General features: G+C 45.6%; 1 protein-coding gene across 1 annotated transcript; it reads left to right on the top strand.

The window, feature by feature from the left end:
- The first annotated feature begins 31,812 nt into the window (after positions 1–31,812).
- Positions 31,813–135,168, top strand: dnajb2 (DnaJ heat shock protein family (Hsp40) member B2). Its single transcript, XM_084314495.1, has 11 exons — positions 31,813–32,074; positions 42,043–42,139; positions 59,411–59,520; positions 61,781–61,834; positions 62,994–63,116; positions 65,164–65,274; positions 66,725–66,869; positions 70,061–70,131; positions 101,064–101,387; positions 129,066–129,124; positions 133,774–135,168. The coding sequence occupies exons 2-10, from the start codon at positions 42,075–42,077 to the stop codon at positions 129,092–129,094; spliced, it is 1,032 nt and encodes a 343-aa protein (XP_084170621.1). The 5' UTR covers positions 31,813–32,074; positions 42,043–42,074; the 3' UTR covers positions 129,095–129,124; positions 133,774–135,168.
- The last annotated feature ends 9,011 nt before the right edge of the window (positions 135,169–144,179 follow it).

Below are 144,179 nucleotides of genomic sequence, written 5' to 3'. Positions count from 1 at the left end.
TGACAGGTGTGAGAGGTGTGATAGGTGTGAGAGGTGTGATAGGTGTGATAGGTGTTGTAACTGAGGGGTACAATTCCCTGACTGTATTACTAGATATGATACTTACTACCACTACCTTTGTACTTAATATTCGGCCACCCAGTACACGGCATAAATATATTATGATGAACACTGTCACGTAGATGAAACGGATCCAACACAAATGTACGAATTAGAAATAGGTCTTTATTTCTACACAGCGATGGTGTGTAGAGCAAGCACTTAATCAAATCAATCACATTTATGAATGGAAATTAGTATGCACTTTTATGGCAAGAGTATTCGTCGGTATATCAATAGAGAATGTCCAATCTCTGAAGGCGCAGGTGGTACATATACGACCTGGAATAGTTTAAGGAATAACGGCAATGATACTTTAATGATTATATACTGGACACACTAGGGGGGGTTAATCCGGTCGCTTGTAAGCCGACAGGAGTAGGAGGGGGGGGGGGGTAGAATCCGGCTGCCTCATCCGGCCAAGGGTATCCCAGGTGAACCCACTGTAGTGCCGTTCAATGCGCCGGCGATCCTTGGACCACAGATGAAAGCAGGTGGACTCTTTGTGGGCCGGCGTCATCCGGTCCACGGAGGAGAGACGTGAAGCGACCTCGTCTTGCAGAGCGTCTCCTCACCTTGCGTCCTCTCCAGGGGGGGGGGGTTCCAACACACGGCAGTGTCGGGGGTCTTTATCCATGGAATAATCAAAGTATACAAAGCATAATCCGTGCCTGGGAAGGCGGGCTGTCGTCGGTAGAATAATCCGGTATACAGGTCCACTCGCTCGTCGGCTCTGGGGCTCCTCGGGTGCAGCTTCACGTGGGGTCAACCACCCTGGATAAGCAGCCAGTTCTCTGCCCGAAACGATGGGGTACTGACTACGGTAGTATTCTCACCGCACGAAGCACTATATATTAACAGACTATTATTAGCTTAATAGACTACGTCCAACTCGACGATATAGTGCCAAATATGACTATTAAAATATTAATATACACGATGTCTCAATACCGATGGTAGGCGAACTTGGCCTTACTCCCACACGTGGCGTCGCGGGGAGGCTTTACGTCTGTGACTCTATTGGAGGGTAAGAAACTGGACTGAAAAGGAAGTCCTACTTTAGTAGCGCAGTATATATACGCACTATGAACAAATAGTCCCATTAGTGGTGCGGTAGCCAGATTCCTACGCGGAACTAGGACTTGTTCGTACATGTGGAGCGGTACGTTTGAACTGGGTCTGAGGGGTATGGCAGCCTGGCACCAAGGTCTCGACCAATAGTAGAATGGAGACTATTATGGGATGTTCAGTAGGCTAGAATGGATATTCAATGCATATTGTACAAGGAATATACAAGGGATATCAGGGAATATTAGAGAATATACAAATACAATTAAATATATATATATAAATAAATATATATATTCGGTTTAATCTGGCCCTTCACAACAGCCACCCCCTGATTGGTCCCAGACCTAATCAGTTAAACAGAGACAGATTAATCGCGTTGTCTATTTACACATAAGGGTTTGCTGTAGGGGTCAGTCAACTTCACAAAGTCATAGGGTTATAGGGTCATGGTCATCATCGATTGTGTCTGGGAGTCGGGGCAGTTCTATGAGCCTCGCCACGGGACGGGTGTAAGTGCGACCCTGGACGAGCACTTCAGCTGCTCGGACCTTGCCGTCGGCACCGGTGATCACTTTGCTTACGCGGCCGGCCGGCCACATAGCTCTGGGCAGTGATTGATCAATAATCATGACGACTGTTCCTTCTGTCAAATTGTCTCTCTCCTTTACCCACTTCTGGCGGGTCTGTAGAGACGGTAGGTAGTGCAGTAGGAAACTGTTCCAAAACTTGTCGGCTAATACTTGACTGTACCTCCACATTCGTCGGCCGTTCGCTTCTTCAGGCCGGTACATTGTCTGGGGTAATGCAGGATCTAGCCGCCCCATCAGGAGTGTGTTGGGGGTAACTGCGTCGATATCCGCCACATCACTGGAGACATATCCGAGGGGCTTCGAGTTAAGTACTCCCTCAATCTCCGTGAGGACTGTCATTAGGACTTCTTCCGCCACAGTCTGGGCCCCAAGTACTGCGTACAGGGCTGTCTTTATGGAGCGCACTTCTCGTTCCCAAGTGCCACCGAAGTGGGGTGCGTTTGGGGGGTTGAATTGGAAATCAACCTGTGCTGGAGCGAGGTGGGTCTTAAGTTCTGGGCCCATAGCTTGGAAGCTCTCTCTCAGCTCTCTTTCGCCGCCTTTGAAGTTTGTCCCATGATCGGACAATAGGGTAGACGGTCTTCCCTTCCGTGATGTGAATCTACGGAAGGCCATAAGGAATGAGTCTGTGCTCATGGTCGGGAGAAGCTCGATGTGTATCGCTCTGGTGGTCATGCATTTGAATACAATACCCCACCGCTTCTCGGTTCCTCTTCCTTTCTTTATGTGCAGCGGGCCAAAGCAGTCCATACCCGTTGAGTGGAATGGCTTGTCACCGATTCGGAGGCGACATGGAGGAAGGTCAGCCATCCTTGGTATGCTGGGCTGCGCGCGCCACTTGCGGCAGTCTAGACATGTTCGCTGGAAGCGTCGTACCGCCTCTCTTCCTTGTAGGATCCAGTAACGACGTCTGATTTCCGCGAAGACTCTTTCTGCTCCTGCGTGATGTACATCCTCATCGTATTTCTTTATAATCAGCTCTGTGACCTTGTGTCGGCTGTTCAATACGATCGGGTATTTAATGTCATCCGGTAGATTGGGGGCTCTGCGTAGGCGACCACCCACTCTGATGAGGGTATGAGCGTCGCTCTCGGGGGCCAGATGAATTAATCTGCTGTCGGATGGGACGGGCTTTCCTCCCTGTAGACAGGCCAATTCATCGGGGAACGAGTCTCTCTGGGCTCGCTGCAGTAGAAGCAATTCTGCTTCCTCGTAGTTAGCTGCTGACATATCAGCGGGGGACTTGCACTCCGGGTGGTACCGCAGGAATGTTCTTTGTTGTGCACTCTCTATGGACGTGCAATCGTCTATGTTAGGGTCGGTGGAGGCTACGGTGCTCAATCCACAGAACACAGACTTCTTATTTTCCACCTCCTCTGGACTTGCTTCCCTCGGGATAGGCATGGGCCACTGTCCTTCCGGGAGTCTTAGGAATGCGGGGCCGTCACTGTAGACATTGCGACGGGTGAGGTCATCCAGGGGCATCCCCCGGGTGATGACGTCAGCTGGGTTCTGTTTTGTATCAACGTAGCGCCACTCTGTTTCTCCGGTTAACTCTTCGGTTAAGTCTTGAATCTCGGTGACTCTGACTCCCACGAAGACTTTGTACTTGCATGAGTCCGATTTGATCCAGGCGAGTACTGTCGTGGAATCTGACCACAGGATTGTTCTAGACACCGGTATGGTGAGCTCACGTTGGATGAGCGTGGCTAGGTGCGCTCCGGCTAGGGCTGCGCAGAGCTCTAGACGTGGGATAGATTGTTGCTTGCGTGGGGCTATTCTCGAGCGGGCGAGGACAAATGCTGTGTAGATCTCTCCCCCCTGGTCTTGGGCCTGCAAGTAGGCTACTGATCCGTATGCGACCTCTGAGGCGTCACTGAAGACGTGTAAGTCCATTTTACATGTCTCTGGCCTCACCGTGGGTGGGAAGTAGCTTCGGCGCATATTAACGCCTGGGAGTGAGTGGAGCTCCATCTCCCACTCTCTCCAGGTGGATGCAAGGTGTGCGGGAATGGGGTCGTCCCAGCCCTGGTCCTTGTCCCACAATGCTCGTACAATAATTTTTGCCCTGGTGGTGTACGGTAGAATACATCCTAGCGGGTCATATTGTCGGGCGAGTGTTGTGTACACACTCCGTCTGGTGGTCGGCGCCGCCGCCGGCCTTCCCTGGTCCGTAGTCAGGGGCTTGTGTCTGTAGTGAAGCAAATCTGTTTTGAATCGCCACACCAATCCCAGGGTCATCTCCTGGGCTTCTCCCGGGATTGTAGCCATCCAGGTCTCGCTGCTGGCTGCCTTGTCCTCGGAGGAGAGGCTGCGCAGTACTTGCGGATCGCTGCTGGCCCACTGCCTGAGATCAAAGCCGCCTTTGATCAATGAGGCGCGGAGTTTAATCAGGAGAGCCTCGGCTTCTTCCTGGGTTGAAAGGCTTTGTAGACAGTTGTCTACGTACAGACGCAGCGCTCAAAAATCAAACCAATTCTGCTGCTTGTCTGCTGCTTGTTGCTGCTTGTGTGCCACTTAAGTCTACTCAGGTGTTAATTTTCCGGGGGTGTTGGCTGGGGGAACAAAGGGAGGGTAGTTAACTTAAGTGCTTCCCCAGGGAGGGGGTCGGGGGCTACTGCCCTCAGACCCCCAAAATAATTTTTATATGGGCAGTCTGACTTGGGGTACTGACCATATATTAGTGTTGCAATGCATGATAAGTAAACAGTGAAAAAAGCTAAGAAATCTGATGGGGCTGGGACATTTGGGACGAATAAAAATGTAAGATGAAAATCTGCCCAGCCTGTGGGAGGAAGTGGAGGTGTGAAATCTGGCCCGGTCAAGAACAATAGAGGAGTGGTAGAGAGTGGTAGAGAGGCATGAGAGGTTTGAGTTTTGAGTGCTGTATCTGTAGAAGCTGTTCTTTACGCTGTGTCGGACCTCTTCGTCCGCTGCTGGGTCCTCTGCTACATGTTTCTGTAGTGCAAATGTAGCACAGCAGGGGCTGCACGTCGTTCCGAAGGGGAGGACTTCCCATTGGTAGATGGCTGGGTGCTCATCTCCTGGCTTCTCTCTCCATAGGAACCGTAACAGGGGCTTGTCCGCCTCTACTAGTCTCACCTGCAGGAACATTCCTTTAATGTCCCCGCTGATGGCCACCTTTTCCTGGCGGAAGCGGAGTAGAACGCCGAGTAGGGAGGGGCCGAGTGTGGGACTGGGCAGTAACTCTTTATTCAGATTTTGGGATCCGATCTGGTAGCTGCAGTTAAATACTATGCGGTCTTTACCGTTGTGATGGACCTTGTGGTGAGGCACGTACCACGATTCAGTGGTCTGGTCAGCCTCTTTAATGTCCATCTTTGTGACGTGTCCCGCTGTGATGAGCTTCTCAATCTCAGCGCGGTATACACTCTCTTGGGCGGGGTTCTTGGCTAAGCGCCGCTCCGTGTTCAGCAGGTACCATTCTGTGGCGTCTGTCTTGGCGTGGAAAGTAGGCATTCCTTCTCGCCGCAGGAGTGGCGTGGCGTATCTCAACACGCCGTTGACCGGGACTCTCTTGGTCCCTGTCTCGAGGAGGTGAATGGCGTAAATGTCATCTTTAGAGCGAATGTCTTTCTTTCCGTTCTTAAAGGGCATTTGTTCCAAGGTCCATAGCCGCTCTATGTGTTGCAGGAGTGCGGTTTCTCCCTCTGTGACTCGGGAGTGGAGACATCTAGTGGCTGTACTTCGGTTGAGAGATTTGGCGAGCGGGCCTTGGAGAGTCCATCCCAAACGGGTCTCGACTGCTGCAGGACAGCCTCGGGGTCCGGTATGAACCCGGTCTATCGGGACAATGAGGTCTGCATGGTCGGAGCCTATCAACAGGGTCGGCATAGCATTGTCTATGAGCGGGATCGGTAACTTGCGCAGATGTGCATATTTCTCCATCAGCTTGGCGACGGGGTATGTGTACCGCGACAGTCCTATTTCTTGGCTGGTGAAAGCGTCTGTAATCTGGTACCGTCGCTCAGGCTGGCCGCTTGCTGCGATAGAGAATGAGACATTCTCGCCCTTTATCGTCTTCAAATCTCGTCTTATTGTCCGAATTGTCATTTGGGTTTCGCTTCCCCGCAGCCCTAGCTGGGCCGCAGCGGAGGCGAGCAGCAGGGTCTTCTCTGACCCGTCATCGAGGACGGCGTAAGTGTCCAGGACTTTATTCTGGTAGCTTAGTGTCACACGCACTACTTTTAGGAGTACTCGGGCTCCACTGCTGCTGGCGGGATCGATGTACATGACGCTCGCTTTGCTGCTGGATGGTGCGGGTGAAGGGCGCCGTCTGTTACTGTCGTGAAGTATGTCCAGATGGGCTCCATCGCACTTGGTGCACCTTTTCTTTAAGCGGCATTCGGCTGCCATGTGTGAGCGCGCACAGCGAAAACAGCGCTTGTTGGACTTTATCCATTGACTTGCTTCCTCCGCGTTCAGCTTGGGGAAGGGGTCACATTGCGCTAGCCAGTGTTCTTTCTCACAGTAGGGGCACACTATCTTCCACTTCTCCGTTCTGGAGGGGGTACTGTGGCTCCTGCTGCTCGGTACTGACTCCGATTGGTGCATCACAGTCACCGATCTTCTTCCATCATTTAGTCGTCTGGTTCCTTCTCTGGAGCCAGGGGTGCTCCGTCCGAATGTATCTAGCCGTAGGCTGCTGACTTCTCTCGCCAGGAAGTCTGCTAGATCGAGGAGGTTCGGTTCGGGGCCATTCGGGTCTCGGTGGTCCCTCTGTCGCATAAAACGCTCCTGTCGAGCGGGCGGCAGCTTCTCCAAGATCCTTTCCACATTTGAGTTGGCGTAAAGTTCATGCCTCCCCTTCTCTCTCTGCGCTCCCAACATCCCTACCAGGGACTGCACTCTGATGGACAGGTCGTCCAGTGCTCGATTGTCTATTGCTGGGGGTAAGCGGTCGATGTGTCGGATCTCCTGGATCACGTAATCCCATATGCGCCCATACCTCTGGTCCAATGCTGCCAGCGCTGCTGTGTATGGGGTGGTGGAAGTCGCGTAGGCGAGCGCTATATTATGTGTGCGGGGTACCTTTAAGTGCTTCAGTAGGATGGCGTATTTGTGGCGTTCATCCAATACATCCACCAACATGGTCTCCAGACACATGCAGAGTTCTGTATACTGGGCCCGGTTCTCTTGGGTGAAGTCGGGTACCATAGGCGTGCCAATGTATGACGCTGACTGTGGATACATCGGCGAGCGTTGGGGGAGAGGCCTCCTAGGCGAGTCTCCTCCCGCTCCTTGGTATGGGCTGGTACCGGCAGTGTACCATGGCCCGCTTGTCCAGGTGCTGTTCCTCGATGCGGGTCGTGCGTCGTGCTCACCCGTGTATAGAGTCGGGGGTCTGTAGCGCAGCTCCGCGGGAGTATAGCCTGGGCTGTACCGGACCTCCTGGTCCGGTAGAGTACTGTGCTGTCGTCGGGCGTGGTTCTCCTCCTCTTCCTCTTCGTCTTCAGTTAGGTCATCCAGTGCTTGTAGTCTCTGGTTTAGCCTCTCCACAGGATATGCTGCTCCTTCCCGGTTGCTAGGTCTCGCTTGGACCGGTGGGGGGAGGTGGTCTGTGGGGGGTATAGACCTCGTCTGTTGGTCAAGTTCAGGGTTGTTTACTCGGCTAGGGGATGCCGCCCTGGAGGTGTGTCTAGACGAGTTCCTGGAGCCTCTGGCGGAGGGAGAGGGTGTTGTCCGTCTGATCAGCTGTTCTATTAGTTGCGCTTGCTGTCTGTCGCGCTCTGCGTCCCGTAGAGCACCAGCAGCTGCTCGCTGGCTGTCTGCTCGGTCTCGGGCCACATTCTCTTCTCTCTGAATGTGTCTTAGTTCTAGACATATATGCTCTTCTTCGCTCCGCTGCTGGATCTGCAGTCGGTCGCGTTCAGCAGCGGCGTTCAGGCTGATGAGGAAGGCCTGCTGTAGGGTCCTCTCTGCCTCGCTGGGAGAAGGCGGTTGTATAGGGGAGCCTTCCCTCGGGGTACTCCTTGCGGAGCCTTGGAGCTCTATCTCCACGGTGCTCTCCCCGTCTTCTTCCGTGCCAAGTTCTGTCTCGGTGGCGTTGTATTCCTCCCGGGACTCATCGGGGACTACTTCTTCAGTACTGGCGGGGTGTGAAGTCATGTCTGGTTCCCACTGGTCCCCACCGTGAACTTGGTCAGTTACATTAGAACCCGTAGGGGCCTCTATGGTCGGGGTAGTCTGGGCGTTGGGGTTAGACATACTTTTACTTTCTAGTTTTACCGCGTTTACTGTTAGTAGAAGACTAGGTTGTTGACTGACAGCGTAAGCCTCTAAGTACTGAGGGAGCCGTCGTTCGCGCTGCGGGCGTTGGTTAGGAGGATCGTTTCGTGGAGTGTTCATCATAGGCCATTTCAATATTAATAACACTATATTAATATTACACTAATTACCATCCGGCTCGAAGGACCAATTGTAACTGAGGGGTACAATTCCCTGACTGTATTACTAGATATGATACTTACTACCACTACCTTTGTACTTAATATTCGGCCACCCAGTACACGGCATAAATATATTATGATGAACACTGTCACGTAGATGAAACGGATCCAACACAAATGTACGAATTAGAAATAGGTCTTTATTTCTACACAGCGATGGTGTGTAGAGCAAGCACTTAATCAAATCAATCACATTTATGAATGGAAATTAGTATGCACTTTTATGGCAAGAGTATTCGTCGGTATATCAATAGAGAATGTCCAATCTCTGAAGGCGCAGGTGGTACATATACGACCTGGAATAGTTTAAGGAATAACGGCAATGATACTTTAATGATTATATACTGGACACACTAGGGGGGGTTAATCCGGTCGCTTGTAAGCCGACAGGAGTAGGAGGGGGGGGGGGGTAGAATCCGGCTGCCTCATCCGGCCAAGGGTATCCCAGGTGAACCCACTGTAGTGCCGTTCAATGCGCCGGCGATCCTTGGACCACAGATGAAAGCAGGTGGACTCTTTGTGGGCCGGCGTCATCCGGTCCACGGAGGAGAGACGTGAAGCGACCTCGTCTTGCAGAGCGTCTCTTCACCTTGCGTCCTCTCCAGGGGGGGGGGGTTCCAACACACGGCAGTGTCGGGGGTCTTTATCCATGGAATAATCAAAGTATACAAAGCATAATCCGTGCCTGGGAAGGCGGGCTGTCGTCGGTAGAATAATCCGGTATACAGGTCCACTCGCTCGTCGGCTCTGGGGCTCCTCGGGTGCAGCTTCACGTGGGGTCAACCACCCTGGATAAGCAGCCAGTTCTCTGCCCGAAACGATGGGGTACTGACTACGGTAGTATTCTCACCGCACGAAGCACTATATATTAACAGACTATTATTAGCTTAATAGACTACGTCCAACTCGACGATATAGTGCCAAATATGACTATTCAAATATTAATATACACGATGTCTCAATACCGATGGTAGGCGAACTTGGCCTTACTCCCACACGTGGCGTCGCGGGGAGGCTTTACGTCTGTGACTCTATTGGAGGGTAAGAAACTGGACTGAAAAGGAAGTCCTACTTTAGTAGCGCAGTATATATACGCACTATGAACAAATAGTCCCATTAGTGGTGCGGTAGCCAGATTCCTACGCGGAACTAGGACTTGTTCGTACATGTGGAGCGGTACGTTTGAACTGGGTCTGAGGGGTATGGCAGCCTGGCACCAAGGTCTCGACCAATAGTAGAATGGAGACTATTATGGGATGTTCAGTAGACTAGAATGGATATTCAATGCATATTGTACAAGGAATATACAAGGGATATCAGGGAATATTAGAGAATATACAAATACAATTAAATATATATATATAAATAAATATATATATTCGGTTTAATCTGGCCCTTCACAACAGGTGTGATACAGTGACCGTCACAGGCCCGGATTGATTGATTGAAAACTTTATTAACAGATTGCAGAATGCAGTACAGCTCAATACACACAATTGTTAAGGGGATGCAGACCATGCAGTACTGTTACATTTGTGACATACAGTAAATATATACAAGGGGGAGGGAACTGTACATTTATGATGAATTGAAAATGGGGGACCCTGATGTAAACAAGACGGAAGTCTTTCTCTGGTCTGCATCCCCTTAACAATTGTGTGTATTGAGCTGTACTGCAGATATATTTCAATTGCCTTACTTATTTACATAAGTATTATAGGCCTACAGCAGTATTGTACAGACAGTAACTATAGAGAGTGTGCTGACCTATGGTGTGTCTGTGTGGTTCTCCAGCTGCACAAAGGCAGAGCAAGGGGCTCTACAGAGGGTGGTGAAGGCGGCAGGCAGGATCGTCGGGACTCCTCTACCAAACATCACCTCCGTCTTCACCTCCCGCTGCCTCCACCGCTCCAAGTGTATCATCAGAACAGGAAGGATGTGGAGGCTGACGTCAGAGGAACGAGGCGGCGTGACGTCAGCCTGAAGTGTTCCCACTAGTTCCCATCGCTGGGGAGTTTGTTTTGATTGATTGAAAACTTTATTAACAGATTGCAGAATGGGTACAATACAGACAGTACGGCTCAATACAGACCAGGGATGCAGACCAGAGAAAGACGTTCGTCTTGTTTACATCAGGGTCCCCCATTTTCAAACCATGATAACATTTATGACATAGCCTACACAACATACAGATATACAGTACTACTGTTACATCCAGACATTTATGACATACAACATGATACAAGATATACAAATATACAGTACTGTTTATTTACAGACAGAGTTTCTAAAAGAGAATATATACATTTGAGGGGGAGGAAACTGTACATTGGGGGGGTTGGACATTTACCGGGGCCAGTTTCGAATTGCAGCCTCCCGTAGGTGCTCTTTTAGAGCGGTTTTGAAGGTGGGTATGGTTAGAGTAGACGACAGAGTACAGCAACTTGCAATGGGCCTGGTCTACAAGATACACACCACTAAGATACCCATGTACATGTCGAAATACTTCCCAAAGGTCAGTGAATTCCACGACCACAACACCAGAGGGAGTTCCACAAATCATGTTCAACCCAGATTCGGCTCAAACAAAGGACTACACATGTTTCGCAATTATGCCACAACAATGTGGAACGCTCTACCCACAGCCGTAAAATTATGTGAATCCCTACCCTCCTTCAAAACCGCTCTTTTTCAGCCGAGAGAGAGAGATCATGTTTACACTGACTGATCTTTCCAGCCATGATACTGCTGTTCCAATACATGTAGATACCACATAGGATGTTTATAATGTAGTATACTATGTTTAATGTAGAGAGAGAGAGAGAGAGAGAGAGAGAGAGAGAGAGAGAGAGAGAGAGAGAGAGATAGAGAGAGAGAGAGAGAGAGAGAGAGCTTTAGAACTGAATCAGAATCAAACTCACTCAACCACTTCACTTTAGGACCAAAGATGGGTCACATGGGGTATGGAGCCTGGTAGTGCTGGTCCCACAGCCCCCCACATGGCAAGAGTATGTTTTAAAGGAACACACCAACATTATGAGAAATGCATTTACCGTCTTCTGCAGAGTCAGACAAGAAGATAGATACCTGTTACCTCTCTGTGCATTCAGTAGAAAGCTATCCGGCTGCAAGCTATACTAGTGTAGAAGGGTGGATTATCCCTGCTTGTGGGAGTAGTAGTACACAGACACTGGGTAGTAGGATACTATAGTATTGGACCTATATGTACCCCCGTCTTTGGCCCGGAACGTCGTTCTGGAGGGCTTGCAGTTGGAGTGGATTGGATTTACTAACCTGGGGATTGGTACTCTGGTCTCCCTCGCCTTCCAAGGCGGTCAGCAGTAACTCCCCACACACCCTCACTCCCTCAGTACCTCCGACAGCCCTCCCACACCCAGTGACTGTCAGTTCAAGAGTATTATTGGGCTTCCCTTTAAGGCTTAAGCAGTACCCTTCCTTGACCACCTGTATAGACCCTTCAAATGCTATTCTGTAAATGGGGTGTAAGGGTTAAATAATTATGCAGTCACCATATTTACCCAGAGGTTAGAATAGCAAATGGAACTCAAAGAAACAGACACACACAATGATCCCAATTAGGTCTACTTTAGTGAAGCCTGGGCAGGTTATACATTACAATGTTAATCCTTAATATATGGCATATATATATATATATATATATATATATATATATATATATATATATATATATATATATATATATATATATATATATATATATATATATATATATATATATATATATATATATATATTGTTATCAAGGTAGGGGAAGCTCTCCCCACCATACGCACCTAGTGCTCAATACATTAAAACACCCCGCTTGTACTGGGGGAACCCAGGCATAAAAACGTAGACACATTGGGAATTCAAGAATCAAACAATCAAATAAACAAATAACCAAATAAATCAAGTAAATGTGGGCCCACGTTACCAAAGAAAACCTAACCTAAGCCGGCTTAAATTGTTCGGGGTACCCCTTAGACACTGGTTGTTAGCGTTCACTTCAATGGACGTTGCTGTTGATACACATGGTACTGTTAGTACTTAGCCAAGATGGCGGACCCACTCTTGTCACCGCTCGTCCGGGTGACAAGATGGCGTCGGCGATCCCGCGAGCACAGCCAGCAGGCTGGGCGAACAGCAGGCAGTGGTTAGCTGGCGGAGCTTGCTGTATGGCGTCCTCTGCTGGTGGGAAGAGGCGTCCTCTGTACCGTCTGGGAAACGTCCACCGCTGCTGTTGCTGGCTTGCTTCTGTCGCGCGTGCTAATACTTTGGCTACCCTAAACACAGCTAAGCTTTGGGTCTCGACGCACCCTCCTGCTACTCGGTTACACTGCTAACGCAACGTGGCTGGCTATACCACCGGTCTCTTCAGCGCCTCGCGCCCGGTAGTCTACTCAAGTCAGACGGAGCCGTTAGCAGCATACTACTATACCGCACACAGTAACTACTATAACCCGATAACGTTAGACGTTAGTCTCGTTAGCTCTAGACGTTAGTCCTTGGGTTCGGTTTCTCTTACTCACACACTATCGCTGATACTTCTAGGATAACCCGTCACTAGCAAGTATGTCTCATCACCCGCCGCTCGCTCCGACGGGGCTCTCCAACGTCACTTCTTCCACGGGCTCGTTTGAGTACCCGTCCACTGTAACTGCGACTGATCACCGTCAAGTCCAATGTCGAAGAGAGCTTCCTGCTCCCCTCGCCTCCAGGTAACTCCCTCTTGCTCGTTGCTTGCTTCTCTCCACTGCTCCACCTGCCACCACTGCCACTCCGCCCCCTGCTGGCAACCTCCACTGGTCCCACTCAAGGACCGCTCCAGAAAGGGAAAAAGGGCTCAATGTTATTGCTAGTAATCCATACTGCATCCGGAGAAGAGTAGCACCTCACCTCGTCGTTAGACTGGGCGAGCTATCCAAAAGAACACTGTTAGGCTATCCAAAGGAACACTGTAAATCACACGTTATACACACACAGGGAAAGTAACAGTTAGTTAGCACTACTGAATACTTTGTAGAATATTCAGGCTGCTACATTTCCCCCCACTTTAAACTTGCCAAGTCCTCTGCAAGTTACTCAATGAAACCAGTCTAATGACATGAAAACGGTCCTTAGACCCACAGTTTCACACATTGTTTCATTACCACCCACGGTTCTACAACCACACGCTTCAGCACGTAGTCTTGGCGATACCCGGCAGGGAACCGACCTCTAGTACTCCTCTGGGGTGAGCACCACCTCTGGGTCCTCCCTGGGCGAGCACCATCTCTGGGTCCTCCTTGGGCGGGCACCATCTCTGGGTCCTCCCTGGGCAAGCACCATCTCTGGGTCCTCCCTGGGCGATCCCCACCTCTGGGTCCTCCCTGGACGAGCACCACCTCTGGGTCCTCCCTGGGTGAGCACCATCTCTGGGTCCTCCTTGAGCGAGCACCATCTCTGGGTCCCCCGGGGCCGGGTTCGTTCAACCTCCCCTGCGTCTGATTCTGTGTCAGATCCGTCTGTCTCTGTTGGTAGGCCCTTGGCCACGGCTTCGCCCGCCGAGGCCTCTGAGGAGCCACCCGCGGCGCCCTCCTTGCCCCCGTCTCCGCCGTCTTCTCCACCCTCGTTTGAGGGGAGCCACTTTACCTCTCCTGATGTCCTCTCGACGTTCCCATGTCCACCCTCTGGGCCCGGCTTGACCCCTGTCGGTGAGCGTCGGCGCCGGTATGGACGCCGACGAGGCCCCTGCTCTGGACCATCTTCGCCGTCCCCGCCGTCTTCTCCTGAGGGGACCAACTCTACCTCTCCTCGACCTCCGTCCGACCTGTTCTCCTTGTTCTCCTCTCGGTCTCGCACCAGTCTGGGACGGGGGAAACCCCTTGGTCGGAAGCCTCTGTAGTACTTCTGTCCCCTGGGTTTGTCTTTCCCGCGGTCTCGGTCCCCACTCCGGGACCTGTCGCGTCTCCTGTCGGGCTCCCTCTTCTCAGGCCCTCTCCTGTCAGGCCCTCTCCGTTCGGGCTTTCTCTGTCCAAGCCCCCTCCTGTCAGGCTCTCTCCTGTCGGGCTCTCTCCTGTTGGGCTCTGTCCCTCCGGCCCTCTCCTTTCGGGCTCTCTCCGTTCAGGCCCCCTCTGGTCGGCCTTTCTCCTTTCGGACCGCCTCCTGTCCGTCACTCTCTGGTCAGGCTCTCTCCTGCTGGGCTCTCTCCTGTGGGGCTCTCTCCCCTCAGGCCCTCTCCTTTCGGGCTCTCTCTGTTCAGGCCCCCTCTGGTCGGCCCTTCTCTTTTCAGACCGCCTCCTGTCGGGCTCTCTCTCCGGCTCCCTCTGGTCAGGCTCTCTCTGGTCAGGCTCTCTCCTGTCAGGCCCTCTTCGTTCGGGCTCTCTCTGTTTTGGCCCCCTCTGGTCGGCCTTTCTCGTTCCAGACCCCCTGCTGTCGGGCTCTCTCTCCTGCTCTCTCTGGTCAGGCTCTTTCTTCTCCGGCTCTCTCTGGTCAGGCTCTTTCTCCTCAGGCTCCCTCCTGTCAGACCCTCTTCGTTCGGGCTCTCTCTGTTCGGGCCCCCTCTGGTCGGCCTTTCTCGTTTCAGACCCCCTGCTGTCGGGCTCTCTCTCCTGCTCTCTCTGGTCAGGCTCTTTCTTCTCAGGCTCTCTCCTGTCAGGCCCTCTCCGTTCGGGCTCTCTCCATTCGGTCCGTCCCTCTGGGCCTAGCAGAGCCCGGACTTCGCTCACCCGGACCACCACGCAGCCGTTGTGCGCGACTGGGTCGACGGCTCCCGTCGCGACGGCGTCGATCGCCCTTCGCGGTCCAGGTCGGAATCCCGACGGGCCCGGCGCTTCGGGAGCGGGGGAAGGGGCAGGGCCCTTCGTGGGGGGCAGGACCATCTCCTCCTCAGACCAGTTTATCGCCGCCATCGTCAGGTCGAGAAACGTCCGTCCCCCATCGAGGGCGGCTTGGGTCCTTTCCAGAGCCAGCGCCTGTTGGTCTAGGAGGCCTGCTTGCCACTGGGCTTTGTCCGCCAGGGCCTTCACCTGGGCGGTCAGCTCCTCCACGGCCTCCGTGCCCTCCCTCCTCACTTCGGTGACGGCGTCTTGGCCGTCTCTTTGCTCCCTCAGAGCCGCCTGTGAGTGACGCTTCTCTTGGAGTGCCTGCTCCAACTCCTTCACGGCCTCTTCTTGTTCCAGTCTCGTCACTGCCTCTTCCAGTGTCGTATTTCGTGCCGTCTGCGTCCGGCACGTCTCCTGCAGCTCCTTTAGGAGTGCATCCTGTGTCCGATACGTCTCCTGCAACTCCTCGAACTTCGCCGCCATCTCCTGCGCGGCGCGGGTCCCTTCTTCGGACGTCATGGTCTCTCTACTGGTCTGTGTCAAGGAAGTGGAGTAGGATGTTGATCCTGTTCGTGACGCCAAATGTAGAAGGGTGGATTATCCCTGCTTGTGGGAGTAGTAGTACACAGACACTGGGTAGTAGGATACTATAGTATTGGACCTATATGTACCCCCGTCTTTGGCCCGGAACGTCGTTCTGGAGGGCTTGCAGTTGGAGTGGATGGGGCCCAGGATTTACTAACCTGGGGATTGGTACTCTGGTCTCCCTCGCCTTCCAAGGCGGTCAGCAGAAACTCCCCACACACCCTCACTCCCTCAGTACCTCCGACAGCCCTCCCACACCCAGTGACTGTCAGTTCAATAGTATTATTGGGCTTCCCTTTAAGCAGTACCCTTCCTTGACCACCTGTATAGACCCTTCAAATGCTATTCTGTAAATGGGGTGTAAGGGTTAAATAATTATGCAGTCACCATATTTACCCAGAGGTTAGAATAGCAAATGGAACTCAAAGAAACAGACACACACAATGATCCCAATTAGGTCTACTTTAGTGAAGCCTGGGCAGGTTATACATTACAATGTTAATCCTAAATATATGGCACCGGGTGCTCTTGTTATCAAGGTAGGGGAAGCTCTCCCCAACATAGGCACCTAGTGCTCAATACATTAAAACACCCCGCTTGTACTGGGGGAACCCAGGCATAAAACGTAGACACATTGGGAATTCAAGAATCAAACAATCAAATAAAGAAATAACCAAATAAATCAAGTAAATGTGGGCCCACGTTACCAAAGAAAACCTAACCTAAGCCGGCTTAAATTGTTCGGGGTACCCCAATGGACGTTGCTGTTGATACACGTGGTACTGTTAGTACTTAGCCAAGATGGCGGACCCACTCTTGTCACCGCTCATCCGGGTGACAAGATGGCGTCGGCGATCCCGCGAGCACAGCCAGCAGGCTGGGCAAACAGCAGGCAGTGGTTAGCTGGCGGAGCTTGCTGTATGGCGTCCTCTGCTGGTGGGAAGAGGCGTCCTCTGTACCGTCTGGGAAACGTCCACCGCTGCTGTTGCTGGCTTGCTTCTGTCGCGCGTGCTAATACTTTGGCTACCCTAAACACAGCTAAGCTTTGGGTCTCGACGCACCCTCCTGCTACTCGGTTACACTGCTAACGCAACGTGGCTGGCTATACCAACGGTCTCTTCAGCGCCTCGCGCCCGGTAGTCTACTCAAGTCAGACGGAGCCGTTAGCAGCATACTACTATACCGCACACAGTAACTACTATAACCCGATAACGTTAGCTCTAGACGTTAGTCCTTGGGTTCGATTTCTATTACTCACACACTATTGCTGATACTTCTAGAATAACCCGTCACTAGCAAGTATGTCTCATCACCCGCCGCTCGCTCCGACGGGGCTCTCCAACGTCACTTCTTCCACGGGCTCGTTTGAGTACCCGTCCACTGTAACTGCGACTGATCACCGTCAAGTCCAATGTCGAAGAGAGCTTCCTGCTCCCCTCGCCTCCAGGTAACTCCCTCTTGCTCGTTGCTTGCTTCTCTCCACTGCTCCACCTGCCACCACTGCCACTCCGCTCCCTGCTGGCAACCTCCACTGGTCCCACTCAAGGACCGCTCCAGAAAGGGAAAAAGGGCTCAATGTTATTGCTAGTAATCCATACTGCATCCGGAGAAGAGTAGCACCTCACCTCGTCGTTAGACTGGGCGATCTATCCAAAGGAACACTGTTAGGCTATCCAAAGGAACACTGTAAATCACACGTTATACACACACAGGGAAAGTAACAGTTAGTTAGCACTACTGAATACTTTGTAGAATATTCAGGCTGCTACACTAGCTTAGCACAAATTAATAGAAGCGGATATAGCCCTATAGCTGTTGGCCAAAAACACCTCTCCCAGAGTTTTAAGCTAGGCTATAGGTCCGTATCCGCTTCCATTAAAATAATTTGTGCTAAGCTAGTATAGCTTGCAGCCGGATAGCTGCACAGAATGCAGCTGAATGCACAGAGAGGTAACAGGTATCTATCTTCTTGTCTGACTCTGGAGAAGACGGTAAATGCATTTCTCATAATGTTGGTGTATTCCTTTAAAACATACTCTTGCCATGTGGGGGGCTGTGGGACCAGCACTACCAGGCTCCATACCCCATGTGACCCATCTTTGGTCCTAAAGCAGGGGTGTCAAACTCATTTTCACAGAGGGCCACATCAGCATTATGGTTGCCCTCAAAGGGCCAAAGACCGTATAAATGTTAATGTAATGTAAAATAAATGTAGCTACACATTTACATATTGTTAAACATGTTGTTTCTGTATTTATTACTTATTCAAGTTATACATATTGCATATGCATTTGCATAAATGTAAAAATATATGTTAGCTTATGTTATTTTAACAAATAATTTTAGTTTATCAGAACCCCATATTACTCCATCAATCAATGATCAAACCATTCAAGTAAATAACAAAGAAGAATATCATCAAATACAAGCTATGACATTAAGTTTGTTCAAAACCTTTTTGTCACAGTCAAGAGGGGCAGAACTAACAACTGTGAGCTGCAAAGAACACGTGGGACAGATGTAGCAGATGTTACAAAAAGAAATGGCTGCACACAACCTTGCAGAGGCCATACATCCAACTAATGGAAGATAGTTTAATTAACTTTAATTAACAGATTGCAGAATGGGTACAGTACAGTACAGCTCAATACACACAATTGTTAAGGGGATGCAGACCAGAGAAAGACTTTCGACTTGTTTACATCAGGGTCCCCCATTTTCAATTCGTAATGAAATTGCTATTATGTGTCTGCATGAACACACAACTGTAACTGTACTCAAAAATAACAAAATAAGGGTTGTCTCAGTTCACAACTATATTGGTCAAGTTTTGGGTGGGACTTGTTTGCGTCCCTACAGCTTCTTATTCAATTGAGCGAGATGCTCGGTTATGTCACACAGCCAGTTTGCATCTGACAGTTCAGACAATATTTCTTCAACTCTTTGTTACCTATTCCGCCTGGATCTTTTTTGTATTTTGGGCTGTAAAATTGTCAAAGAATGTCTGAGGAGTAAGTGCTTTTGGCTTTTTTCCTTTGTTACTTCATCAATACCTCAGATGTTCAACATACATGTATGTGTAAGAATGTGTAATAACTAAGGCTGTCAAAGTTAAAGCTTTATTAACGCATTAACCCACAATTATTTTAACACTGCTATTTTTTAACCCAATATTAATGTAAAAAAAAAATTGTTTGTTACCTGAGCTCTTGGGGGGCCACATCAAATGACGTGGCGGGCCGCATTTGGCCCGCGGCCCGTGAGTTTGACACCTATGTCCTAAAGTGAAGTGGTTGAGTGAGTTTGATTCTGATTCAGTTCTAAAGCTCTCTCTCTCTCTCTCTCTCTCTCTCTCTCTCTCTCTCTCTCTCTCTCTCTCTCTCTACATTAAACATAGTATACTACATTATAAACATCCTATGTGGTATCTACATGTATTGGAACAGCAGTATCATGGCTGGAAAGATCAGTCAGTGTAAACATGATCTCTCTCTCTCTCTCTGCTGAAAAAGAGCGGTTTTGGAGGAGGGTAGGGATTCACATAATTTTACGGCTGTGGGTAGAGCGTTCCACATTGTTGTGGCATAATTGCGAAACGTGTGTAGTCCTTTGTTTGAGCCGAATCTGGGTTGAACATGATTTGTGGAACTCCCTCTGGTGTTGTGGTCGTGGAATTCACTGACCTTTGGGAAGTATTTCGACATGTACATGGGTATCTTAGTGGTGTGTATCTTGTAGACCAGGCCCATTGCAAGTTGCTGTACTCTGTCGTCTACTCTAACCATACCCACCTTCAAAACGCTCTAAAAGAGCACCTACGGGAGGCTGCAATTCGAAACTGGCCCCGGTAAATGTCCAACCCCCCCAATGTACAGTTTCCTCCCCCTCAAATGTATATATTCTCTTTTAGAAACTCTGTCTGTAAATAAACAGTACTGTAACTGAGGGGTACAATTCCCTGACTGTATTACTAGATATGATACTTACTACCACTACCTTTGTACTTAATATTCGGCCACCCAGTACACGGCATAAATATATTATGATGAACACTGTCACGTAGATGAAACGGATCCAACACAAATGTACGAATTAGAAATAGGTCTTTATTTCTACACAGCGATGGTGTGTAGAGCAAGCACTTAATCAAATCAATCACATTTATGAATGGGAATTAGTATGCACTTTTATGGCAAGAGTATTCGTTGGTATATCAATAGAGAATGTCCAATCTCTGAAGGCGCAGGTGGTACATATACGACCTGGAATAGTTTAAGGAATAACAGCAATGATACTTTAATGATTATATACTGGACACACTAGGGGGGGTTAATCCGGTCGCTTGTAAGCCGACAGGAGTAGGAGGGGGGGGGGGGTAGAATCCGGCTGCCTCATCCGGCCAAGGGTATCCCAGGTGAACCCACTGTAGTGCCGTTCAATGCGCCGGCGATCCTTGGACCACAGATGAAAGCAGATGGACTCTTTGTGGGCCGGCGTCATCCGGTCCACGGAGGAGAGACGTGAAGCGACCTCGTCTTGCAGAGCGTCTCCTCACCTTGCGTCCTCTCCAGGGGGGGGGGGGTTTCCAACACACGGCAGTGTCGGGGGTCTTTATCCATGGAATAATCAAAGTATACAAAGCATAATCCGTGCCTGGGAAGGCGGGCTGTCGTCGGTAGAATAATCCGGTATACAGGTCCACTCGCTCGTCGGCTCTGGGGCTCCTCGGGTGCAGCTTCACGTGGGGTCAACCACCCTGGATAAGCAGCCAGTTCTCTGCCCGAAACTATGGGGTACTGACTACGGTATTATTCTCACTGCACGAAGCACTATATATTGACAGACTATTATTAGCTTAATAGACTACGTCCAACTCGACGATATAGTGCCAAATATGACTATTCAAATATTAATATACACGATGTCTCAATACCGATGGTAGGCGAACTTGGCCTTACTCCCACACGTGGCGTCGCGGGGAGGCTTTACGTCTGTGACTCTATTGGAGGGTAAGAAACTGGACTGAAAAAAAAGTCCTACTTTAGTAGCGCAGTATATATACGCACTATGAACAAATAGTCCCATTAGTGGTGCGGTAGTCAGATTCCTACGCGGAACTAGGACTTGTTCGTACATGTGGAGCGGTACGTTTGAACTGGGTCTGAGGGGTATGGCAGCCTGGCACCAAGGTCTCGACCAATAGTAGAATGGAGACTATTATGGGATGTTCAGTAGGCTAGAATGGATATTCAATGCATATTGTACAAGGAATATACAAGGGATATCAGGGAATATTAGAGAATATACAAATACAATTAAATATATATATATAAATAAATATATATATTCGGTTTAATCTGGCCCTTCACAACAGCCACCCCCTGATTGGTCCCAGACCTAATCAGTTAAACAGAGACAGATTAATCGCGTTGTCTATTTACACATAAGGGTTTGCTGCAGGGGTCAGTCAACTTCACAAAGTCATAGGGTTATAGGGTCATGGTCATCATCGATTGTGTCTGGGAGTCGGGGCAGTTCTATGAGCCTCGCCACGGGACGGGTGTAAGTGCGACCCTGGACGAGCACTTCAGCTGCTCGGACCTTGCCGTCGGCACCGGTGATCACTTTGCTTACGCGGCCGGCCGGCCACATAGCTCTGGGCAGTGATTGATCAATAATCATGACGACTGTTCCTTCTGTCAAATTGTCTCTCTGGGCTCGCTGCAGTAGAAGCAATTCTGCTTCCTCGTAGTTAGCTGCTGACATATCAGCGGGGGACTTGCACTCCGGGTGGTACCGCAGGAATGTTCTTTGTTGTGCACTCTCTATGGACGTGCAATCGTCTATGTTAGGGTCGGTGGAGGCTACGGTGCTCAATCCACAGAACACAGACTTCTTATTTTCCACCTCCTCTGGACTTGCTTCCCTCGGGATAGGCATGGGCCACTGTCCTTCCGGGAGTCTTAGGAATGCGGGGCCGTCACTGTAGACATTGCGACGGGTGAGGTCATCCAGGGGCATCCCCCGGGTGATGACGTCAGCTGGGTTCTGTTTTGTATCAACGTAGCGCCACTCTGTTTCTCCGGTTAACTCTTCGGTTAAGTCTTGAATCTCGGTGACTCTGACTCCCACGAAGACTTTGTACTTGCATGAGTCCGATTTGATCCAGGCGAGTACCGTCGTGGAATCTGACCACAGGATTGTTCTAGACACCGGTATGGTGAGCTCACGTTGGATGAGCGTGGCTAGGTGCGCTCCGGCTAGGGCTGCGCAGAGCTCTAGACGTGGGATAGATTGTTGCTTGCGTGGGGCTATTCTCGAGCGGGCGAGGACAAATGCTGTGTAGATCTCTCCCCCCTTCTCTTGGGCCCGCAAGTAGGCTACTGATCCGTATGCGACCTCTGAGGCGTCACTGAAGACGTGTAAGTCCATTTTACATGTCTCTGGCCTCACCGTGGGTGGGAAGTAGCTTCGGCGCATATTAACGCCTGGGAGTGAGTGGAGCTCCATCTCCCACTCTCTCCAGGTGGATGCAAGTTGTGCGGGAATGGGGTCGTCCCAGCCCTGGTCCTTGTCCCACAATGCTCGTACAATCATTTTTGCCCTGGTGGTGTACGGTAGAATACATCCTAGCGGGTCATATTGTCGGGCGAGTGTTGTGTACACACTCCGTCTGGTGGTCGGCGCCGCCGCCGGCCTTCCCTGCTCCGTAGTCAGGGGCTTGTGTCTGTAGTGAAGCGAATCTGTTTTGAATCGCCACACCAATCCCAGGGTCATCTCCTGGGCTTCTCCCGGGATTGTAGCCATCCAGGTCTCGCTGCTGGCTGCCTTGTCCTCGGAGGAGAGGCTGCGCAGTACTTGCGGATCGCTGCTGGCCCACTGCCTGAGATCAAAGCCGCCTTTGATCAATGAGGCGCGGAGTTTAATCAGGAGAGCCTCGGCTTCTTCCTGGGTTGAAAGGCTTTGTAGACAGTTGTCTACGTAGAAGCTGTTCTTTACGCTGTGTCGGACCTCTTCGTCCGCTGCTGGGTCCTCTGCTACATGTTTCTGTAGTGCAAATGTAGCACAGCAGGGGCTGCACGTCGTTCCGAAGGGGAGGACTTCCCATTGGTAGATGGCTGGGTGCTCATCTCCTGGCTTCTCTCTCCATAGGAACCGTAACAGGGGCTTGTCCGCCTCTACTAGTCTCACCTGCAGGAACATTCCTTTAATGTCCCCGCTGATGGCCACCTTTTCCTGGCGGAAGCGGAGTAGAACGCCGAGTAGGGAGGGGCCGAGTGTGGGACCGGGCAGTAACTCTTTATTCAGATTTTGGGATCCGATCTGGTAGCTGCAGTTAAATACTATGCGGTCTTTACCGTTGTGATGGACCTTGTGGTGAGGCACGTACCACGATTCAGTGGTCTGGTCAGCCTCTTTAATGTCCATCTTTGTGACGTGTCCCGCTGTGATGAGCTTCTCAATCTCAGCGCGGTATACACTCTCTTGGGCGGGGTTCTTGGCTAAGCGCCGCTCCGTGTTCAGCAGGTACCGTTCTGTGGCGTCTGTCTTGGCGTGGAGAGTAGGCATTCCTTCTCGCCGCAGGAGTGGCGTGGCGTATCTCAACACGCCGTTGACCGGGACTCTCTTGGTCCCTGTCTCGAGGAGGTGAATGGCGTAAATGTCATCTTTAGAGCGAATGTCTTTCTTTCCGTTCTTAAAGGGCATTTGTTCCAAGGTCCATAGCCGCTCTACGTGTTGCAGGAGTGCGGTTTCTCCCTCTGTGACTCGGGAGTGGAGACATCTAGTGGCTGTACTTCGGTTGAGAGATTTGGCGAGCGGGCCTTGGAGAGTCCATCCCAAACGGGTCTCGACTGCTGCAGGACAGCCTCGGGGTCCGGTATGAACCCGGTCTATCGGGACAATGAGGTCTGCATGGTCGGAGCCTATCAACAGGGTCGGCATAGCATTGTCTATGAGCGGGATCGGTAACTTGCGCAGATGTGCATATTTCTCCATCAGCTTGGCGACGGGGTATGTGTACCGCGACAGTCCTATTTCTTGGCTGGTGAAAGCGTCTGTAATCTGGTACCGTCGCTCAGGCTGGCCGCTTGCTGCGATAGAGAATGAGACATTCTCGCCCTTTATCGTCTTCAAATCTCGTCTTATTGTCCGAATTGTCATTTGGGTTTCGCTTCCCCGCAGCCCTAGCTGGGCCGCAGCGGAGGCGAGCAGAAGGGTCTTCTCTGACCCGTCATCGAGGACGGCGTAAGTGTCCAGGACTTTATTCTGGTAGCTTAGTGTCACACGCACTACTTTTAGGAGTACTCGGGCTCCACTGCTGCTGGCGGGATCGATGTACATGACGCTCGCTTTGCGGCTGGATGGTGTGGGTGAAGGGCGCCGTCTGTTACTGTCGTGAAGTATGTCCAGATGGGCTCCATCGCACTTGGTGCACCTTTTCTTTAAGCGGCATTCGGCTGCCATGTGTGAGCGCGCACAGCGAAAACAGCGCTTGTTGGACTTTATCCATTGACTTGCTTCCTCCGCGTTCAGCTTGGGGAAGGAGTCACATTGCGCTAGCCAGTGTTCTTTCTCACAGTAGGGGCACACTATCTTCCACTTCTCCGTTCTGGAGGGGGTACTGTGGCTCCTGCTGCTCGGTACTGACTCCGATTGGTGCATCACAGTCACCGATCTTCTTCCATCATTTAGTCGTCTGGTTCCTTCTCTGGAGCCAGGGGTGCTCCGTCCGAATGTATCTAGCCGTAGGCTGCTGACTTCTCTCGCCAGGAAGTCTGCTAGATCGAGGAGGTTCGGTTCGGGGCCATTCGGGTCTCGGTGGTCCCTCTGTCGCCTAAAACGCTCCTGTTGAGCGGGCGGCAGCTTCTCCAAGATCCTTTCCACATTTGAGTTGGCGTAAAGTTCATGCCTCCCCTTCTCTCTCTGCGCTCCCAACATCCCTACCAGGGACTGCACTCTGATGGACAGGTCGTCCAGTGCTCGATTGTCTATTGCTGGGGGTAAGCGGTCGATGTGTCGGATCTCCTGGATCACGTAATCCCATATGCGCCCATACCTCTGGTCCAATGCTACCAGCGCTGCTGTGTATGGGGTGGTGGAAGTCGCGTAGGCGAGCGCTATATTATGTGCGCGGGGTACCTTTAAGTGCTTCAGTAGGATGGCGTATTTGTGGCGTTCATCCAATACATCCACCAACATGGTCTCCAGACACATGCGGAGTTCCGTATACTGGGCCCGGTTCTCTTGGGTGAAGTCGGGTACCATAGGCGGGCCAATGTATGACGCTGACTGTGGATACATCGGCGAGCGTTGGGGGAGAGGCCTCCTAGGCGAGTCTCCTCCCGCTCCTTGGTATGGGCTGGTACCGGCAGTGTACCATGGCCCACTTGTCCAGGTGCTGTTCCTCGGTGCGGGTCGTGCGTCGTGCTCACCCGTGTATAGAGTCGGGGGTCTGTAGCGCAGCTCCGCGGGAGTATAGCCTGGGCTGTACCGGACCTCCTGGTCCGGTAGAGTACTGTGCTGTCGTCGGGCGTGGTTCTCCTCCTCTTCCTCTTCGTCTTCAGTTAGGTCATCCAGTGCTTGTAGTCTCTGGTTTAGCCTCTCCACAGGATATGCTGCTCCTTCCCGGTTGCTAGGTCTCGCTTGGACCGGTGGGGGGAGGTGGTCTGTGGGGGGTATAGACCTCGTCTGTTGGTCAAGTTCAGGGTTGTTTACTCGGCTAGGGGATGCCGCCCTGGAGGTGTGTCTAGACGAGTTCCTGGAGCCTCTGGCGGAGGGAGAGGGTGTTGTCCGTCTGATCAGCTGTTCTATTAGTTGCGCTTGCTGTCTGTCGCGCTCTGCGTCCCGTAGAGCACCAGCAGCTGCTCGCTGGCTGTCTGCTCGATCTCGGGCCACATTCTCTTCTCTCTGAATGCGTCTTAGTTCTAGACGTATATGCTCTTCTTCGCTCCGCTGCTGGATCTGCAGTCGGTCGCGTTCAGCAGCGGCGTTCAGGCTGATGAGGAAGGCCTGCTGTAGGGTCCTCTCTGCCTCGCTGGGAGAAGGCGGTTGTATAGGGGAGCCTTCCCTCGGGGTACTCCTTGCGGAGCCTTGGAGCTCTATCTCCACGGTGCTCTCCCCGTCTTCTTCCGTGCCGAGTTCTCTCTCGGTAGCGTTGTATTCCTCCCGGGACTCATCGGGGACTACTTCTTCAGTACTGGCGGGGTGTGAAGTCATGTCTGGTTCCCACTGGTCCCCACCGTGAACTTGGTCAGTTACATTAGAGCCCGTAGGGGCCTCTATGGTCGGGGTAGTCTGGGCGTTGGGGTTAGACATACTTTTACTTTCTAGTTTTACCGCGTTTACTGTTAGTAGAAGACTAGGTTGTTGACTGACAGCGTAAGCCTCTAAGTACTGAGGGAGCCGTCGTTCGCGCTGCGGGCGTTGGTTAGGAGGATCGTTTCGTGGAGTGTTCATCATAGGCCATTTCAATATTAATAACACTATATTATTATTACACTAATTACCCATCCGGTTCGAAGGACCAATTGTAACTGAGGGGTACAATTCCCTGACTGTATTACTAGATATGATACTTACTACCACTACCTTTGTACTTAATATTCGGCCACCCAGTACACGGCATAAATATATTATGATGAACACTGTCACGTAGATGAAACGGATCCAACACAAATGTACGAATTAAAAATAGGTCTTTATTTCTACACAGCGATGGTGTGTAGAGCAAGCACTTAATCAAATCAATCACATTTATGAATGGGAATTAGTATGCACTTTTATGGCAAGAGTATTCGTCGGTATATCAATAGAGAATGTCCAATCTCTGAAGGCGCAGGTGGTACATATACGACCTGGAATAGTTTAAGGAATAACAGCAATGATACTTTAATGATTATATACTGGACACACTAGGGGGGGTTAATCCGGTCGCTTGTAAGCCGACAGGAGTAGGAGGGGGGGGGGGGGGGGTAGAATCCGGCTGCCTCATCCGGCCAAGGGTATCCCAGGTGAACCCACTGTAGTGCCGTTCAATGCGCCGGCGATCCTTGGACCACAGATGAAAGCAGATGGACTCTTTGTGGGCCGGCGTCATCCGGTCCACGGAGGAGAGACGTGAAGCGACCTCGTCTTGCAGAGCGTCTCCTCACCTTGCGTCCTCTCCAGGGGGGGGGGTGTTTCCAACACACGGCAGTGTCGGGGGTCTTTATTCATGGAATAATCAAAGTATACAAAGCATAATCCGTGCCTGGGAAGGCGGGCTGTCGTCGGTAGAATAATCCGGTATACAGGTCCACTCGCTCGTCGGCTCTGGGGCTCCTCGGGTGCAGCTTCACGTGGGGTCAACCACCCTGGATAAGCAGCCAGTTCTCTGCCCGAAACGATGGGGTACTGACTACGGTATTATTCTCACCGCACGAAGCACTATATATTGACAGACTATTATTAGCTTAATAGACTACGTCCAACTCGACGATATAGTGCCAAATATGACTATTCAAATATTAATATACACGATGTCTCAATACCGATGGTAGGCGAACTTGGCCTTACTCCCACACGTGGCGTCGCGGGGAGGCTTTACGTCTGTGACTCTATTGGAGGGTAAGAAACTGGACTGAAAAAAAAGTCCTACTTTAGTAGCGCAGTATATATACGCACTATGAACAAATAGTCCCATTAGTGGTGCGGTAGTCAGATTCCTACGCGGAACTAGGACTTGTTCGTACATGTGGAGCGGTACGTTTGAACTGGGTCTGAGGGGTATGGCAGCCTGGCACCAAGGTCTCGACCAATAGTAGAATGGAGACTATTATGGGATGTTCAGTAGGCTAGAATGGATATTCAATGCATATTGTACAAGGAATATACAAGGGATATCAGGGAATATTAGAGAATATACAAATACAATTAAATATATATATATAAATAAATATATATATTCGGTTTAATCTGGCCCTTCACAACAAGTACTGTATATTTGTATATCTTGTATCATGTTGTATGTCATAAATGTATGGATGTAACAGTAGTACTGTATATCTGTATGTTGTGTAGGCTATGTCATAAATGTTATCATGGTTTGAAAATGGGGGACCCTGATGTAAACAAGACGAACGTCTTTCTCTGGTCTGCATCCCTGGTCTGTATTGAGCCGTACTGTCTGTATTGTACCCATTCTGCAATCTGTTAATAAAGTTTTCAATCAATCAAAACAAACTCCCCAGCGATGGGAACTAGTGGGAACACTTCAGCCTGACGTCACGCCGCCTCGTTCCTCTGACGTCAGCCTCCACATCCGTCCTGTTCTGATGATACACTTGGAGCGGTGGAGGCAGCGGGAGGTGAAGATGGAGGTGATGTTTGGTAGAGGAGTCCCGACGATCCTGCCTGCCGCCTTCACCACCCTCTGTAGAGCCTCTTGCTCTGCCTTTGTGCAGCTGGAGAACCACACAGACACACCATAGGTCAGCACACTCTCTATAGTTACTGTCTGTACAATACTGCTGTAGGCCTATAATACTTATGTAAATAAGTAAGGCAATTGAAATGTATCTGCAGTACAGCTCAATACACACAATTGTTAAGGGGATGCAGACCAGAGAAAGACTTCCGTCTTGTTTACATCAGGGTCCCCCATTTTCAATTCATCATAAATGTACAGTTCCCTCCCCCTTGTATATATTTACTGTATGTCACAAATGTAACAGTACTGCATGGTCTGCATCCCCTTAACAATTGTGTGTATTGAGCTGTACTGCATTCTGCAATCTGTTAATAAAGTTTTCAATCAATCAATCAATCAATCCGGGCCTGTGACGGTCACTGTATCACACCTCTCACACCTCTCACACCTCTCACACCTATCACACCTCTCACACCTCTCACACCGATCACACCTCTCACACCTCTCACACCTATCACACCTATCACACCTCTCACACCTATCACACCTCTCACACCTATCACACCTCTCACACCTATCACACCTATCACACCGATCCAACCTATCACACCTATCACACCTCTCACACCTATCACACCGATCACACCTATCACACCTATCACACCTATCACACTTATCACACCTATCGCACCTCTCACACCTCTCACACCTATCACACCGATCCCACCTATCACACCGATCCCACCTATCACACCTATCACACCTATCACACCGATCCCACCTATCACACCGATTCCACCTATCACACCTCTCACACCTATCACACCTCTCACACCTATCACACCGATCACACCGATCCCACCTATTACACCTAGCACACCTATCACACCTATCACACCTATCACACCTATCACACCTATCACACCTCTATACCCATTCTGCAATCTGTTAATACAGTTTTCAATCAATCAATCAATCAATCAATCCGGGCCTGTGACGTCACTGTACCCATTCTGCAATCTGTTAATAAAGTTTTCAATCAATCAATCAATCAATCAATCAATCGGTCACTGTACCCATTCTACAATCTGTTAATAAAGTTTTCAATCAATCAATCAGATCAATCAATCAATCAATCAATCCGGGCCTGTGACGTCACTGTACCTATTCTGCAATCTGTTAATAAAGTTTTCAATCAATCAATCAATCAATCAATCAATCGGTCACTGTACCCATTCTACAATCTGTTAATAAAGTTTTCAATCAATCAATCAATCAATCAATCAATCAATCAATCCCGCAGTGCATCAGCCAATGCCCGCAGTGCAATACTCCAATTCAGCCATTGGGTGGGACGGTCACGTGACCCAAATCACGTGACCCAAATCAGCCAATGGAAGCGAGGGTTCTCAGCCCGCCGGACCTCAGCCCGCCGCTGCTGTGGTGGTTCTGTGGTTCTGCAGCTGGATGCATCCCATAGATTTAACTGGGTAGGAAGGCAGTACCATACGAGCAGGGGCGTAACTGACGCCGGGGACATCGGAAAGTGTCCCCCCCCACGTTTTACCGTCCAAAGAGCTGAGTCTGACTACCTGTCCTATTATTATGCAAAGAGCAGTAGATGGGGGTCGCATTCTTGCCCTGCACGGGCCAAGTACCCACTCGCTAAAGTACTCGTCTTTGCATAATAATAGCTCGGGTCGTCAGCCGAGGTGTGTGTTAAAATACGTCATCACATACGGTATAAAGAGAGATAAGATAAGACATTCGACAGTGCTATGTCCGACTCCTACCTGCGTGTATGCAACAACGAGATGGCCCAAGAGGAGAAAGCTACTTCTTCAAAGCAAACTAAGTTTTGCTACGCTGTCGCCTAGAGCTAAACCAGCAGCAGTGACGACACCAGCAGTGTGTGTGTGTGTGTGTGTGACATAGAAGAAGAAAATTATACTTAAAAGAATAATGTTTACCGATTACTCATCAGATATTCTAGACTCCAAACGTTTCATGATCGCAAATTGTTTTAATTGTTCTTCATTCTGTTCCCCCCGTTTTGTTGATAGATTATATGAAGACCAGAAGTCAAATGTATTCTGATGCCGGCAATGTTCATTCCACTAAAAGATAAAATAGGTTTTCTTGGTGTGAGAAACTCTTTTAACTGGATTGGAGATAAACATGACATTTCATTTTCTGCAGATGAAGTGGCAATTAGAAATGCTTGAAAGTGCTCTTTAGTTCACAGATGAGTTGGACCCTGTTTTTTTGGCACGTTCCTCTGGTTATTGCAGTGATCTCATGTTGAAAGAAGAATTTCAGCATGAGTTAATTTACTGCAGTGTTGTGTTTTGGGGGAATCAGGAGTAAGGATTTTGATTTGCTTCTTTAGAATTCTATGCTGTAGCTTTGTCACAACAATCCCACATTTGATTCACATGCTGTACACTTTAACAAGTTTGCTTGACTCCCATTTCTAAGAGCAATTTGCCATAGCAAAGACCATTACGTTACAAACTGCAGTATAACTCTGGTTAAAAAGATAAAAACCCAAAATATTTACATGAGGGGAAGACTATGAATAATTTGACCAATAATAAACATAACTTCTATAGCTTTTGTTGTGTTGTTGTCATATTCAATGGAAGTATTGTAACATCCTTGTATTGTAAATACATTTCACAATGGGAGCCATCAGAGATGAAAGGCGTTCCTACTGGTTTAGAGGAGGATAATTGTGTTTTGGTTGTTTGAACCCTGGAGATCTCTGAATGCAATGGAAATTCTGTATGTATGAGCTCAGTGTGTCGTTTACATGGAGAAATTGCGCCACCGCCTGGGAAAATGCAGTATTGCACCCCTGGTATTTAAAAAAAAAATCTAGGTAGAGAGGGGCCCAGCGACGTCACTCGCCACGCCCACAAATCTGTCCCCTGCACACCTGGAGAGAGAGTTACGCCACTGCATACGAGCCGCAAATTGAACATGCAGTGAGTCTGCGACAACAACCCAATAATAAACACTCGAAACAGCTATTACCAGACAATTACAACAGCAGTGGTGCCTGCTTCAAATGTCACGTATTATAGGCATCGGGAGGAGAATGAATGAATGAATGAAAACTTTATTTAACAGATTGCAGAATGGGTACAATACAGTACGGCTCAATACACACAATTGTTAAGGGGATGCAGACCAGAGAAAGACTTTTGTCTTGTTTACATCAGGTTCATTCATTCATTCTCCTCCCGATGTGTTCATTCAACTCGCGTCTCTGCGACCAGCCGCTCTATTGGTGATAGGATCACATTGTGTCATGTTTTGCTAGAGGGTGTATTATATATGTTTATTATTCCGAATAGATCTACACAGGCTTATAGCCTATAATTGTGACATTTGTAGCAGGCACCACTGCTGTTGTAATTGTCTGGTAATATCTGTTTCGAGTGTTTATTATTGGGTTGTTGTAACTTGTCGCAGACTCACTGCATGTTCAATTTGCGGCTCGTATGGTACTGCCTTCCTATACCCAGTTAAATCTGTCTTCATATCTCACGCCCCAAAGGCGATAGCGAGGGGGGCGTACGCGTGTAGGTCAGTGGCCAATCAGAGCGCAAAACAGGAACCCGGAAACACAACTGCGTTGGTAAAAGCATAGACGCGGCCGGGTGACGTTTGACTGGCATGTTCCCGACGCGCCGCCCTCAGCTGATAGTGACGCTGCACTGAGCCAAGAGGAGAAGGGCGGAGAAGAGGAGCGACGACGCGCCTGTCAACTTCTGTGACTGCGGGGGACGGACGGGCCGCGACGGACTATACCGGGTTGAATATATACAACACGCCTCTCGCAGTTTATTAGTGGGATTTGTCGTGGGAGACGCGCGGACAGAGAGACAGAGAGGTGGTGGTGGTCTCTGCGACTGTCACGAATACAGCGGAGAAGCGCTTTATTATTTATTCTAGAGGCGCGACTACAATAAACAGTTCATTCCCGACCCAGTGGAGCGGCGTTACCGAGTCTTCCCAAAGGTAGGCTTTTAGTTTTACATCACGACAGGCTATACGATGGTGAGGAGTGGTTAACTTATATTATGTCCATACTCTACTTACTCTACAGTCAGTGCTGGACCGGTGTAATGAGTGACTAATGACGTGTGTGTTTTGGTCAAGCAACATACGTATTACCATATTTGGGAATAGTTTTTCCCATTTAAAGCTACAATATCGTTTTTAATGTAACATTGGTTTAATGCTAATGGTGTAAAAACAAACACAGACAAACTATTAACGAACTAGGAGTAACGAATAGGCTAGTTGGCACTCGTCCCCGCCCCACGTGTGTGTGTGCGTGTGTGTTTCTATGTCTACGCGCACGCCTGACTGTGCATGTGTGTGTGTTGGTCGCAGCAGCTGTCGGATGCCATGATGACAGAATGCTCGAGCTGGAAATAACATACAGTAATACCGGTTCCACACAGATAGGGGGGGGGGGGATATATATGAGACAGGCCGGGAGAGAAGTGCTTACGTTTTTATTTGTCTCACTGGCTTTGGCAATATAAACGTAGGCCTATGTGTCCCACTCCCATGCATGTCAATAAAGCCCATTTTAATTGAATTGAAATCGAATTGAGAGAGGACGAGGGAAAGAGAGAGAGGGAGATAGAGAGGGGTTCTAACTCCCTAGGGGGATACCAGGGTGTTTAAGAGTAAACGTTTAGTTTAGTTTAGTTTATTTTAGTTGACTTGGTTTGGAACTCCCCCTGGGTCCTGCCAAACTGTTTCAGTCCACTAATGGGATTGGCCTGGCCTGGCCTGACCTGGCCTGGCCTGGGACTGTGAGTCAGGAGTCTGACACAGGACTGTAACCTGGCCTGGCCTGGGTCTGTGAGTCAGGAGTCTGACACAGGACTGTAACCTGGCCTGGCCTGGGTCTGTGAGTCAGGAGTCTGACACAGGACTGTAACCTGGCCAGGCCTGGCCTGGGTCTGTGAGTCAGGAGTCTGACACAGGACTGTAACCTGGCCTGGCCTGGCCTGGGACTGTGAGTCAGGAGTCTGACACAGGACTGTAACCTGGCCTGGCCTGGCCTGGGTCTGTGAGTCAGGAGTCTGACACAGGACTGTAACCTGGCATTTTTTTAAATTTTTTTTTTATTATACTTATAACAATTAGCTAATTATCGATATCGAGAAATATGATAACATTATCATATCGTTATCGCGATATGATTTTTTTCCATATCGCCCAGCCCTAGGCCAGTGGACAACTTAGAGGAGAGGAATTAAAAATATATAATTTTGTATATTATCACACGTGATGTTCAAATGATTGTCTCAGAGGTCAAAGGTCAGTGTTACGGCTTAGATACATTTTAACAACGCATATGCATAAACAATAGGGTTGCCAACTTGCCATGGTGGGCGGTGTTACCTGTGTTACCAGGGTTACTGGTGTTATTGGTGTTACCAGGGTTACCTGTGTTACTGGTGTTACTGGTGTTATTTGATGTTGAAATGGGCCCCCTGAACATTAAGGCCAGCTATACTGGTGTTATTGGTAGGGATGCCCCGATCGATCGGCCAGCGATCGGTATTGGCCGATATTCAGTATAAATATGAGATCGGTGAATTCCGATAATGCTTTATTTTCGCCGATCGTGAAAACCGATCGAAAAACATGATCCAATTCTTAGCGGAGATCTCACTCGCTGACTTCTCTCTCAGCTTCAACTTGTTCCTGTTTGCGGACGACTCAGCCCTGCTGGTCTCTGACAAGAACAAGTTACAGGTTGAAAAAACCCTCAGCTCAGAACTAGGCAAAATCTGCATATGGCTCGCTGATAACAAACTATCATTACACATGGGCAAAACAGAGTCCATTCTCTTCGGTTCAAATAACAAACTCAGCAAGACCGACGGCTTCTCAGTTACAGTGGGTGACAATATTGTCACAAGGAAAGATGAAATTACCTACCTGGGCTCTATCCTAGAGGCTAATCTTTCCTGTGACAAAATGGCATCCAATGTAATAAAAAAAAGTCAACCAACGAACTCGATTCTTGTACCGGATCTCCTCACTGGTAAACAAGAATACCCTGAAGACTCTGGCAGGAGCACTCATACAAGGGTACTACGACTATGCTTGCACCTCATGGTACCAAAGCACCTCAAAGGCGCTAAAAACAAAATTACAAACATCTCAAAACAAACTGGTCAGACTACTGCTTGACCTTACTCCTAGAACCCACCTCACCCCTGCCCACTTTGACAACCTAGGATGGCTTAGGGGAGACGACAGAGTACAGCAACTTGCAATGGGCCTGGTCTACAAGATGCACTACACGACCAAGGTACCCATGTACATGTCAAAATACTTCCCAAAGGTCAGTGAATACCACGATCATAACACCAGAGGGAGCTCCACAAATCATGTTAAACCCAGATTCGGCTCAAACAAGGGACTAAACACGTTTCGCAATTATGCCACATCAATGTGGAACGCCCTACCCAAAGCTGTAAAGGAATGTGAATCACTACCCACTTTCAAAAACACTCTCAAAGAACACCTACGGGAGACTGCAATTCGAAACTGGCCCATGTAAATGTCCTAACCCAACCCCCTCCAATGTACAGTAAATGACCAAGTATGGTTGTCAATATTCCAATGTACAGTTTTGCTTGTACAGTTGTACAGTGTTCCCCCTCCACCCCTCCTGCCCAACCCCCCCCCCCCCCCACCCCACCCACCGAACCACCTCCAATGTACAGCCCCCCCCCCCACCCACCCCACCTACCCAACCTCCCCCAATGTACAGTTTTTACGTCAAATGTATACTCTTTTCTGGACACTTTTTGTATCACAAACAGTACTGTATTTGCAAATCTGGTATGTCATAAATGTATAGATGTAGCAGTACTGTATATCTGTATGTCATGTATGTCATATATGTCCTGATGAATTGAAAATGGGGGACCCTGATGTAAACAAGACGAAAGTCTTTCTCTGGTCTGCATCCCCTTAACAATTGTGTGTATTGAGCTGTGTTACGACCCTGGCTCAAAGGCACGCAACCTACTGTATGTGCAAACCAACACCAAAACCCGTGCTTAAACTCAAAATGCTACTCTAACAAGGAATTACTGGTATAAACTAAAGAAACAAGAATAGAAGAATGTGATAACTCTCTGTTATTACATGGCGTTTTCACATTCGCCGAAATGCTTGCTTGTGATTGGTCAATAGCCCCCCGACAGCGGTCTGACCGCTGTTTTTTCAATAATGACCGCTGTGCGCAGCTGTTCGCAATCAAGCCCACTGACACACACTGTTTCAGTGCAATTAGACACTGCCGGTGTTCTGCCGGCGATGACGGGGGCGGAGCGACGAGCGGAGCCAGAACACAGCGGAGCGAACAGAGGCTGCCCGCGATAATAATAATCACTTTATTTGAGCTGACAGAGCCACAGAACAACTGCGATTTGTCAAATGAATTAGGTATATTGTTAGTAAGTTAGCCATGTAATAAGCGGGATAATGTATAGCTTTACTCGGTCATTGTCGCAAAATAATTGACCTTCACTGACGTTTAAAACACCTCGCCGAAGCGGCTCGGTATTTTAAACTACGTGTCGGTCAATTATTTTGCGACAATGACCTCGTAGCTATACATTATCCCTTACTTAACCCACACTCCTCTAACCACAGACCCTGCATGTGTGACTCAAGGGCTCCCAGCAGGTAACCAATCAGCAGCAATTAGCTAATTAGCAGCCCTCACCTGTATGCCCAGTGACTAGGGATGGGTACCGAATTCGGTACTTTTGAGGTACCGAACCGAAACACGTCGGTACTACCGAGTATCGAATCAAGTGAGAAACCGATTTTTTTTTATTTCTTTTTTTTTATTAATTCTTTTTTTTAACTTTTTTTTTTTTTTTTACTTTTTTCTTTTCATGTCAACGTTCACACGCACAATATATGCTTACCTAGGATTTGACTTGATTCAACAACAAAGCAGTCGGAGCAATGACGAGCCGAAAATTGTAGTTTGGATTTTTTTTTTACGACTGAGGTAGGTAAATTAAATTTCTTGAGACTAAAGTACAGAAAAAAAGGTACCGTTGGGTACCGGTATCGATTCACAGGTACCGGTATCGGTTCAAATGTGAAAGGTACCCATCCCTACCAGTGACACAGCAGTGATCAGGCAGTGACACAGGAGTGATCAGGCTCATGGTACATAACAAGCTGTACTGTATTGTACCCATTCTGCAATCTGTTAATAAAGTTTTCAATCAATCAATCAATCAATCAGCAGACATGTCGACGAAGAAGTCATCAGACGTGTGGTTACACTTTAAAATATGCAAAGACAATGCCCAAAAAGCAGAGTGCCAGATATGCCAGAAGAAAATGGCATATCACAACTCTACAACAACTTTGTCAAATCACCTAATCACGACGGCGACGCCACACAAAACATTAATAAGGCTATGCCTATGCTGCTATGACTAATGTGTTACCAAGTTGGCTAATTTAATTGTAATCATAGATCTGCTTTTTGTAGGTGCATTGTCTGATATAATTATAAATGATAAATTAAATATAATATAATTGTTTGCTTGATAGACGAAGGTTGCAACATAATTATGTAATGTCATGTCGTTGGCCGTGAGAGCAGCCCCACTGCACCCAGGCAGTGCAGCCGAGTGAAACCTTGTCGAAAGGGGCTACTTAATTCATTAATCCAATCCACTTTATTTATAGAGCACATTTAAAAACAACAAAGTTTACCAAAGTGCTGTACAAGTCCCACAACATAAGATAAAAAATAAATATTATAAATATTTTTTTATTTTTTTGAAGCTTCGAATTAAAATCGAAGCTCGGCCCCAAAGCTTCGATTGCCAAAAAAAGCTTCGAAGGTCAGCCCTACTGGTGTTACTGGTGTTACTAGGTGTGCAGGCATACACCGATTACATCACTTGTCCACCGCCCTCACCGTCATTTTGCTTTCAAACACAGCTGGCCTCTCATTCTCAGTACATGCCCTCTGTAGCTACTAACTTTGTTGTTAGCAATTTGCTAACTGCTACTACTCCTCTGTAGCTACTAGCTTTGTTGTTAGCAATGTGCTAACTGCTACTACATCTATGTAGCTACTATAACCTATTAGCTTTGTTGTTAGCAACGTTTTAACTGCTACTACTTCTCATTGACGTTTGGAAAAGCTGTTTAACTTAACGTTACATGGCATGAATCAGCAGAGGAACGTCTGTAGATTTAGAAAAGAGCAGGTATCAGTCCACTACAATGATCCACTTTTAAACTAGTGATAGAGCAATTAATTGGCTCGGCCTACACAAGGAAACTATAAAAGAATGGTCATGACATAAGAATACCAACGTTCTATACTCTTTTATTTTTTGTCATCTTTGACAGTGAATAACACCATGCTAACCTTGACCCGATGTGAAAAATTGCCACTGAGCTCATTCAGCACCTTCTTGAGGTCAAGTGTGTGAAATATGAATATAGAATAATAGAATATCAGGCCTATAAATGATCTTATTATGGCCAAGTCACACATCTATGGACCGGGCCAAATATCCTCTTTCCAATGGCAGAGTTCAATCTGGATTTATTACCACCAGGCGCCCCTGACAGGGCAGCAAAAACTGTGAATGAGATCTACTGTAAGTACAGTTACTTTTTGGTAATGTAAATAGCTCCGTCATTTTTCATCTGATTGAGCCACGTTTTTTTTCAAACTTAATATTTTATGGCAATAACATTCAGGTTTGTTCGACCTGTGCGATATCGGTGAATTCCGATAATGCTTTATTTTCACCAATCGTGAAAACCGATCGAAAAACATGATCCAATTCTTAGCGGAGATCTCACTCGCTCTCAGACACACAGAGCTGCAAACTGCTGCTCCTCCTCCTCCCGCACCCGTGTAAACACAGAGGAGGCTCTTCTGATCTAGTCTATAATGCATGGGACCGTGAGCTAACGTTAGCTACCTAGCTATCGTTACTGTTTAAACAGAATGACCCAGTCAACTATTCACTTTTGGTACATGAGGCTAGGGCTGGGCGATATGACCAAAAACGTTATCGCGATAAAATTATAAAATTATTTTCATATAATTCGATATCGATAATTATCGTCGATATAATGTCTGTCAAGTTTAATTAACTTCTTATGCTGCTGCGAATGTCTCGAGTCGAGTTGATGTCGTCATCAGTCCGCGCACGTTAGCAGTTAGCCGACAAGCGGAATATCTCATGACAATGTAATAAATATGACACTAAAATACTCTCTTCCGCCACAATATATTGAAACGACGTCCACTGAATACCCCACACTACTATAAACGTGGCCTCAGAATTCACGCCACACACATACTCGGCACGTAAATATATAAAACATCGCCGTGCAAGCTAGTTATCCTAGCCAGCCTGTTGTTTCTAAGCGAATGTCTCGAGTCGAGTTGATGTCGTCATCAGTCCGCGCATGTTAGCTGTTAGCCGACAAGAGGAATATCTCATGACAATGTAATAAATATGACACTAAAATACTCTCTTCCGCCACAATATATTGAAACGACGTCCACTGTATACCCCACACTACTATAAACGTGGCCTCAGAATTCACGCCACACACATACTCGCCACGTAAATATATAAAACATCGCCGTGCAAGCTAGTTATCCTAGCCAGCCTGTTGCTTCTAAGCGGTGTATTCCATGACAATGTGCTAAATATGACACTAAAATACTCTCTTCCGCCACAATATATTGAAACGACGTCCACTGTATACCCCACACTACTATAAACGTTGCCTCAGAATTCACGCCACACACATACTCGGCCCGTAAATATATAAAACATCGCCGTGCAAGCTAATTAGCCTAGCAAGCCTTGTTGTTGAGTGAGTCCTACCTCTGGGTCTCCTTCCGGGTCTCCTTCGCTCTCGGCCATCTCCTTCACTGATTGGTTGTTTGTGCGTGCTCATGTCCAAGCTTGGAAAATCGATATATCGAAACTTTGCGACCACGTTTCATGTTTATTTCGAGGAAATAATTTATTGTGATAGTTATCGTTATTGTTTTATCGCCCAGCCCTACATGAGGCATTGTCTAACGGTATCTAGCCGGCTAGCTACTGATAGCTCCTGATATCAACAAATGCTCCAGCAATAGTCTAGTAGTGCATGTTGATACCTCTGTTAGCTCACGTTAGCTCACGTTAGCTCACTGTTCAAAACGAAATGTCCCATTTTAAGACTAAATAGTTCACTGAGGCGTTGTCTTAACGTTATCTAGCCGGCTAGCAGTAGCTACAGATAGCTCCTGATATCAATGTCTTATAACATTGATTCGATGCGTATTCGAGCCCCTGGCTTCCATCGCATGAGGGCAGAGTATAGGGTCCAGCTGCAGCGCCGGAGAATCCTTGCTGGAGCTGGAGGCTACTCGAGTATACACAAAGCAGAGTATACACACAGACAGTGGAGATAGCGAGCATTTTGACTTGTTGCGTGGTGGCGATGTCTCGCAGATAATACAACTACAAGTATAATTATATAATATATATATTTTATTAAAAAATAAATAAAAAAAAGTATATTTTTTTTTTTAAATATTTTTTTTATATAAAACCAAAAACGATCGGTATCGGCTGATATGGCTCAAGACGATCGGTGATCGTTATCGGTGGCAAACAACGTGATCGGGGCATCCCTACTTTTCATTTAATTGCATTATTATGTTTGTAGGCTCAACCTTATTGGAAATAAGGGCTTGCCCTCGAGGAATCTCTGAGTTGAAATAGAGAATGAATGATTGATTGATGTTTTACATTTTTGTGTCTTACATACAGATGTATGCCCAGCCCATATGGGCTTACAAGACACATAAACAATAAGTATATAGTATACTTAACAATAAGTATATAGACCAAGATGGCCACAATAAAATAAAACAAAATAAAACGCAACATAACAAGCTGTAAACAATGTACTTCAAACAAGATGAATTCATATACAATTATATAGGATATAATGTGTTTTGTCTCAAGTGCCATGCTTTCTCAAAGTCCTGCAAAACTGAAAATCTCCTCCACAAAAAAACAACTCAACATACAACTCTCAGACTGCCAAAACAAATCTGGATTTACAAATTGAATTTTCTCAAATAAAACCCTTCTCAAGTCGGTGTACAAGGGGCAGTGAAAAACAAAATTAAATTCATCCTCCACCACTCCCAGATCACAGAGAACACACCACTTCCACAGCCAATGGCAGGGTGCCAGACCTTAACTGGGCACACAGAGACCTGAATGAATGCTAAAGCAAGATGATTTATAACCACAGTGTTGTACTGTAGGCCAGGTAGGCCTATTCCATTTTGGTAGCCTTTCTGCTATTTACTAACAAATGCAACAAATTGACCCTTTGACCTATATGTGTAATCTAATAGATGCTTCCCCTCTGAGAAAGATATTGCTAAACTCATTTTGGAAGTTGCTTGGAATTTCCGGAATTTGCTTCAAATTCCCTAAAAGGAAACAAGGATGTATTTTTATCTGAGCTTCATGTGGTTCACGTCATGATTGATGAACAGCACTGTTTGGGCGACACAGAGCATTCCTCAGACCTTCTAAGCACGTATCGTCGCTGGCGGAAGAAAACCTTGCAACTCCTTTTTAAAATATGTTTTCTTTTATAAATCAACTCAGTAGATCATCCTCCATATGCGTGTGTGGTTTTACAAAGTTTAAACAATGGGAAAGCATTAAACCGATCATCTGTCTAAACCTCGTAACTCTATTCGCCCTAAAATCTGTGTTCGTTTTTTTCATCTCCTGAAAAGTTGGGTTTTTGGAGTTACAAGGTTTTCTTCCGCCAGCGACGGTATGTTACTAAAGGCTGTTTGTACGACTTCCGGCCTAAACAGGATATAACATTTCACATTCCCAGCAGATTCATATAGAAAAAAGGTGTTATCGAGGCCAGAATGATACGAATGAGCTGCTATTTAATATTTTTTTTAAATAAACACCAACAACAATCAACCCGGGACCTTAACTCATTGGGCGCCATACCTGAGATAAGTCGGGTTATCTCACCATGCGTTGAGCGCCATACCCGAGATTTCTCGGGTTTTGATCCTTTGATATTTGTCCTTTGATCCCCGTTCTAAACATCCAGCCGGAGCTCCCTGGCACAACGTTGGAATTGCAATGACGATCGAAATCCGCCAGGTGGCAGTATCGCCTACCTTATGAACATCATGGGCCAGCTATTAGTGTGTTAGTACCAGCCCCCAAACAACTAGGTACTCTTTGCGAGCAGCAGTGAGCAGGACACGTTCGACAATCGCAATCGCCTAGAGCGAACTATTGGATATTATGAAAAAGACTAAATTGATTATATGGATGATGATTATGGACGATAAGGTGCATTTCTTGGACTAAGCACTACTGGTAAAACGTAAAACAACCATAATCAAACCGACCGATGAGGAAACCTATTCGGCTCCGTCTATAGTCTGTCCCGAGCAGATGAAGAAGACGGATGAGGGCTACCTAACGTTATATGTATTGATCCTGTTCTGATTCAAGACACTTTTGGACTCGAAGTGAGAAATGGGTTACCTCTAACCAAAGGTAACGTCTATTTTACGTGTACTTTACCGAAACTCCATCATAAAACATGCGTTTATATGATCGTAGCGTGGGATATACGACCCCCCCCTCCCCTGGCTTTGTGAATAAACAAGGTCATGTGTTTACCTTTGACCTGGCAATAATATATGTTTCAAGCGAGCAGCCGCAAGATTTGTGCATACGCTGCACAAAACGCACTTTATCTCATGATCTAGAAAACCAGCCTGGATTTGGACTCGCCAGAAAAAGTCCTAAAACCAATTTAAAACCAAGGTTTATGAAACACTGCTTTAAAGAACATCCTGTGTTGTTGTTTGTCAGGTGTGGAGTGGTGAGGAGAGAGGGGAGGAGTCATGGTGGACTACTACGGCGTCCTGGGAGTGTCCAAAACGGCCTCACAGGAGGACATCAAGAAGGCGTGAGTATGATGCGGAATCATGACTTAATCCTAAACCTGGGTTTAAATCCTCTGCCTACGGCTAGGTTCAGAGAGTGTGAACAGTACAAATCACTTGAAATCTTTTCAATTCTGATTTGGGCCACTTTCGTACAGGTTTGATTTTCTGCAATGCGACCTCAGTCTGAACTGTCATATCAGAATTCATGCGACTTTTACGTCACTCTAGATCAGGGGTGGGCAATTATTTTTCCCGGGGGGCCGAATGAGCAACTGAAAATATGTTGGGGGGCCGGGCCAAAATTCCAAACTCAATTATGCATAATATAAATTTTATTTCTATATAAAAAGCAGTAAATGGCATTGTTTTGACCCCTGGTAAGAGTGTATGTTATTATTTGGCAATTAAAAGGTGAGGTTAGCTTTCAAAAATATAATTTATTCAAATAGAATTTATTTCCAAAATGATAAACAAAATGTGAAACATTAATAACAAAGGGCATTTTGAGTTTCATATACTATTGAAACAAGGATTTTCTTAGCTTTCTAAAGACATCACATCATCTTATAGCAAAAATAAACAAGACATGTCACTGAACTGTGTAAAGAAAAGTGTCCCAGTTTTGTAGCCTTTTTTACTTTACATGCCTATATTAAACATTTAATGTTTTCAGAACTGTGCAAAAAAAAGAAAAAAAAATATCAAGTGTCCCATTTCACTTGTTATATTTCCACATTTTAGTGTTCTTCAGTTCTTTTTTTTTCATTCAGTGTGAGAAATCCAGTCTCTGTTGAGCTTTAACAAGTCCATCAAAGTCAGGTTGCATGTCTGAGGTGGAGATGCGAAGCAAAGCTGCCAGATGTTCATCAGTGAGAGAGGATCTGTACCTGGACTTGGTAAACGTCATGACTGAGAATGTCTGTTCACATATGTAGGTGGATCCAAAGAGAACCAACATCTTCTGAGCATGTCTCCTAAGCGTATACTGTGCGTGTGAACGTTGACATAAAAAAAAAAAAAAAGTAAAAAAAAAAAAAAAAAATATTAAATTTTTTTTTTTTTTTTTTTTATGTGATCTTTCGCGGGCTGGTCAGAATCATCCCGCGGGCCGGATCCGGCCCGCGGGCCGTACAATGCCCAGGTCTGCTCTAGATTGACGTTCATCACAATTGTATGCTGGCAGGAGTCACTCAGTGAATATAAACATGGAAGACAGCTATGATGGAAGTGGTCAGTGGAGGGACAGGGAGTTATAAGTATTTGAGGTGATACTTCTGTATAAGCAAAACTTGAGGGGACGTATCATAACCAGTCGCAATGCATCGATTGTAAGGTGACGATTCAACTGCATCGATTTGAAAATGTTATAATCGATTCATTTATTTTAATTAAGTATAAAAAATAAAGTATTTTTTATTTTTTGTATGTCGATTATTTTATTTACCTATAGTCCATTCATGCTGAGTGAATCAGTCCCCCTAGCCGCATTTGTGTATTAAAATTTTGGGGGGAAATTAACTGATCGAAAATTAATCGAATCGCATCAAATCAAATGGAATCGTGGTCAAATGAAGAGATTTCATGATGCATTGAATCGTTGCCTGAAGAATCGTAATCTAATCTAATCGTTGTGGGGTCAAATATTTACACTCCTAGAACACACTATGAAAAATCTGTGTTTTTTTCATAGTGTTACTGATTTTATTATATTCTTCAGATCTTGGGCCTGAACCTTTGAGCCCAGTCTGATTTGTACCTGAAAAATGTCTAGACTAAGACCCTAAAATTGCCAAAAATGTGCCAATAATACTAATACACAAACTAGACGGCACAAACAGTGCTGTCGGTGACAGGTGTATCCCTGAAGGGCCCAAAGCCTCAGTCCACCTTTTGACCACGCCCCTAATCTGAGAGTAGTTAATGTTTTTAGTTTCATGAGAATAGCGCCACTATGAGACCAGATGACTCAGAACTTCACAGGCCTCCTTGCTACAGCAAGGCAAACATATGTCATGTTTGGTGGAAATCAGACTGTGTTCACCGGTAATTAATCATTTCCTGTTTTTCTGCAATCTGATTGGGTCTGGTGGTCATATGGTTTGGCCTATCAATTATCTAAATTACACATTTGAAGATGTTAGTCCCCAATTGTTTTTCCAATAATTCAAGATGGCAGAAATTCCTATAATATGGCAGACTTCATAGGTCCTTATATGGCAGAGTTGTTGTGCATCTCACCAGTTTCATGATTAACGGTTAGAAAATCGTTCTGCCTGATGGTGGCGCTAGAGGAAAATCCAAGGGTTTTATGTCACCAACATTAAAAACACATCTTCCTCTAGGGGTCATGCATTTGCACAGCAAATTAGAAAAGTAGAAAGCTATCCGGCTGCAAGCTAGCCTAGTTTAGCAGAAATTAATGGAAGCGGACACGGACCACTAGCCTTGCTCCGGCAGAGGTGTTTTTGGCCAACAGCTAGGCTAGCTGGTCCGTATCCATTTCCATTTGTGCTTTTTTCTGCTAGAAATATTTTTATAACGGTAGCCGTATCCTTTGAAATGTATTATATTGATGTTTGAAACAAATCTTTTACCGGAACCCGATCCAACTGCATGCAATTAAATGAGAAATTGACCCAAACCCAAGCTCAGTTTCCAAGAGCTCTCATACAGTAAGTAATGTCAAGCGCTAAGTGCCTGTGAACACAGCCGTACAGAATACATCTGTCATCATTACAAAGATATGTCACTGACTATTCTGAGGCAACGTATTAATGAGCAAAAAAAACAGAATGAGGTCATGTCGACGCCCAGTTCCTATATTAAGACTATATCAGACTTCAAAGCAGATTGTTGATGTATTCTCAATACATGTTCAGGGCCTTATCTGTAGTCTATATCAACTCCTCAAAGCAGACTGATGATGTCACAGTCCTCTAGTTTGTAGCCTATTAACCTGGCATCTCAAAGAGGCAGAGCTGTGACGTCCTCGGCTAGCTCCAGGTCTTATTGGGCACCCGTCTCAGCAGACGTGTTGATCTAGGGATCAGTGTTCAAGATCCCTCGACGATTACATCCGTAATTAGCCTCGTGAGCCAGGGAAAATATTGCTTAAAGGAACATGCCAACTAGGGGTGGGAATCGCCAGAGACCTCACGATACGATACTATCGCGATACTTGCGTCACGATACGATAGTATGGCGATACTGAATATATCGCGATACGCTGAGTATTGCTATTTTTTTTTTTCATCGAATTTAATTTATTACCTTTTTTCAACTGCAAAGTAAAACTGTCAACATGTTTTATCTAATAAAATAAAGTTCAGTCTGTTCATCTCACTTCAATCATTTTTATTGCAGAACATGGTATTTTCTCAAGCAGACAATGTAAACACTGTAATCTGTGTTGCATGTACCTGACAAACTGAACTGTTTGTATTACAGTCATATTCTAACTTAACTTAATGCACATGTGTATGTGTGGACTACTGTACTATTACAGGTATTGAAATGAACAATGCAACTTCCTTATACAAAAAGAAATATATATATGTTTAAAAAAAAAATATGAATAATTAAATATCGATACTTGGCGTCCCTGTATCGATACAGTATCGCCACGCAAAGTATCGCGATACTACTACGTATAAATTTTTTCCCCCCACCCCTAATGCCAACATTATGGGAAATACGCTTACCGTGGAGTCAGACAAGAAGACGGATACCAGTTCCCTCTCTGTGCATTCAGTAGAAAAGCTATCCGGCTGCAAGCTAATGGAAGCGGATACAGGCCGCTAGCTTAGCTGTTGGCCAAAAACACCTCTCCTGGAGTTTTAAGCTAGGCTAGTGCGGTCCGTATCTCCTATGAGTTCATAATACATGTTTATAACCAGACTGGCTGATTCCAGCCTTTCTTCTACAATATGTCACATCTAGCTTCTGTAGCCGACAAATGCCCACAACCCCCTGTGTGCGGCCCCATGCAGACTCATTCAGACGTGTAACGTGGAGCACCGGTTCTCAAAGTGGCGTCCCCCAGGAACTCCAGAGGTCCTTGAGCCCTTCCAGGCGGTCCTCAGCTAAATGAGGAATGGGTTAATTTCACTAATATTCTATTCACTAGAAGTTAAGCCCAGTGAGAGAACGTGTGAGAATAGCGATTGTGATCATAGATTACACTCTCTCCTCTCTCCTCCCCCACCTAGACAATAATGGAATTCTGGACTAAATTATATCTAACGACAAAGGACTTCTCTTAGATGAGGGTCTCTGGTACAAAGTCTTCATCATGAAGTGAAGGTCCACTATGGCCTAAAAGTAAGTGATTTAGAGGCATCAGTGGCTTTATTTGCCCACCGTGACCTAGCACTGGGTTCTGAGCTAGCGTTGGGTTCAGGGTTCTGACCTGACATTGGGTTCTGACTAGGGATGGGTACCGATTCCGGTACTTTTAAGGGTATTACTATTGACCGAATCATGTCGGTACTACCGAGTACCGATTCACGTGAGATACACCGGTGCCACATTTCGGTAATAAAAAAGGAAATAATTAATTTAGATAATCTTTTTTTTAAACGTTTCGTTTACCGCAAAACGAAACCTATGAAGTGTGTTGCACGTTCATGTCAATGCTCACACGCGCAATACACACTTACCTAGGATTTGACTTGATTCAACAAAAACAAAGCAGTCGGGGCAATGGCAAGCTGAAAACGGTCGCAAGTGGGGTTACTGGTTTACGGATTCTGATTCTGATTCTGATTGTAGTTATTTATATTGTCTTGTGTGGTTTGTTTAATCGTTTTATACTTGTTATTTTGTAAAATACAATACCTTTAATTATTTATTTAAATATATAGATGTGTACCTTTTAGTTCCGCAGAATAGTTCATTGCTGCTAGAGTGGTTTGTTTAATCGTTTTATATTTTATATATTTTTGGGTGTGTATATATATATATATGTTGTGAAGGGCCAGATTAAAGCTGAGAATCTACATTTATTGTTTTATATACATTGTATATTATTTATATATACACGGTATATCCCTTTAAGCCTGCGTTCGAATCATAGTAATATTCGCTTTCCTTATTGGATAACGCCATCGGCGCCAGACCGCAAGCCCCCAAAGTCAGGTTCAAAGGCGAGTCCGGGCATGTCGTAACATGCCCGGAGACAGCGTATTGATTCGAGACGAGAACTGAGGTTTGGCACTAGATAGCCACTTAAGTATATATACTGCGGCAGGTGCGAACAGCAGCAGTTCGTCTAAGTAGCTGTTCAGCAGTTCGGTAACAGTGAAGTGAGCAGCAGGGCGTCTAACAGAGCGTTGAGAACCATGTGCGAATTGAATAGTAAAGTGTCAGATTTAATGCAGTAACGTCAAGTTCGACTTAGCTTAATGTGAAGTAAATAGTCGTTAATTTATTGTGTATCGTGCCAACAACAGTTCGTTTGTGTGTAGCATTACCCAGCAGTTCGTTCGTTTAGCTAGTGGACCTTAGCCAGTGCGCGTGGACTAAATACATTGGTACCAGCACACGAGGAGGCCTAGTCGGAGAACCTACTGGACATGTGCACAGGAGAACCGACGGCGGCGATTGCAGAACCAGTATTGGTTGGATTATATTGATTGTGGAACGTATTACCCGGAGAAGAGCATCGTTAATCTCCACTGTCGTTTGGATTTAACCCCGTGAGGATCTACATTCGGGCTGGCCTCATGGACCGAGGCTAGCTGGCTATCATCGTTGCTATCGTGCAATTGGATTACAGTTATTGCTTTTGATGCTGAGCTTTGGATTACAAGGACTGGCTTCTGTACGTGAATCCCCTTCTTCAATTGATCAGACTGAGTATCCGAACATTCCTCTCTCCTCCAGACCTTACAACTCTGGGAGGAACCCATTGTCTCCAAGCGGTACCAGCGTTGCCCTCTATAATTGCCATTATACGCCAGGCGGCGTTAGCCTAGTACCCCATCGTAGGAATTATTTTATTCCCATTGACTTATGCTACTGACTGACTTTATGCCTATTCTTCGCCATACAAGCGCGACCCTAATTCTCATATCTGTAACCAATTATTGCATAATAATAAATACCCTCAAATGATATTTCTTTGTCAGTGCCGTGTTATTATGAGTGTCTACCATATATTAGATGTACTGTCTGGCCAGTAATTAAAGTACATACCTAGCAGTGGTTTAATCTATCACAATCTTTAATACAGTCAGGGTTTTGTAACCCCTCAGTTACAATTGGTCCTTCGAGCCGGAGGGTATCAGTAATCTTTAATATTGATATGGCCAGCGGTGGACACTCTCCAGACGGCTCTCCCAAACTAGAGCGCCCTCGGTCAGCCACCTCTATACCTGGAGGACTACGCTTTCGTTTTACCTCCTAGCTTACCTAAAAAGACGTTAAGTACGGATAAAACTGATAGTTTAAGCATGCCCAATCCTATCGACTTGTCGGCCCCACCAGTAGAGACCCCAGTGGGTTCAAACGAAACTGACTTAGCTCACGGGGGGGAACAAGCGGGACATGACGTGACTATACCCCAAGACAGCGCCACCGGGATAGACCCCGGAGCGCCCCAGGATAAAGAAAGCGCCACCGGGATAGACCCCGGAACGCAACCAACCCAAGAGCGCGCACCCGAGACAGACCTCGGCGCGCAACCAAGAGAAGAGTACCGCGCTCAAGAGATGGACCTCGGGGCGTGGCAAGAGAACAGGTCTCCACCAAGCCCTGTCAGCGCCCGATCACCTCCATCAGTGTCATCCCCCAGCGAGGCTGACCAGAGACTAGCGCAAGCCTTAATCGCCACGCTGACAGCTTCAACCGAAAGAGACCGTATCCAGGGTGAGCGCGACCGTCTCCAAGCACAGACACTTAGTGAGCGCGAACACTCTGCAGCGGAACGAGAGCGCCTCCAAGCGCAACAACAGAACGAAAGAGAACGCATCCGACTGGAAGAGAGTCGCCTCCAGGCTGACGCGGCGATGACCATCAGACTGGAAGAGAGGCGCCTCCAGGCTGAAGAAAACATTCAGCGAGACCGCACCAACGCGCAACGCGATGCCCAGCGCGACGCCGCCGATGCACAGCGCGACGCCGCCAATGCACAGCGCGAAGCGGAGCGAGACCGTCTGCAGGCGCAGATGATAGAACAATTGATCCAGAGGGCGACCCCCCCCCCTCCACACGGAGCTCCCGGAGATCATCACGACACGGGTCTAGGGCACCTTCCCCTACCCGACAAATCTACACGGGACCCGGCCAACAGGAGGAACCTGCCTATGTCGCCGAGCCCCCTCCCCTACCGGTCTATACGGGACCCAGCCAACGGTAAGAACCGGCCTACGTCGCCGAGAGACTAACTAGAAGACTCCAAGACCTAGCGGAGGAAGAGGAGGGACATCAAGCCCACCAGCACGAACCTACTTTGGACCAGGAGGCCCAGTACAGCCCCGACCTCAGCCCCGAGTCACTGCGCTACAAACCCCCGACCCAACTCATGGGTGAGTTTGATGTACAGTCAGCACCGAGGAGCAGCACCTGGGGGCCTGGCCTCTGGTACCCACCCAGCACTAACCCACGACCACCCGTACGGGGAGACTCGCCCAGGAGGCCTCTCCCCCTACGCTCAACGGTGTCCCAGCCATCCATGGCGTCTTACCTTGGAACACTGACGTTCCCAGACTTCGCGCGAGGACAGAGCACAGTACACAGAATTACGCATGTGTTTAGAGACTATAATGTCCGATGTCCACGATGAGTCTTATAAATATGCCATCCTCCTCAAGCATCTCAAGGTGCCCAGAGCGCATAACATAGCGCTGGCATATTCGAACTCAAGAACCCCCTACTCAGATGCTCTGGTGGCCCTCGACGCGCGCTATGGACTCATATGGGATTACGTGATCCAAGAAATACGAGATATCGACCGCCTCCCCCCAGCCAAAGACAATAGAGCACTCGATGACCTCTCTATCAAGGTACAATCCTTTGTGGGGATGCTGGGGTCACAAAAGGAGAAAGGGAGATATGAACTGTATGCAAATTCTAACGTGGAGCGGATACTGGAGAAGCTCCCTCCAGCCCGTCAAGAGCGTTTTCGGCGGCAGAAAGACCACCGTGACCCCAACGGCCCAGAACCATCCCTCCTAGACCTAGCTGATTTCCTCGCCAGGGAGGTCAGCAGTCTACGATTAGACACCTTCGTGTGGAGTGGCTCTAGCCCTAGAGATGGACCGCGGAGGTTCAATGACAACTGCCGGTCAGTGACAGTTATGCACCAGGCCGAGTCAGTGCCGCAGCACAAGAACCACAACACCCCCCACGCGAAGGGAAAGTGGAAGATTGCCTGCCAGTAATGTGAAAATGAACATTGGCTGTCTCAATGTGACACCTTCAAGAAGTTGACTGCTGACGAAGTGAGTCAGTAGATCAAAGCGAACCGCCGCTGCTTCCGCTGCGCGCGCAGCCATATGGCAGCTGAGTGCCGCCTGAAGAAAAGATGCAGCAAGTGCGACGGCGCCCACCTGGAGGTCCTGCACGACAGCAACAAGAGGAGACCCGTACCACAAAGCAGCTCGAGAGTAAATGTCATGTATATAGACCCTGCGAAGAGCGGGAGCTCCCGAGTGCTCTTGAAGGTGGTCCGAGTGCTCCTAAGCTACGAGGACAAGGTCCTGGACACTTACGCCGTCCTCGACGATGGGTCGGAAAAGACTCTCCTCCTCGCTTCCGCCGCAGCCCAGTTGGGCCTGCGGGGTACCGAAGAAACAATGACAATCCGTACTATTCGGCGAGACCTAAAGTCCATAAAGGGTGAAAACGTCTCCTTCACAATAGCAGCGGTCGAGCAGCCCGAGAAGCGGTACAGCATCACTAACGCCTTCACAAGCCATGACATAGGTCTGTCACGTTATACCTACCCTATCACACAGCTGACGGAGAAATACGTGCACCTACGTCAACTACCTATACCGCTCATCGACGGCGCCACCCCGACCCTGCTCATAGGATCCGACCACGCAAACCTCATCGTCCCAACGGACCAGGTCCACATCGGGCCCAGAGGCTGCCCAGCAGCGGTCAAGACCCACCTGGGTTGGACGCTACAAGGCCCCCTCTCCGGGTCTTCCAACCGACCGACAGCCACCCGCTGCCTCTACACGAGGATAAGCGAAGACGACACCACCCTCTTGCAGCACGTCGAGAGACTATGGACATTAGACTCGATGCCCTTTAAGAACGAAAAGAAACTAGTTCGTTCAAAGGAAGACACGTATGCCATAGCTCTCCTCGAGCAGAAGACAAAGAGGGTCGAGGTCGACGGAGTGATGAGATACGCAACTCCACTCTTGAGGCGAGAGGGGATGCCCACCCTCCACGCCTCAAAAGAAGCGACAGAACGCTATCTACTGAACACCGAGCGGCGTCTAGCAAAGGACCCCACTCAAGCCACTGTATACCGCGCTGAGATCGACAAACTGATCACAGCGGGACATATTAAGAAAATTGACAATCAAGAGGCAGACCAGACGACTGAATCCTGGTACGTGCCCCACCACAAGGTCCACCACAACGGCAAGAACCGCATTGTATTCAACTGCAGCTACCAGATCGGACTACAGAACCTGAATAAATTGCTCTTGCCCGGCCCGACACTCGGCCCCTCCCTCCTCGGCGTACTACTACGTTTCCGCCAAGACAAGGTGGCCATCAGCGGTGACATCAAAGGGATGTTCCTGCAGGTGCGACTGATGGAGGAGGACAAGCCCCTGCTGCGGTTCCTGTGGAGAGAGAGGATCAACGATGAACAACCCTCCATCTATCAATGGGAGGTCCTCCCCTTCGGCACCACATGCAGCCCATGCTGTGCTACGTTCGCACTACAAAAGCACGTGAACGAAGATCCGGGAGCTGACGAGGAGGTCAGACAAAGCGTAGAGAGGAGTTTCTACGTGGACAACTGTCTACAAAGCGTATCAACGCCAGAAGAAGCCGAAGCCATCCTACTTAAGCTCTGAGCCTCCCCGATCAAAGGCGGCTTCGACCTTAGGCAGTGGGCCAGCAGTGACCCTCAAGTACTTCGCAGCCTCTCCCCAGAGACAAAGGCAGCAAGAAGCGAGACCTGGATGGCGACCACCCCAGGTGAAGCACAGGAAATGAATTGGGCCTCGTCTGGCGCTTCAAAACAGACTCGCTCCATTATAAGCACACACCCCTGACCCAGGAGCAGGGAAGGTCGACCCCTCTACCGACCACTCGACGGAGCATATACAGAACACTCGCAAGCCAATACGACCCGCTGGGGTGTATCCTACCTTACACCACTCGGGCGAAGATGCTCGTGCGAGGAGCAGGGCTGGGACGACCCCATACCCGACCACCTAGCTTCCACCTGGAGAGAGTGGGAGAGGGAACTCGGCTCGCTCCAAAATGTGAACATTCGCCGGAGCTACTTCCCACCCACAGTGCGGCTGGAGACGTGTCAGATGGACCTGCACGTCTTCAGTGACGCCTCGGAAGTAGCCTACGGTTCGGTGGCTTACTTGCGAGCCCGAGAGGAGGGAGGAGAAGTACACACAGCTTTCGTCCTGGCTCGCTCAAGAATAGCCCCCCGCAAGCAACAATCTATCCCGCGTCTAGAGCTCTGCGCAGCTCTGGTAGGCGCGCAACTCGCCACGCTGATACAACGTGAACTCACCATAACGGTGCAACAGACAATCTTGTGGTCAGACTCCATGACTGTACTCACATGGATCCAGTCCGATTCTTGCAGATACAAAGTCTTCGTGGGAGTCAGAGTCACCGAGATTCAAGACTTGGTAGGATCAGCGTGCTGGAGGTAAAGCAAAACCCAGCAGATGTCATCACACGGGGGATGTCTCTAGACGACCTCACATGTCCCAACATTTACAGTGACGGTCCTGAGTTCCTCAAGCTCCCGGAGGAGGAGTGGCCTACCCCCACACCACGGGAGGCTAGTCAAGAGGAGGCAGAGATCAAGAAGTCTATGTTCTGCTGGCTGACGCACGTCCCAGCCCCCACGGACCCTAACATAGACGACTGCTTAACCTTTGAGAGTGCTCGGATAAAGACATTCTTGTGGCACCACCCTGAGGTCCCCCCCACCACAGACATTGACGCATCGAACTACACAGAGGCAGAACTCCTTCTGCTACAGCGAGCCCAAAGAGACTCATTTCCAGATGAGCTAGACTGCCTGCAGGGAAAAAAGCCAATCCCTTCAGACAGCCGACTGCTCACCTTGGCCCCCGAGCTCGACACCCATGAACTCATCATGGTGGGTGGTCGTCTGCGACGGGCCCCGGACTTAACGGATGACGTCAAGTATCCTATCGTCCTCAACAGCCGACACAAGGTCACCGAGCTTATCATAAAGAAGTACGACGAGGATGTGCACCACGCTGGGGCAGAGAGAGTCTTCGCTGAGATCCGACGCCGTTACTGGATACTGCAAGGGAGAGAAGCAGTACGTCGCTTCCAACGGACTTGTCTAGACTGTCGCAAGTGGCGAGCACAGCCCAGTATACCTATGATGGCCGACCTGCCTCCCTGCCGCCTCCGACTCGGCGAGAAGCCCTTTCACTCCACGGGCGTGGACTGCTTCGGCCCGCTCTACGTCAAGAAAGGAAGAGTGACAGAGAAGAGGTGGGGCATTGTATACAAGTGTATGACCACACGAGCTGTGCATATAGAACTCCTTCAGACCATGAGTACGGATTCATTCCTCATGTCCTTCCGGAGATTTATATCAAGAAAAGGAAAACCGTCTGCGTTGTTGTCTGATCAAGGGACAAACTTCAAAGGCGGAGAAAGAGAGCTGAGAGAGAGTTTCCAGGCCATGGGCCCAGAACTTAAGACCCACCTCGCTCCCTATCAGGTCGAATTCCAGTTCAACCCCCGAACGCCCCTCATTTCGGGGGAACCTGGGAAAGAGAAGTCCGTTCTATAAAGACAGCTCTGTACGCCGTGCTTGGGGCCCAGACCTTGGCAGAAGAAGTCCTCGCGACAGTCCTCACGGAGATCGAGGGCGTATTGAACTCAAAGCCCCTCGGTTACGTCTCAAGTGATGTAGCAGACTTCGACCCAGTCACCCCAAACTCTCTCTTGATTGGGCGGCTGGACCCTGCCCTTCCACAGGCGGTGTACAGACCTGAAGAAGCGAACCGCCGAAGAATGTGGAGATACAGTCAGGTATTGGCTGACCAGTTTTGGAACAGTTCCCTCCTCCACTACCTACCGTCCCTCCAAGCCCGTCAGAAGTGGGTGAAGGACAGGGACAACCTGAAAGTGGACACAGTCGTTATGATCATAGACCAGTCACTACCCCGAGCTATGTGGCCGGCCGGCCGCGTAAGCAAAGTGATCACTGGTGCCGATGGGAAGGTCAGAGCGGCAGAAGTCATAGTCCAAGGGCGGACCTACACCCGACCCGTGGCGAGGCTGATAGAGTTGCCGGAGATCCCTGACTCCCCTGATGACGACCATGACCCACTGACTTTGTAGATTGCCCTACTCCTCACAACAGATATTGAGCAGTTGACTGGACTATTAATCTGTCTCCCTTAACTAATTAGGTGCGGACTAATTAGGAGGCGGCTGTTGTGAAGGGCCAGATTAAAGCTGAGAATCTACATTTATTGTTTTATATACATTGTATATTATTTATATATACACGGTATATCCCTTTAAGCCTGCGTTCGAATCATAGTAATATTCGCTTTCCTTATTGGATAACGCCATCGGCGCCAGACCGCAAGCCCCCAAAGTCAGGTTCAAAGGCGAGTCCGGGCATGTCGTAACATGCCCGGAGACAGCGTATTGATTAGAGACGAGAACTGAGGTTTGGCACTAGATAGCCACTTAAGTATATATACTGCGGCAGGTGCGAACAGCAGCAGTTCGTCTAAGTAGCTGTTCAGCAGTTCGGTAACAGTGAAGTGAGCAGCAGTGCGTCTAACAGAGCGTTGAGAACCATGTGCGAATTGAATAGTAAAGTGTCAGATTTAATGCAGTAACGTCAAGTTCGATTTAGCTTAATGTGAAGTAAATAGTCGTTAATTTATTGTGTATCGTGCCAACAACAGTTCGTTCGTGTGTAGCATTACCCAGCAGTTCGTTCGTTTAGCTAGTGGACCTTAGCCAGTGCGCGTGGACTAAATACATTGGTACCAGCACACGAGGAGGCCTAGTCGGAGAACCTACTGGACATGTGCACAGGAGAACCGACGGCGGCGATTGCAGAACCAGTATTGGTTAGATTATATTGATTGTGGAACGTATTACCTGGAGAAGAGCATCGTTAATCTCCACTGTCGTTTGGATTTAACCCCGTGAGGATCTACATTCGGGCTGGCCTCATGGACCGAGGCTAGCTGGCTATCATCGTTGCTATCGTGCAATTGGATTACAGTTATTGCTTTTGATGCTGAGCTTTGGATTACAAGGACTGGCTTCTGTACGTGAATCCCCTTCTGTTTCAATTGATCAGACTGAGTATCCGAACATTCCTCTCTCCTCCAGACCTTACAACTCTGGGAGGAACCCATTGTCTCCAAGCGGTACCAGCGTTGCCCTCTATAATTGCCATTATACGCCAGGCGGCGTTAGCCTAGTACCCCATCGTAGGAATTATTTTATTCCCATTGACTTATGCTACTGACTGACTTTATGCCTATTCTTCGCCATACAAGCGCGACCCTAATTCTCATATCTGTAACCAATTATTGCATAATAATAAATACCCTCAAATGATATTTCTTTGTCAGTGCCGTGTTATTATGAGTGTCTACCATATATTAGATGTACTGTCTGGTCAGTAATTAAAGTACATACCTAGCAGTGGTTTAATCTATCACAATCTTTAATACAGTCAGGGTTTTGTAACCCCTCAGTTACAATATATATATATATATATATATATATATATATATTAACAAATTGTTCAAAATAAATAATAATGATAATAAATAATTTGAAGTTTGGACACATTTTTATACAACTGAGGTAGGTATATTACATTTTTAGAGTAAAGTACAGAAAAAAGGTACCGTTAGGTACCGGTATCGATTCACGGGTACCGGTATCGGTTCAAATGTGAACGGTACCCAACCCTAGTTCTGGCCCGATGTTGGGTTCTGACTGTGTGTTTGAAAGCCAATGCTGGTAAGTTGTATACCACGTATACTATTATCATTATTATTATTATTATTACTGATTGAATTCTGCCATTCCACTATTAGTAGTAGTGGTAGTAGTAGTGGTAGTAGTAGTAGTAGTAGTAGTAGTAGTAGTAGTAGTAGTAGTAGTAGTAGTAGTAGTAGTAGTAGTAGTAGTAGTAGTAGTAGTAGTAGTAGTAGTAGTAGTAGTAGTAGTATTGATTTAATTCTGCCATCCCATTATTATTACAATGTTCTACTCTATTTCTATTACCCCCCCCCCCATGCTGCTGTGACACCTGAATGTCCACAAGGGGTTTCATGAAGGAACACTTGACTTGACTTGTGCCAGAGCAGGTTTCACACAGATAGTGTCTCCTGACAGCTGTGTTAAACATCAATGACTCAGTGCTGACAGCCCATAATGCTGTATCATTCTAAGCCACACCAGTCATTTTTACATGTGGGTTCCAAGTCATTCTTGCTTTTGATTAGAAAATAAAGGTGGCGGTTAACCGTCTGTAGTGTGGTAGTGAAAGGGTTAACCTTCTGTATTGTCGCAGTGAAAGGGTTAACCCTTTGGTAGTGTGGTAATGAAAGGGTTAAACACCACATCAACTGAAGAAAGTCACCACATTTTACTAAAATGCTGTGCTAACATGCATTATGTCAGTTGGTTTCTGAAAGGTTTTGCCATTGTGATGTAATAGTAATACAGTATCTGAAGGAGAATTCCTGTTCTTGTTTAAGACATTTTCAGATGCAATAGAATCATACGGCCGTGGTAAATCGTCAGAATCTTTTTTCAGTAATAGTAAAATATTATGAAACAAGATGGGCGCTTAGATTTTTGGAACCCACACGTCAAAAAGACTGGCATGGTCCTTTTAGAAGAATGCCTTGGAACCCACATGTCAAAAAGACTGGTATGATCCTTTAAGTCATGTGACCTTTTCATGAGAAAATATTATCAGAACCGGGACAGAATTCTGACCACAAGACTCAGAATTCTGAATAAGCTAATGGTATCGCATCAATTATACTACTAGGTATTTCATACCACTTAATGTCCACAAATCTGAACTATCACTTGAAGTCCATATACCATAAGATTGTTAGCTAAATATGTACCATAAAACCTAAATTAGAAGCAGAGTCCTATAGAGCAGCGGTTCTCAACAGGGGTGCCGCGGCACCCTAGGGTGCCGTAGAGAGCTGCCAGGGGTGCCTTGAGATTAAAACAAATTAAATTAAAAAAAGAATTATCACTAAAGTGCTATCTGTTTTCCATGAAAATACCATATTTGGATAAGTTTGAGCATTTCTCAAAATATTTAATAAAACACAGAAAAGGATCACTAAGTTACTCTGGATAAAAAAAACTTTACAGACAACATTGAGACAAGGCTTCCTGACACATCTCCATCCAAACTCTTGGAAGAACTCATTGAAATCTCATCTGATACCACCTGGAGAGCTAGTTTCAGAGTGTGGTGCTGAGTACCAAGTATCTCATGATGCAGCAGTTAAGGTGTTGATACCATTCAGCACCACATATCTGTGTGAAGCTGGCTTTTCATCCATGACAGCTCTGAAAACAAAATATAGGGCCAAGTTGAGCCTTGAGGATGACATGCGTGTTGCCTTGTCAAAGATCTCCCCACGTATTGACCGTATTATTAGCTAGCAGCAGCAGACCTCGCATTGAGCTAGAAATGTGCTTATTTTCTGTATTTATTTATATTTTTTGAGAAATGGTAACTTGGTGATCCTTTTCTGTATTTAAAAAAAATACATGATTTTCAGTTTTTGAGAAATGGTCACACTTATCCAAATATGCAATTTTTATGGAAAAGTGTGCAGCTGCAACAGATGGCACTTTAGTGATAATTTTCTGTAATTTTATTTAAAGAAATATGCTATTTGATTTACTACTACAAGCAGTGTAATGTCAACAGTACTAAGCCATTTATATCTGAAACACCTGTTAATAATGCATTATTAATGCATTATCTTAAATAAACATTATTTTGAAAGCAAGCACTTTTGTCATCATTGTAGCAAAAAAGACAGGACCGGAAAAGTCTTTATCGTATGTAGGGGTGCCCTGGAATATTTTATTGAACACAGGGGTGCCTTGGCAGCAGAAAGGTTGAGAACCCCTGAGCCCTGTCCCCTTTACTGGCCGGGTGTGGCAGGTCTCAATTAGAAGCAGAGTCCCGTATGTGATGCAGCTTTTGTAAACGACTTTGCTCTTGCTGCTTGTTTTACACTAATTTTATGGTGCTATACAAATAAAGTTATTATTATTATTATTATTATTATTATTATTATTATTATTATTATTATTATTATTATTATTATTATTATTATTATTATTATTATTATTATTATTATTATTATTAATATTATTATTATTATTAATATTATTATTAATATTAATATTATTATTATTATTATTATATAGACCACTGTCCCCTTTACTGTCCGGCTGTAGCAGGTCTCAATTAGAAGACGTTTCTACATTAATTATTTATCTGGTTGCCATTGATGCTGCAGTTTATTATTATAATATCTTTTTAAACTTGCATTCAAACAACAGTCACATTTGCTGATCGCGGCACAGAGACAATAGTAGGAGCTGCAATCAAAGATGGTAAAGGGCCAGACTGCATGGTGGAGGAGGACACTTATTACAAGCTAAAGTAGACTACATTGCAGGGTCATGATGTCTGGTGAAAATAATTCCCCAGTGGCCCAAACTGTCCACTTGGGGGGGGGGGGGGGGGGGTGTGTGTGTGTCATTTCTCTCTACATTCACTAGCATCAAATTAATGATTTGTAACTTTTCATACAGGTTAAAACAAATTATTTGATAGTATTTGCCATCTTTGCTGAGCAAGAGTTTTGTGCGAAAGTAATTAAAGTCCTGTCCCAAATATAGGCCGTCTGAGTTCAGTGATTGAAACAAATAAAAGCCTGGGATATTAATGTTTACGGTAAATTAGTGTTTGTGCTCAGCAGCAAATGTATTGTTCATACAATAGTGTTCACACCTGTGTATTCACACATGCATTTGTGTGTGTGCAGGTACAGGAAGCAGGCATTAAAATGGCATCCAGATAAGAATCCAGACAACAAGGAGGAAGCAGAGAGGAAGTTTAAAGAACTGGCAGAGGCCTATGAAGTCCTGTCTGACAGTAAGCCTGGACCCCTGTGTGTGTGTGTGTGTGTTTACAGGAAAGTATTTAGGGTTAAGCCAGGGTTGTGTTAAAGCTTAAATATTCTCGATTTTAACAAGTGGCTGTGATGCGAGTGGCCTTGTTCACGTACTCGCCTGCATACTTTGCGTGTACGTGTGTAAACATTAATAAACATGGCAACACTCGAGGATGTTTCCCCCACCGTTCATCTCCTTAAATGCATTTGGCGGACGTGTAGCGTTTATTCCTCGAGGACACGACCACTACTCCCGAAAGTAGCAAAGGCAGCCATCTTGCGCATCGACGTGTAGTTAGAAGCAAGTATCAGAGGCTTTACAGGCTTAAGGCCCCCACATAGTCGGGCGGAACGTATGCGTAACGGACTCTGCAGAGGTCCGCACGTACTCGAAGCACACTCAAATCGCACTCAAAGCGGAACTCAAAGCGGATTCAAAGCGCGAAGCTCCAATTTTCTAACTGTGCGGACGTCCGCACCGCTCACTTGGTGTCACACAAAAGGCTTCTCAGCATTTTGGTTGACATCGACCTGCATTTAATGTGACACGATCTGCATTTTACTCTGAACACTCACTCCGTGCCAAGAGAGAGTAGGGCAGGATCATGGTTAAATGGGTAGGATTGGTCCGGTAAAACGTTGGCAGGTAGATGACGCTAAATTTTGTTTTACTATCTCTAATCGCTATCGTTATTTCATCATCTGAAGAAACTTGAGAAGTTTGAATGGCTTTTCTTTTTTTTAAAGATTAAAAATGTTTGGCGTTTTATCGCTTTATTACTACTGGGAAGTCCAGTAGGGAGAGACAGAGGATAAATGGGAGACGGAGTGGGGGGAAGACATTCGGGAAATAACGACGGGTTCGGGAATCGAACCCGGGTCGCCCGTGTCGCGGCTGAGCACGCTATGTGGTTCGCCACTGGGGCGCCCTTGAATGGCTTTTCTAAATGAAGTGTGTAAAACTGCCAGTTTTATTTAGAAATCTTGGAAACGGAGATAACCTAGAGTCTTTATTTTGACATTGGTGGACGACGCTGTGACAGAGAGTGTAAACAGCGCGAAGAAATTGTGGGAAATGTAGTAAACGGGCGCGAGACATGTAGGAAATTGGTACGTGGTGGTACGCTCGACTATGAAAGCTCAAACGACTGCGGACATGCCGCGCAGAGTCCGGTCCTCGTATGTTCCGCCCGACTATGTGGGGGCCTTTAGAGTACCAATAAACATAGAAGGCACAACAATGGTTTGGGGGTACTAGATACACAATCAAACAAGGCGTTTGGTCTGTAGGGCTTCAGGCATCCCTATCTCGCTTAACATATGTAAATAAAGTACTTAACGACCACAGGAAAAGGGTACGTATGTTATGTTATAACCATAAGTAATATATTGACATATTTACAAAAATGAACAATGTAAGTATTACAAATAAGTTATATATTGATGTATTTACAAAAATTTACAATGTGTACGTATTACAACGGCATCACTTGCCTGTGACCACGATCATCGTAGGGTCACCTCCCGGTCGCAGTGATTTGTTTTGGACTTTTGCCAATACGAAACATACAATTACTTATGCCTATAATGTAACGTATATTATAAGGTAATACTAGGAGTGGAGTTGATGGAGAGGTTTAATTAACACAGTACCTCTAGCAGAAATCAAACGGCAAAATCAATTATGAGATGGAATTCAAGGCTTTCTAGACTTTTTTTTAGACCTTTTCTTTTTTCCTACCAATAATAAGGGTGGGCATCTTTCAGAATCATTTTGGAACCCCAGCCCTATCTCTTACTCACCAGTGATGATGTTGATCGGTAGAATCCTTTCTCAGCACAATCCATGCTGTTCCTCATACTGTACATAGCTCCGGATAGTTAGCCACAAACAAGCTGAATGAGGCCCACTGAAATCTACTTTGTGTGCACTGTGGAGTACATTTCAGTGAGCGTTCACAGACAGGAGCTTGACCTCATTGACTTTGCATTGGGTTGTGGCTAAACTATCCGGAGCTAGTTAGAGGAACAGCATGGATTGTGCTAAGAAAGGACTCTATTGATCTACATCCTCATTGGTGAATAAGAAATAGGTAAAAAGAAAATCTGAACTATCCCTTTTAACATGAAAACATCCTGGCTTAACGTTGTGTCTATGGATGCGTGGTGATCTGTCTTCTATCCTGGCTTAATGTTGTGTCTATGGATGAGTGGTGATCTGTCCTCTATCCCGGCCTACAGAGAGCAAGCGGGACTCGTACGACAACTTTGGCAGTGACCGAACGAGACACACAGGTAAGAACATCAAACGCTCAACTGTCAGTCATGTTTTTGTGACAGGCAACTAACTTAATGTGACACTATAAGTCGTTTGTTTCGTATGTGTGTCTCTGATTGATTCCATTCATTTAATCTAATCCGTATAAGAACGCTCTCTTCTCTACCTCCTCTCTCACTCCATTCCTCCATCATGCCCCCTCTTCTTCTCCTCCTCTCAATCTCTTTTCTTCCTTTCCCCTATCTTCCCTCCCCCCTTTCTCAATCGTCCCTCCCTCTCTCTCTTCCTCTCGCCTGTGTACATAAGACCCAGTGCCTCATCCGTAGCTAACAGTGTGTTGCACTATTGCAGGACCTTAGCATGTCTTACCATGCTTTTTTTTTTTTTTTTTTTTTTTTTTTTCTCCTTTTTCCTCCGATTTTCTCCCATCCCAATATTAGTCGTTATGCCAATTCCCAATCCCCTTCCTGGTCGCTGCGCACTTACCCCCCACAGTCGGTCTGGGAGAGTGGAGGCTATCACATGCTTCCTCCGACACACGTCTAGCCAATCAACCGCTTCTTTTCACCTGGCAGCGCGGACTCTCACTGAGAGGGTGTAACGTGTGGAAGGATCACACTACCCCCCTTAGATCCTATCCGCGCTGAGCAGGCGCCCCGACCGAACTGTAGGAGTTGCTGTTTACAACGACCCGGACCCACCCCGCCAGCTTTCCCACCCTCTAATACTGCCAATTGTATTAGTGTGAACGGCCAGCCAAGCTGGTGACAACGCCGGGAACTGGATTCGAACAGGCGAATCCAGCGTCTCCGGCGTTGGTGACGAACGCAATCTCCGCTACGCCACCTGACCACCCACCTTACCATGCTTTTTGTAAACTTTATGTATACCTGTTATGTCTTATTCTTATTACTTGTATTATATGCACAGATGTCTTATTCTCATCCTATTCTTATTATTGTATTATTGCACAATCATTGCGGGCAAGACCCCCCGCATTTCACTGTATGCTTGTATGCCGTGACAAATAAAACTCTTGACTTGACTTGACCCTCTCTCTTTTCCTCTCTCATATTCTCCCTCTCTCTCCCCTTCTCTCCCCCCCTCTCTCTCTTCCTCTCGCCCGCACCCCCCTCTCTCCCTTTTCTCTCCCCTTCTCTCTCTCCGCTCCTCCAGGCTCCTCCAGTTGTCCGTCAGACTTGGGTTCAGATTTCCCAGGGTTCACCTTCACATTCCGCAGCCCAGACGAGGTTTTCAGAGAGTTCTTCGGGGGGCAGGACCCCTTCGCTAACTTCTTCGGTAAGTCAGGACATGGTCAGGACACCTTGAGACACGGTCAGGACACCTTGAGACACGGTCAGGACACCGACACGGTCAGGACACCTTGAGACGCGGTCAGGACACCTTGAGACACGATCAGGACACAGACACGGTCAGGACACCTTGAGACACGGTCAGGACACCTTGAGACACAGTCAGGACACCTTGAGACACGGTCAGGACACCTTGAGACACGGTCAGGACACAGACACGGTCAGGACACCTTGAGACGCGGTCAGGACACCTTGAGACACGATCAGGACACAGACACGGTCAGGACACCTTGAGACACGGTCAGGACACCTTGAGACACGGTCAGGACACCTTGAGACACGATCAGGACACAGACACGGTCAGGACACCTTGAGACACGGTCAGGACACCTTGAGACACGGTCAGGACACCTTGAGACACGGTCAGGACACCTTGAGACACGGTCAGCACACCTTGAGACACGGTCAGGACACCTTGAGACACGGTCAGGACACCTTGAGACACGATCAGGACACAGACACGGTCAGGACACCTTGAGACACGGTCAGGACACCTTGAGACACGGTCAGGACACCTTGAGACACGATCAGGACACCTTGAGACACGGTCAGGACACCTTGAGACACGGTCAGGACACCTTGAGACACGGTCAGGACACCTTGAGACACGGTCAGGACACCTTGAGACACGGTCAGCACACCTTGAGACACGGTCAGGACACCTTGAGACACGGTCAGGACACAGACACGGTCAGGACACCTTGAGACACGGTCAGCACACCTTGAGACACGGTCAGGACACCTTGAGACACGGTCAGGACACAGACACGGTCAGGACACCTTGAGACACGGTCAGGACACCTTGAGACACGGTCAGGACACCTTGAGACACGATCAGGACACCTTGAGACACGGTCAGCACACCTTGAGACACGGTCAGGACACCTTGAGACACGGTCAGGACACCTTGAGACACGATCAGGACACAGACACGGTCAGGACACCTTGAGACACGATCAGGACACCTTGAGACACGATCAGGACACCTTGAGACACGGTCAGGACACCTTGAGACACGATCAGGACACCTTGAGACACGGTCAGGACACCTTGAGACACGATCAGGACACCTTGAGACACGGTCAGGACACCTTGAGACACGGTCAGCACACCTTGAGACACGGTCAGGACACCTTGAGACACGGTCAGGACACCTTGAGACACGGTCAGCACACCTTGAGACACGGTCAGGACACCTTGAGACACGGTCAGGACACCTTGAGACACGGTCAGGACACCTTGAGACACGGTCAGCACACCTTGAGACACGGTCAGGACACCTTGAGACACGGTCAGGACACCTTGAGACACGGTCAGGACACCTTGAGACACGGTCAGGACACCTTGAGACACGATCAGGACACAGACACGGTCAGGACACCTTGAGACATGGTCAGGACACCTTGAGACACGGTCAGGACACCTTGAGACACGATCAGGACACCTTGAGACACGGTCAGGACACCTTGAGACACGGTCAGGACACCTTGAGACACGATCAGGACACCTTGAGACACGGTCAGGACACCTTGAGACACGGTCAGGACACCTTGAGACACCGTCAGGACACCTTGAGACACGGTCAGCACACCTTGAGACACGGTCAGGACACCTTGAGACACGGTCAGGACACCTTGAGACACGGTCAGGACACCTTGAGACACGATCAGGACACCCTGAGACACGGTCAGGACACAGACACGGTCAGGACACCTTGAGACACGGTCAGGACACCTTGAGACACGGTCAGGACACCTTGAGACACGGTCAGGACACCTTGAGACACGGTCAGCACACCTTGAGACACGGTCAGGACACCTTGAGACACGGTCAGCACACCTTGAGACACGGTCAGGACACCTTGAGACACGGTCAGGACACCTTGAGACACGGTCAGGACACCTTGAGACATGTTCAGTGAACAATGTCTCTATCCATCTATCCATCTATCCATCTATCTATCTATCTCTCAGATGACTTCTCTTTTTTCGGTGGGATGCATGCTCATCATGGATTCCATGGCCACCAAGGCTCCTCCTCCCGTCTGGGTCCCAGTCGTTTCTTCTCCTTCCCCTCAGCTGGAGGTAAGACAGTCACATATTAAAGGAACACCCCTGTTATTTTTTTTACCATTCTGTTCTGTCAGGAGACATAAAGCCAACGTTTTCTGTGTATTCTAAGCTCAGAGAGCCTCTGCCGGAGGAGAGTAACTCTAGTGAACTGCAGGCGCTATTTTCAACTGTAGTTGCTCCGACTCAAGGCAAGTTGATGAACTAGTTGAGGAGATGGTGTCTGCAGTTCACTAGAGGTGAATTGGGGGGCGACAGGAGCTCAGGCTCAGGAGGTAGAGCGGACTTCTGGTAATCAGAAGGTTCCCGGTCCGATTCCGGCTCCTCACGGGCAGCGCATTGAAGCGTCCTTGAGCAAGACACTTAACCCCTAACTGCTCCCGATGAGCAGGTTGGCACCTTGCATTGTTGCCTCTTCCATCGGTGTGTGAATGTGTGAGTGAAGGGGTGAACGTAGGGCTGGGCGATATGGCCAAAAATGATATCGCGATAACGATAACAATATCATATCATTTGATATTCGATATTATTATTATAGTATTTTATTTTTTATTTTTTTAAACAACAGATGTATGTTTATTTTGTAGCAATTCTTTGTTGTTGCCGCCATCTTTAGTGTTACATCCCCTCACACTCCAGTTATCAGGCTGCAGCTGGTTTGAAAGCGAAAGTAAACCGGCTTCTCTGCTGGCTGTGGCTCCAGGGGAGTTGAACAGTTCTGGCTCTGCTAGTTTATTTTCTATCTTTTGGCGCTTTTTTGGTGGACAAACCACTGCACATGTGCACCGTTTAGTCTAGCTGTATTTTAAATTAGAAAGCAAACAAAATAAATGGACAAGAGAAAAATAAATCTCAATTTGGTCAGTATTGTCATTTGCAAAGCCATTACTTTAAGTTGCAGGCAAGAAAGACAAGTCTGTCCACTGTCTCTGGTTTTAAAACTGCCCTGTTGCAGGTCACAAAAAAATAAAAAAGCGATATTTTTTGTTTTTGATATATATTTTTTTTATATCGATTATTAAAATATATCGCGGTAATTATCGTTATCGTTATATCGCCCAGCCCTAGGTGAGCGTGAGGAACAAATTTGTAAAGTGCTCTGGATAAAAGCACTATATAAATGCGGCATTTACCATTTAGAGGTCTGCTCTCTTCCGTCTTGTTGTCTTATTGTTATGATTTTATATGCTGTGTGGTTTTTGATTATTTCTGTATGTACACTCGACGTGACTGTAAATGAGGGAAACCTCATTAATACATATACATACATTAATACATCTTTCTTCCTCTCCTCTCCTAATCCCTTCCTCTCTCCTCTCATACATCTTCCTCTCATCTCCTCCTCTCCTCCCCTCTCCTCTCATACATCTTCCTCTCCTCTCATTCATCTTCTCTCCTCCTCCATCTTCCTCTCCTCTCCTCTCTTCTCCTCTCCTCTCCTCTCCTCTCCTCTCCTTTCTTCCAGTGGACTTCACCTCCTTCTCCTCCCTGGGAGACTTTGATAGGATGGATAACATGGGAGGAGGTGGAGGAGGAGGGGGGATGGGCAATTTCAAATCTGTCTCCACCTCCACGCGCATCGTCAACGGCAAGCGCACCTCCACCAAGAAGTCAGTACCCTGCTCTGTCACAGAGCCTTGTTTATATTTATTTATACTATACTAGAAGCTAGTACCCTGCTCTGTCACAGAGCCTTGTTTATATTTATTTATACTATACTAGAAGCTAGTACCCTGCTCTGTCACAGAGCCTTGTTTATATTTATATTCATACCATACTAAAAGTTAGTACCCTGCTCTGTCACAAAGTATTGTTTATATGTATACTATACTACTATACATTATAGTAAATAGTCATTGCAATCCTCATTCAAATATTTGTAAACAATAGTAACGCACCTTAGTGCAACATTCTGAGATAGATAGATGGATAGATACGTAGATTGATTGATAGATAGATAGATAGATAGATAGATAGATAGATAGATAGATAGATAATCAGTGTTCGAATGATGTGGGGGCCAATGGGGGCTGAGCCCCCATAGTCAACAACAGCTGTGGGGGTCTCTAATTTTTATATATATATATATATATATATATATATATATATATATATATATATATATATATATATATATATATATTTTTTATATATTTTTTTAAATGTACGAATTAGTAATATTTACCTAAATAAATTGTTAATAGATAATATTAGTCTTTTCAGTTTAAAAAATAACAGAGTAATTAATGTTATGGAATAGGCTGCGTTTCACCTCCAAGCCCCTATGCGTCGCCCATGAGCGTGTTTAACGCTACTCCTCCAACCCATTGGTGAAGAAGAAGCAGCAAGCTTAACGTTATGTCCTGCAACTGCAAGTCTGCGACTCAAGTAAAAAGTAAACAGTGTACACCACATGCCGCCGGAAAAAATGCTTAACCTGCCACAAGGCTGGACAGCTTCGTCTTCATAAAAAGGCCAAAGACTAGTCAAAGACTTTAACTAATGCTGTTAGCGCAGCAGCTAGCAGTCAGGGCCGCGGGAAGTCCGCGGGAAGTGGGGGTGCTGAGATATTGATCGTTTTTGATTTTTTTTTTTTTTTATATATATATTTTTTTATAAAATATATATATTATATAATTATACTTGTAGTTGTATTGTCTGCGAGACATCGCCACCACGCAACAAGTCAAAATGCTCGCTATCTGCAAACAGCTCCACTGTCTGTGTGTATACTCTGCTTTGGTCAAATCAGATTCACATTCAGCGTGCGTGGGGCCTGAGAGTGCTGGGGCTGACGTTCTGCAGATGGATACTGAGTCAGAGGCTAGAGCGATAGTTCAACAGGGTCTGAAACGTGAAACGTGTTATGACTTATGAGGGGGTGCTGAGATAAGTGATATAATAATAACGTCATAGGTTTACCACTCTGGTAAACCAACACTCTCGTTCACTAGAGACCGCGCTCTCACGCTCAGCTCTGCGGAGTGTGCGAGACAAACATGTAATCGTTTTGATGCACACATCACAGCCCAGCTTACCCCACCTGTTGCGCGGCGCCCTCCCTCTGCAATTCGTTCCCCGCATACATGATCGCAGACATGCAAAAGGTCTTCGACCACCCTCCCGGGGGCTCGGATAGTTCTGCTGGCTTGTTCACGCCAGGGAAACCGCAGATATATTCCTTTACTGCGAATTCAGCGTCCCAAAACTTCCAGGCTGAGTATATTTTTTTTACCAACGGATTTCCAGTTCCGCATTGACGCTTCCAGGCCGTGTCTATTCGAATCCCAACCGGTTCATGCGTCGGCTACACGCTGTTAACAACACTGCATTATCGAGACAGCGCCCCTATGACGATCTGGCAATGCATTCCAAGAGTAGGGTAAATATGCAGTGCCGCTCCGCTCTGTGACATTGAGTAGCCTACTCCTATCCAAGCTCCCGGAGGGTCATCAAAGAGAAGCCGCCTATTCTCAGTCCTTGCCCCACAATGGTGGAATGAACTACCCATCCCAGTTAGGACAGCCGAATCCCGTCCAATCTTTCGCCGTCGACTAAAGACTCACTTCTTCAACCATTATCTGAAATGATTAAAAAAAAAAAAAAAAAAAAAAAAAAAAAAACTAACCGTACTGTCATGCACTTGTCCTAATAAACTAACCTACACTGTAACACGCAACACTTGATGAACATTGTTACTCAGCTGATAGAGTTGTACCCTTCTTGCTGTCTTGTCGTACAGAACTTGTAAGTCGCTTTGGATAAAAGCGTCAGCTAAATGACTAAATGTAAATGTAATGTAGCCTCGGTTACAATGGAATAAATAAAGCCAAAACAACCTTGCAGTTACACTCCCCGCCAGCAGGGGGTGCTGCAGCCCCTGCCGCACCCCTAGTTCCCGCGTCCTTGCTAGCAGTGCTACTGGTTGACACTGCCAGACCAGAGTCTCCACCTGGACTGCGCTGCTGCTCAACCACCACAATGCTGGGGACCGAGTCAGTGGACCTTTTGGAAAACTAAATATAGCTGGTTATTTATTGCCAAGGAGGTAAATGCTGCTGTTATGTGCCATACAACTATTTATTTTCCATTAGATTTTTTTGTTAGTTTTTTATTCATAAGAGCAGAGACAAATAAAAGTTCATAAATTTGGTCTAATTCTTCAAATTAAATTGTTGTTATTATTTGATCGGATGCAAATAAGTAAATATGTCATTATATATCAGAGGTGAGTAAGAAAATGAACAAATATTGATGGTTAATAATGAGACTGAATAATGACATCACACAATAGTCTAATGATTAGACTGTTGTGTGATGTGATTGATTGATTGATTGATTGATTGATTGATTGATTGAAAACTGTAACAGATTGCAGAATGGGCACAATACAGTACGGCTCAATACACACAATTGTTAAGGGGATGCAGACCAGAGAAAGACTTTCGTCTTGTTTACATCAGGGTCACCCATTTTCAATTCATAATGACATTTATGACATACACAACATAGAGATATACAGATATATATCATGACATTAATGACATACATGATGACATACACATTATAATACAGTACTGTTACATTTGTGACCTACAATATATACAAATATACAGTACTGTTAAACAGATCCTAACAGAAAATATATACATACGAGGGGGAGGAAACTGTACATTAGGAGGGGATGTGATGGGTTTTTTTTTCAGGGGGCCCCCATAGCTCTCAGGTGATAACTCGAACCCTGTAGATAATACTATAATTGACAGCAGTACAATACTGTGTGTGTGTGTGTGTCATACAGGATCAAAGAGAATGGGCAGGAGAGAACAGAGATTGAGGAGGATGGGGTCCTGAAGAATATCCTGATCAACGGTACACTGGCTTACAACACACACACACACACACACACACACACACACACACACACACACACACACACACACACACACACACACACACACACACACACACACACACACACACACACACACACACACACACGCACACACACACACACACACACACACACACACATCTGTATGTCTACCATTGTGTGTGTGTGTACATAGTAGGGGCATAACGATACACACAGTTTCAGATTTGATACATTTGATTTTGTGGATTCGATTTTCGGTTCTTTATTAAAACGTTAAAATATATTATTTTTTTTTAAATTATTATCTTTTATTTGCTTTTAACATTTCATTTACATACAGTTGTAAAATGCAAGTTATAAATATATAAATTACATTTCCTAACTAAACAATTACTAACCCTTCCCCGACCCTTCCTAGTACAAAAAAAACTATCAAATGCATGATTTACTTTAAGACCATGATTGTCTGTGCTACTACCTGAATAAAATAATAAACATGACAACTAAAAAATTAATTAAAAAAATAAAAAAGAAAAAAAAACAGGCAGACAAATATAGAATATAAAAAGACAACATCCACAATCTATGTTATGCTTCAATTAGCTCTCTCCAGTTCTATACCCATATTTGGTATGTAATCCATTGCCCGACCCCAGATCTTCTGAAAGTGTATTATTTTTCCTTTCACATTATACATGATTTTTTCAGGTGTGCAATAGGATAGGAGTTCTGCCCACCATTGTTTAGTCGGGGGAGGGGGTTCAGATTTCCAATGACAAAGAATAAAAAATGTTGCAGCAGACATTGCTAACAGGATACATTTCTTTTCAAAGTTGTCAAAGTTACTCAGCATAGAGATATCACCCAAAATAGCTATTCGTGCGTCAGGAGTCATCGTTTTTCCAATAATTTTTGAAAGTTGTTCAAATATAAATTTCCAGTAATAATTTAACTTCCGGCAATTCCAGAACGTGTGGATTAGGTCCCCTTTAGCATGTTGACATCGAAGACAATTGGGTGATGTCTCGTGGCTAAATTGATATAATCTGTGAGGTGTATAATAAATTCTGTGTAGTATATTACATTGAGTTAACCTATGGTTGGTATTTGTTAAAGTTGTTTGGGAGTTCTGGAGCAATGACTGCCATTCTTTCATGGTATATTTGTGTTTAATGTCTTTTTCCCATTTATCTTTTTGTTGTAGCATCTTATCATCTTTCTGTTCAGTGTTCATCAGTGTGTAGATTTTAGATATCAGGCCCTTTGATGTTTTTGTAGTGTTAAACAGTTTCTCTATTGGTGTTTCAGACATATGGGGATAGCTATAACTGTTATTTTTTACCCAGTTCCGTATCTGTAGGTATTTAAAAAAGATGGATGAAGGTAAATTATATTTCGCTCTCAGGGAATTAAAATCAGAAAAGATGCTTTGGTTATACAAGTCTCTTATTTCGCTGATTCCCTTGGTTCTCCAATTTTCAGATATTCCATCACTAATGATTTTGGGGACACAAGGGTTGTTCCACAGGGGCATGCTCATTAACAAGGTATTTTGATTTCCCATTAGTTTAATAGTTTCTTTCCAACATGCAAAGGTATGATGTATAATCTGGTTTTTAGTGATAGAGTTAAGGGTTTTTTGCGTGTCTATATAGGGGATTACCTGTAGTGGAGTAGGATGGATTATGTTCTCTTCCAGTTTAACCCATGCTGGTGTGGGCAGCCTCTCACTGTTGAGCCAACACCAAATAACACGTGATTGACAGGCTAGGTAGTACAGTCTGAAGTTGGGGAGGTTTAAGCCCCCTTTATTCAGGGGAGCCTGTAGTGCTTTTAATCTGATCCTAGCCCGTTTCTGGGACCACAAAAACATTGAAATGATTTTATTCAGTGATGTAAACAAGCTTGGTGGACAGCTGAGTGGAATTGACTGGAACAAATAAATTAATTTAGGCAGAACATTCATCTTGACCACATTAACACGTCCAATTAAAGAAATTGGTAGATCTTTCCATTTGTATAGGTCTGTTTTGATTTTTTCCATAATAGGTAGATAGTTATTTTGGTATATTTGGTTCAGGTCGTTAGATATTTGGATTCCCAGGTATTTGAAGCTTTTTGGTGCCCATTTAAAATGGGAAATCATTGGGTGGGTATTGTGGGTGGTAACACTATTTAGTGGCATTATTTCACTCTTGTCATAATTTATCGTGTAACCAGATATGGCACTGTATGCCTCTAGTATGCTGAGTAATTGCGGCAAGGATTTATCTGGTTGGGTAATATAAATTAGTAAATCATCACAATATAGTGAGAGTTTGGATTCGTTTGCTCCAGTCTTTATGCCACATACATTGTTGTTGTTCCGTATTGCCACCGCCAACGGTTCAATGGCTGCGGCGAACAGATATACGGAGAGTGGGCAGCCCTGTCGTACTCCACGTCCCAATTGGAAGGGTTTGGAAAGTATACCATTTGTCAACACTTGTGCCTTCGGAGAGCAATAAAGCATCTTAATATAATTAATGAAAACATCACCAAAATTCATCTGTTTCAGAGTATAAAAAAGATATTCAAATTCTATTGTATCAAAAGCTTTTCGAGCATCCATCGAGATTACAAGTCTTGAGTCATTCGTTTGTTTAGAGAGCTCAATGATATGAAAAAGTTTTCTGATATTGTCAGATCCCTGTCGCTGCTGAATAAAACCCGTCTGATCCTCGTGGATTAAGAGAGACATCACAGGGTCCATTCTTAGTGCGAGTGCTTTAGAAAATATTTTATAATCCACATTTAACATTGACAGGGGCCTATAGGAGTCACAAAGTTGTTTATCCTTAGAGGGCTTAGGAAGTACATTGATTGTTGCTAATTCTAGACTTGGTGGTAATTTACCATTATTGAGACTGTCTTTGAGCATGTCCATATAAGGGCGGATTAATTTATTTATGAACAGTTTGTAAAATTCAGCAGGTAGGCCGTCGGGACCGGGTGCTTTGCCCGTTTGCAATGAGTTAATAGCCTTGGTGATTTCTTCCTTTGATATTTCTGTTTCAAGGGTAGTTCTCACTTCTACAGGAAGCTTAGTAATCGGTAAGTTTCCCAAGAATTCCTCGCATTTTGTAGCAGTTGTGTAACTGAGGGGTTACAAAACCCTGACTGTATTAAAGATTGTGATAGATTAAACCACTGCTAGTTATGTACTTTAATTACTGGCCAGACAGTACATCAAATATAGATGGTGAACACTCACAAGAACACGGCATTGACAAAGAAATAGTATTTGAGGGTATTTTATTATTATGCAACATTAGGTTACAGAATGAGAATTAGGGTTGCGCTTGTATGGCGAAGAATATGCGTAAAGTCAGTCAGTAGCATGAGTCACTAGGAATAGCAGGAATCCTACGATGGGTCTAAGTTGATACCACCGGTCGTATAATAGCAACTATAGAAGGCAACGCTGGTACCGCCTGGAGACAATGGGTTCCCTCCGGGGTTGTAAGGCCTAGAGGGTAGAGGAATGTTCGGATACTCAGTCTGATTCAATGAAGAATAAAGAGACTCCACGTACAGGAGTCGGTCATTGTAAATCCAACGATCAGCAGCAAAGCAATAGCTGTAATCCAAATGCTCGATAGCAATGATGACAGCCAGCCAGCCTCTGTCCATGAGGCTAGCCCGAGTTGTAATCCTCACGAGGTTGAATCCCAAACGATAGTGGAAATCAACGAGGCTCTTCTCCGGGTAACACGTTCCAAATCAATATAATCCAACCAGTAATGGTTCTGCAATCGCCGACGCTGGTTCTCCTGTGCACATGTCCAACGGTTCTCCGACTAGGCCTCCTCGGGTGCGGGCGACGTATTTAGGCCACACACCCTGGCTAAGGTACTAGCTAAAACACGACGAACCGCTGGGTAATGCTACACACGAACGAACTGTGGTTGCACGATATACAATAAATGAACGACTATTTACTTCACATTAGATTAGGTCGAACTTGACGTTACTGCATTAAACTCTGACACTTTACTATTCTATTCGCACATGTTCTCAACGCATGAGTGCTCAATTTACACGATGAACTACGTTGGCTTGTTTAGATGGACAAGCAGGTGATCGTACTGCTGTGCGCACCTTGCGCTGTATATATACTTAAGTGATTATCTAGTCCCAAACCGCAGTCCTTGTCTGGGATCAATACGCTGTCTCCGGGCATGTTCTGACATGCCTGAACTTGTCTTTGAACCTGACGTTGGGGGCTTGCGAGGTGGCGCCTAGGGCGCTGTCCAATAAGGAGAGCGAATATTACTCTGGTTTGAACGCAGGTAAAGGGATATTCCGTGTATATATAAATAATATACAAAGTATATCAAACAATAAAGGTAGATTCTCAGTTTTAATCTGGCCCTTCACAACAGCCGCCTCCTAATTAGTCCGCACCTAATTAGTTAAGGGAGACAGATTAATAGTCCAGTCAACTGCTCAATGTCTGTTGTGAGGAGTAGGGCAATCTACTAAGTCAGTGGGTCATGATCGTCATCAGGGGAGTCAGGGAGCCTCGGCAACTCTATCAGCCTCGCCACGGGTCGGGTGTAGGTCCGCCCTTGGACAATAACTTCTGCCGCTCTGACCTTCCCGTCGGCACCAGTGATCACCTTGCTTACGCGGCCGGCCGGCCACATAGCTCGGGGTAGTGACTGGTCTATGATCATAACGACTGTGTCCACTTGTAAGTTGTCTCTGTCCTTTACCCACTTCTGACGGGTTTGGAGAGACGGTAGGTAGTGGAGGAGGAAACTGTTCCAAAACTGGTCAGCCAATATTTGACTGTACCTCCACATTCTTCTGCCGTTTGCTTCTTCAGGTCTGTACACCGTCTGTGGAAGCGCAGGGTCCAGCCGCCCCATCAAGAGAGTGTTGGGGGTGACTGGGTCGACATCTGCTACATCACTTGAGACGTAACCGAGGGGCTTTGAGTTCAATACTCCCTCGATCTCTGTGAGGACTGTCGTGAGGACTTCTTCCGCCACGGTCTGGGCCCCAAGCACGGCGTACAGAGCTGTCTTTATGGAACGTACTTCTCTTTCCCAGGTTCCCCCGAAGTGAGGGGCGTTCGGGGGGTTAAACTGGAATTCGATCTGATAGGGAGCGAGGTGGGTCTTAAGTTCTGGGCCCATGGCCTGGAAGCTCTCTCTCAGCTCTCTTTCTCCGCCTTTGAAGTTTGTCCCGTGATCAGACAACAACGTAGACGGTTTTCCTCTTCGCGCTGTGAATCTCCGGAAGGACATGAGGAATGAGTCCGTACTCATGGTCGGAAGGAGTTCTATGTGTACTGCTCGGGTGGTCATGCATTTGAATACAATGCCCCACCTCTTCTCTGTCCCTCTTCCTTTCTTCACGTAGAGTGGGCCGAAGCAGTCCACGCCCGTGGAGTGAAAGGGCTTCTCGCCGAGTCGGAGGCGACAGGGAGGCAGGTCGGCCATCATGGGTATACTGGGCTGTGCTCGCCACTTGCAACAGTCTAGACAGGTCCGCTGGAAGCGACGTACTGCTTTTCTTCCTTGCAGTATCCAATAACGGCGTCGGATCTCAGCGAAGACTCTCTCTGCCCCAGCGTGGTGCACATCCTCGTCGTATTTCTTTATGATGAGCTCAGTGACCTTGTGTCGGCTGTTGAGGACGATAGGATACTTGACGTCATCCGTTAAGTCCGGGGCCCGTCTCAGACGACCACCCACCCTGATGAGGCCATGGGTGTCGCGCTCAGGGGCCAAGTGGAGCAGTCTGCTGTCTGACGGGATTGGCTTTGTTCCCTGCAGGCAGTCTAGCTCATCGGGGAACGAGTCTCTTTGGGCTCGCTGTAGCAGAAGGAGTTCTGCCTCTGCGTAGTTCGATGCGTCAATGTCTGTAGTGGGGGGAACATCAGGGTGGTGCCACAGGAATGTTTTTAGCTGCGCACTCTCAAAGGTGAGGCAGTCGTCTATGTTAGGGTCAGTGGGGGCTGGGAGGTGCATCAGCCCACAGAACATAGATTTCTTGATCTCGGCCTCCTCTTCACTAGCTTCCCGTGGGGTGGGGGTAGGCCACTCTTCCTCCGGGAGCTTGAGGAACTCAGGACCGTCACTGTAGATATTGTGACGTGTGAGGTCATCTAGGGACATCCCCCGTGTGATGACATCGGCTGGGTTTTGTTTCGTGTCCACGTACCTCCAGCACGCTGATCCTACCAGGTCTTGAATCTCTGTGATTCTGACTCCCACGAAGACCTTGTATCTACAAGAATCGTACTGGATCCATGTGAGTACGGTCATGGAGTCTGACCACAAGATTGTTCTTTGCACCGGGATGGTGAGTTCACGTTGGATTAACGTGGCGAGTTGCGCGCCTACCAGAGCTGCGCAGAGCTCTAGACGCGGGATCGATTGTTGCTTGCGGGGGGCTATCCTTGAGCGAGCCAGGATGAAGGCTGTGTGTATTTCTCCTCCCTCCTCTCGGGCCCGCAAGTAAGCCACCGAACCGTAGGCTACCTCCGAGGCGTCACTGAAGACGTGCAGGTCCATCTGGCACGTCTCCAGCCGCACCGTGGGTGGGAAGTAGCTCCGGCGTATGTTCACATTTTGGAGTGAGCTGAGTTCTCTCTCCCACTCTCTCCAGGTGGAAGGTAGGTGGTCGGGTATGGGGTCGTCCCAGCCCTGTTCCTTGTCCCACAGCTCTTGTACAATCATTTTCGCCCGAGTGGTGTAAGGTAGGATACACCCCAGCGGGTCGTATTGACTTGCGAGTGTTCTGTATACGCTCTGTCTGGTGGTCGGTAGAGGGGTCGACCTTCCCTACTCCGGGGTCAGGGGTGTGTATTTGTAATGGAGCGAGTCTGTTTTGAAGCGCCAGACTAGGCCCAATGTCATTTCCTGTGCTTCACCTGGGGTGGTCGCCATCCAGGTCTCGCTGCTTGCTGCCTTTGTCTCTGGGGAGAGGCTGCGAAGTACTTGAGGGTCACTGCTGGCCCACTGCCGGAGATCAAAGCCGCCTTTGATCAGTGAGGCGCGGAGCTTGAGTAGGAGGGCTTCGGCTTCTTCTGGCGTCGAGACGCTTTGCAGACAGTTGTCCATGTAGAAACTCCTCTCTACACTTTGTCTGACCTCCTCGTCAGCTTCAGGGTCTTCTGTCACATGTTTTTGTAGTGCGAACGTAGCACAGCATGGGCTGCATGTGGTGCCGAAGGGGAGGACCTCCCATTGGTAGATGGATGGTTGCTCGTCGTTGATCCTCTCTCTCCATAGGAACCGCAGCAGGGGCTTGTCCTCCTCCACTAGTCGCACCTGCAGGAACATCCCTTTGATGTCGCCGCTGATGGCCACCTTGTCTTGGCGGAAACGTAGTAGTACGCCGAGGAGAGAGGGGCCGAGTGTCGGGCCGGGCAAGAGTTCTTTATTCAGATTCTGTAGTCCGATCTGGTAGCTGCAGTTGAATACAATGCGATCCTTGCCGTTGTGGTGGACCTTGTGGTGGGGCACGTACCAGGATTCAGTCGTCTGGTCGGCCTCTTGAATGTCAATTTTCTTTATGTGTCCCGCTGTGATCAGCTTGTCGATCTCAGCGCGGTACACAGTGGCTTGAGTGGTGTCTTTGGCTAGACGCCGCTCGGTGTTCAGTAGATATCGCTCTGTCGCTTCTTTTGAGGCATGGAGGGTGGGCATACCCTCTCGCCTCAAGAGTGGAGTTGCGTATCTCATCACTCCGTTGACCTCGACTCTCTTTGTCTTCTGCTCGAGGAGGGCTATGGCATAAGTGTCTTCCTTTGAGCGAACGAGTTTCTTTTCATTCTTAAAGGGCATCGCGTCTAATGTCCATAGCCTCTCGACGTGCTGCAAGAGGGTGGTGTCGTCTTCGTTTATCCTCGTGTAGAGGCAGCGAGGGGCTGTCGGTCGGTTGGAAGACCCGGAGAGGGGGCCTTGTAGTGTCCAACCCAGGCGGGTCTCGACCGCTGCTGGACAGCCTCTGGGCCCGATGTGGACCTGGTCCGTGGGGACGATGAGGTGTGCGTGGTCGGATCCTATGAGCAGGGTCGGGGTGGCGTCTTCGATGAGCGGTATAGGTAGTTGACGTAGGTGCACGTATTTCTCCGTCAGCTTTGTGATGGGGTAGGTGTACCGTGACAGGCCCATGTCGTGGCTGGTGAAGGCGTTAGTGATGCTATACTGCTTCTCGGGCTGCTCGACCGCTGCTATCGTGAAGGAGACATTTTCACCCTTTATGGTCTTCAGGTCTCTTCTAATGGTACGGATTGTCATTGTTTCTTCGGTCCCCCGCAGACCCAGCCGGGCTGCGGCGGATGCGAGGAGGAGAGTCTTTTCTGACCCATCATCTAGGACGGCGTAAGTGTCCATGACCTTGTCCTCGTAGCTTAGGAGCACTCGGACCACCTTCAATAGCACTCGGGAGCTCCCGCTCTTCGCAGGGTCTATGTACATGACGTTCACTCTCGAGCTGCTTGGGGGTACGGGTCTCCTCTTGTTGCTGTCGTGTAGGACCTCCAAGTGGGCGCCGTCGCACTTGCTGCATCTTTTCTTTAGGTGGCACTCAGCTGCCATATGGCTGCGCGCGCAGCGGAAGCAGCGGCGGTTGGCTTTGATCCACTGACTCACCTCGTCAGCGGTCAGCTTCTTGAAGGTGTCACATTGAGACAGCCAATGTTCATTTTCACAGTACTGGCATACAATCTTCCACTTCCCCTTCACGTGGGGGGTGCTGTGGTTCTTGTGCTGCGGCACTGACTCGGCCTGGTGCATAACTGTCACTGACCGGCGGTTATCGTTGGACCTCCGAGGTCCATCTCTTGGGCTAGAGCCACTCCACACGAATGTGTCCAGTCGTAGACTGCTAACTTCCCTTGCGAGGAAAGCAGCCAGGTCTAGGAGGGATGGTTCTGGGCCGTTGGGGTCACGGTGGTCTCTCTGCCGCCGAAAACGCTCTTGGCGGGCTGGAGGGAGCTTCTCCAGTATCCGCTCCACATTAGAATTAGCATACAGTTCATATCTCCCCTTCTCCTTTTGGGACCCCGGCATCCCCACAAGGGATTGTACCTTGATAGAGGGGTCATCCAGTGCTCTATTGTCTTTGGCTGGGGGGAGGCGGTCGATATCTCGTATTTCTTGGATCACGTAATCCCATATGCGTCCATAGCACGCGTCGAGGGCCACCAGAGCCGCGGAGTATGGGGTGCTTGAGTTGGAATATGCCAGCGCTATGTTATGCGCTCTGGGCACCATGAGATGCTTGAGGAGGATGGCATATTTGTACGACTCGTCGTGGACATCGGACATCATAGTCTCTAAACACATGCGTAATTCCGTGTACTGTGCTCTGTCCTCGCGCGTAAAGTCTGGGAACGTCGGTGTGCCAAGGTAAGATGCCATGGATGGCTGGTTCATTGGTGAGTGTAGGGGAAGAGGCCTCCTGGGCGAGTCTCCCCGTACGGGTGGTCGTGGGTTAGTACTTGGTGGGTACCAGAGGCCGGGTCCCCAGGTGCTGTTCCTCGGTGCTGACTGTACGTCAAACTCACCCTTGAGTTGGGTCGGGGGTTTGTAGTGCAGTGACTCGGGGCTGAAGTCGGGGCTGTACTGGGCCTCTTGGTCCAAAGTATGTTCGTGCTGGTGGGCTTGATATCCCTCCTCTTCCTCCTCTAGGTCCTGGAGTCTCCTAGTTGGTCTCTCGGCGACGTAGTGTCACAAACAGGTAATTTATGACAAATAGGGAGTCCACACGTGATAACAATTTAACAAAAATGATTTATTTAAACCTATCTAAATCCTAATCTAAACAAACAAAAGCATAAGCACATGAACAATGGAATGTTTTGTATTAGAATCAGTGGTGAGTGCAGTGTGTGGATGAGTGAGTAAGTATGCTGTGGTGTGTGTTTGGTGTAAGTATCAAAGTCAAAGGATGCAGCTTGGGTGTTGGTACAACCTGTGCCTGGGAGTGGAGAAAGCAGACAGAGAGGGAATTAGAATGAGACACATATATTGAGGTGCAGGCAGCTCTGCTCTGCACAGGTGAGTCTCATACAGTTAACGAGCCACCCACTCCACCATGCTTCCTGGTGAGTCAGTCTCTCCATTTAGCAGGTAGAGTGGGGGTCGTCACACCCTCCCCCTAAAGAAAAGGGTTCTTCCCTATTAACAAATCACATTTTTATATACAAGTGACTAACCAAACTAAATCCATACATAAACTTAAGTAACACAATATTTTGTCCCCTATATTCAAATCAAAAATAAACATTGTTTTACCCTTCACCCATTCCCCTCACCATCCTGCCTCCGCTCTCAGCAACATAGGGCCCTAAGAAGCTATTTAAGAGAGCAGGAGACAGTAGGGATTGGGGAACAGATAGAGAGAGGCAAAACAAGGTATCCTCATGGGACCAACTTAGGGTATGCGGGACAATGCGTCCGCAATCACATTCTGAGACCCTTTAATGTGACGAATGTCCAAAGAATAGGGCTGTAAAAACAAAGCCCACCTCATCAACCTCTGGTTGGGATTTTGGAGGGACTTTAAAAAGGTCAAAGGATTATGATCCGTGTACGCCACCAGGGGAGTCACCCCTGACCCCAGATACACGTCAAAATGTTGGAGTGCCCAAATCAGTGATAACGCCTCCTTCTCGATAACTGAGTAGTTAAGTTGGTAGGTGTTAAATTTCCTCGAGAAGAAGGCCACCGATTTATCCACCCCATGCACATCCGCCTGCAGGAGAACTGCCCCTGCCCCCACGTTGGAGGCATCCACCTGTAATGAAAAGGAGTCATTTAAACGTGGAGCAGTTAACACAGGTTCAGAGCACAATAGGGCCTTCACATTTTCAAATGCCACTTGGCATCTGCCTGACCAGACATACTTGGAGTCCTTCCTCAACAAGTTAGTCAACGGCTCTACTACGGATGAGAAGTTGTGACAAAAACTCCGATAATAGCCCACTAAACCCAGAAAACGCATCAAATCCTTTTTTGTCGCTGGAGGGGGATAATTTACAATAGCCACAACTTTATCCTGAACCATGCGTACGCTGCCCTGACCGACCACCTTCCCTAAATAGGTGACAGTGGCTCTTGCAAATTCACATTTGGCCAAGTTAATAGTCAACCGTGCCCAGACCAATTTTTTTAACAGTGCCCGGATACGCTGAAGGTGTTCAGACCATGTGTCGCTGTAGATCACCACATCATCCAGGTAGACGGCACACCCATCCAGACCAGCCACTACTTTGTTCATAAGGCGCTGGAAAGTAGCGGGGGCGTTTCGAAGACCAAACGGCATAACCAAGTATTTGTACAACCCAGAGGGAGTGATAAAAGCGCAAACCTCCTGGCCACGCTTAGACAGCGGGACTTGCCAATAACCTTTTAAAAGGTCAAATTTACTCACGTAAGTAGCCGATCCCACCTGATCTACACAGTCTTCCATGCGGGGAAGAGGAAACGCATCTGGTTTGGTAATGTTATTCACTTTACGAAAGTCAGTACATGGTCTATAGCTTCCGTCGGGTTTACTGACCAACAGGCAAGGCGACGCCCAACTTGACGAACATGATTCGGCAATTTGGTTGTCCAACATATACTGAACCTCATTGTCCAAATGCTTGCGTTTCTCGGGTGAGACACGATAGAAGCGCTGCTTTATTGGGGCTGCCTCTCCCACATCCACATCATGTTCAATTAGATGTGTGCGTGAGGGTACATCTGAAAATAAAGCAGGAAAACGGTTAATCAGAGCTATTAACTCAACACGCTTCGAGTCATCCAAATCTGCCAAAATCACATCCAACCTCCCCAATGACTTTGAATTTTTCAACCGCCCCTGCAACACCACATCCGGGTTTACTCCTTCCTCAGGGCCGGCTACTGGAGAGGTGGACCTGTCCACTGTAGTGGTACAAAGAGAAACCTTCTCAGTCTCCCCATTATTCTCCCCATCATTCACCCCCCCTTCAGCACGGCCAGAGTAGTAGGGTTTTAAAAGGTTCACATGACACACCCTCCTGCCTTTGGCAATAACATAATTCAGGTCAGACACCCGCCGCACAACAGTGTAAGGGCCCGTGAACTTTGCCTGAAAGGGAGACGTTACTACCGGCTGTAAAAGCAAAACTTGATCGCCAGCCTTAAACTGCCTAAGCTCAGTGCGACGATCATAAAGGGATTTCATTTTACCCTGAGACCTCCCCAACTTCTCCTTCGCACACTCAACAGACAAAAACAACCTGCGTCTGAAACCATTGACATAATCAACCAATTTCCGAGGGGGTTCTGTCATGTCCCAGCTGTCTTTCAACACAGCCATGGGACCACGGACTTTGTGACCAAAAACCAGGTAATTAGGGCTAAACCCCGTGCTCTCCTGGACTACCTCCCTGGAGGCCAATAGAAGCCAGGGCAGCCCCTCCTCCCAGTCACCCCCTAACTCCACACAATAGGAGTGCAGCAACGACTTCAACGTGTGATGAAAACGCTCTAACGCTCCCTGAGACTGGGCATGATAAGCTGACGCTTTCTTGTGCCTGATGTGCAGTTGCCGGAGAACTGCCGCAAACATGTGTGAGGTGAAATTGGAACCTTGATCACTCTGAATGATCCTGGGTACCCCGAACACAGAAATGAACTGTGTCAGCGCCTTAACAACAGACTTTGTCGTTATTGACCTAAGCGGAAACGCTACCGGGTATCTGGTCACCTGACACATGACCGTAAGCAAATACAAATGTCCCTGTTTGGAACGCGGTAATGGTCCAACACAGTCAATAATCAAATGTTCAAATGGCTGATCAACCGCAGGAATAGGAGAGAGCGGGGCCGGTGTGATGGTCTGACTCGGTTTCCCAGTTAACTAACACGTGTGACATGTTTTGATATATGCGGATATATCACACTTTAAACGGGGCCAAAAACAGTGTCTCAGCGCACGGTCATACGTTTTCCTCACTCCCTGATGCCCTGCCACATTGTCATGACAGGTCTGCAACACCAATGGACGAAATTTGCATGGTACCACAAACTGAAAAATGGGGTCACCCACGAAAGCTTCCCCATGCGCTATCCACTTCCAAAACAATAAACCGTCATGAAGACAGTATCCCTGCGCCGAGCTACCTATGTCTTCAAACGGCACGGCCTTCTCAAACAGTTCTCGCAAAGCTGGATCATTAACCTGTTCTGCAACCAAATCAGCCTTCGACATGGACTGGAGTTGCTCAGGCAGAATCAAACCCACATGAACCGATTCAACACCTGTCACCTGTCGTCGTGTGTCACCCGCCGCTGTCATGGCACGTGTAACGGCACAGGCTGGATACACAATGACATCAGATGAAGTGTCTAACAAAGTTGGACTAGGTGACTTTTGGGTGACTACATTAGGGAGAGGCCCATCGGCCCACACTCGTACCCCGGCCAGATTGTTACCCAAAATGATGTCCACTCCATCAACAGGCAACTCAGCACGCACACCTATCTGCACATCACCATTCCCCAAACCTGAAATAAGAGAAATGTTATGCACAGGAACAGGGAACACAGACATCCCCATCCCTCGAATCAAGATAACATCCCCTGTGTCAGAATCAATTGAAAAAGGCAACACCGACTCACGCACAAACGAATCGATTGAGCTAGTGTCCCGCAGTATCCTGACCGGCACCCTAACGTCACTGCCCTGTAAAGACACAAAACCATCAGAAAGAAACGCACCATACTCTTCCAGGCACGTCTGTCCTACGGTCTTAGCAGACGGTACCAATGGTGACACCATCCCATGGGTAAGGGAATTGGCCAGCAGAGCAGGTTTTACTTGTGCCTTAAACCCACCCCTCGAGCCAAGAAGTGGGCACTCATCCTTCCAATGTCCAGAACGTTTACAGTAGTTGCATGTTTTGACAGACGCCGGTGGCTGTCTATACCGTGTGTCAGATGCAGGTGGCTGTCTATACCGTGTGTCAGATGCAGGTGGCTGTCTATACCGTGTGTCACCATCACCCCTCCTCTCTGATCCAAACTTTGGACGAGGAGAAAAAGTCTCTCTGCTATGAGCCTTTTCTATAGCTAAACCACCGAAGTTACCCTTGTGAATCAACACATACTCATCTGCCAATGCTGCAGCCTCCCCCGGCGTCACCGCACCCTGCTGTGTAATGTAAGTTGCCACATTTACAGGAACAGAGTTTTTAAACTGTTCTAATACCAGCAGATCAGAGAGTTGTTCAAAGGTATCGACACCAGACGCTACACACCAACGGGTAAACTGGGTACTTAAATCCCGTGAAAATTCAAGATGAGACTGTTTGTCCCTCTTCTTCCACGTACGGAACCGCTGTCTGTACGCCTCAGGTACAAGTTTGTACACCTTCAGCACTGCCGATTTCACCCGCACATAAACCTTACAGTCCGTGGGACTCAATGCAGAGTACGCTTCCTGGGCTCTACCAGTGAGAACACACTGTAACATCATACAACTATCCTCACTACTCCAGTGCCTTGCATCTGCCAAACGTTCAAACAATGAAAAAAAAAAAAATCAGGGTCCTTTTCATTAAACGGAGGAAGCAAACGCAGTTCACGTAAAACGTCAAATTTACCCCCCTGAGACGGATCCCCAGCACCATCAGTAACATCAGAACTGAGCCACTTTCCCGCTCCGACCAAATCTAGCTTTCTATTCTGCACCTCTACTTTGGCAAGCTCAGTCTTTTGCTTAAGTTCCTCCAAAGCAAACTCTTGACGCTTACTATTCTGCTTAAGTTCTTCCAAAGCCAACTCTTGATGCTGCTGCAGTAACAGAAGTTCCTTCTGCTGCTCAAAACTGAGAAGCGGTACCCCAGCTGGCTTGAGAACACCTTTCTCCACCAACTCTGCCTTTAAAGTGGCCTTGACTGCCACCTTTGACAGTCTAACAGGTATCTCAATATCATACTTCTCAGCAATCGCTAACAACTGCTCCTTAGTACACTGATCAATCAGTTCCACTGATGGTGACTGCTCAAAGTCCTCCACAACAGAGGTCATAATGTACCAGTGGCTACAAACAAACCAAACTTATGTCGGGACCATGAAGCGTGAACACCAATAATAAGACAGTCTGATCCAATGAACCTCCCCACCCTGACTAACTACAGGTCCTAACTAACTAACTAACTACCTCAAAACCTCAATCTTCGTGCCACTACTTGTAGGGGGTATCTATGCACTAGAACTCTCTGGGCAGAAAAAGTACCTGTTATACAGCCACTCCTCTGAGCCAGAGACGTGCTCCCGAGAGGACAAAAGCGCCTATGCTAGTGCCTGTCTCTGCCTACGTTTTTGCGGCCGCCTAAAAAAGAAAATACCAAGACAAGTCCCCCTATTGGAAACCTGCCCTCTTCGCCTACCTGGGGATTTTTGGTTCCCAAAACACACAGACTGTATTATTTAAGGCATCAAACCCCAAAGCCACAACACAAGCAATAACAAACAAACAAACAAACAAACAAACAAAACAATAAAACAAAATAACAAATCTCTACTACAAGAAATCTGCACAAACAAACTGCTACTCTCTCCCAAATCCCACACAACCAACACCCCCAAGAACAAATCACGTGCTAACTCCCCAACACTGGCATACAAATAATTAAGCTACAAACAAACACTAGCCAACAGGCTACAAATACTAGCTGCAAACCTACAGGTCACAGACACTAGCCAAATTAAGCAGCCTAATTACCTTTCAAAATAGCCCTCCTGTACTCAAGACAGAGCCCAAACAAATTGTCCCCATAGGAACCTAAATACAAATGCCAGCCAAATACACAATACCAAATGCTAATCAAACTACAAATACCAAATGCTAGTATGAATCCAACCAAAATTCAACCACACTAGGCCAAATACAAACAAATGCACCAACTCCTACAAAAAGGCCCTACAAACGGACTGAGCCCCCAATTTGTCACAAACAGGTCATTTATGACAAATAGGGAGTCCACACGTGATAACAATTTAACAAAAATGATTTATTTAAACTCTAAATCCTAATCTAAACAAACAAAAGCATAAGCACATGAACAATGGAATGTTTTGTATTAGAATCAGTGGTGAGTGCAGTGTGTGGATGAGTGAGTAAGTATGCTGTGGTGTGTGTTTGGTGTAAGTATCAAAGTCAAATAGGGCTGCAACTAATGACTAATTTGGTAGTCGACTAATCTGCCGATTATTGTGTAAACAACAATTTTTTTTTTTTTTTTTTTTTTTTTTTAATTACCTATCTTTGTGAAAGTGGCTTCTCAGCTCTGGTCCAGCTGAAGACAGAGCAGAGGAACAGATTGGACATTGAGCATGACCTCAGAGTTGCCTGTCTACCATCACCCCAGACTTTGAGACTCTTGTCAGGACCAAACAACAACATCATAACATGATGATCCCATAGCAAATTAAAATAATGACTCATGAAACATTTGAATTTGGATCTTTAAGCCACTTTAAATGAAAATTTATTTGAAGAACAATACAGCAATCACTCATAACAAGATAAATAAATTAAATAATACAAATTAAAGTGGAAGTGTACTTTAAATAACTTTTGTTTGCTGTGTGTGAGAGGAGTCCGTGTGTGTGTGTATGTGTGTGTGTCTTACTCTGATCGCTGTGTGAGTGAGAGGAGTGTGTGTACTGTGTAATTTGTGTGTGTGTCTTACTCTGATCGCTGTGTGAGTGAGAGGTGTGTACTGTGTAATTTGTGTATGTGTGTGTGTCTTACTCTGATCGCTGTGTGTGAGTGAGAGGAGTGTGAATGTGTGTGTGCCTTACTCTGATCGCTGTGTGTGAGAGAGAGGAGTGTGAATGTGTGTGTGTCTTACTCTGATCGCTGTGTGTGAGTGAGAGGAGTGTGTATGTGTGTGTGTCTTACTCTGATCGCTGTGTGTGAGTGAGAGGAGTGTGTATGTGTGTGTCTTACTCTGATCGCTGTGTGTGAGTGAGAGGAGTGCGTGTGTAATGTATTGTGTGTCTAGTCTGATCATCATCTCCTGCAGGGGAACAATGTTTTCAATGTCCAAAATTTGCTATGGGATCAGCATGTTATGATGTTGTCTGGAACCCTGAGAAGCCACTCTCACAAAGATAGGTAGTGCACAAAATTTTTTTTTTTTTTTTTTTTTTTATATATATTTTTTTAATTACTAATCGACGCAACAATTTCTCGTCGACGATTTTTTATAATCGACGTCGTCGATTATGTCGACTAATCGTTGCAGCCCTAAAGTCAAAGGATGCAGCTTGGGTGTTGGTAGGGATGCCCCCCGGACCCCGGTTTTAAACGGGAACCGGTACTATATTAGAAAATACCGGAGTATTTATAAGCTCTGACGTCCTCGGTACTGCTATCGATACTCTAGAGAAATTATTATTATTATTATTATTATTATTATTTAAAAGTTGCGAACGATCCTCTCTCTGTCTCTGCACGAGAAGCGAGCCGCAGCCAGCGAGTCAATTATTACACACACTCCTCGCGAGTCGCTCGCTAGTGCTACACATAGACATACGGGTCCTACATACGGGTACTCCTTAATGAAAGTGTCCCCGACGCCCCGTGCTATAGCGCTCTGCACACAGACAGCAGCTCTGCATGCACTGAGTCGTGATCATGGCGGATAGAGCGAAGCGTTCTAAAGTATGGATATACTTTACAAGGGTCAATGCCGACAATGCACGTTGCCACAAGTGCAACAAAACATTTGCCAGTAAGGGTGGCAATACGAGCAAATCAATTTATCAAAACATCTGTTGGCAAAACATGATATTAGTGTGCAGAAATGCGCGTATTCGACTGCCTTGCGCGCAGTGTTCCATCTGCATCCACTGCAGCCGTAACCGTAAGCCAAGATACGGAGTTGCCTAGGCTAATAACGAATTATTACAAATAGGCTAATAAACAAAACAATTGTTTAGCTACAAATACTACAATCTAAACTTTTTATAGATCGTCAAGCTGAGGCGTCAGCCACTATGTCCCAGGCCAGTGAGGCCACCACACATCCTCCCTCCCTCTACCTCCCTCCACCACCCAAAGTCCTTTCTCCCTAGCAGCTAGAGGAAGGATGACAGAGGATAGGGTGAACGAGTGTCACAGTTCTGTTAGCCTTTTGCATTTGTTGTTTATTATAAAAAGTCTATAATTCAGAGTCAGACACATTTAAAACATTGTTGCTGCTGTTGCTGAAGAAATTATATTAATTTATTATATTTATTTATAAAGTTATATAAAAGAACATTGCTGCTGCTGTTGCTGAAGAAATTATATTTATTTATAATACTTATTTATAACGTTGTATTTATAAATAATAAAGCAATGTTGATTCTGTTCTTAATTAATTGTCTTTTTTTCTTGCAAAAAAAGAACCAAAAAGAACCGATAAGAGTATCGATAAAGTACCGAACCGTTAAGCAGTATCGATAAGAGTAGTAGTATCGATAAAATCCTAACGATACCCATCCCTAGGTGTTGGTACAACCTGTGCCTGGGAGTGGAGAAAGCAGACAGAGAGGGAATTAGAATGAGACACATATATTGAGGTGCAGGCAGCTCTGCTCTGCACAGGTGAGTCTCATACAGTTAACGAGCCACCCACTCCACCATGCTTCCTGGTGAGTCAGTCTCTCCATTTAGCAGGTAGAGTGGGGGTCGTCACAGTAGGCCGGTTCTTCCTGTTGGCTGGGTCTCGTATGGACCGGTCGGGGAGGGGTCTCGGAGACGTAGGCAGGTTCTTCCTGTTGGCCGGGTCCCGGGTAGCTTTGTCGGGTAGGGGACGGTGCCCTAGACCCTTGTCGTGATGATCTCCGGGAGCTCCGTGCGGAGAGAGGGGGTGTCGCCCTGGCGATCAATTGTTCTATCATCTGCGCCTGCAGCCGGTCGCGCTCTGCTTCGCGCTGCGCATTGGCGGCGTCGCGCTCTGCTTCGCGCTGTGCATTGCCGCGGTCTCGTTCGATGTTCTCTTCCGTCTGAAGGCGTCTCTCCTCCAGTCTGATGCGGTCGTACTCACTCCTTTGTTGCGCCTGGAGGCGCTCTCGTTCCGTTGCAGAGTGTTCGCGCTCGCTTAATTGTTGCGCCTGGAGGCGCTCTCGTTCCGCTGCAGAGTGTTCACGCTCGCTCAATTGTTGCGCCTGGAGGCGCTCTCGTTGTTCTCGCTCGCTCATTTGTTGAGCCTGGAGGCGCTCTCGTTCCACAGCAGAGTGTTTGCGCTCACTTAATTGTTGCGCCCGGAGGCGCTCTCGTTCCGTAGCAGAGTGTTCGCGCTCACTAAGGGCTTGTGCTTGGAGTTGCGCGTGAAGGCGCTCTCGTTCCGTGGCAGAGTGTTCGCGCTCACTAAGCGTCTTTGCTTGAAGCCGGTCGCGCTCACCCTGGAGTCGGTCTCTTTCGGTTGAAGCTGTCAGCGTAGCGATCAAGGCTTGCGCCAGTCTCTGGTCCGCCTCGCTGGGGGATGACACTGACGGAGGTGATCGGGTGCTGACAGTGCTTGTTGGAGATCTGTTCTCCTGGAGCGCTCCGGGGTCTATCCCGGTGACGCTGTCTGGAGGTATAGTCACGTCATGTCCCACTTGGTCCCCCCCGTGAGCTAAGTCAGTTTGGCTTGAACCCACTGGGGTCTCTACTGGCGGGGTCGCCAAGTCGATAGGATTGGGCATGCTTAAACTATCCGATTTATCTGTATTTAACGTCTGTTTAGATAAGCTAGGGGGTAAAACGACAGCGAAGTCCTCCAGATATGGAGGTAGCTGACGTTTGCGCTGCGGGCGTTCTAGCTTAGGGGAGCCGCTTGGAGAGTGTTCACCGCTGGCCATGTCAATATTAATATTATATTAAATATTACACTGATACCCTCCGGCTCGAAGGACCAATTGTAACTGAGGGGTTACAAAACCCTGACTGTATTAAAGATTGTGATAGATTAAACCACTGCTAGTTATGTACTTTAATTACTGGCCAGACAGTACATCAAATATAGATGGTGAACACTCACAAGAACACGGCATTGACAAAGAAATAGTATTTGAGGGTATTTTATTATTATGCAACATTAGGTTACAGAATGAGAATTAGAGTCGCGCTTGTATGGCGAAGAATATGCGTAAAGTCAGTCAGTAGCATGAGTCACTAGGAATAGCAGGAATCCTACGATGGGTCTAAGTTGATGCCACCGGTCGTATAATAGCAACTATAGAAGGCAACGCTGGTACCGCCTGGAGACAATGGGTTCCCTCCGGGGTTGTAAGGCCTAGAGGGTAGAGGAATGTTCGGATACTCAGTCTGATTCAATGAAGAATAAAGAGACTCCACGTACAGGAGTCGGTCCTTGTAAATCCAACGATCAGCAGCAAAGCAATAGCTGTAATCCAAATGCTCGATAGCAATGATGACAGCCAGCCAGCCTCTGTCCATGAGGCTAGCCCGAGTTGTAATCCTCACGAGGTTGAATCCCAAACGATAGTGGAAATCAACGAGGCTCTTCTCCGGGTAACACGTTCCAAATCAATATAATCCAACCAGTAATGATTCTGCAATCGCCGACGCTGGTTCTCCTGTGCACATGTCCAACGGTTCTCCGACTAGGCCTCCTCGGGTGCGGGCGACGTATTTAGGCCACACACCCTGGCTAAGGTACACTAGCTAAAACACGACGAACCGCTGGGTAATGCTACACACGAACGAACTGTGGTTGCACGATATACAATAAATGAACGACTATTTACTTCACATTAGATTAGGTCGAACTTGACGTTACTGCATTAAACTCTGACACTTTACTATTCTATTCGCACATGTTCTCAACGCATGAGTGCTCAATTTACACTATGAACTACGTTGGCTTGTTTAGATGGACAAGCAGGTGATCGTACTGCTGTGCGCACCTTGCGCTGTATATATACTTAAGTGATTATCTAGTCCCAAACCGCAGTCCTTGTCTGGGATCAATACGCTGTCTCCGGGCATGTTCTGACATGCCTGAACTTGTCTTTGAACCTGACGTTGGGGGCTTGCGAGGTGGCGCCTAGGGCGCTGTCCAATAAGGAGAGCGAATATTACTCTGGTTTGAACGCAGGTAAAGGGATATTCCGTGTATATATAAATAATATACAAAGTATATCAAACAATAAAGGTAGATTCTCAGTTTTAATCTGGCCCTTCACAACAAGTTGAGTCTTGGTTTTCAGACTTATATAGATTGTGGTAGAACATTTCAAAACGCTGGTTTATCTCTTCAGGTTTATGTAATACATCACCATCCTTAGATTTGATTGAGTCTATTGTTTTTGCCATCTCTTCTTTTCTTATTTGCCAGCTGAGTAGCTTGCCGGTTTTGTCCCCCTTTTCATAGTAGTGGTATTTAGTTCTGGCCATGTCTGCTTCTACTTGGCTAGTAGTTAAGTTGCTATATTCAAGCCGCTTTTTTACTAGTATGTGCAGAGTTTCTGCTCTATTGGATTCTGCATGTTTTTTCTCTAGTTCATGAATTTCTTTGTCTAGTGTGTTTAGATACTGTCTACTTTTTCTTTGTTTAGAAGCTCCAAAAGACGTTATCTGACCTCTTAGGAAAGCTTTCAGTGTCTCCCAGATTATGCTTGGGGAGGCAGAGTTTACATTAATTATTAAAAAGTCATCGATTTGATTTTCTAGGAAGTTAACAAAATCTGGGTTGTTAAGGAGATATGGCTTGAATCTCCAACGCTTAGTTTTAGGTTTGTCCAAATATTGTTTCACCTTCAATTTCAAAGGACAGTGATCCGATATTGTAGAGGCTAGATATTTACATTCAATTACATTGTGAAGTAGTGATTTAGTTGTTAAAAACAAGTCTAATCTGGAATAAGTGTCATGTACCGCAGAATGAAATGAGTATTCCCTCTCCAGTGGGTTAAGTATTCTCCAAACATCGACCAAACCCATTTCAGACATACCATCCCTTACTACTTTGGCTGCGGCACTTAATGGCTGGGGGATCCTATTAGATCTATCTGATGTGCTCAGTGTTAAATTATAGTCACCTCCAAGGATACATGTGCCATAGTTTTGTGCAGAGGATAATAGAATATTCCTAAAAAAGGGTGCATCGTCTTTGTTGAGGCCATATAGATTAATAAGTGTAAATGGTTCGTGATTTATGTCACATTTGAGGATTATCCATCTACTGCAGTGTCTTTTTCTTGAGAACGTATTTTTAGGTTTAACTGTTTGTGACATAGTATGGCCACTCCTCTTGATCTGGAATTAAATGAGGAATAAAATACTGACCCAACCCAATCTCTTTGCAACTTCACATGCTCTGCATCAGTCAAGTGGCTTTCCTGAATAAATGCAATGCCGCAATCTTGATTCTTTAAATAGTTGAGAATCTTTTTCCTTTTAATGGGATTATTGATGCCCTTAACATTGAAGGACATAAATGTCAGAGTGCTAGTCATCTAGGATCATTTTCAATATCGACTTTAATAGGGGTTTAATTGTGGTTTTGTTATAGAGATTGCAGCATTCCATTTGAACATGAGCGCGTGCGTGTGTTTTTGCACACACACACACACATGTTCGCAGTGCATATGCCTACCATTAGTCACTCCAGTTATGTCATACAATCTATCATGGTTCACAAGATCACATGCATTGAGTTCGTGAAGATAATATGTATTTGTACTAGGTCCCCCCCCACCCTTTTCATCCCCCATACCCTCCCCAAACAGAAAGTAAACCACAACATAGGCTCACTAGTCCTATATTACCCTACTTGGCTCCCTGTTAACTTCCCCTTTAAATTGCCAGGTGGCACACCACTATTTGAACCAGGCTGTGAAGCGTTACTCCTTATAACAAAAATAAACAAAGAAAAAAGGAACAAAATTAAACTAAAAAACAAACGATACAAGCAAGCAAATGATTCAGTAATAAGGCAGAGAAATAAATAAATTAATAAATAAATAAGAGAAATTAATAATGAATAAGAGGGGAAAGATAATAGGCTACCAATTTACTTGTCAGTTTTTTTTTTTTTTTTTATAGGTCCTTGTTTATTATTTTCTTTATTTTTTATTTTTATTTATAAGCCTACATGATCTAACTATCCTTTCCCCTTGCAAAGGCTACGAAAAGAAATAAAAATGCAAAGTTCTACAACTATAGTTGCCTACCAACACCCTAAAAAGTAAAACATCCAACCCAAAGAAAGAAAAAATATATAAATAATTGGATGTAATAAAAAATAGAGAAAAAGGAAATATATATATAAACACCACAAAAGCAAAAAGAAACCTAGAAATTATACACTAATGATTCAGTTTTGATACTTGTCCTTTAATTAACCACGTTCAGTGTTGTTTCTGGTTTTTCTAATAGCTCATAAGAGTTATTTGGTAGTGTGTGTGTCTTAGTTTTGGCTACTTATCTCGTCTCACAGTGTTTGTCTTGATAGTAGGGGGATCCTCAGTTGCCCCCCCCAGTCATTTCATCCTGGCGACGGGCTTGATCTGCCCGCTTTCAGCCTCGTTCAAGTCCACGGATGAATTCTTGTGCGGCTTCTGGGGAATGAAAGTCACGGGTCCTGCGTGTTCGACTCTTAATATTGCTGGGTGTCTCATTGAGTAAGACAGGTTTTTAGATCTGAATATGCGTTTCACGTCGTCAAACAGCTTGCGTTTCTTCATCACCTCCTGGCTGAAGTGACTGTAAAAGTTGATCCTGCTTCTGGAGGTTTCCTCGGTCCCGCCGTAGTACAGTTCTCCCTTCTCCCTCGCCAGGCGCATGATAGTGTCCTTTTGTTGTGCTCGCAGTAGTTTCAGTAGTATTGGTCTAGGCTTGCTGGGGTTTGGTTGTTTTAATTTCAAGCGATACGCGCTGTCGATCAGCACGGGTCCGCCGAGTTTATCTTCGCCAAACAGCCATAGTATAAAAGCGGCTAGGAAGCCGGCGAGGTCCCGTTTCTCCTGTGACTCTGGTAGCCCCTCCATACGAACGACTGTACGCAATGAGCTGTCTTCATACTGTTGGACTTTTAGTTTTACAGCGGTCATCTCTTTTTCTAGTTTAGTGATTGTTTTTCGTGAGCCGTCTGGATGTTGTCCTCGTTACTGCTGACTCGTTGCTGCACTTCTTCCACTTGTTCGGTAAGCGTCGTCATCGAGCCTCTGATTGTTTCCAAACTAGTTTGAATATCAGTTGTCTTTTTATCAAACTGTTGGAGCAGCTCAGTTCTGCTTTGCTGGATGGCATTCCACAATGTTTGTAGGGTGATTTCACCTGTAGCTATTTCGGCCATGTTGTGCTGTAGGCTGTAGAAGACCAGTGTTTGTAGCGCCGTTTGTTACGGCGGGGTCTGCTGCTTCTCAGAAGGTTCCTTGCTTCTTGTTTGTCAGTTCCAAAGTGTACAAAGGAGTAGGGTCGTTTAGTTTAAAATGAAGTAATCAGAGGGCGGTTAGGTGGCCGAGCGGAGATTGCGTTCGTCACCAGCCCCGGAGCTGTGAGCTCGATTCGCCTGTTCGAATCCAGCTCACAGCTCCGGGGTTGTCACCAGCTTGGCTGGCCGTCTGCACTGATACAATTGGCTGTATCAGAGGGTGGGAGAAGCTGGCGGGGTGGGTCCGGGTCGTTGTAAACAGCGACTCCTACAGTTCGGTCGGGGCGCCTGCTAAGCGCGGATTGGACGTGAGGGGGATAGTGTGGTCCTCCCACACGCTACGCCCTCTCAATGAGAATCCGCGCTGCCAGGTGAAAAGAAGCGGTGATTGGCTGGACGTGTGTCGGAGGAAGCACGTGGTAGCCTCCACTCTCCCAGATGATCTGACTGTGGGGGGTAAGTGCGCAGCGATCAGGAAGGGACTGGGAATTGGCATACGACTAACATTGGGATGGGAGAAAATCTGAGGAAAATGGAGGGGGAAAAAGACCAAAAAAAAAAAGAAAAAAAAATGAAGTAATCATTTCGGTTGGTATAGCGCTTATAATTTAGTTTTTAAGATAAAAGTGGTGAGCCCTGTGCATCTGCCTCACTCCTGCGCGGCCATCTTTATCATTGAGCAAATCATAGTTAAAATATATTCTTACTACAGAGCTCTAATTATATATATATTAGGGCTGGGCGATATGACGATATTATATAAATATCGGGTACAGTTCATTAACGATACACTTTTTCAACGTATCGTGGATATCATGATGTTTTGCCCAAGAGGATTGTGTCGCGTCAATCTGTCCACACGTTACTCGTTCATATCTCAGCCCGTGCTGAGATATGCCCATTCCGCGGTCTGTTAATAAAGTTTTCAATCAGACAGATGTATGGAAAGGCTTTTATTATAACATTCGTTGTAGTAAAATCATTATGCCTCATTTAGTCATCCTGTTGAGCACTGGTCTCCTACTCGACGGCCGCGGGGAGCTAACGTTAGTAGCTTTGTTGACGTTGTTCAGCCACAGGACATTCAGGAAGTAAAAAACTAGGAGCTTGCCGATTGGTGCTAAGAACAGCAGGGCGGGTGCAAGCGCTGTGACGTAATTGGCAGACTCGACTGTCAATCAAAATTATATGTTTCCGTCAGAATGAATGAGTGAAGACTTTGTTAAAGGGTTGCAGAATGGGTACAATACAGTACAGGAGGATGAAGACCAGAAAAAGACTTTCGACTTTTTTACATAAGGGTCCTCCATTTTCAATTCATCAAAACATTTAGAGACATACATATATACAGTAGTTTCATTAAAATGCTATTGATTGATTGATTGATTTAAAACGTTATTAACATATTGCAGAATGGGTACAGTACAGCTCAATACATACAATTGTTAAGGGGATGCAGACCAGAGAAAGACTTTAGTCTTGTTTACATCAGGGTCCCCCATTTTCAATTCATCATATTTCATATCTAAATCATATAATATCTCATTGCTAAATATATGCAATATATAATCTAATAATCTAAATCTAATATATAATATAAAAATGCTAAATGCATGGGTATTTTATTTTGTCTTTAATGTTAGCTTGCAAAATCAAATACTGTCTTGGTAAGCCTCATAATGAATTGTTTGGGGTAAAAAAGAAAAACATCGTGATGTGTATCGTGTATCGCCGAAAGGTCAGAAAATATCGTGATATCATATTTAGGCCATATCGCCCAGCCCTAATATATGGGATGCACGATAATTATCAGCAATTATGACATCATCCCGATAAACCCGATAACATTATTGATAGCTCCGATAATATAATAAATTTTTTGGTTAAAAGAAATCCGGTGTGGGTGGATTGGGATGAAGGGCGTTTGTTTTTCTGTAGGCTCCTCCCATTTTGCCAGTACTGTGGTACGACTGATAGCGTGTGGTTTAGGAAGAGGGAGTTTTTCACAAATCCAGTGCTCCCTTTCTCATGCCTGGCTGTGACGTAGTCGCGTAACTTTCAGAAGCAGCACAGATAGTAAACAAAGATGGCGTCGTCGGTAGTGTGGGACTTTTTCAAAGTTTCAGAGGAAAACAGTTCGCTGGCTATTTGTAACAAATGCAGAAGTTCCACAAGGAGGGAAATGGGCAACAAGCTATAACACATCCAACCTAATAAGTCACCTGAAACATCACCACCGCTACGATGGTGTATTAAAATCCGACGACGGTGCGCAAGCAGCTAAAGGCTAAGCTGCCACGAATCCAAAGCCAGCTGCAAAGGAACCGGTGGGGCTTGTACCTATTGACGAGGCGTTTGCAAAATTAAAGACGTTTGACAGAGATGATTTGTTTGGTTTATTTAATTCTTTTTGAGGCGTGCTGTCCTATAAATGCCAAGTAATAGTTGTTTCATGGACCAAGACCACAACAGTCTCCTCTCCTATAGCGTCAAATGTTTTATCTGCTGAGTCCTGACAAAGCACAATGCCTGTTGGTTTTTAGTTCACTCATTGTTCAGGGAAACACATTGTTAATGACATTGACGGATTGGGAATTTTGTGATCTACTCAAATTATATTTATTTGGAAAAATAAATATAGTCACTTTATTTGAAGAGTCAAAACTGTTCTCTTGGCTTTGTTTTGTTCATAGTAGTAACACTCATGCCATGATAAATCTGGTTAGGTCAAAAGTCAAAACTACAGGAATATACATAAAAAAAATTAAAATTATAATACAATAAATATATATATATATTATCGGTATCGACCTTGAGGAGCAGAAAGTTATCGATATCGGGGTAAAAAAAATCAATATCGTGCACCCCTAATATATATATATATATATATATACTACCGTACACAGCTTGGTTTTGCTCAGAAAAAAATAGAAATAATATTTCAAAGTCATAAACAATGAAAATGAGCTTAAACATTATGCTAATAGCAGTAGTCATATACCACAAGTTAAACATTATACTAATAGCAGTAGTCATACCTCCAGTTAAACATTATGCTAATAGCAGTAGTCATATCATACCACCAGTTAAACATTATACTAATAGCAGTAGTCATACCTCCAGTTAAACATTATGCTAATAGCAGTAGTCATATAATAATAATAATATAATGATAATACTTTATTTGTATAGCACAGTAAAAATATAGGCATAAGCAAGCATGAGCAAGGTAAAGTAAATCAGTGTTTCACATTAGGACCTAGTATCCCAATAGGTTCTTTGTTTACAGTTTCATTCAGTAATACAAATGACAAAAATAGTAAAAAATTATTCGGTTTAGAAATAGTCTAAGAATTATAAAATGGAACAGACATACAACAGGGTATTTAACATAGAACAGTGATAAAATAGTTCAATTTTGGATTACAACAGAGCAGTGCTCTTCATTATAGTAATATTCAATATTCAAGGGGCTTTCACAATTATTACATTTGGTAGTAATAATGGCACACAGTCATAAATTCATCAACATGCGCATTTGTTATCAGCAGTGCCAACGCAGAGGAGAGGGGGGTGGGGGATGGGACTGCGACTGGAGGGGCCGGGGGTGGGGGGGTGGGGGCGAGTGCAACGAGCGTAGGAGGAACGCTATGTTCTGTTCTTATCTCTCGACTCCTCGACGTGACCTTGTGAGTTCAAAAGGCTCCAGCACACTTGAGAGTGGGGGGGGGGGGGGTGCATCGGGCAGCGTCGGATTGATGGGCAGCAAGTCTCTTTACAAGTTCCATGTGGAGGGCTTCCAGTCTGTCCATAGCTATCTCCATACGGTTATCGTGTTTCCGAATTAATCTTGTACAGATCCAGATCTCGATAGCGATCGCTCCCATGCCGATCAACATGAATGTGAGGATGTACAAATCCTCCACATCTTCAATCTCAAGAGAGTAAAGGCAGATTGATCCCCATTTATTCCAGCTGTCAATCGCAAAGCCCGCTTGAAATGTCCCAACTGGACACAGCGGATCAGCTGCGCTCTGCTTCCTTGAAGAAAAAATACGATCAATCGCTGCAAATGACCAGCTTACTAGTTGGTCCATATTGTAGTTTGAGTAGGGAGTCAAGTCCGTTGAAGAAGTTAGAATCGACACGTCTAAACCGGTTATAGGGAGGCAGTGAGGGCTGGTGATAGGAACGACCTCAACAGTCTGGGGAGTGGAGATGTGACTTGTCTCTGCAGAGAGGAGGGAGGAGATGGCGAGATAAAATTAGCATAGAACCGACACATGAATTTGATAGGAATTTTTATTTAAATGCCTGAGCAAAGAAGTAGGTTTTAAGCTGTCTTTTGAAGATATCTAATGAGTTTGCTTCTCTGATGTTTTGGGATGGTTTATTACCGATGGTGCATTACCGATCCTTTTTGACTGTTTCTGGGAGCCTCTAGTAGTCCAGCAGTTGATGCTCACAGTGTTCTTGCTGTCCTGTAATTTATTAGAGTGTTGGTGATGTAGCTAGGTCCCTGTCCATTTAGAGCTTTGTATGTAAGGAGAAGGACCTTAAAGTCAATTCTAAATGTTACAGGAAGCCAATGTAAAGCATCTAAGACTGGGCTAATGTGCTATCTCCTTTTGGTTCTAGTTAGCAGTCGGGCTGCACAGTTTTGGATTAGCTGAAGCCTCTCTGTGGTTTTCTTAGGGAGACCTGTGAAAAGTGCATTACAGTAGTCTAACCGGCTAGATATGAATGCATGAATTAACTTCTCAGCATCGTTTTTGATTAATAATGGTTGTACTTCAACATTAGCTTTAGAGGCCCTAAACTCTGGAACACTCTAAATTCGACATTGAGGTCAACAACCTCATCCATATTAAAAAAACAATTAAAATCTTATTTAATTTCATCATAAATCACTGTCACATTAAGTTACTCCTGTATCATCAGTGTTACATCTTCTGTTAGTATGACTGCTTGTTTCCTTTTCCTCATTATATACCGTAATTATGCTATTCTCCTCTGTCTTTGCCCTCTTGTACAAAAATTATAATAATAATAATTGTTCTTGTTACTGACTCGTGTAAATGTTCCATGTTTTCGCATTAGTGTCTGCCTTATGTCTCTGATCCTGTTTTATAGTTTATTTTGTAGTCCATGTTTACATGTAATTCGTCCATATTGTTTATGGACAACGATGGGAGTGGAATTCTGTACAAGCCCTTCGGGCTTCGTTCCCTCCTAGCACTGTTTTTTTTTTTTTTTTTTTTTAATGTGCTAAATAAATAAACTAAACTAAACTAAACTACTTTTGCTATATTTCTGAGATGGAAGAACGATGTTTTTGTCACTTTGTTAATATGAGAATTGAAGTTCAGTTCTGAATCTATGATAACCCCGAGACAAGTGACCTCGGATTTGATCCAAGGGGTTAGTCCTCCCAGGTTCTTTATTAACGTTTCTTTATACCACCAGTTAAACATTATGCTAATAGCAGTAGTCATATAATACCACCAGTTAAACATTATGCTAATAGCAGTAGTCATATCATACCACCAGTTAAACATTATGCTAATAGCAGTAGTCATATCATACCAAATTATGCAAATAGCAGTAGTCATACCATACCACCAATTAAACATTAGCAGTAGTCATAACATACCACCAGAGATATAAAAAAGAGAAACCTAGGGAAGAAAACAAGAGGAGAATCATCAACAGTTTTACATTTCAATACACTGCATTGAACATAAATGTTTTAGATTCTGTAGGAGATTACACTCCTAGTGCATGCATACTTTGTGTGACATTTACATAGTGTGCGTGTGTTGGTTTATACATCTGTGCTTGTGTATTTGTCTGTCTGTCTGTCTGTCTGTCTGTCTGTCTCTCTGTAGGTAGGTATTTATTTAGACAACAAAACATATACAGATCATTACATCACATATTTGCTTTTGTCAAGGATAGGAACGAAAAAGCCAATGACTTATTTACATCGTTGTCCCTGGAAGTCAAGGATGCTTGGAACATACACATATAACTCATTACAGAAATATTTCACAATCATTACATTTGATAGCAATAATGGCACAATCATTAATTAATACAAACATGCGCATTTGTTGAGACATGTTAAACTAGCCTTGAGTCTGTGTATCTCGGAGCACCCTGAGGGGAGGGGGCGGTGGGGGGGGGGGGGGGGGGGGGGGAGGGAGGAAGGAGAGATTGTCCGGAATCACATTTGCAGGACCGGAGGGGGTTGGGATGGGAGATGACTACAGTTGCCGTCATAGGGGGCGGCCCTTGGCGATGAGACAGTCACTTTGGCACCCCTCCGGCACTCGTACTAGTGTGGGATGGGGGTGGGGGGGGCCGCTGCCACTCTTATCTTCTCCAGACACAGCCCGGCTCCCGGAGGCTCCATTCGACCCTGGTACGCCGTGTACCATCCTTACTCCCGACTTGACCTTGTTGATTTCACTCTCTGTCTGTCTGTCTGTGTTTGTGTGTGTGTGTGTCCAGGAGAGGAAGATGAGATGGCCTTAGCCTTGGAGATCAGCCGACGTGAACAGCCGCCCTCCTCCCGTCAATCTCCCCAGAGGCCACACCTCCAGCAGCCAACCAAACCGCCCGCTGCACCCGAAAGGTCCCGCCTCAACCCTCATTCTACTCCCGCCCAGCGCTCATTTAGCTCCGCCCCTTACTACCGCTATGGAGGAACAGGTGTGGGAAACGAGGGGGAGGAGGAGGAGGACGAAGACCTTCAGATGGCGCTGGCCTGCAGCCTGTCAGAGATGGAGGCCCAGCAGAGAGCCGGCACTACCACAGCGACCAACTTCATCTCAGGTGCAGGGGGCGGGGTCAAACTGGTGATTGACAGGACTGAGAACCACCACAAAGGTGGGGTTTATAAGAGCGTTCTGAATGTAAATCTGACCAATAGCGGCGATAAGGTCAGAGGAGGCGAGGCGATGAGACAGGAGGAAGACAGAGAGGGAGAGGTTGAAAACGGAGGAGGAGAGGAAGTTGTTTTAGGGTCCGGAGGAGGGCGTGAGGAGGAGGATGACGTGGTCCAGGATCACGCTGGGGAACCAGGCAACGAGACAGATGTTAGCCCCCCTGCTGCTACTGCTGCTAACGCTAATACTACGCCACTAAATCACCAGGGTGACGAACTCACCATCAGAAATAACAAGAGGAAGAAGAAGTGTGGCTGTGTGGTCTGTTAGTGTGTGTGTGTGTGTGTGTGTGTGTGTGTGTGTGTGTGTGTGTGTGTGTGTGTGTGTGTGTGTGTGTGTGTGTGTGTGTGTGTGTGTGTGTGTGTGTGTGTGTGTGTGTGTGTGTGTGTGTGTGTGTGTGTGTGTGTGTGTGTGTGTGTGTGTGTGTGTGTGTGTGTGTGTGTGTGTGTGTGTGTGTGTGTGTGTGTGTGTGTGTGTGTGTGTGTGTGTGTGTGTGTGTGTTGCCCTCTCACCATAATCCTAATCCCTGCCTGTACAGCCATGTGTTTGTCAGCTTGTCAGTGTATTGATGCAGTGCCTTGACTAATGTCTTGTTCTCTTATTGTGAAAGGTTGAGTGGCAGGTGTTTACATTTCAGCTAGGGATGGTACTGGTACGGGATATGGTATAAGATATCTGACTGATACCAGACTGAAACAGGGTCAGTATCAAAGAAAGACACTAGAATCAGGAGGCGCGTGTGACACGAAAACAAAGCCACCTGATTGTCTGCATTCATGGCACATAGAGGCATGTTAGATCTCTCTAATGAGAGAAATGAGAAACGAGAGAAATTCATTATGTATTATATATTATGTAATTGACGATATAAAGGGGCCTGTATACTGAAAACAAAGACAGACTTCTCCCAAATAGAAACACAGTTGAATGTGTTGGCACCAATATACTCCATATGCATTGCCATGTTTGGAGCGTCTGACTAGTTTGACTAGCGAGCAGGTCATGCTGCGGTCCAGTCCAATGTGGAGATTTCCTATTCTTCTAACGAACCTGCCGGAGTTAATTACTAACACGTTTAGTGTCACCTTTTACTGTTTAATATAAGTAATGGATCAGGTCAGTAGTTATTGGACAATACTGAGTTTAGGACTCAAATGTTCACATTTCTGAGTGAGTTGAGAGAAAAATAACATGTAACAGTTCAAACTGTTGGAGGATGTCACTAATTGAACCTTTGCACTGATGAACCATATAACTCAGTTTTGAAATTATTTGGACAGCCTATGTATTTGCAGTTGTAAAGTCAATCCAAATCCTTTATTCCAGACCATATCACCAGAAAGCACTCAACCTCTACTGTCTTTAACTATGAACGAACACAACACTCTGACTTACCATCTTTAGATAATAAAGTATGCAACCTCTATTGTCTTTAACTAAGAACGAACACAACACTCTAACTTACCATCTTTAGATAATAAAGCACTCAACCTCTATTGTCTTTAACTAAGAACGAACACAACACTCTGAATGACCATCTTTAGATAATAAAATATGCAACCTCTATTGTCTTTTACTAAGAACGGACACAACACTCTGAATGACCATCTTTAGATAATAAAGTACTCAACCTCTATTGTCTTTAACTAAGAACGAACACAACACTCTGACTTACCATCTTTAGATAATAAAGTACGCAACCTCTATTGTCTTTAACTAAGAACGAACACAACACTCTGAATGACCATCTTTAGATAATAAAGTATGCAACCTCTATTGTCTTTAACTAAGAACGAACACAACACTCTGACTTACCATCTTTAGATAATAAAGTACGCAACCTCTATTGTCTTTAACTAAGAACGAACACAACACTCTGACTTACCATCTTTAGATAATAAAATACGCAACCTCTATTGTCTTTAACTAAGAATGAACACAACACTCTGAATGACCATCTTTAGATAATAAAGTACTCGACCTCTATTGTTTTTAACTATTAATGAACACAACACTCTAACTTACCATCTTTAAAAAATAAAGTTTGAAAAAATTGTTCCTCTGAAAACTTTAAACCAACTAATAATATGGTTCTTGGTCTAGATGAAATTATGTTGATAAAGAGCAGCTGCATCTTCTCTTCCTCTCACTTCATCCAGGAATGATGCACTTACATTTGAACCCTTTTACAAGTTCCTCTCATCCCTCCTCACATCAGTCCCGCTAACAAGCGGAAAAAAGAAAAAAAACACGACTATCACACGTGAAGATCAAATGACGTGTGTCATCACTTGTTTCCAATGTGTTTTTTAACTCTTAACACGTGAGTTTCACAATTTACTAAACATCGCTTTCACATGCAGTCGCATCACGGAAGCGAACATGAAGGTGCCGTGTAATAATATGGGCTTTTACCGTGGGATAGTTGTTTATGGAGTTCTCGTTCTTCCAACTGTAACCATTTGTAACCATTCTTGAAAGAAAAGGAGTCATTTCTACGCAGTGGGTAGAGTGGTCAAAACATGGTATTACTGTTCCATTGTGACCTGTTTACAAGATCCAGTAATAAGACACAAAATATCTTTTTTAGATATATTTTTTTTACATATATCATACACACAGCAACCATTGGTGCTACAACTGCTGTTTTTCCCAACATGGAGGACAAATTAATCTGTTGATTCTATTGACAGGGGATCTAGCCATCGGACCGTATATGGGCCACAGTAGCTTCACTAGTCTCTCATAATGGACGTCACATCGCTAAGAGAATCCTGACTCAGCCTTCACAGTGAATGTATTACTATACAGTGTTGTTGCTGCCTTGTTGCATTCAATCAAACACATTGATTTCATAATGCTGACAAAATACTGCCTATATACCAGAATGGCTTTTTATGATGAATGACTATGAGAATAGTGAATGATCTCACGTAATGTATACGTGCCAAATCCAAAGATTGTCTTCATTGTGAAGATTTGACTGGGATCACGAGGGAGACAGGTGGAGTATATCCAGCAGACAGACAGGTGGACAAGGTATAAAGTTGTCCTGAGGTGTGTGTGTGTGTGTGTGTGTGTGTGTGTGTGTGTGTGTGTGTGTGTGTGTGTGTGTGTGTGTGTGTGTGTGTGTGTGTGTGTGTGTGTGTGTGTGTGTGTGTGTGTGTGTGTGTGTGTGTGTGTGTGTGTGTGTGTGTGTGTGTGTGTGTGTGTGTGTGTGTGTGTGTGTGTGTGTGTGTGTGTGTGTGTGTGTGTGTGTGTGTGTTATCCAGCAGACAGACAGGTGGACAAGGTATAAAGTTGTCCTGAGGTGTGTGTGTGTGTGTGTGCGCGTGCGCGCGCGCGCGCTATGGAATGTCTCCATACAGGCCAGGTTGTGTTTTCTCCAGACTTAGGGAATGTATCAGAGTTATGTGATGTCATAATGTTATGTGATGTCATGGTAGGATGGCTGCAGCGTAGCCTGAATATACAATATAAGACATACTGGCATGTCTCCTGGTCAAAACAATCTGTAGGCTACAGTATAGTAAAGACAGACCTACTGGCTAAAACACAGTCTGTGCTACAATATAGTACATACAGATCTGACTAAAACAGTCTGTAGACTACAATATAGTACATACAGAAAAGCCTATTGGCTAAAACACAGCCTGTAAGCTACAGTATAGCACATACAAACATACATCCTGGCTGAAGTCACCAAGAACAGCCCAGTTTTTATATACAGTAGTAGTGAACTGTGTATCATGGCTACCACTGTAGTACTAATGCAGGCTGGATGACTTCTACCATGGCTACTACTGTAGTACTAATACAAGATAGATTACTTCTACCATGGCTACTACTGTAGTACTAATACAGGATAGATTACTTCTACCATGGCTACTACTGTAGTACTAATACAGGATGGAGGACTTCTACCATGGCTACTACTGTGGTACTAATACAGGATGGTTGACTTCTACCATGGCTACTACTGTAGTACTAATACAGGATGGGTGCAGGATGGATGACTTCTACCATGGCTACTACTGTAGTACTAATACAGGATATATGCAGGGTGGAGGACTTCTACCATGGCTACTACTGTAGTACTAATACAGGATATATGCAGGGTGGAGGACTTCTACCATGGCTACTACTGTAGTACTAATGCAGGATGGAGGACTTCTACCATGGCTACTACTGTATTACCAATACAGGATATATTACTTCTACCATGGCTACTACTGTAGTACTAATGCAGGATGGAGGACTTCTACCATGGCTACTACTATAGTACTAATGCAGGATGGAGGACTTCTACCATGGCTACTACTGTAGGACTAATGCAGGATGGAGCTAGTGTAGTTGTTGCCTTGTATTTGGCTGTTTATTGCTTAGATTATAGACCCAGCAGAGATTGATTACAGCACATTCTAGAAGATTAATGTGGATGAATAGGATGGTAGGATTTATACAATTAAAGTACAGAATACCATATTGTCTTACAGTATTATGATTGATGATGATGAAAATGTCCAAAGCTATGAAAGCAACAATGTTATGAATCATTGTGGTGCCTTTGTGTGTGTTCGTGTGTGTGTGTGTGTGTCAAGTCAAGTGTTCCTTTATTAAGTGTGTGTGTGTGTGTGTGTGTGTGTGCGTGCAGTAGGCAGATAGGGCAGAAGGGGGGCTTGAGCCCCTGCTCTTTTGCCCCAATAAATATGAAGACGGAAATGTATACTACTATCCACGAGAAAATTGACCTTATCAACTTAGAAACTAGAAAGTACCCTGCATACCCCCCCCCCCCCACACCTTCCCAAATGGTTTTGTCTCAAATCAATTAATTAACTGCACCTGAACTGTTCCTCGAATAAAGACTATAATGAAGACTAGGGATGTCCCGATCACCTTTCTTTGCTCCCGATCCGATCCCGATTATGTGATTTTGAGTATCTACCGATCCCGATCTTTCCCGATCCGATCTTTCACATTAGTAATCAATTTTGACAAATTTTTGTCAGAAACTGGCGGAGCGAGACAAGCCCCTCTGTTGCCTAATAGTCCCTCGAGGGGCGCAAGCTCTTATTACATTCACCCTGAGAAATGTGCTTCATATGAGAAATATTCAAAGTTTCAATATCTGTTTGCACATTAGTATACATTCAGTGTTCGACTTACGTAATGATTTGCTCCATTTTGGTCTGAAACGCCAACGATAATCCTCAGTCACAGCAAATAATTGACGTTATCCAGGTGAAAAGTTAACTACCTTCAAGCAAGGCATTGCACCTAGTCTAAAAACTCCGCCTCCTACCTCCCCGAGCACAATGACGCCTCCAGCCTGCTGCTTCATGAGTTTTTCCTCCATGCGGAATGTCCTCCTTGCAAACATTGCAAGTGGCTGTTGGACTGGCATGACTTTCTATTTTAAAATGCTTCCAAACCTCTGAAATCTTTGTCTAGCTGCTCAAGTCAGTGGATAACCGTGTTTCGGGAGCGACGCGTTGTTGTGAGAGTGTAGGTCTCGAGGGATTCGGCATACGTCACTGTCATGCAACGGTGTAAATTAAAGGGAATGTGTTTGTTGTGGAAAATTCCCTATTGAAGACTATAATGATTGATTGATTGATATCTAAAATGTTTGTATCTTACATACAGATGTATGCCCAGCCCATAGGGGCTTACAAGACACATAAACAATAAGTTATACTATATAGTATACTTAACAATAAGTATATAGACCAAGATGGCCAAATTTTTTTTTTACAAAATAAAACATAACAAGCTGTAAACAATGTACTTCAAAGAAAGAAGAGGAATTCACATACAATTATATAGGATATAATGTGTTTAGTCTCAAGTGCCATGATTTCTCAAACTCCAAAACAAAATCCTGCAAAACTGAAAATCTCCACAAAAAAACAACTCAACATACAACTCTCAGACTGCCAAAACAAATCCGGATTTACAAATTCAACTTTCTTAAATAAAACCCTTCTCAAGTGTACAAATTCCCTGTCCAAATTCCCAATCAGGTCTCTGACATCAAGGCCACCTAATTATCCCTTCCCCTTAATTGACTGATATCAATCCCTGTCTCCTGAGCCGTTCAGCCATTGTGTAGCGTGATGTGTGCCGGGTGCCAGTGTATGGTAGCCATTGAGCCTGCGTAGCCCAAGGTTGGGTGCTACCAGTGGTGGTGAAGGAGGCAATTCCCACCCTACATTGTAAAAAGCGCTTTGAGGTCGCTTTCACACAGGGGCTGTTTGGTCCGGACTTTCGGACCAGAATTCGAAACCCGGTTTTTCGGGTCTGTGTGAATGCGCGTCGAACTCGGTCCGCGGACCAAGCAGGCGAACTCTGGTCCGCCTGAAAACGTAGGTCTCGGTTCGGGTTCAGCGGACCAAACGCGAACCAAATATAGGAAGTGATTATTATTACCACTGCTCGCAGCACTCACTGCAAAACAAGCACACTGCATCTAATCTCTCTATCTATCTATCTATCTATCTATCTATCTATCTATCTATCTATCTATCTATCTATCTATCTATCTATCTATCTATCTATCTATCTATCTATCTATCTATCTATCTATCTATCTATCTATGTCTGTGCATCTTGGGAAGAAGGAAGAAAAAACGCGGCTTATTATTATTACCGAGGCGCGCGGCTTATTATATTATTAAAACAGCTAATTGTGGGCACTCATAAAAACACCGTGGTCTACAAGTTGTTTAGCGAGAGGATGGTGGTAATGTGCTTCAATAGAACAATGGATCAATGCCATGTCAAAACTCGGCTCCGCTGATCTGGGCTCCGCAGTACACACACACGCGCGCACACACAGGATCGCAGCCACACACACATTTCCACTGTCCAATAGACAAGCGCCCTTTTCGACCGCGTGACATTGTTCAGAAGGTCTCGGTCCGTCTCACAGAAACCTGTGTGAAAGCAGGCGAACCAAATGAAGAATGCAACAATGTTGCAACTTCACCCCCAGAACCGCACCGAGTCCTCCAAAACTCTATGTGAAAGCGACCTGAGTGTCTAGAAAAACAGAAAAGCGCTATATAAATGCAATTAATTATTATTATTACAAGGGGCAGTGAAAAACAAAATTAAATTCATCCTCCACCACTCCCAGATCACAGAGAACACACAAACGCTCCTCCTCAGGTGTACCTTGGAATCTACCCACTTCCACAGCTTATAATAATAAGAATTAGGTCTAAAGCGTGTTATCGATGGCAACGTCAGGGTGGGATTAGTGTGTGTTGGTGCCGGGTTAAGTGCCCTTTTTGTAGCTTGAGCCCCTGTTCCCAAATAGTCTGTGCACGCCCCTGTGTGTGTGTGTGTTTGTGTGCGTGTGTGTTTGTGTGCGTGTGTGACCACTGTGTTCCTGCTCTGCTTGAATAATGGACACGGGAGACAGGATGGACGGAGTACTTCTTTTCTTTATACTGTCGAGCATAAGAAATATACAATGCCGTCAGCCTTAAGCACATAAATGTTGGTAAGTACACACATCTCTCTTATCATTCACGGATAGACTGAGGTATATGAATCAGACATTAGAATATAAAACATTAGAAAATACAATTGACCAAAAACATCACAACATACCTGTCAAGCATAAGAAATATACAATGCCGTCAGCCTTAAGCACATCAATGTTGGTAAGTACACACATCTCTGTGGTAGGAGAAAACTTCGGTTAGAACACACACTTCCAGGTGTAAAACCCCTCCCCCCCATGAATACTATCTTACCAACGTGCTCATATAAAAGTTCGCGAAAACGGCCAAATCTCTTATAAACAGATACACAACTGCACATCATCAATATCAAACCACTGTTCATAACTCGGTTCATTACTTGGAAACCTATTTACAACATTATCGGCTTAGACCAGAGATATAACATCAAGGTACACTGATAGCAGCTTACCTCTTATCATTCACGGATAGACTGAGGTAGAAGCAGCGCGTAAAGGCCTCTACATGCTACAGCAACTTCAAAGCAACTTCAACACAACATCAGCGCGATTTCAGCGCGGTTGTTGTTTAGGGTCTTGTAGACTGTGTTGCGAGGATGCTGCGTACATGTCTCCAAAATCTAACCTAAACAACCGTTGCGTTGTTATTGCGTAGCAGTGATTGGTTGGTTAGCGAATGGGGGCGGGGCTGTCGTAGAATAATATTGGTCTTGCAGAGAATATCATCCGCCATTGTTGTAGCCAGCCAGCGTTGATGCTAAATAATTAGCGTCACATAGCTGGCCTTTTTCTGAAAACCCAAGCACATATTGTTCCATAGCATACGCCTTCAGTTGATCATGACAAATCCTCTCTTACCTTGACGATTAAAAAGCCTCCATAATTTAGTAAATAAAGCTGTAGCCAGCCAGCTAGCATTGGTGCTATACAAAATGCTATCCACATTAGCTACATAGCTAACCAACTAAATACAATGGTATCCTGAGGTAACTTTAACGTTAAATACTTTGCTAGTCAAAATGACTGGACACACAGGGACAAGTTAAACATCAATCAATTAATTTATTCCAATAGGTAGTTTGAGCTGCATGTGAGCCGAGGTCCTCTCCATTGGAAACTAATGACGTTACGGTAACGTTAGCTCGAAAAGCACAGAAAGTTAAGCTGCTAGCAACAGACACTATAACACTTCCGGTCGGGGGATTTCAAAATAAAAGAGCGACGTCTAAAATCACCGGAAATACATTTATTTTGTACATTATCTAACGTTAACACGAACCTAAACTAACTTTAGTTAAACTAACTTTGCGCATCGATGTTGCAGAAGCATAAAGGCAGAGTGTCTAAAACACCGTTGCTTTGTCGATGTTGTGTTGCAGTTGCTTTGAAGTTTCTGTAGCATGCAGAGGCCTTAAGCCAGATACCATACGTCGTCGCACGAGAAGCAAATACGTCACTTCCTCCTGAAGTGACTATTTCAAAATAAAAGACCTATCTACAATAGTTGGTTGTCCCAAATCATTCAGAATTTACACTAAACTAAAAACGGTAAACTAAAACAGCTGATCATTCTTCAAACCGTTACATACACCCCCTTAAATTCTGCTTAATTTGGGAATACTCCAGAACGTCACAAAACAAGAATGGCAGAGGGAGAGAGGGGGAAGCAAAAAGCCTCTCAAAAAGAGAAACTAGAGCACTGATGTATAACAATGTCAATTTGAAACCCTTCCAAGGGAAGTGCGTAAGAATAGGGTGGTACCAGACCCCATACTTATCGCAGACAAAACAGAGATGCCATTTACACCTCCAATACCTACATAACTCTTGCTCTTACTACATATCTAGTTATTCACCCTCTTCCCTCGGCACCATTAATCCCATATCAAACTAGACAAAGGCACATGGATCTTGAACCATTGCTTGACCATTATCCAGGATGAAATCAAAATCAAGAAATTAACACTTTGACTGCCATGAAACGTGTTTTGACGTCATTGCTGGCCATGCTCAAGTTGCCGGGGGACGCTGTCCAGCGTCCTTATATCAATATTTCAAAAATCTGCGATCGGATTCATATGTCCCCTCCGCTGGCCTGAGATCCACCAGCAGGACCCACTGAGCTCTCTGGCGGTTTAGGAGCGCCATCTGGTGGCCGATCGGCGCAATCGCTTTAACAGGAAGTGGCATAGAGGTTGTGCTACGTCCGTAGTACTTCCGGGCGCTCGCTATAGGTCCCGCGACTCTGGCTCGTCACGCTACACAGTGATCGATTGCCAATAACTCGATAAACAACATGATTTGGACGTATATACCATTATACAAGCTGGAGATGGACCGGGTAAATTTACATCCCATAATGATAAGATTTCAACTCTACGATGATCGCCCAACGGCGCACGGAGACTGGGGTGAGTTTCAGCGTGTAACGTTACCGTCTTCGATACTAACTGCTATTATCAACATTTGACCCACATTAGATGATTGGTATAACGCTGCCCACGGAATTATAAACGGCCCCTAGCCCATCCGGTCAACATCAGATGACGTGTAGTAACTTCTAGAAGTACGTCTAGTTGTAATTTTTTATATCGCGCTGATTGCCATAAAACTGTATTGCATCATCAATATAATGTATTTGGGGCTATAGATCACGTTCTGGAGAAAGCTGCAGAAAGAGATGAAAACATACTTATACATTAGACCATACTTTACTATGGATATGTGAATGAAAAAGTTTAACGTTGCTACACAATGAACAATACATATAGGACTTTGAATGGGCCCTAATAATGGCAATGTAGCAATAGAATTTAAAAAGTTATAGCCCTGCAAAGAAGGGGACTTTCTCCATAGACAAATAGCGCTGGCAATCTATGGTATATCATGAATTTAACCTTAGGCAACCAAAGTGTTAATGAAAAAAAAAAAAAAAAACTCTTTGTCATCTAGACCGGCAAAACACGTGTAAGGGAGCACATACCGGGATCAATAACAGCTCAAGCATCCCCAACCCGCTGTCCTAACATCTCACAAATCAGCCTCATAGGAGGTCTGACCCGTCTCCAAAACCATGTAACAACTGAACCAGCGTATCTATCTTGCGGTTGTGTGCAAACTACTTGTTCAAGCTGAACCTCAACCGTATGCAGGGAGTCACTACAAGAGATGGAGTCTGTGCAAACTACTTGCTCAAGCTGAACCTCAACCGTATGCAGGGAGTCACTACAAGAGATGGAGTCTGTGTCAACTGCTTGTTCAAGCTGAACCTCAACCGTATGCAGGGAGTCACTACAAGAGATGGAGTCTGTGTCAACTAGGAGCGCCCCCCTGTGCGGGCCTAGGACTGGTGAGTGGGCTGCATTGCTTGGGTCTATGTCAGGTAAGTGGGCAGTACTGTCCAGGCCTGGGCTGGTGTTAATGCCTTCCTTTATCACGTGGTGGTGAACAGAGCTATCAGCGGCATTGGCCAGGATGCCATTTGATTGAGAGATACTGCTCGCCCGACTCGATGGGCCATCCTCATCATCAGGATCCACAACGTCAGGGCTGCGCATGAGCCAGTCCATGGTCCTGACATCGGAATCCTCCATATTATTCTCCACCACTGAGACCTGAATACTCTCGCATGCTGCATCACTGAGATCTGTGTCCCCAGGAGGGTTCGGAGTAATGTCTTCGTCCAAGGGAAGGAAACTAACTGGGAGGACGAGATTTCTGTGCACCACCTTCTCTCTGCCAGTTTGAGCATCTCTGATCCTGTACACATTAATCTGGGACCTCACTGACACGACATCATACGGGGTTGAGTTCCACTTGTCAGCGATCTTTCTCTTGCCTCTCTCACCCCGATTAGCCAGCAGTACACGATCACCCAAAGGTGAACCCTTGACCTTACGATTGTAAAGCCTTGCGTGCCGTGCCTGCTCGTCATGGCTCTGTCTCTGGGCAATCCGTGCAGCCTCACTCAAGTCTCGTTTCATCTGGGTGACAAATTCGTGGTGGCTGACAATGGTCTCGTCATTCAGTACATGCTGGAACATAATGTCGATGGGCAGACGCGGGACTCGCCCGAACATCAAGTAGAACGGGGCGAAGCCGGTTGTCTCGTGCACCGTGCAGTTATAGCTGAATGTTAACATCCACAGCATCTGAGGCCATCTAGACTTTTCCTTTGGGGGAAGTGCTCTTATCATGTTCCCCAAGGTCCTGTTGAAGCGTTCTGTGATCCCATTTCCCATGGGATGGTACGGGGTGGTATGTGACTTATCCACTCCAGCCATCTCCAGAAGTTCCTTTATAAGTCTGCTTTCAAAATTGGCCCCTTGATTTGAGTGGATTCTCCTGGGGAAGCCGTAGATGCAGAAGAAGTCGTTCCACAACCGACGGGCGACTTGTTTAGCGGACTGGTTCTGACAGGGGAAGGCGTGTGCCATCTTAGAAAAATGGTCCGTCACGACCAAAACATCAACTGTTTTTTTGTCGCTCAACTCCGCAGACCAGAAGTCAATGCACACTAGTTCCATCGGGGCGGATGTCCGAATATTCTCAAGGGGTGCACAGGCTTCTGGCTCGGGTGTCTTTCCAAGGATACACCTTTCACAATGCTTCACATAGTTTATTACGTCTTTCTCCATCCCAATCCAGAAAAATCTTTCCCTGGCAAGGGAGAGCGTTCTCGACTGGCCCTGGTGACCGGCTGCATCATGGACACCCTGGAGAACTTGCCGCTTAAGATTGTCAGGCACGATGAATTGAAAGAGCTTCTTATCAAGCTTGCGATCCCTCTTCAGCCTGTGTAATATTCCATCACGCACCTTCAGCTTCTCCCAGTTTTTAAGAAGTTTAATGACACAGGCCGGCTCAGACATCCTCTCACGCCTGGTAGGCTTCCTATGCCGTTGCACATAGTATAGAGCCCTGCTGATTGTCGTATCTTGCTCCTGGAGACTCCTGATGCGGCTTTGAGGGATAACAATGGACGGGTCCTCTTCGGGTAGCTGGAGAGATGATGGGTTAGCCCCGGGCAGCATGGACACTCCACCGCTACAATGAGCCGATAGAACTGCAGAGACCTCCTCCAAACCGATGGAGCCTCTTCCGAGTCGTGAGTCCTCCTCGTCTTGAGCAGCACCATCATCTGACGCTCCCTCGCCTACCACCTGGACGGCTTGGCAATTGTTAGAAAACCGAAAAGCATCCTGCACAACACCCTTGACCACACCATTGACCTCATCCAGCTGCGCGATGTAAGGCTCCTTAACAAGGCGGTGACTCACGCATGACTTGACGAATGGCTCACGGCTCAGAGCATCAGCAACAATGTTCTTCGGGTCAAAGTCATACGCAGCGAGCTTGGCGACCCATCGTTGCTCGCATGCATCCAGACGCGGCTTTGTTAGGATGTAAGTCAGAGGGTTGTTGTCGGACCACGCAGTGAAGCGCCTTCCCTTTAGCCAATGGCTAAACTTCTCACAAACGGCCCACTTTAATGCCAGAAATTCCAGTCTGTGAGCTGGATAATTCATCTGAGATGGAGACAGCGTCTTACTAGCAAAGGCGACTGGCCTTGCAATTTTCTCACCAGGTGGTATTTGGGAGAGAACGGATCCAATCCCATCAAATGAAGCATCAACAGCAAGGATGAATGGCTCATTGAAGTCAGGGTGGGCTAAGGTGACGCTGTGGGCTAGGTCGCGCTTCAGGGTCTCGAATGCACCCTTACATGCAGGGCCCCAGTCGCTTGGTGAGAGCTTCAGAGGGAGGGGGGACTTTTTCTTGGGCTTCCGTCCCACCTTGGCTTTATGTTGAGGTCTCTGTCCGGAGAGCAGCTTGAAGAGGGGTCTGGCCTTTGCGGAGCAACCTTCAATGAAGTGTTGATAATATAGCACCATGCCCAGGAAAGACCGCAGCTTTTTCTGAGAAGGGGTGACACCATCGCTCTCCATCAGGTGAACTTCTTGAACATCGTTAATTGCCTCAACCTTCTCAGGGTCCGTCTTCACCCCATTCTCACAGATAATATGTCCAAGAAACTTGACTGTCGTTCTCAGAAAGTGACATTTCTTGGGTGCTAGCTTGAGATTGTGGTTCTTGAGGCGTGAAAACACCATCTCCAGGCGCTCGAGGGCTAGCTGTTCAGTGGGGGCAAACACCATCAGGTCATCCAGGTAACAGAGCAGGCTGGTAAAGTTTTCATCTCCAAAGATAGACAACATCATCTGCATGAATGTTTCAGGGCTGTTTGACAGTCCTTGGGGTAGCCTGTTGTATTCATGGAGGCCAAATGGTGACGAAAAAGCGGTGTATCTCTTGTGCTCCTTGTACAGCGGCACATTATAAAAGCCAGATGTCAGATCCATAGTCGAGAAAAACACATTCCCTCCAAGCGCAGTGAGGACATCATTCTGGTGAGGTAGCGGATGGGCATCCCTCACAGTTCTCGCGTTGAGCCACCGAAAGTCGGTGCAAATGCGCAGGTCACCATTCTTTTTCCATACCAGAACTAGGGGTGATGCGTACTCACTGTACGACTTCCGGATGATGCCTCTCTCTTCCATCTCATTCAGAGCAGTTCTCAGCTTCTCATAGTGGTTCGGTGGTACTCGCCGATAGGGCAAGCGGAATGGCTTCTCTTCAACAAGGTGTATTTTATGGATGACATCTGTCGCCTCTCCACAGTCCAACTTGTGTCTTGAGAAGATCGACTCGTATTTCTCGACGAGTTGCAGAAGTCTGTCTCTCCACTCATCAGACACCTCACAGGCTTCAAGATTCAGCTCATGTAACCCCAGCTTCTCCTTTGCTCTTTCCATCTCTTCTCTGGACCTTGGCTCTTCAGAATTACATGTGACACGCTGTGTGTTAATCTTTATGCCCTCAGGCGGAGACGGATCCTCAACTGCAATGCAGGGAAAGACATCTGCAACTTTCGTATTTCTCTTTAACACAACTGTCTTATTGGTGGGGTTAATCAGTTTGAGAGGGACCCACCTGTCGCCCCATAATGGCGTGATGACTCGTCCAACCATGATATTCCTGGGCCTGGACCTCGACTGGGTCGGTTCAACAATCACTGTGCTGCCTGTTGATATGCCAGCTGACTCTGGCAACTTTCCCCAAACCAGGTGTTCACACTGTGGCTGTAGTGTAACACATTTGTTCAGCTTGACTGTGCCAACTTTGTCAGGCACAGACTCTCCCTTCCACCTCTCCGAATTAGAGAGGAGAGACAAGAACCGCCGACAGTCATCATCCATGGCACCACCTGGTTCAGACATGATCCTCCAGTAACTCTCTGTGCTCTTCATCAGCTGTAAAAGTCTCTTTATAGCATTGCTGCCCAGTATCAAGTCATCTGTTTGCCCAGGGATCACTAGCATTGGAATAAGCAGCTTGCAGCCAAACACAGTGACCTCCGACTCATACACTGCTTTTGGTGTGACATGATGCCCGCCAGCGCCAACCACAATGATATCATCAGCGGGATATTTCCTGACGCCAGGGTTGTGTCGCAAGAGGCGGGCCTCTGCAGCCTCACTCAGAGAGCATGCCATAGATCCACTGTCTATCATGGCCTTCATCTGGACTCTGCCCGCCACAGACACGTCTGTATAAAACAGACTATCAACTGCCTGAAGTTTGTGTATCCCCTGAAACACCACCGTCTTGCCAGAAGGCGCAGCAGAGCAAAGCGAACTATACTCAGTCTCCAAATCAACAATGTCACAGCCGGGAGTGTCACCACCATGATCTGCACCATCCTCCCCCAGGTGCAGATCTACTCATTTTCCGACTGTTGATGGGAGGCAGGTCTCCTCCCATTGGGGCAGTCACGTCTGGAGTGATCAGGTGCGTGACACTGGAAGCAAAGTCTTTTGTCACGGCAGTGAGTGAAGGCTGAGTGAGCAGTATTGCGGCAGACAGTACAAGGCATGTCATGAAAACCATCAATCCTGGGCTGCTGTGGCCTGGTCTGCCTGTTTGAATTGAACAGTGTTGCAGTAGTAGCAGCGGGTCTCTGCAGCAAAACCTTCTTGAGCATGCTAATGACATGTTCAAGAGCAGAGGACTCAGTACTCTTTGCCTGTGACAAGTCCTGGCCCTCAGGAGGCAGTGCCGCGGCCTGTGAAATATCCATTGTGTTCACTGTCACCTTCTCTTTTGGCCCTCTATTCGCCGCAGCCCTCAAACTCATCTCACAATGGTATTCATTCAGTATGTCTTGGACCTCATGCGCTGACCATTTGTCAATCGTCTTTGACCTGAATGTCATGGCGAGTTCTTTGGAGGGGCAGTTTCTTATGAACATACGTGCCACCTCTGTGCTCGGGCAATCCAGTGACTTACTCTGCTCCTTCAAGCGCTCAATGGCGAGGTCCACTGCACGATTAAGTCTGAGCCAGTAGTCAAAGGCATCCTCATCTCTTTCTGGTAAAGTCGTGTAAAAGTCTGCCAGTGGAAGAGGCGAGCACGGGACTGTGTCAAAATGGCCTCAGGGTTGCGGGTAGTATCAATATCACTGTTTCTTGTGGCAAACCTGACCACATCCCTAGCCTTGCCCCTGAGATGAATGAGAATTTCATCTGCCTGCTCTTCAGTCCTCAAATTCCCCCTCTTGATGAAATTTCTCATTAGGTCCTCCCACTCACCCACTGAAACATTATCAGACCCATCCCCTCTGAAGCTAGAGGGATCTCTCATTTTTCTGTGGGACACTAGCTGGACCTGGGACAGGTCAAGTACTCGTGAGCTAGATGAATTAGAATCAGCCTGTGCGGGCGTGGAAGTGGGAGGTGCAGTGCTAACGGGTGGACTAAGCTGAGTGAGAATATCATGTGCTAGTTGGCGACTGACCTGTTGAATCACCTCCCCCATCTGACTCACGAAATCAGCACTAGGTGTAGCAGGGCCCGGCGTGGACGTACTAACGACCGGGACTCCATGCATGCTATCTACAGGAGGACTGTGAGGAGGAACCCTGCTCCCACTGACTAAAGGAACCTCCGTGGAACCTCTACTATTCTCCACACCAACAACACCTGGCCGAAAAGGAGGAGGACTTTCAAATTGCAAAGCTGCAGGCACATTCAAAACGCCTCTACCCCTACCCACACTCCCTCCTAGTGGGGTGTTGAACCCTCCCCCAGCATAATCCATTCTAAAAGTCTGGCAAAAATATACAATGTTGTCAAAATAAACTCAAACTGCCCAATTGAGGAAGCAGCAATTACAATAGAAAATAACTGCTATATTATATTCACAAAGAGAGGACTGGCAAAAATATACAATGTTGTCAAAATAAACTCAAACTGCCCAATTGAGGAAGCAGCAATTACAATAGAAAATAACTGCTACATTTACAAAGAGATGACTAAAAGCTGTGCATTGAGAGAAGTACTAGCCCCGATCCACGTAGACAGGCATCAGCAGGACAGTCCCCGGGACGTGAAGATGAAGCTCATCTCCAGTGAAGAATCAACGAATCATGGCACCAATGTGACCACTGTGTTCCTGCTCTGCTTGAATAATGGACACGGGAGACAGGATGGACGGAGTACTTCTTTTCTTTATACTGTCAAGCATAAGAAATATACAATGCCGTCAGCCTTAAGCACATCAATGTTGGTAAGTACACACATCTCTCTTATCATTCACGGATAGACTGAGGTATATGAATCAGACATTAGAATATAAAAGATTATAAAATACAACATTAGAATAAAAGATTATAAAATAAAACATTAGAAAATACAATTGACCAAAAACATCACAACATACCTGTCAAGCATAAGAAATATACAATGCCGTCAGCCTTAAGCACATCAATGTTGGTAAGTACACACATCTCTGTGGTAGCAGAAAACTTCGGTTAGAACACACACTTCCAGGTGTAAAACCCCTCCCCCCCATGAATACTATCTTACCAACATGCTCATATAAAAGTTCGCGAAAACGGCCAAATCTCTTTTAAACAGATACACAACTGCACATCATCAACATCAAACCACTGTTCATAACTCGGTTCATTACTTGGAAACCTATTTACAACATTATCGGCTTAGACCAGAGATATAACATCAAGGTACACTGATAGCAGCTTACCTCTTATCATTCACGGATAGACTGAGGTAGAAGCAGCGCGTAAGCCAGATACCATACGTCGTCGCACGAGAAGCAAATACGTCACTTCCTCCTGAAGTGACGATTTCAAAATAAAATACCTATTTACAATAGTTGGTTGTCCCAAATCATTCAGAATTTACAATAAAGTAAAAACGGTAAACTAAAACAGCCGATCATTCTTCAAACCGTTACACATGTGTGTGTCAAGTCAAGTCAAGTGTTCCTTTCTTAAGTGTGTGTGTTTGTGTGCGGGCGTGCGTATGTGTGCGTATGTATGTGTGTGTGTGTGTGTGTGTGTGTTCACTATGCTTGTCACCCTAAATGTGCCAACTGAAAGGTAAAGATCAGGGGGTGGAGTCAGGTTGTTGTGAGCAGCACCACATGGAGATGTTTGGAAGACGATGTACAAATTTCCAGGGATATTATAATGACTAACATATTAACAAACAAGATGAATGAGGTAGAAACATGTAGAATCAACTATATATTGATTATAGTTATAGTATTTCAACTATATCTGATATGAAGGTATACTTTCCAGTTTTACTTGCATAATGTGATCTATATGATACTGTTAGATAAAATTGTTTGACAAAATGGTATTTTGGTATAGCGGGATGGGAATTTGAAGGTGTATCAATATTCGATTATTATATTGAAAACATTTCAGTTAACTGGATATCATCTTAAGCTCCATAGCTCCAGTAGCTGCCTGGCTAACGTTAGCAAGCAAGCTAACATACTCCACAGAAACCTGTTAGCTTCACTGTCTTCACCTCCAGGAGCTTATATAGAACATGTCACCATCAATAGTCCAATAAACAGCTGCCTGCCTAGCATTAGCATGTAGCCTGTCAACCAGCAAACCACAAATCCCTGTCAGGGCAGCAGCAGTTTCACTTTTGGTATAGCAATTTTGCTTTCAAAATGAAAGCGTGAGAACGTTTTCTTGTCTTCAAAATAAAGGTTTGGTTGCTGCATTTTTGCCCGTCGTTTCATAATCTTTCAGCCCTTGTAGATGAATCATTCAGCCCTTGTAGATTAATCATTCAGCCCTTGTAGGTTATTTGTTCAGCCCTTGTAGATTATTTATTTAGCCCTTGTCTAAAGTGACTCCTCGGAATTACTGCCCTTCAGCCAAATCTGGTGCCATAAGGTTCACCAGAAAGCGGCTCACAGTTAAAAAACTGGTTGGAGGTTCAGGTTTCAACCTGGGAGAGGAAGTGAACAACAACAACCTGTAACTTAGACAGAAGCACAGAAGAGGGACAAGTCTCCCTGACACTCACAAAGTGCCCTTTTTCTATTTATTTTGTATCAATAACAAGGATTTAGGGCTGGGCAATATAGAAGGAATTAATGTCACAATTAATGAATTGATTAATTAATGAATGAATGAATTGTTAAAGGATGATCTCCTCCCCCAACATCAGTGTGTATCATATATCATACTCATGTGTGCAACACCATGTTTAATAATTAAATTGATGTTCATTGCATTGAAGCAAACCAAAACTGTTCTTCAAATAAAAGTCCATTTTATGAGACCCTTTCATTCTATGCTTAATACTCATCATTCATTTAGACAAGAAATCTAAATATTACAATGCCAAACAATAATAGAGAATTATTTTGCCCAACCATTATCTCTGAGTTGTCTAGTTGAATGCCACAGGATATCTATAACAGAAGAGAAGTGTTGGTTCAGCCTTACACTAGATGGTTTGGAGAGTATGCATGTCCCCCGTCCCCGTGTGTCTTCTGTGCACAGTCCCAACCCCACGTCCCATACACCTCACCTCCTCCCTGCAGTGTTGGGACTCACTGTGTATGTGTGCGTGTGCACGTGCATGCATGTGTCTGTGTGTGCATGTGTGTGTGTCTATGTGTGTGTGAGAGAGAGCAAACCCTGCAACCCTATCGTGTCGTAGAGTGTTGATAATGGGTCACCATGGTGCCACTGGAGTGAACCCAAATTGTCATCTATACTACACACACACACACACACACACACACACACACACACACACACACACATACACACACAGACACCCCCCCCCCCCCACACGCACGCACGCACGCACGCACGCACGCACGCACGCACACACACACACACACACACACACACACACACACACACACACACACACACACACACATACACACACAGACACCCCCACGCACGCACGCACGCACACACACACACACACACACACACACACACACACACACACACACACACATACACATACTAGGAACCGGCCCGGCTGACTGATGGTTCTGCATGGGAGTAGCTGATATGATGTGAGATGTGAGTTTATGATTTCACTGGGGATGTATTTTACAGAGGAGAGAGAAGTCAGTCAGTGGAGCCAGATTATATGAGACTCTTGTCTACTAACTGATCTGCAATCAGTCAATGAGATGAGAGTCAGTCGAGGACATCGAGAGACATTGGTAAATAGTTACTGTATATTATTGACTAATAGTGCAGTAGAAGGTTTAAAAATAAACCCACCCTTTGCTGCACAGACAGGACCTTCTCCTGGCCAGTGTGTCTCGAGGAGAGCTTGGTTTGTGCTGCAACCTGTAGGTGTGTTAGTTTTTAAAGCATATACAATGTATTAGCCAATACAATAAATACTTGGACCTTTGCTATGAGAAGAATGGCATGTCGTTTTTTCTTTATTATTTCTTTTCTTCCCATTGGGCACATCTCATGTATGAACCCGCCCCTTACCTTAACCTCATTGGACCTCACGCCCCAACTTAAAGGGTCATTCTGGTATTTTTAAACCTGGGCCCTATTTTTCCATCATTCGGGGTCCAAATGACTAATGGGGAAATTTTCGGAGTTGGTCCAGTATTGAGTGAGATCGCTGCAGCCCACAGCCGGGAAACGGGCTGCAATGTGATCCTGGGGGACAGTCGCGCTCCGTAAAAGTACGTCCACTAAAAGTGCTTGTTTCTGCCACCGACAGACTCAGATTTGTGTCTGAAGAGTCTTCTTCTTTTGACCCAAAACAGAAGTCTCGCTCAAACAGAATTCTCTCTGACTTCGCCCGAGCCGTGAGTTGTTGCAGGAAGACGACGTGAGTGAGAGTTGGCGAGAGGAGTGCCGGGAACAGTCTGTCATGTTGGAGTCCAGAAAGCGTAGCTTAGCCCTATCTACTGTAACAGATATAAAACAAGGGTTTATGTTTACCAACGGAACGTCACACTTTGCACAGTTTTCATCTTTGTTAGATAGGGACACACTGAAGTTGTGGCTAGTTGTGCTAGAAATAGATGAAAACTCTCCAGTCCGTATGCTGTGCCTTGCAGAACACCGGGAGGAGAGGTGCTGCAGAGAGGAGAGATGTGCTGCAGAGAGGAGAGAGGTGCTGCAGAGAGGAGAGAGGTGCTGCAGAGAGGAGAGATGTGCTGCAGAGAGGAGAGAGGTGCTGCAGAGAGGAGAGAGGTGCTGCAGAGAGGAGAGAGGTGCTGCAGAGAGGAGAGAGGTGCTGCAGAGAGGAGAGAGGTGCTGCAGAGAGGAGAGAGGTGCTGTAGAGAGGAGAGAGGTGCTGCAGAGAGGAGAGAGGTGGCAGAGAGGAGAGAGGTGGCAGAGAGGAGAGAGGTGGCAGAGAGGAGAGAGGTGCTGCAGAGAGGAGAGAGGTGCTGCAGAGAGGAGAGAGGTGCTGCAGAGAGGAGAGAGGTGCTGCAGAGAGGAGAGAGGTGCTGCAGAGAGGAGAGAGGTGCTGCAGAGAGGAGAGAGGTGCTGCAGAGAGGAGAGAGGTGCTGCAGAGAGGAGAGAGGTGCTGCAGAGAGGAGAGAGGTGCTGCAGAGAGGAGAGAGGTGCTGCAGAGAGGAGAGAGGTGCTGCAGAGAGGAGAGAGGTGCTGCAGAGAGGAGAGAGGTGCTGCAGAGAGGAGAGGGGTGCTGCAGAGAGGAGAGGTGCTGCAGAGAGGAGAGAGGTGCTGCAGAGAGGAGAGAGGTGCTGCAGAGAGGAGAGAGGTGCTGCAGAGAGGAGAGAGGTGCTGCAGAGAGGAGAGAGGTGCTGCAGAGAGGAGAGGTGCTGCAGAGAGGAGAGAGGTGCTGCAGAGAGATGTGCTGTAGAGAGGAGAGAGGTGCTGCAGAGAGGAGAGAGGTGCTGCAGAGAGGAGATGTGCTGTAGAGAGGAGAGAGGTGCTGCAGAGAGGAGAGAGGTGCTGCAGAGAGGAGATGTGCTGTAGAGAGGAGAGAGGTGCTGCAGAGAGGAGAGAGGTGCTGCAGAGAGGAGAGAGGTGCTGCAGAGAGGAGAGAGGTGCTGCAGAGAGGAGAGGTGCTGCAGAGAGGAGAGAGGTGCTGCAGAGAGGAGAGAGGTGCTGCAGAGAGGAGAGAGGTGCTGCAGAGAGGAGAGAGGTGCTGCAGAGAGGAGAGAGGTGCTGCAGAGAGGAGAGAGGTGCTGCAGAGAGGAGAGAGGTGCTGCAGAGAGGAGAGAGGTGCTGGAGAGAGGAGAGAGGTGCTGCAGAGAGGAGAGAGGTGCTGCAGAGAGATGTGCTGTAGAGAGGAGAGAGGTGCTGCAGAGAGGAGAGGGGTGCTGCAGAGAGGAGAGAGGTGCTGTAGAGAGGAGAGAGGTGCTGCAGAGAGGAGAGAGGTGCTGCAGAGAGGAGAGAGGTGCTGCAGAGAGGAGAGAGGTGCTGCAGAGAGGAGAGAGGTGCTGCAGAGAGGAGAGAGGTGCTGCAGAGAGGAGAGAGGTGCTGCAGAGAGGAGAGAGGTGCTGCAGAGAGGAGAGAGGTGCTGCAGAGAGGAGAGGGGTGCTGCAGAGAGGAGAGAGGTGCTGCAGAGAGGAGAGGGGTGCTGCAGAGAGGAGAGAGGTGCTGCAGAGAGGAGAGGGGTGCTGCAGAGAGGAGAGAGGTGCTGGAGAGAGGAGAGAGGTGCTGCAGAGAGGAGAGAGGTGCTGCAGAGAGATGTGCTGTAGAGAGGAGAGAGGTGCTGCAGAGAGGAGAGAGGTGCTGCAGAGAGGAGAGAGGTGCTGCAGAGAGGAGAGAGGTGCTGCAGAGAGGAGAGAGGTGCTGCAGAGAGGAGAGAGGTGCTGCAGAGAGGAGAGGTGCTGCAGAGAGGAGAGAGGTGCTGGAGAGAGGAGAGAGGTGCTGCAGAGAGGAGAGAGGTGCTGCAGAGAGGAGAGAGGTGCTGCAGAGAGGAGAGAGGTGCTGGAGAGAGGTGCTGCAGAGAGGAGAGAGGTGCTGGAGAGAGGTGCTGCAGAGAGGAGAGAGGTGCTGCAGAGAGAGGTGCTGCAGAGAGGAGAGAGGTGCTGCAGAGAGGAGAGAGGTGCTGCAGAGAGGAGAGAGGTGCTGCAGAGAGGAGAGAGGTGCTGCAGAGAGGAGAGAGGTGCTGGAGAGAGGAGAGAGGTGCTGCAGAGAGGAGTTGATGTTATTACCGTTGTCTTCCTGCAACAACTCACGCCTCATGGGATTTCAGAGCAAGACTTCTGTTTTGGGTAATACATAGAAGACTCTTCAGACACTTCATCATAACAATCGGAGCCTTGTCAGTGGCAAAAACAAGCATTTCTACGTACTTTCACGGAGCGCAATTGTAGCTGTGAGCTGCAGAGATCTCGCTCAATACTGGACCAATTCCAAAAATGTTTGTCCATATTAGTCATTTAGAATGATGGACAAATAAGGTCCAGGTTTAAAAATACCGTAATTATCCTTTAACCGCCCATTGAATGCGGTGCATGATGCTGGAACATGAGATGCCTGGTTTTTAGTGAAACCCTTTCCCATAGTGATTTATTCACGGTGGCTCACCACAATATCAGACAGGCCCACCACAAATAGAGTTTTCAAACTGACTGTATTAAAATCACTTCTGTTGCATATAAACGGTACATTCAGTTGTTTTTATTAAAATCACTTCTGTTGCATATAAACAGTACATTCAATTGTTTTTATTAAAATCACTTCTGTTGCATATAAACAGTCCATTCAGTTGTTTTATTAAAATCACTTCTGTTGCATATAAACAGTCCATTCAGTTGTTTTATTCCATGTTACGCTGTATGCCATGTCTTCAGTATGGATCGGCATATTTAATATGGATCACTTTCAGATGTCAACATTTTATTTCACATTTTACCCGACCAGAATATGGAGAAAAATCTTAAAACCCAGATAAAACATATGCTGGGGTTTACCTTGATTGACACGCTGTTCAAACCAATTAAAATAAACTCTGATACAGATAGGATAGGCAGCAGTGTTCTCTCTTAGCTAGCATGGTGACATATTTCACCGGCTGGTGATCCATATTTCACCGGCCAATTCATATTTAATATGATGCTGTATTTCATGTGCACAGCCAGCCTACCGTCACCACCACAACCTACCAACCAGCACTCATATTAAAGTTGTGTGATAATAAAACGAGAGCTTTTATTGTTCACAGGCCTGACTAAACAAGTCATTTCATGAGCGCTCGATTTAGTTTGCATCCCGTGTGGTGTTTTCAGCTTCAGAGGATACATGTTGATGACTGTGTTTACATGCAGCCCAATCATTTGATAATATGACAAGTGTATTCGTATTCCGAATTAATTAAGCATACGAGCATGTTAGCATGACTGGAGTAACCCCAATCTGAAATGACTGATTCTCTCATATCATATCTGTTTGTAACAGATTACTATTAGGGGAGGTGATCCAAATGCAGCCTGTATGGAAACTAGTAAATTTCTGGCCCAAAAAAAATGAATCACTCATCAATTTACATCTCCCTGCTTCTCTTCGCTCATGGAATGTGCAAATTGAGAGGTGTTTTGATTACGAAATACTTTTTGTTCTTTCATGGAACTCTGCATTACTGTGCATACATTTAATTGTATTTATATTGAAAATGTGATTCTTAAACTACCGTTAAGAGTTCTGACTCAAAGCGGCCAGCAGGCTTGTTGGTGGATTTCCCTCTTATCGACGTAGTAATGTGTGGTAAAAGGCCAGTCAGTGATCCAAACCAAACAGAAAGGGGAGCCCCACCACCAAATATAATAGATATAGGAGTTAAGCTCACTGTCTAGTAGTTGATTGACTGAGCTCTACATTTGTGTCTGTGTGGTTTGATTATGTTGCTTCTGTTTGTAAACAGATCTATTCTCCAATTTACAATGGTGTAGGAAACCTATTTTCCCTCTGCAGATGGAACTCTTCAAGACTGAATATAGCTGGGTTTTTTGTTTATAAACATACCGTGTTTGAGTCTATCAGCAATACCCACTGAATCACGTGACTGAGTCGCCCCCTACCTGCGTTTAGCTGCTGCGCTAAAAAAGTACAACAGGGCTCTATGGAGAAACCATGCCACTCCCCTAACTAAAAGTATAATGGAGATCTATGGAGAAACCATGGCACTCCCCTGACTAAACGTATAATGGAGCTCTATGGAGAAACCATGGCACTCCCCTGACTAAAAGTATAATGGGCTCTATGGAGAAACCATGACACTCCCCTGACTAAAAGTATAATGGAGCTCTATGGAGAAACCATGACACTCCCCTGACTAAAAGTATAATGGAGCTCTATGGAGAAACCATGACACTCCCCTGACTAAAAGTATAATGGAGCTCTATGGAGAAACCATGACACTCCCCTGACTAAAAGTTGTTTCAAACGGAACGTCTGGATGAAATTTTGCCAAATCAACATGGTTGTGAGTGAGAGTCTTTGATCTTTTACATATCTAGCTTTGGCATGGATTGATTGTTTAGATTGCTAGCATGGCAAACAAATGCAAATATATTGTAGTCTGTTGTTCTGACCAGGATTATGTTCCTTTTTGCCTGCTTGATGCGCACATGCACTGAGAATGACGTGGACAAGAACCTGTCTATGGAGAGAGGCAGAGAGAGAGACAGAGACATGGAGAGTTTCGGAGAGTGAACATATTTCAGCGTGTTATAACTGGCTTGTTTTATTGTTTCTTTACTTTTGAGTTGTTTAAAGGGAAACAACTAATACAATTTAGCTAAAAAAGAACAAGTTGAGATATTTGAAGTTATTTCTGAAACATTTGAAGTGATCTTTTAGATATTTGAAGTTATCCTTTAGATATTTTAAGTTATCTTTTAGATATTTTAAGATCTTTTTGGATATTTGAAGTTATCTTTTAGATGTTTTAAGTTTTGTTGTAATGTGTTTTTAATTACAATAGTAATTTTTGTATTCTTATACAGCAGTCCCAGTGTCTCTCCTATGTCATCATATCTCAGTGAAGGTTTTATTGAGGATAAATCATGTTTATGCGAGTCTTCATATCCTGACCAAAATACCGCCTGTGAACCAGAGGGACCAGATACCTTTTGGGAGGCAGGTGCTCAACCAAAAATAAAGGCCACACCAAATGCACGCAGATATCTTTTTTAGGGCGTGTTTTTGCGCTGCTGTCTGGCACTTTAGACTCTCTCTCTCTCCCTTACTCTCCCGAGTCCAACATATCTTAACTTTAGCCATGTCGCACCTCATGTCAATGTCATCCTCATGTCAATGTCATCCTCTGGTTTTGCTTAGCAACCAGAATGATGTGTCACTCCTCGTGTCTTTGTTCTCTGCAAGGAATCTATAAAAGAAGGAAGGGTCTTCACGTCACTGTATATGTGGACACTTTCAGTTCGGCCGACATTGAGTTGAATGAGATCAACATCTCTCATGGGTCATTTAAACAGGTTATTACCTCGGATGTCAGAATCATCTGCAATTTGTAGCATTGTTAACTAGCTAACGTTTGAGATATTGGTTGATGTATATTTCCGCAGATAGCTGGTCTATTTAGAATTTTAATATAGGATTCAATTGAACTGGCACCAAAGTCTGGCACCAAGCAGAGCATAGAAGGCTGGTATTCTGATGTGATGACCCTTCCTTCTTTTATAGTTTCCTTGCTTACGCTGTGTTTCTAGCGTATTATGAAAAGGAAGCGTCGTAGCTCATCCCAGCTGAATGCAGGACACTCTTTCTGATAACTGTGTCGGTCAACAGGTTGCTTTAATCCCATCCTGTGTCATACTATACCTCTTGGTCTTACTTGTTGCTGTGAACATCTCACATCATCACCCATCTGCCCACAATGGACTCTAAAATGGGTCGCAAGCGTTCATCTTGGGGGTCCCCACATAACAACAATAGTATGTTTGTGATATGTTTCAATGACAACATTATATGTTTGTGATATATTTCAATGAGCCTGGGTCACATGAAAAAAGTTGTGAGATGTTAATTATATGTTTCAGTGAGCCTGGGTCACATGACAACAGTAGTGATATGTTTCAGTGAGCCTGGGTCACATGACAACAGTAGTGATATGTTTATGATATGTTTCAATGAGCCTGGGTCACATGACAACAGTAGTAATATTCAAGAAAAATAAATGTAATTTGGGTCCATAACATGGAAAGTTGAAACATGAAACCATGCTTTAAACCATCTCTACTGATCACAATAGAATAACACTCATCCTCTAAGGATTGCACAGAGGACGAGATGTTTGTATTGTTAGTTGGCTGAAGTTGGTCTTCTTCATTGGTGTCTTAAGTGTTTAAACATGGAGCCTGATAAACACCCAGAATCCAAAGCTGCTGTGGTTCTATGTCAGATGACTGTGGCTGTGTGAAGGTAATTTCATGTAGTACATCATCTAATGTGAATACCTGGTTTAGTCATATATGTTGCCTTGACTTTGTCATATGATGGTGTTACCCACAACTCAAGTTTCCCCTTGTGGGATAATACATGTTATCAATCATTTATTGATTTAAAATCCTTATTAGACTTGATGAATCAACAGCAAAAAGGATTCAAGCTCACTGTCTTAACACATTGTTGACTGATATAGAACCACATCATTGTGATTAAAGTTATTGATTGATCATCATTTTTGTTTCTTCTTCTGCTGTTGAATGTCTTGTTTGTCTCACACGTCCTGCTTCCTCTTTCAGACTCAGACTTCCAGGCCTTCACGGGCTAATCTGATTGGCTCACTGCTCTCTACCCTGAGGTAAAAGAAACAACTGCGGCATCAATCACCTCTGAGCTTTAGTGAACTAGTGTGACCCTGCAGCACCCCCCCCCCTCCTCTTCTCACACAAGCTCTTTAGACCTGGGGTGCCCATAATTGAGGCTCACAGACCACATTAGGTCATCCATAGAATAGTTTCCAGCCCTACGAATGGTTAAACAATAAGATATTATTATTTGTATTTGTATTTATATATTGGCTCTGCTTAAACATGGTTTATTGTCTGAAGCGTTGTCTTTAGATACGTTTCTGAAAAATCGAGGTCTAAAAGTGTTGTTCAGCCCACAAACGTTTCCTGGTCTACAAATGGTCTCTCATGCCCTATATTATTTAATGCTGTTTTGGTCTGGGACCTTCTTCAGACATCTGATGACAAATGGAATAGAAAGGAACTTTATACAAACCAAGTGTGGCCAAATTATAGTCCAAACGTCGGTAACAACAGGGAACACACTTGGAAGCTCATCAGTAGCAGCCTGAAGCAGAACTGGATGCTACAGAACATCAGTGTCTTATATGAGGAAATGATGGTGAGCTGTGTGTCGTCTATTGTCACTGATGTGTGGCTAGTCTCTGCCCTGCCTTTGTATAAAGTACATTTGTTTTCCATGTCTTATCAGATGCTTGAAGAAGGTCCTGGACTGAAATGTTGCATGGAAAACATATAGTGCAAGTGATGACAGTATGTCTTTACATCTTATTGCCTGCTTTGTGGCAGACGGACCTTTTCAGGTGAACTGCGTTGCTAGGAGAACAGCTTGGGCCCATGTTTATTTCCTGTCTGCTATTCATATGAGCAAACAATGCAACAGGAAGTAAACATGGGCACGTTTAGAATGTTTATGTTGTCAAGTTTGAAAAGGTCCATTATTCAGACGTGCAAGAGACTTTGATGGCCCTTTATGCCCCAAAATGTGGGCACCCCTGTTATATACTGTGGATCATATAGATATGACATAACATGTAGACATTTTTGATGCACCCTAGACTTGCTACTAGATTCCCATTACTAGCTTCCATCCTTGCTATGGTGATCCACCACCACCACTAGTACCACCACTAGTACCACTACCACCACCACCACCACTACCACCACTAGTACCACCACTAGTACTACCACCACCACCACCACCACTACCACCACCACCACCACTACCACCACTAGTACCACCACTAGTACTACCACCACCACCACCACCACTACCATCACCACTACCACTACCACCAGTATCACTACCACCACTACCAACACTACCACCACTAGCAATACCACCACCACTAGCACTACCACAACCACTACCACCATCACTACTACCACTACCACCTCCATTGTGCTATTTAAGTAATCAACATTATGTTATTCTTCTGGTCCAGGTGGCGTGTAGTCTTTTACCAACAAACTTGCAGTTCAGCATTCGCGTTCTGCGATCTGATTGGCCACTGACTCTACGCCCAAACAGCGCGTTACACTAGTTCTGCCTCTACACAGCCTGCAGCCTGCTCGCTAGTTCTGCTCTAACCTCTAACAGCCTATCCAATTCATATCAATCGAAATAACGTATTGTTTTCATCTCTCTATATTAACGTGATTCCATCAACACAACATAAATGTTTGCATCACTTCCCACGGTTCTCGGCACTTATTCTACCGGTAGTGCGGTAGTTGTTGCCACGGTATTGGGTCTTTGGGTGAATACTTCATTGGCGGGGAACAACTACCGCACTACCGGTAGAATATTGATTGATTGATTGAAAACTTTATTAACAGATTGCAGAATGGGTACAATACAGTACAGCTCAATACACACAATTGTTAAGGGGATGCAGACCAGAGAAAGACTTTTGTCTTGTTTACATCAGGGTCCCCAATTTTCAATTCATCAGGACATATATGACATACATGACATACAGATAGACAGTACTGCTACATCTATACATTTATGACATACCAGATTTGGGTGGGGAACACTGTACAACTGTACAAGCAAAACTGTACATTGGAATATTGACAACCATACTTGGTCATTTACTGTACATTGGAGGGGGTTGGGTTAGGACATTTACAGGGGCCAGTTTCGAATTGCAGTCTCCCGTAGGTGTTCTTTGAGAGTGGTTTTGAAAGTGGGTAGTGATTCACATTCCTTTACAGCTTTGGGTAGGGCGTTCCACATTGATGTGGCATAATTGCGAAACGTGTTTAGTCCCTTGTTTGAGCCGAATCTGGGTTTAACATGATTTGTGGATCTCCCTCTGGTGTTGTGATCGTGGTATTCACTGACCTTTGGGAAGTATTTTGACATGTACATGGATACCTTGGTCGTGTAGTGTTTATTTGTTTATTGTTATTCGCACTTACAAACATACATTCTGGGATAAAATAAGTAAAAAGAAGAACAGTTAAAGAACAGCCCATTGCAAGTTGCTGTACTCTGTCGTCTACTCTAAGCCATCCTAGGTTGTCAAAGTGAGCAGGGGTGAGGTGGGTTCTAGGAGTAAGGTCAAGCAGTAGTCTGACCAGTTTGTTTTGAAATGTTTGCAATTTTGTTTTTAGCGCCTTTGAGGTGCTTTGGTACAATGAGGTGCAAGCATAGTCGTAGTACCCTTGAATGAGTGCTCCTGCCAGAGTCTTCAGGGTATTCTTGTTTACCAGAGAGGAGATCCGGTACAAGAATCGAGTTCGTTGGTTGACTTTTTTTATTACATTGGATGCCATTTTGTCATAAGAAAGATTAGCCTCTAGGATGGAGCCCAGGTAGGTAATTTCATCTTTCCTTGTGACAATATTGTCACCCACTGTAACTGAGAAGCCGTCGGTCTTGCTGAGTTTGTTATTTGAACCGAAGAGAATGGACTCTGTTTTGCCCATGTGTAATGATAGTTTGTTATCAGCTAGCCATATGCAGATTTTGCCTAGTTCCGAGCTGAGGGTTTTTTCAACCTGTAACTTGTTCTTGTCAGAGACCAGCAGGGCTGAGTCGTCTGCGAACAAGAACAAGTTGCAGTCACAAGCTGACGACATGTCATTTGCATAAATTAGGAACAGTAGCGGTCCTAGTATGCTTCCTTGTGGAACACCACAGCTCACTGTGAGGGGGGGGGGATAGGGTACCGTTTACCTCCACCATCTGTTCCCTCCCCTCAAGGTAGGATTGCATCCAGCTCACTGATAGACTATCAAAACCAATTGTTTTTAGCTTGTCAATCAGAATGGAGTGATTGACAGTGTCGAAGGCTTTTTGTAGGTCCAGCATGACCATGCTGCAGTATATTGCCCGCGTCCACCTCTTGTTTGATGTGGTCGTTCAAATAGAGAAGGCATGTATCAGTGGAGTGGGATGTTCTGAAGCCAGATTGGAATTTGTGGATTAGATTTTTTTCCGCTAAGTACTTTTCAACCTGTTCGTAGACTATTTTTTCCATGACTTTCGAGGTGGAGGTAAGAATAGAAACAGGGCGGTAGTTGCCTGGGTCTAATTTACTGCCCTTTTTGTGCAGAGGGGTCACTCTCGCAATTTTGAAGTCCTTGGGGACGTGTCCCTGTTTTATGGAGAGGTTTATTATGCGTGTGATGACTGGGGTGATGGCGGCTGCTGAGTCTCTGAGGAATTTGGAGGGGATGTTGTCATGGCCAGTGGCCTTGTTAGGTTGGAGGGCGCTCAGTTTTTTGAGTAAATCAGCTGTTGTTACCATTTCCAGTTTGAAGTCGTCTTTGCGGACCCCTAGGTTTTTGTAGTAAGCTACTATGTGTTCTACCCCATAATGCCCTGAGTGGGAGGGTAGTTTGTTTACCAGTGTTGTGGCTATGTTTGTGAAGAAAATGTTTAAGTAATTGGCTACATCTAGCTTGTCTGTGATGAGTGTGTTGTCCGTCTTTATGTTTATGTTTGAGAATCTGGTTTTAAGTGTCAAGAACCGTGGGAAGTGATGCAAACATTTATGTTGTGTTGATGGAATCACGTTAATATAGAGAGATGAAAACAATACGTTATTTCGATTGATATGAATTGGATAGGCTGTTAGAGGTTAGAGCAGAACTAGCGAGCAGGCTGCAGGCTGTGTAGAGGCAGAACTAGCGTAACGCGCTGTTTGGGCATAGAGTCAGTGGCCAATCAGATCACAGAACACGAACGCGGAACTGGAAGTTTGTTGGTAAAAGACTACACGCGTCCAGAACAGACCAATCCTTATGTTATTATTTTGGTCCAGAACAGACCAATCCTTATGTTATTCCTTTGATCCAAAACAGATCAATTTGTATGTTATTCTTCTGATCCAGAACAGACTGATCTGAATGTTATTCTTCTGATCCAGAACAGACCAATCTGTATGTTATTACTTTGGTCCAGAACAGACCAGTCCTTATGTTATTGTTCTGGTCCAGAACAGACTGATCTGTATGTTATTACTTTGGTCCAGAACAGACCAATCCATATTTGTGAACAAGACCAAAGTGAGAAACCAAACGACTAAGCCTTGAACCTTGAACTTTTACATAACTATGATTATCTTTTTAATAACACCTGTCTAGTTTATATTTCAGCCCCACTAAAAGAAGTATGTAGCTGAACTGGGAGACAAAATCTACAGTGGCTATTCTGTACACTAACCTCTTCCGTCTACCCTTTCAGGTCAAAGGTCAAACTCCCACGATGCACTTGTCTCTCAGCCCACCCGGCCTCTCTACCTGCTGAACGACACTTTTTTCAAAGTTTTATTTGAAAATGAAAAACAAAACCTGAAACAAATACCTAATGTCTGTTTGTTCCGAGTGTGTGTGTGCGTGTGCATGTATGTGTGTGTGCTTGTGTGTGCAAAGTGTAAATAGCTACAACAGAGAGGCTGGAATCTTTGTATTTTTAATCTCATGAAAAGAAAAACATTTGGACTCATCTCTGCATTAAAGGATGATGTTTTAAATTGCAGTTTAACTAAGTGTGTCCCTGGGAGACCATGAATGAATGATTGAACGAACTCATGACAGACAGGTAGCTGTGGCCCCTTCCACATGAGAACATATGATACACGACACTGTGGACGTGAGGATGGGTGAGTTCTGGAGGAGAGAGGGACGCCTGGGCGACATCACAGCCTCTGTCACTCTCATGCCAGCTCCCTTGAAAACATTTTGTGGTTGGGACAGTATGGAACTGTGTGGTTCAATGCCTTAGCATCGTTTAGCAATCCTTGTTAATTTAACAGCTAGTTAGCATGGTTAGCAATCCTGATTAGCTTAAAGGTGCTATAGTATAGATAACATTCAGCCACTAGATGTCACCCTAGAGCACCTGCATGTCATTTTATCCAATCATGTGCATTCCACGTGGGGGAAATGGGAGGTAGGGAGGGGATACATGCATGCAACATGTAAACAACAACATTCATTTTGGACCTGTAAACATTTCTTAAATGATAAATTCATTAACACATTGAGTGCCAGCGACGAGATTTATCGTTAGATCAAAGTCATTGCCGAGCCCCAAAACAGCGTGGAATACATATTTCCAGTACCCAGCTTTGGATCAATAAACGCGATCGATATTTGGACTGGCGATCAGGAATTGGAATAATCTTTTTGGAGAACATCTGAACTGAGGTAAGGAATCTATTTTTCCAGTCTTAGGATAATCAGAACTTTTTTCACAGATATCAGCGTGTGCCCTATGTGTGTGTGTGTGCTGATCAGGAAATGAGAGAATCGATTTTCAGCTCAATTCTATAGCGTGCATAAGTACACATATACTATCGATATCTAGCGTTTATTTGAAAACGATTAATAAATAGGCCGAACAATGACAACGTTTATTGTGTATACCAGAATATTCCAGTAAAGGCTGATTATCACAGAATCTTCATATTTTCCTGAAACTAGCCGGAAAACGAGCGTTTTTCAAAGTGGTATAAAACGGAAATGAACCGATTAAAAAAAAAACAATCCGTTGCGACAATGTTGACTGCAAACAAGTCATTGATAAGCGGCGGCCAGATTAGACACATAGCCATAATTTAAGATTTTTTTTTATGTGTTTGCAAATATGAGAGCTCTATCATTGAAGTGGACGCTGGCATACATGTGTTAATCAGTATTTGGGAGACATGTATTCTAATTCTCTTTTTGAAAGATTACTCTACATACAATCTTTAACTATGGCACCTTTAAAGATGCAGTACAATGACATCTTGTTTTTCAATATTGTTGCATTGTTTTAACAGAAGGTATGTTGACATAAAATGTTAGAGCTGCTGCTGTTGTGAAAATGATGACTAAAGCCCTTTGATGTCCATTCTGCTTCCTTTGAAATATTGCATAATATACACAGGTTGCCCTGATTGGACCATCAGTCAGATATCAATAGTTGTAAAGGATATCAGCTAATTAGTCCACAAACAAGTAATGCAGCTAGCTTCCTACAATTTAGTTAATTTTAGTGGTTCTAAAACATCCACAGCAACTGTGACAATTTATTCATCACCTGCACAGTTAGCTAATGTTAATCTCCCATAACAATCAATCACACTGAGCGCATGAATGTGTTTACATTTAAAAGCTTCAAGTTTTATGATACTAACTTGACATCTCCTTTCAATGAACAGAAGGCCACGCCCCCTCATCTATACTGTGGTGGCTGTGCTCAGAGAGGGGGACCTAAAACACGTTATTGATTATAACAAAAAGTATAGCTCTGAAGCTGAAATAATGTATACTTGTGACATTTACATTGGACAATGAGCAATTTACAGTACGACGTAAAGCATCATTGTACTGGATCTTTAACAGCTAGTTAGCAGGGTTAGCAACTATAATTAGCTATAAAGGCTCCTTCTCAACAGGTGTGTAGGAGAAAATATCCAAGGTAGACTATAGCCCGGCGGGCCCTACGATGGAACCCACCTGGAAAGAGGAAACGCGGCAGGCCTCGAAACACCTGGCGCCGTTCTTGGGAAGGGGAAATGAAGGAGGCTGGACTGGGATGGCACAACATCGTTCGGGAGGCCAAAAACCGCGCAACATGGAAAGAAATCATCAGTGGCCTATGCTCCGCAGGGAGTGCAAAGGCTTAAGTCAAGTAAGTCAAAGACTATAGACCACCCACTGGCTTCTTATTTAAAGGAGCACTCCAACATTCTGGGAAATATACATAACTGCCACCTTCCCAGAGTCAGACGAGATGATTTATATCATTTTAATCTCTTTGCATCATTTGTGGAGTTGTTGGATGTTGTATTTCTTAACTTTTGACAGAGCTAGGCTAGCTGCTTCCTACTGCTTCCAGTTATTGTGCTAAGCTAGGCTAACATGCACCTGGACCTCTTTCTGGGGCTACTGGACACATAGAGATGAAACTGTTATCAATGTCCTTGTCTGACTCTGGGGAAGATGGCAAATAAGTGTAATGTTGGAGTGTTCCTTTAATTTGACAATGTTTACATTCTCAGACTTTCATCAGGCACACCTCCATTTTACCTGATGCAGTTCTATCTCCATTCTACCTAATGAAGTTCTAATTCTATTTTACCTGATGAAGGTCAAAGGACTTAAAGGTAAGCTCGCTTTTTACACAACATAAATACTGTAGATGGAGCTCTGTGTCACTTCTCAAGCCAGACAGAACAGCGTAAACAAAGGTTGTCCATGGACTCCCAGAGGCACCCTGCAGCTTTAAGCTGGATCTTTCCAACCTGACTGGCACGGTAGGTGTTTTCACGCACCGTGTGTACTTTTGGACGAGAAACTCTAGTGCTCTAGTGCGACATCTAGTGGCTGAACATTGTCTATTGCACCTTTAAAGCCGGGCCAGGTTCACTCTTACTCATTTTCTATTCAAATTGCCTACCCTACCGTTAAATTCGATTAGATTAGATTAAAATGTATTGTCATTATACAGTACAAGTACAGTACAATGAAAATAGGTTTGTCATCCAAACCAGAGTGCAAATGTAACAATAAAGTATAGTAGTAATATACAATGTACAGGTGACTGGGTATAAAATATATAAATTAGTACTACTGAGTAATAGTGCTAATCAACTATATTATGTACAGATTTGTAATATATACAGTGATACAGGTTTAAAGACAGTATGGTAGTAGTCAGTGTAACTAGTAAGACTAGGTAAGGAATAGTATAGATATAGTATCTACAGATATGTAAAAGCATTATGTGCAGGTAAGTATACAGAGGTGCCAATAGATATATGGTACATGGTAGATATATATAGTATATACATCATTATTGTACATGCTATCATACAGAGTTATGGGCTAGCGTGCAGCCTTATTTTTGTCTACTTATCTATTTTCTTGTCTGACTCTGGAGAAGATGGTAAGCGCCAACATGGGTTTGCAATAGGGATGCTCGATATTGGCTTTTTTACCGATACCGATATTCCGATATTGTCCAACTCTTAATTTCCGATACCGATATCAACCGATATCAACCGATACCGATATATGCAGGGTTTCCCCGTCCAAAAAACTGAATAATTTCAGGTAACTAATAATTTCACTGGATATATATATAACAAATACTGTTATTGTTTTTTTTTGTTTTTAAACCGATACCGATATTTTCCGATATCACATTTTACTGCCGATATCGGCCGATAATATCGGTCGGCCGATAATATCGGACATCCCTAGTTTGCACTGGTAGAAAATGACACAAACACACAATTTCTCCCTTCAGATGCCGCTGTCTCCTTTCCTAACAGCATCATAAACACACGTCCTGACGGAGAGGCCTCATCCATCACTGCAACACGAAGAGGATGAGGACCAACACATCAACTAGTCTGTGGTTTGGTTCTGATGATCCATACGATCAGGGTTGTTGTCCAGAAGCTGCTTCAATGGAATGGGTGACGCCAGAACTCCAAACAAACATGAAAAAAATAAAAATATCCCTTTACGATAATAAACTAAATAAAATATCCCTTTACGATAATAAACTAAATAAAATATCCCTTTACGATGATAAACTAAATAAAATATCCCTTTACGATGATAAACAAATAAAATATCCCTTTACGATAATAAACTAAATAAAATATCCCTTTACGATGATAAACAAATAAAATATCCATTTACGATAAACTAAATAAAATATCCATTTAAAATGATAAACAAATTGAATATCCCTTTAAAATTATAAACAAGTAGAATATCCCTTTAAAATGAAAAAAAATCCCTAAACAACGATAAACAAATAAAATATCCCTTTACAATAATAAACTAAAGAAAATATCCCTATTAAAATTATAAACAAATAAAACGTCCCTTTACAATGATAATAAGCAAATAAACCATTGTCATTGAAGGTAAACATTCTCACCAGACAAAATAAAGGTTAAAGGTACTAGTTGAATCTGTTGGTGTAAATCAGCACACCTGCATGAAATAAGGGTTCCTGAGGTCAGAGGTCAGCTGATGCTACTACTGTATGTTTGATATTAGAACCAAAACAACCACCAGGTGGTGCTGTGCTACTCACACTGGGGGTGAAATGGTCAGAATCAAAAGGTAAATTGTTGTTTGGTTATGTTTCACTTTTTCAATTCACAAACAAACCAATCTTTCTAAACAAAGCCATGTCAGTGTTTTATTGGTCATCATTTTGAATCTTAACCAGGGAGAGACTACCTCAAACAGGTGGAGCAGAGAGAGACTACCTCAAACAGGTGGAGCAGAGAGAGACCACCTCAAACAGGTGGAGCAGAGAGAGACCACCTCAAACAGGTGGAGCAGAGAGAGACCACCTCAAACAGGTGGAGCAGAGAGAGACCACCTCAAGCAGAGAGAGACCACCTCAAACAGGTGGAGCAGAGAGAGACTACCTCAAACAGGTGGAGCAGGGAGAGACCACCTCAAACAGGTGGAGCAGAGAGAGACCACCTCAAACAGGTGGAGCAGAGAGAGACCACCTCAAACTGGTGGAGCAGGGAGAGACCACCTCAAACAGGTGGAGCAGGGAGAGACCACCTCAAACAGGTGGAGCAGAGAGAGACCACCTCAAACAGGTGGACCAGAGAGAGACCACCTCAAACAGGTGGAGCAGGGAGAGACCACCTCAACCAGGTGGACCAGGGTGTGGTTGTCTGGTTCAGTTCAAAGGCAGGACCCTTAAAAATCCCATGAAATCAAAAATAATTTTTCTTCCATTTCCCCCTCTTTGTCTGCACTTAGATCTTATCTATTTATCACTATGTGCCAAAAATCTACAAAAAATGTCCCTTCTTATTTCCATACAAGGAAAACCATTGTTTTCTCTTCCTGGAAAAACATACCTGTACCTACTCTGTGAGTTATGTCATGCTGCACCCCCCAAAAAATACATACATGTGGATTTTGAAGCGTGGGTACTTGGATATCAATCGAATCAACCTCCCGCCCTAAAGTTCTGTTGTGTTCAGAAATATGTCAAATCACAGAAGCTGGTGGAACCTTTAACCCTGGTGTGTTTTTGTTACTCGCCTATGTTCACCCGTCTGGTGGACCCACAACTTTGCTGGGATTTTAAAACAATAGAGCCATGATAATTCATGTAAAAATACTTAAGAGATGATATCTTAATCTAAATTACAAGCAATCTAGACAGGATACAGTATATGGCTAATATTTGTCTTTTATATATATAAAAAAAAATCATTATAATCAAGACATTAATGGAATGAGATCAAGTTTATCTTGAACAATATAAATGAAACAAGGTGGAGGCCAGGGGCGGGGCTAGGGGGTGGCTACTTGGGCTCAAGCACCGAATGTTTTTTTTTTTTTGACAATTCATCATTGTTACATGAAAATATGTTTGCACCAGATTTAGCAGAAGCTAATTTCCATCTGTGGTCTATCCAGCTGCTAACTGTATTTGAGTGAGTTAAGTCTTGGTGTTATGGTAGACTCAGACCTAAGCTTTAAATCACAATCAACAAGTTGACAAAAACGTAATTCTTCCACCTTAGAAACATAGCTAAAGTACGGCCATTTATAAATCAAAAGGACGCTGAAAACCAGATCCATGCCTTTATCTCAAGCCAACTCGACTACTGTAATGCACTCCTTACCGGCCTCCCGAAAGAATACGATGATAACTATTTTATTGCAATGCACTATTGCATTATTTTATTCTATTTTACTAACTATTTTATTGCACTGCACTATTTTACTTTGTATCAGTGAATCATAGACGCCTGGCCATAAGAGCATTCGGAGCATCTCTGCTCTCCCACTATTGAACTTGGGGGAGCAAAGGTATGCTCTTGCTCCACCACTTTTTGATCATTTGAAAAATATGATATATCCGCCCCCAATATATAAATCTAACCATAACTACCTTATGGTTAACTGAGTTTTATAGTGAAAAGAGCAGCTTTATTGGTCAAGATTGAAGGCTCTATATTGCAGGAAATTGCACGTACAGGTTCATTAAATTAAAAAAAAAACTGACGTGGAGGGGGTCGTGCCTGACCCCCTCCAAACCACCCATTGCCTGCCAAAAAAACAAAACAAAAACAAACAAAAAAACGGGCACCTATCTGGGCTAAGCCCCGGATCTCCTACAATCATAAATCCGCCCCTGGTGGAGGCAGACAGTGAAGGAACATAGTGAAACCTGTGTATCTTTCAGCATATTTACTTGTTTTCACCTACTATTTCCACACTTTCAGGTCCAGTGGACCCACACATAGTATGTAATATAAATGTAATATGTATTACATTATGTAATATAAATGTGTAGGGAGGGTGCTCAGTGTGCACTCAATGAAAATGTGTTCTTTTATATGTTCATATATCTTCACAGAAAATGAGCCAAGGCCAATGAGTCTCAGGTTAAAACAATAATTACTTGGGGCGCTCCAGTAGCACACCACACCACCACATGAGTCGCGAAGCAGTCGCCCCGGGTTTGTTTCCCAGACCCGGTGGCCATATGCCGCATGTCTTCCCCTCTTCTCCTCCCGTTTCTCCCTCTCTCCTCTGTCGGTCCTGCATGGCCAAGAAAAAGCGAATAAAGATAATTTAAAAAACAATAATTACTGGGTGGCGCAGCGGAGATTGCGCTCGTCACCAATGCAAGAGACTCCGGTCTCGAATCTGGGTGTCAGCATTGCCTCCGGCTTGGGCCGGCCATCATACTGGCTCAATTGGCAGAGCCAGCAGGTGGAAGTCGATGGGTGGTAATCTGGACGTTGTGGACAACGACTCCTACAAGTCGGTTGGGGGACGCCTGCACAGCAGAGACAGGAAATGGCGGGGGTAGTGTGAGCCTCCCACACGTTACACCTCGCCAATGAGAGTCCGCGCTGGCAGGTGAAAAGATGGGACAGGCTGCCTCCTCGTGTACCGGAGGGGACACGTGATGCAAGGCTTCTATCCTCCCTACAACCGACCAGTGGGGGGCATATGCGAGCAATGTTCAAGACAGGGGAGGGGAGAATTGGAAACACGAAATTGGGATCGGAAAAAAATTGAAAAATAAGGAGAAAAAGTGGATAAAAAAACAAACAATAATTACTTAAATAATTTCAGCGGAGCACACACAGAAATGGTGAGAGAGAGAGCATACATTGGAGTGTATAATGGTGGAAATCATTGTCATTGACCGATGTGAAAAATATTAAATATGTAAGCTCCTTCGGTGGGCGTGAGTGCAGGCTATGATCTTCCCAGTAGTATTTGAGGTTAGCCGCGGGCAGAACCACAGACACGACCAAGCGCATCATCTCCAAGCTGGCTCTGTATAAACATAAACACACTCAGACCGCATCATCTACAGGCTGTATAAACATAAACACACTGAGAACTCATCATCTACAGGCTGTATGAACATAAACACACTCGGAGCTCATTTGCTGCATCACATCACAAATTTATTCATATCAAGTCAGAAAATACATTTTTATAGTTATTTGTGTCTGCTACATGAAATCAACACGCTATCATCAAGGTGAATTATTACATTAATCACAATATTTTACACTGAGTAAGAGACACTGAACCCAGGTAGTGTGTGTGTTGTGTGTGTGTGATATAGTGAAATGGAGAGCGTTATAGTGAAAAGGAGAGGGAGAGAATGGAAGTGATGAAACTAGGTTGTCAGCGTACAGGTGCATTAAAAAAGAAACAGACAATCATGTGTTCAAGACAGAACCACCACAACACAGTAGTTTATAATATGGGAGAAGAGGAAACATAGAGCGAGAGGGGATAGAAAAGGTACGTATGCTGCCTTCAAGTCTTCTCAGTTCGGAGGTCGTAAATTATGACCAGTATCTACGACTTTATTTCAAGTGCTTTTGGACGGAAATAACTTCTTGTTGTCAACCCAATCGGATCAGTGCTTTCAGCTGAGTGAGGGAGGGGTTTAATTAAATTATTATGTTTAGATTTTCGTCTCAGACAAATTACATCCTCTGATGAAGGTCTGTATGGACCAAAACAATAAATAATTGTCTTAATTGCAAGAGCAGTAGAGATGGATTTATGGCGTGATGTCATTCTCGTACCGGTACCGGACCGCTCGGGCTTAAGAGGCTAAGATGGCGGATGTAGACTTTTGGTCTCATGTTGTCATGGAAATAAGCAATGGGGTTTGGACTGAATGCACACAGAGCTTGGGAAGTTGGAATGGAAAGTGTAACTCCACTCTGGGCCTCTCTTGTATTTGTAGTTAGTTACTTTACTAGTGAGTAAAATTAGTCCACAGCCAGCTCTGTACATATTGTCAGGCCAGAGATACACTGTAGCCTTAAACTACTGCACTAACTTCAACAACCTGCTTTACAATAGACTACACTGAGGAGACAACGGCAGGTGGGAGAGAGGAGAGAAAAAGAGAGAGGAGAGAAAGAGAGGAGGGAGAAAGAGAGGCGAGAGAGGAAGGAGAGAAAGAGCGGAGAGAGAGAAATATGGGGGAAATAAAGAGAGAACGAGAGAGGAGAGAAAGAGAGGAGGGAGGGAGAGGAGAGAGATAGGAGAGGAGAGCAATGATAGAGAGAGAGAGGAAAGAGAGAGAGAGACGCCAGTCAAAGGTTGTTCCTCCTGCCAAACAGACACAAGGAGAGGAGGGCCTGAGCTTTTCCTTCTGGTTACTCTGTTACCTGGTGAGAGAGAGAGAGAGAGAGTGAAGCTGATCGAGAGATGATCGTTCTCAGGAAATGTAAATGTCCCGTCCGTTGTAGTTCTTGTAAATTGAGTGAGGGTCGAGCTACGTGTCATTATGACATATACAGTAGCTCTACCAAATAAGCACCTGACCCTCCACTGACCATATTTCTGAGCACAGATCACATAGGCTCCATAGAGAGAATTAATCTGTTATGCCTCAATCTGGTAAATTTGTTTAACCCTTTCACTACCACACTACAGAAGTAGTGAGGTAGTGAAAGGGTTAACCTTCTATATTGTCACAGTGAAAGGGTTAACCATTTGGTAGTGTGGTAGTGAAAGGGTTCATGTTGCTTTGTGGTGGAATTCCCCTTTAAACTCCAAATGCCTTCCTCGCTGTTCAGAACCAGCTGTTCTGAGCATCATGCATTGTGCCAGAGCTCATCACCACGGCGGTCAGGAGTAACAAGCCAAACGGTCGCTCAATACTATTGATTTGAATCGTAACACGGATTCTATCCATTCTGACTCTGTGACGGCTCCTTGTGCTGCTGCACCAATCAGAGGCTGAAGCTGCTGTAGAAGAGATCAACAGGTCCCAGATCAGATCTAAGAAAGCACCAGGGCTTAGTTGATTTGGAGGAAGTTCATGTCACAATAATAATAATAATAATAATAATAATAATAATAATAATAATAATAATAATAATAATAATAATAATAATAATAATAATAATAATAATAATAATAATAGTAATAAGCAACCCCCCCACCCCAATATATATATCACACAATATCTGCTTATGTTAAATGATCCAATTCATGTCCATAGCATTGAACAGTAACTCTGGTATCAAACAAAAACTCAAAAAGTAATTTAGACATTGTAGTTAAGATGTGCATGTTGTCATGACAATAGACTAGACTTATCTG

This window comes from Notolepis coatsorum, assembly GCF_963971535.1.
Source record: "Notolepis coatsorum genome assembly, chromosome: 5".
Lineage (NCBI taxonomy): Eukaryota > Metazoa > Chordata > Actinopteri > Aulopiformes > Paralepididae > Notolepis > Notolepis coatsorum.
This window is presented reverse-complemented; position numbering and strand designations above follow the sequence as displayed.

What these genes read in the sequence shown, in the direction of transcription:
- dnajb2 (XM_084314495.1), top strand. Translation starts at nt 42,075, where the DNA reads ATGGTGGACTACTACGGCGTCCTGGGAGTGTCCAAAACGGCCTCACAG. An exon ending in AAGCGCACCTCCACCAAGAA is followed by an intron (nt 66,870 to 70,060) that starts GTCAGTACCCTG and finishes TGTGTCATACAG; the next exon opens with GATCAAAGAGAATGGGCAGG. An exon ending in AGCGACCAACTTCATCTCAG is followed by an intron (nt 101,388 to 129,065) that starts GTGCAGGGGGCG and finishes TTCCTCTTTCAG; the next exon opens with ACTCAGACTTCCAGGCCTTC.